Source organism: Neovison vison, chromosome 4 (genome assembly GCF_020171115.1).
Source record: "Neovison vison isolate M4711 chromosome 4, ASM_NN_V1, whole genome shotgun sequence".
In the NCBI taxonomy this organism is placed as follows: Eukaryota; Metazoa; Chordata; class Mammalia; order Carnivora; family Mustelidae; genus Neogale; species Neogale vison.
In genome coordinates this window covers 17,122,905-17,245,185 of record NC_058094.1, presented here as the reverse complement: position 1 = coordinate 17,245,185, position 122,281 = coordinate 17,122,905, and the positions used below count along the sequence as shown (strand labels likewise).

The 122,281-nt window shown below is 45.5% G+C and overlaps 2 protein-coding genes and 1 non-coding gene across 10 annotated transcripts in view; 2 read left to right on the top strand and 1 right to left on the bottom strand.

Annotated features, from left to right (window-relative positions):
* The first annotated feature begins 8,531 nt into the window (after positions 1-8,531).
* On the top strand, positions 8,532-78,840 carry TBC1D31 (TBC1 domain family member 31). 8 transcript variants are annotated; one of them, XM_044245011.1, is made up of 23 exons: positions 8,533-8,695; positions 12,359-12,505; positions 16,128-16,243; positions 20,266-20,444; positions 27,609-27,760; positions 31,498-31,657; positions 34,057-34,257; positions 40,273-40,449; positions 45,928-46,007; positions 46,085-46,231; positions 47,770-47,903; positions 53,884-54,017; positions 54,336-54,515; positions 56,375-56,607; positions 57,259-57,411; positions 58,539-58,674; positions 62,248-62,340; positions 67,597-67,737; positions 69,398-69,592; positions 71,150-71,288; positions 76,674-76,769; positions 77,925-77,985; positions 78,480-78,527. In XM_044245011.1, the coding sequence occupies exons 1-22, from the start codon at positions 8,619-8,621 to the stop codon at positions 77,939-77,941; spliced, it is 3,087 nt and encodes a 1,028-aa protein (XP_044100946.1). In that variant the 5' UTR covers positions 8,533-8,618; the 3' UTR covers positions 77,942-77,985; positions 78,480-78,527. The 8 variants fall into 8 exon arrangements, with proteins under 8 accessions (XP_044100944.1, XP_044100946.1, XP_044100943.1 ...); XM_044245009.1 differs by lacking the exon at positions 77,925-77,985 and having other exon boundaries at positions 8,532-8,695; positions 76,677-76,769; positions 78,480-78,840; XM_044245008.1 differs by lacking the exon at positions 77,925-77,985 and having other exon boundaries at positions 78,480-78,840.
* Positions 78,841-83,692: 4,852 nt separating this feature from the next.
* TRNAM-CAU lies at positions 83,693-83,765 on the bottom strand. Its single transcript has one exon. It is a non-coding gene; the product is annotated as a tRNA-Met (tRNA).
* Positions 83,766-105,037: 21,272 nt separating this feature from the next.
* The window catches only part of FAM83A (family with sequence similarity 83 member A), a 17,613-nt gene continuing 369 nt past the window's right edge, over positions 105,038-122,281 (top strand). The window contains exons 1-4 of the mRNA XM_044245006.1: positions 105,038-105,836; positions 113,915-114,082; positions 115,659-115,783; positions 121,984-122,281. The exon at positions 121,984-122,281 is cut by the window's right edge and continues 369 nt beyond it. Coding sequence (XP_044100941.1) covers positions 105,357-105,836; positions 113,915-114,082; positions 115,659-115,783; positions 121,984-122,281 — 1,071 coding nt within the window. The 5' untranslated portion in view covers positions 105,038-105,356. The remainder of the gene's footprint in view (positions 105,837-113,914; positions 114,083-115,658; positions 115,784-121,983) is intronic.

Below are 122,281 nucleotides of genomic sequence, written 5' to 3'. Positions count from 1 at the left end.
TGGAGAACAGGTCGGACTATGCAAAATTAAGACTCTGTGTTCACGGTACGCATGAGTTAGAGATTTTAGTTTTATGCAAAACTCAGATTATTCAGTCCCATGGGACATAGCCCCATCATTCTCTGACTCCAGATAGGTTAGGCCACTACAGGCAGAGCAACACCCTTTTAGTTCTAGGGGTGAAAGAGGCAATCCCATTGTGCATATCCTATCTTACCTTTCCCTTTCCTCGTGCAGGAAGTTGCTTGCAGTATTTTTCAAAGCCATCAATATAACGACAACAGAAGTACCTGGGTAAAAGGGAGAAGGGAGGGATGAGTAAGTGCAGAACAGAGGATTTTTAGGGCAATGAAAATACTCTGTATGATATTATAATGTCCACATCCATAGAATGTACAACACCAGGAGAGAAACATATACCCCAGGGGCTCTGGGAAATAATGATGTGTCCATGTAGGTTCATCAGCTGGAACAGAGGTGTCCCTCTCTGGTAGGGGCAGGAGATATACGGGAAAATCTGTTTACCTTTCTCTTAATGTCTCTGTGAACTTAAAACTGCTCTAAAAAAATTCTTTTAGAAAAATTACTTGGGGAGGCGTCTGGGTGGCTCAGTTGGTTAAGCATCTGCCTTTGGTTCTGGTCGTGATCCCAGGGTCCTGGGATCGAGCCCTGAGTGGGGCTCCCTGCTCAGCGGGGCATCTGCTTCTCCCCTTCCCTCTGCCCCTCTCCCCACCCCCAACCCCGCACATGCACGCTCTTTCTCTCTCTCTCTCTCAAATACATAAATAAAATCTTTAAATAATTACTTGGGAAAGATGGTTTTTACTGTTGAGTAAGGCCACATGAAAATCAGAAGAGACCGGAGAGCCTGGCCTGTTGGAGCAGATTTCTTGCGGGTCCCCCTCACTGGGCTGTCACACACGGCCCAGAGTGTGCACGGGAGGAAGAAGGCCACACTGTCCTCGAATCCTTTAATGCACAATAAACACTTTGTCCAGTTCGCCTACCCTCCCTCACACAATTCGAGGTATTTTACTCACAGTTTACTGGCATCCTGTCACATGTGATTGATAGCCTGTCCTCTGAGCCCGCAAATGTCATTAGGAGCCTGTGAATCAAGACTAGTTATTCAGCTCTGTGGGACGTACTCCCCACACTCTGACCCTGAGATCCTCTGCTCAGGGAGACCTTGGGGATAGGCTACCACCGGCAGAGCACAATGTAAAGGTTTAAGCTTCCAATGGAACCTTCCCATGCTGCGTTTGACTAGTGCCTATCCTACCGCACTTAGACATTAATGTCTCTGGCATAAAGTCTGCATATTATTTTATAAAACCCAACGGCCAACAATAGAGGGATGATAAAATTACGCCCCATCCATAAGAGGGGATAGGATGCGGTTGGGACTAGGAGGGTGGCTACCGGCTGTCTGTCTTAGTACAGTTGGGGACATGATCCGGGTCAAGAATTCCACACCCTCCTCCTCTCCCGCCCAGGTGAAATGGCTGTAAAGACTGGGAAGTTGCAGCCATGGCCCATTCTGCCATGGAATAGGGAGCTTAGCTCTCTGGTCTCCTCCTTCCTTCAGCCTGCCCGAGGCCTTTTAGAAACCGCAGTGGGAATGATCATTGCATATGGGGAGGGTCTTGTCACCTGTCAAAATCAACATCACATTTCCCCTGCCACTTTGATACTGTGCCATTCCAGCTGTGGTCGCCACATCCTTTTGATGACACAGGAAACACTGCCCTCGGTTGCTTTCATGTATGTTTTATGAGAACACCTAGACATGAATATTTATTTAAGTAACTTGGAGCATGTCTCTTTGATTTTCTTTTTCTCTTCCGAGTCGTGTGGAAAGGATGGGGGAGGGGCGCTGTGTCACAGTTCACCTGTAATGGCCCTTGCCTCATCCATCCCCTTCCCTACCACGCTGAACAGCTGAGTCATCTAGGAAATGGAAAACATGGCCTGGGTTTGCATCAGTTAGCAGCGTAACACCCATTTCTGTTTCACTGATGAAACACAACTCTTTCCTTTGCGATGTCAGCTTTCCTACAGGATACATCAGTGCGCCCTTGTCCTCGCCGCTCTTGACTGTTTGGATTCCTTTTATGGTGACTGTCTCAAGCGCAACAACAGCTCCCACCCTCCTCCTGCTTCAAGCCGAGTAATCTTTCTCCTGCGGTCAGAGGGATGTGTCCAGAAACCACAAGCTTCCCTAGAACCTTTTTTAGAATAAGATCCAAACTCCTTAGAATGGCAGTCTGGGTCTCTTATATTCTGACTTTGACATGTGTCTCACTCTTCACCATTCATCCACATAATAACAGTACTTGCTGTTGTTATTATTATTGAGGGTTTTCTAGGTGCTGAACACTTTACCTGCATAATATCTCCTTGTGTGTCCTGTGCTTTAATTACGCTAAGCATTTTTAGTTTCTAGAAGTGCCCCTGTCTTTCTGCAGATGCTGTTTCCCTCCCTAACGTCTCTGCCTCTAAACTCCTATTCATCTTTCCAGACTCAGCTCTTGTATCACCCTTTTAAAGCCTTCTCTGATTCTTTTTTCTTCCAATTACATCTATTTTAGAAATAGAAAGCAATGTTTTAGCTCAAATAACCAGAGTATAGGAAGGACAGGAGTCCAGGAAAGCTTCTGGGACATTTAGAGCAAGAGACATAAATGCTGCAGGAATAAAATGTTCTTTTACTCTCTCTCCTTTTTTTTTTCCTTTCTCCTCCCAAAGCTCCCAGTCTTTGCTACCAGAGGCTTGGGAGCACTCAGTCTCAACTTCAAAAATCTCAAAAGAGGGGCTTTTGGCTCAGGTCATGATCTCAGGGTCCTGGGATGGAGTCCCACATCAGACTCTGCTCTGCGCAGAGCCTGCTTCCCCCCCCCCCCCCCCCCGCCCCCTGCCTGCCTCTCTGCCTACTTGTGATCTCTCTGTGTGTGTCAAATAAATAAATAAAATCTTTTTTTAAGAAATCCCCCAAAATCTCTGATTGGCTCAGCCGAGTCAGACCCCGCCCCTGAGCCAATCATTTGACCAGTGAGATGTGGGCTAGAAGCATTTCCCAGAAGTGTGTCTAACAGTGCAGGGACGGGGAAGTGTTGAGGAGATAGGGGGCCAGGGTAGGGACAGGACAGTGCTAGACAGGCAAAATTATCCCTATCTACTGTCTAACCATACCCTCCCCCAGCCCCACTTGACTCAGTGCTTTTTTTTTTTTTTTAAGTGCTCTCAACATCTTTGTTTACCAACACTCCTTTTAATGTGCAAATAAACCCTTTTTCCAAGGAGATAAAACAGAATCTTGTTACAAAAGTTCCCAGAGATTTTTAACCCACGTTCACAATAAATTATTTTCTGGTCCAGGAAATAGGTCTTCTGGAAGAATTCAGAACCACACCAATCTGGTGCAGGAACAGCAAAGTGAGATAATGGAGCCAGAGAGGTCTACATTTGTTTTATTTTATTTTGTAGTGTTATTTATTTATTTAATTTTTAGTAATCTCTACACCCAGTCTGAGGCTAGAACTCCCAACCCTGAGATCAAGAATGACATTCTGTTCCGACTGAGCCAGCCAGGCGCCCCAACATTTGACTCTGGCCTCAATAGTTTCATGACCTTAGACAAGTAAACAAGGATGCCAACACTTGTTTCCTCATTTGTGAAATGGGGACAAAATTACTTTATTAAACAGGATGGTTTCCCTTATCTGCAATAACAGCAGGGGGATCCCGAATGCGTGAGCCATCAATGTTCATGGTTGAATGGCACAGAGTTTTGGTGGCTGCATTTTCAGAACAATACTGCAGCTCCTGGTAACTGACTCGGTAGGACTGCACTTCCTGGCCCCTTCTGTTTGGACGGAGCCATGGTTCTGGTGGTGAATTGGAAATAAAAGTTATAGTGCCGTTTCTGGGCTCTAGAGCGTTTAATTGCTGGTATGAGACCCTTTAGAACTCTGTTCCCCCTGGACAGCAACCCAAAACTTTTGAAATGTTGGCTACTCTGTCAACCCCATTTCCCTAGAGACCAATAGGAGCGACACATGCTGTTGAGTTGTTTTAAGCCACCGAGTTTTGGAGTTGTTAGTGATTATGGCAAAGCTTTGTCTAACTCAACTGAATGAGGGGAGAAAGGGTATTTGAAGAAATCTGCTAAAGGCTATTAATTGCTTTCTACTTGGTGCTCTTTGAGAGATTGCAGGAAATACTTGAATTGTATTTTCAGTTGTCTTTGGCTACCATACTGGTCTGATTGACTTGCTCTCTCCTTGACTGGCATAGGTTTGGGGGTGTTGGAGAACTGGGTGCCAGGGGATAGCCGCCCTTTACCTTCTAAATATCTTGGGATTTTTTTTTCCCCAAACAGAAAGGGTTTTCAGATGTTAAGCAATCCAAATGTCCACTAAATGCCCTCTAGCAAAGTTGGCAAAGTGGAAGTGCTTCTCTCTCCATTGCAAAAAAGAAGTCATTCTGCCTTGGTAAAAGTGGGATAAGCAAGAGGGCAAGGAGAAAAGACTTTGCAAAACAACTCCCTAAAATCCCTTGGATACACATAACATTCTATCCACTCTGAGGATGTATTTGAAATATATATAAAGAAGAAACCCGGAGGAAATCTTTGTGACCTTGGATTAGGTAAAGATTTCTTAGATATGACACCAAATACACAATTCACAAAAGAAAACACTGTTGGGTTGATCTGCATCAACATTAATAGATCTATTCATTGAAAGATATTGCTAAAGGAATGAAAAAACAAGACACAAAAGGGAAGAAAATATATGCAAAGTGCATATATGATTAAGGGCTTAGATCCAGAATATGTAAAGGGGGTATAGCTCAGGGGTAGAGCATTTGACTGCAGAATATGTAAAGAACTCTCAAAACTCAATAAGAAAAAAACAGCCCAATTAAATAGAGGATAAAATATTTGAACAGATACTTCCCCCAAGATACACACAGAAAACAAGCAATCACATGAAAAGATGCTGAACGTATCACTTGTCATTCAGGAAAGGGCGGTTAAAATCACTGTGGAGTACCACAACACTCCTAGTATGGCTGCAATCACACAGACTCATCATAGATAGGGAGTATCTGGAACTATCCTATACAGTTGGTGGGTTGCAAAATGATACAACTGCTCTGAAAACATCTGACACTTTCTTAAAAATTTAAGTCTCGGGGCGCCTGGGTGGCTCAGTGGGTTAAGCCGCTGCCTTCGGCTCGGGTCATGATCTCAGGGTCCTGGGATCGAGTCTCGCATCGGGCTCTCTGCTCAGCAGGGAGCCTGCTTCCTCCTCTCTCTCTCTCTGCCTGCCTCTCTGCCTACTTGTGATCTCTCTCTGTCAAATAAATAAATAAATAATCTAAAAAAAAAATTTGGGGCGCCTGGGTGGCTCAGTGGGTTAAGCCGCTGCCTTCGGCTCAGGTCATGATCTCAGGGTCCTGGGATCGAGTCCCGCATCGGGCTCTCTGCTCCGCAGGGAGCCTGCTTCCTCCTCTCTCTCTCTCTCTGCCTGCTTGTGATCTCTCTCTGTCAAATAAATAAAATAAAATCTTTAAAAAAAAAAATTTAAGTATCTACCTACCTTATAAGGCCTGGCTATTCCACTTCTAAGAATTTACCCAACAGAACTGAAAACATACGCAAAGACTTGTACTGGAATGGTCATAATATCTGTCTTTGTAATAGCCCCAAACTGGAAACAATCCAAATGTTCCTCAAAGGTGAATGGATACATTAATTGTGGTGTATCAATACCATGGAATACCACTCAACAATAAGAACAGGTAAACTGCTGGGGCACCTGCCTGGCTCAGTGGGTTAAGCCTCTGCTTTTGACTCAGCCTGCTTCCGCCCCCCCCCCACCGCCTCTCTGCCTACTTGTGATCTCTGTCAAATAAATAAATAATTTTTTCAAAGAACGTGTGAACTGTTGATATACCCAACAACATAGTTATTCTCAAAATAATTATGCTGAATGAAAGTAGCCAGGCCAAAAAAAAAAAAAAAAAGAGTACATAGTTTAGGACCTATTTATATAAATTTCTAGAAAATATTCACTATGAGACAGAAAGCTGATTAACGGTTGCCTGCAGGCAAGATGTAGTGGGGATAGAAAGAGATTGAATTGCAAACAGGCAGGAGGAAACTTTTAGGGGTGATGGATATGTTCATTATCTTGATTATGATGATAGCTTCGCAAGAGCATATTTATGTCAAGTCATTAAATTATACAATTTAAATACATGCCACTTATTGAATATCAATTACACCTCAGGGTGAAAAAATATATTTATAGGATTCATCAGTTATTGACTGAGTAATGATTCAGGAAAGAAATAGCAAATGGTCTACCAACTTGGGTTATAAACATTGGGAAATTATAATAAATAGAAGGCTGACAGCCTTTGGGGGCATGTCTCGTCATTCGCCAGCCTGACCTTCAGATATGGCCCAGATTCAATCCAAAGATAAGCGCAAAGTGGGCATCCAGAAGATCTGTAATATGGAAACCTCTTTAGCACATACCTGAAGTTGGACAGGATGGTCACATGGGCTGTGACAGCCGATACAAGCTGAACTTCAGTCTGGTTAAACCAAAGTAGTTAAGGAAATCATTCAGCACGTTTGTCTCTGCTACTGATAAAAATGTTGCTTGGTTACCTGCATGGGATAGAAATGTGAGAAATAACCTGTGTTTCAAGTTAAGTGTCCGTAAGCTTAATACCCTAAGTTTCCTGACGAAAAACACAAACATTCACGCGCACAGTTTATTATCATCTCAAATCATATAAATAAAAATGAGGAATATGATTGTCTTTCCTGCAATAGGTTATTAAAAGTTGTGTGGTCTCTCAGGCCACCCCTTGGTAACAATACAAAATATAAAATCTGCATTGGTCAATTTTTGTGAGAGTTTTACTTTTTGGCAGAGTTTGAGCTTTTTAAATATCATGGCCTTATAATTTTGTAAAAACTCATTTTTCTGTTGTAGAAAACACGGAGACCAAGAATGAAAATACTAAAAATCTAATCATGGCTCTCTTACTAACTCAGTTCCTTGTCTGCAAAACGGGGGTAGAAGAAGTACCTACCTGTAGTAGGTTGAACACTGGCCCCAAAAAATATATATCCACAACCTAATCCCCAGAACATGTGAATGCTGCCTTATTTAGAAAACAGTCTTGGGCACCTGGGTGGCTCAGTGGTTTAAAGCCTCTGCCTTCCGCTCAGGTCGTGATCCTGGGATCAAGCCCCACATCGGGCTCTCTGCTCAGTGGGGAGCCTGCTTCCCCCTCTCTCTCTGCCTGCCTCTCTACCTACTTGTGATCTCTGTCTGTCAAATAAATAAATAAAATCTTTAAAAGAAAAGAAAAGAAAAGAAAACAGTCTTTGCAGGTGTAATTAAGAACCTTGGAATGAAGAGATCATCTTGGATTACCTCAGTGGACCTTAAGTCCAAGGACAGGTGTTCTCATAAAAGAAAAGCAAGAGAGATTGGAAACAATGCAGAGATGGAGGCAGAGAGTGGAAGGCTGGAAGGGAATGATGTGGTCCCAAGTCAAGGAAGTCACCAGCTGGAAAAGGCAAGGAATGGAATCTTCCCTAGAGCCTCTGGAGGGAGCCGCTGGGCCAACACCTTGATTTCTGATTCTGGCCTCCAGAATATGAGAATAACTTTTTTTTTTTTTTAAACCAAGTTTGTGGTCATTCATTTCTGCAACCGCAAGAAACCAATGTACTGCCTCACAGAGCACAAAAAATGAGAATAACAGTACTACCAACATTGTAGGTTTGCTATAAGGATTAAATGGATTAATATTCGTAAAGCACTTAGAAGAACGCTTGATACCTGGCAGGCACGAGAGAAGGGTTAAGTGAATATTTACAAAAAGGAACTCTGATGTCAGCGCCACTGGTTGTTGATGACGTTGCTTTTCTGGTCCATGACCGGTGAACTAGACACCATGATACCGGCGCCTCTTGTTACATTACAACTGAAAAAGGAATTGCGACGGTGAAAAGGACAAGAATGGACTCTGTAGAGGTTCTTTTAAGCCCGAACGCTCCATAAAAAGGAACACTGCAATTCTCAACGCATTTACATCCTTCTCTATTAGTACGACCCCTTAATCCCTAAACGCAACGTAGAAAGGAACGCAGCGACCACAGGAGAAAACCACTTTTATTGGCCTGGGTGGGGAACCTAAAACCCAAGAGTGCAGAATTCGCAAGCGGATTGCCCACGACCCGTGCCACCTGTAGAGAACTACCAGTCCCAGAAGGCTTTGGGCCCCGGGCTTGGGGGCGGACCCCTAAAAGGGGCGGAGTCTAAGAGAGGGTCGTTGGCCGGTTCCATTGTCCAGGGTTGCAGGGGTTGCCTGGGCGGAGTTGGGAGGAAAACCACCTCCCTATTGGCTGTGAATAGAAAGGTCGGCGTCGCGAGGATTCCCGGACGCCGGGGCGGGAGCTCAAATCTCCCGGGTCGGGAGCTTAAATTTCCCGGGCGGGGAGCGCGGGGCCTGCTGGGAAGGCGCCCGGTCGGTTGCGCACCCGGCAGCGGTGGCGGCGGCGGCGGCCGCGGGTGGGCTTCGCCATGCAGAGCACAGACCTGGGCAACAAGGAGAGCGGCAAGCTATGGCACCGCAAGCCCTCCCCGGCCGCTCGCGACGGGTAAAGGCGGCGGGCTGCGGAGGGGCCTGGAGGCCGGCGAGGGGCGGCTCTGCGTGCTTGCAGAGGCGTTGGAGACGCTGTTGGGGAGGATCTCGGGGAGGACTGCAAGGGGCCGGGGGTGGGGGGAGATTCGGGCTCTGCCTCGGATCCCTGGGCGAGATCCCTGGCCCGGATGACCTCTTGAAAGGCAGGTAGCCTTAGTCCTGCCGTGCTCCGGACGCCGAGGTCGTCGGGGAACCCTTCCTGGTCATGGGGCGGGGGTCGGCGAGGTGCACGAGAGGATGGGTACCGGGGTTCTGCCTGCCTGAATGATCGGAGCAGCCCCGTAGCATTCCCGGCGCTCAGTAGATGCTCAGTAACTCTTTTTTACGATTGCACCTGGAAAAGAGCTCAGGAAGAACGATGCAGGGAAAGGGGAAAGGTGCACGTCGACCCCTTCCAAATGCGGCAACTTACCCTTCTTAAGTCATCGTTTATATTCAGACAAGCATACATCCATCAGCTGTTTGTTGAACATCTACTCTGTGCCAAGCTTCTAAGGTCTGGGGGACAGCAGTGGAACAAATCAAACTTCTGGCTTTGTCGAGTTGACACGTTAGCGTGTATGGCACGTGACCATGGGACTACATTGTACAGCGCAAGGTGGTTAGCGCTGCTGCTGCTGCTGATGGTGGTTTTTTTTTTTTTTAAGTAGACTTTTTCTTTTTTTTTTTTTTAAGAACAGTTTTAGGTTCACAGCCAAATTGATAGGGACAGATTTCCTATATACCCCTGCCCTCACATATGCTTAGCCTCCCCGTTATCAGTATTACCCATCACAGAGGTGTTTTAATTGCAGCTGATGAGTCTGCATTGGGACAGCATTATCACCCAAAGTTTACAGTCATGCTAGGGTCCACTTTGGGGTTGTATGTTCTATGGATTTGGGCAAATGTACAGTGACATGTATACAACACTGTACTATCATACAAAGTATTTTCACTGCCCTAGAAGTTCTCTGTGGTCTGTCTGTTTTTCCCTCCCTCCCCAGCCGCTCCTTTTCATTCTGGTCCCGGATAGCTGATCTGTTTGAGTCTTAGCCACTCAAGACCTTAACGGAAACCTTTGCCCCAAATGGTGCCATCTTGGTTCCAATTGCTGAACACAGATTGGTGCCATTGCTTTTAATTTCCAAAGATTTCGTGGCCTTTGGAGCATCACTTGAATTCATGTTTTTATTCCTGGTAATTTTTCTGTTGATCCTTTGGTAGCTTCTCAACAAATCAGCAGACTTCACGTGCCAACTTTCTTTGCTCGAACCACCATGTGGGACGTTGTACTAAGAGCGCCTTTGATTTCTGGTTGCTCTCAGGCCCCTAGCCATGCTGCTGTCCCATCAATTGTATCGAATAAAAATTTTTGGTTAGGGATTCTTCAGTAGGGATTTTCATTTCCAAACTTGAAGTTTATGTAAATACTACCCTAACTTCTGATGCTCTCTAAATGTTTTAAACGTTATTGCCAACCCACAGTAATTCTGTTTTTTGCTGTTATAAAATATCCAGATATACATGCAAGATCGAAGGAAGGAAAGAAGCAATTTTATGGAAATGTTATTTGCTTCCACTAAACCACAGCTTTCTTTTTGTTCATCAAAACCCATTGCTATGGTCTCCAGAGAGACAAGGGGCAGAGATTGAGTTGAAGTAAATGTCCAGTTACTAGTTCTGTGACCTTGGGCAAGTTAATCACCAAGACTGTTGGTGAAGATAATCGTTCCTACCAGACAGGGTCATCTTAGGGCATTTTAAAGACTTTAAAACAGTGTCTCATGCATCTTGGTGTTCGGTAAATATTTGATTTTTTAATTATGTTGAAGGCCTGAGAAACTGTCAGGCAACCTGTGAACAATTGAAAGGCAGTTCTGAAATAAATGCTGGTAAAGACAGTTCTAAAATAAATGTTGGTATGTGTGCGTTATGTGAAATCAGAGGGGTGGGATGTTGCTATTAATTGTGATTATTATCTAGATGGTAGAGTTATAATCAATTTCATTTATTAGTGTTTTTCTGTTCTTTCCTTATTTTGAACAATGATCATATAATTTTGTAACTCATACACATAGTAAATGTTATAGAAATAAAACCCGAGGGAAGAGTGGTTCACTCTGTCTCGTTTTAATTGCCTGGGAACATTGATATTATTACTCATTTCACTATATTTATTCTCACCTTCTCCCCTTTGGGGATGTCAGAGGAAAACCAGAGCTTGACAGTAGTTGAAGTAAAAACAGATTTTATTCCTCTGTTGCAATAGAGGAAAGGAGACTTCAGTATAGAACTGGGCTCAGCTCCGGCTACAGGCTGGGTGAGTGGGGATACTGCCAAGGAGCATGAGGAGAGGCAGTAGATGGAAAATCACTAAGAGGAAACATCTAGGTTAAGGGAGTTCTGGGTAAACCAGCCTAAAAGAGATTCTTGAAGAAAAATGACTGGATGTCAGCTGGGAGCTGGTGGAGAATGAGAAACTGATCAGTTACCAGGGATGATCAGGGGTTCTATTTAAACAGAATGAACAGGGTTTGTGCTAAAATTAGATTTTACAAGGAAGCCCACAGATGGAGAAGTGCCCCTGAGAAGGTTCAGGAGCCAAACTAAAGCTTTGCTCAAGCAATGAATCTTTGTCCAGGACTTGATAAACATGAAGTATTATAAGAATTTTGCTGTTTCACCCAGTGAAAAGCCTTATGTTTAAACTGAAGAAAATGTTTAATACATTTAATTCAATTTAGTACTTTTTAAATGAAAAATAATGAGGAAGATAAACATTTCTAAGATTTGAGTTCAGAAACTCACAAAAGTCAATTAACATAAAAATGTTCATGATTAGGAAACTATTGTAACAAAGAAGGGGATTATTCTGGTCTTTGTGACATGAATAGGCACACATAAACTATTTTAAGAAGTTATTCATTCTGTGCTCCAAGTTTTGTAACAGGTTTCTTTTCAACAGATACATCGTACCTGATCTTTAAAAAAAAAAAAAAAAAAGTACCTTTAGACCAATATAGCCAAAAATAAAACTCATGTACATTTAGTTCACTTTGGAACACTTTGTATTACAAAATTTCATTAAGGTATCTTAAAATGAAGATATTGAATTGAAATTTTTCTTACATGCCGTGGCTTGTGGTTGATATAAAACTACTTTTCACTTACTACATCATTGTTTTTAGCATGTGTTTGTTGCCTCATGTAGCGATTTGACTCCATCAAAAATACATTCTCTTATATCTTGTTATTGTCTATCACTTAATCACAGTTTACAAAGCTTTTCATATGTGTGCTTGTGTTTTTCAATATCTGTCTTCACCACGAAACTGAAAGCTCCCTGAGAAGAGGGCCTGTGTCCATCTGTTACTTTCAGGTCACAGCTTCTGTAGCGTCTGACGCATAGTGGGTTTTCAAGTATTTGATGAATCTGTATGCACAGTAGCCACTTGGATAATAACTTTCTCCATGGCTTCCAGAAATCACTAGGATGGCTTCGAGGAGAGTAGCAGGAGAGGGAAGAATGGGTAGGCAGGAAACTTCAAAATTAGTGAAATTACCATAAAAATTACCATATTTTTCGTGAGTAATGCTTGGCATAGAATTAAGTATGTTATTTGTTTGTTTCTGACAGGATTATCGTGAACATCATTCACAGCTCTTCTGACTACCTTCCCAAAGTCTTGCGATTTTTGAATGTGGCTTTTGACAGCTCAGGTGATTGCTTAATTGCTGGGGACCATCAAGGAAATATCTATGTTTTTGACTTGTATGGAAACAGGTGAGCAGACACCTTTGATCCAGATCACATTTAACAAGTCATTTGCTGCCAATTTTAGTACCTCCTATTAATTATTCATTCAGCAGGATTCATCAAGTTCTTACTATATTTCAGGTACCTTGTAAAACACTGTCATAAATGCTGACAGAAGAAAGTGGGAAAGCCTAGAATATATGCTTAGATTTTTTTTTTTTTTTTTTTTTTTTAGAGAGTTCAAGTTTCCAGTTTGCACAGTATCTCTAGTAGGCTTGTTATTTAAATTTAAAATTTTACTATTGCTCACTTAGCAACATCTGGTACTTTGTCGGGCCATTTAGAAAGAGCATAATTTCCTTTGTACATTATTGTTGCAGTTTATGCATCTGGCAGTTTTAAAGAATTGATCCGCACTCGTCTGCCTCCTCTTCCTTTGCTCAGCAGTTTGGTACAGAAGCAGTGTGATGGGATTGACGGAGGGAGTCATGCCTGCGTGGGGGGTGGGTGGGTGCGTGAGAGAACCAGGTCTGCCTGGCTAGAGTCAGAAGGCGTCTGTGTGGGGGATGGGGCAATCATGGGAAAGACCGGAGGCTTCGATCAAGTGAGTAAATATGTTGAGGATAATGGAGGCCAGGTATCTAACAACGGGAAAGGGGATTTGCTGATACAGAAAGGCAGAGAACAAGAACAAACCCGGGGGTACTGGATTGGAATGGGATATATCTGTGCGCACGGCCTGATTTGAATTTATTGACATAGAGGTAAATAGAAGCGTGTGAGTGAGTGAATGCAGTATAGGTACATGTGTTTCCTAGCTTTGTCCGTTTACAGGACCTGGGAACAACAATCCTCCAGTAGCAATGAATACATTCATTGCCTGGTTCTGTTCTAAATACCACGCTCTGCTAAAAGCAATCAGGGATCCTTGCAGAAACGGCCAGTTTCAGGATGGAGGCAGGTGAGCCTGGAACATTTTGTAGCCAGAAAGGAGGAATTCTTTTAAAAAAGAGTGTCCAAAGGACATTAAGGTCAGCGTTAAAGCTCTCCTTGCCATACTGGAGACAATTTGAGTATCAAAATAAATAATAGTAAGGGGTCATAACCCATTGAGTAAAATAGAAATCTAGAACTTCATTCGGTCATCGAACAACGGTTCAATGAGAAGGGATACTGGCACAGTCACAAAGCAGCTCCCCCCAAAATACTGATTAATTATAGAGGGGAAAAGATTAATTTTGCAGTGAAGAAGTCGAGCAAACACTACCTTATCAAATGATGACACGAATAGTGGGCCAGATCCAAATTCGTGTGCCGCCTGACAGCAGCAGAAAGAGCAGACTGTCCCTTCTGTGGTATTCTGGCCAGGGACAGGGCGCCTGGAATCATCAGACGGACAGAGCTAAATTAAGGGATTGTGTAACAAGATGGCTCGTCATCTTCCCAAGGGTCAAGGTCATGAACGTTGTAGAAAAACCAGAAGAACTATTCCAATCTGAGGAAGACCAGAGCCGTGACAAGTAAAGGCATGCATCTAGGCTGATCCCCGAAGGACATTCTTGGGGACCAGTGGCACAACTGAATGGGGTCTGAGGATTATGTGGTGGTAATAGATCAGTGGGATTTCCTGATTTGGATAGTTGTGTTGTAATTATATGGGAGAATTTTCTTGTTTGTGGGAATCCTGATCTCGCTAACTTATCCTCAAATAGTTCAGGGAAAGAAGGGGTCATATGTAATTAATTTCTCTGTGATTTATTAGATATGTTAATCATTGTTTCCAATCCTTACCAAAAAAATAACCGTCACAATTCTCCAACCCTTTATTCTTGCCTAACACACCCTGCCCGTTCTCAATCTGAATTTCATAGAACTGTTGCTTCTCTGTTCCCACTGCTAAAGAGAACAAAAATTGGTGTTGAGGGACTCCATTACTGAATAAGGGACGTCCGCATCAATGATGCTTCCTCTTCATTTGCTCATCAGTACTTACTACTTCTCCCACTCTCCTCCAGCTTCCTTGTCTTTGCCTGCTTCCTTGTCTCCTTGGGTACGACCCCACTCTTGCTCGACTCCCTGGCCTCCCAACCCATGAGAAAACAGACACTTTCCAGCTTCCCTTCCCCTTCCCAAGCGCAGCCTCAGATATTTGGCCATCCCTGTGGTCGGTTTATTCATAAAATAAGGGACCCTAATTTCTTCCCATACTAATCTCGATCGGTAGCTACCCCTGGGACGTGGCTCCACGAGTGTTCCTCCCTTATTTTGTCCACTGTCCCTTTTCTCTCTGTCTATGCATAATCACAGCCGAGCGGAGGAGTAAGTGTCAGAGCTGAGACTTGAAATCAAGCCCGTCTGATTCTAACGCCCACCATGCTGGGGTCCCTCAGAAATCTTACTTGCCTGATTCACTTGTCTCTCTTCAATTCTCATCTTACTAAATACTCATCTCTACTTCCTCCCTGGAATGTTTTTCCTTTGCTTCAAGGGTCAGCTCTTTCCTGAATTTTCTACTTCTCCGATCATTTCCCCGCCCCCCTCGTTTTGCTGACTCTTCTGCCAGTGCCTACCCCTTTATTCTGCTGCTCGGGCATCTGTCCTTGGCCTGCTCCCTTCCATGTCCTCATTCATAATCTCAGCAGCACCAAGCCTAAGGCTTCAGCTGCAGTGCAAAGACTGTTAACCCAAATCTACCTCTACTACGTACGGGATATCTTCTACGTTAAGCTGTCTGGTGCGGTAGCCACTAGCTGTGTCGAGCTCCGGAGCCCGTGAAAGCTGGCCAGTCCAAATTGAGATGTGCTGTTCGTGTAAAATACACACTGGGTTGGGAAGACTTAATATGAAAAAAAGAATGTAAAATATCTCATTTGTAATTTTTGATTGATTCAATGTGGAAATGATAATAAGTACATATTAAGTAAAATGTGCTATTAAGATTAATTTTACCTTTTTTCTTTTTACTTTTTCAAGGTGGCTCCTAGGAGGTTTTAAATCACACCTCTAGCCCGCACTCTGCACAATTTTTAAAGGCCTTGAACTCATGTATTTAAAACCAGACTGATTTCCTACCTCCCAGACTTGTCCCTCTTTTGCCCAATCTTGAAAACTTGATTTTTTTAGTAAATTAAACTCTAGCTGTGTGCCAAGTACTCTGCTAAGCACTTAGCATATGTTATTTCATTCAATCAGCATGTTAGTTCACTTGATCTCTTAATCATGACTCTTTTCTTACCTTCTTTTGCATGTGAGGAAATTCCAGATTCCTCCCTCTCTACCTCATTTCACTGTGTCTCCAGCCCTTCACTTGACTCCTTGTCCTGTTTGTCCTTTCCGCGTCAGCCCCGGAGCACTGGTTGACATGCTCCGTAGTGGCTTGCTTCATGATCTTTCTGTCCATTTGCCATTGCCAACAGAATCCCCTTCCCAGAAGCCCTGGCTGGTCGTAATTCTGCTAAGCTTAAAACCTGTAAGTAAATTCCAGATTCCTGTACGTGCTGGACAGCACTCTTGGTAATCCATTTTTGGCCTACCAACGTGAGGGTTCATTTTTCTGGGTTTCATTTTCTTCATCTCTAAGGACTCCTCCAACGTAAAATTGATGACTGCTGGAAGACTTTCTGATACTAATGCGGTAATCTCTTAATAGGTTTAATCTTGTTCAGCGAACGGCACAAGCTTGCACGGCTCTGGCCTTTAATCTCCGTAGGAAGTCTGAATTCCTTGTGGCATTAGCTGATTATTCTATTAAATGTTTCGACACAGGTAAGAAGTCCTCCTCTTTATCTTTTGAATAAGAGTCAAATTTAGGCGGAAGTACCGCGGGGAGTTTGCCAGTCTGTATGGTCTGCACTCGCTGCAGACATCAGCTGCAAGTTTGGGGGTCCCCGGACCATCCTCACATCACATGAGCTGTTTACAAACCCAGGGTTTCTCCAAATACCCTCAGGTTTGATAATTCACTGGAATGACTCCCAGAACTCAGGAAAGCACTCTGCTCGCGATAATAGTTTGAATGTGGCGGCTGGCTACAAATTAGAAGCAGCCAGAGGAAGGGCGCGTGGGGCACAACGTGGGTGGCTCCCAGAAGACAAGCTGCCCTTATCCTTCCCCTCCCAGCATCCGTGAGTAGCTGTCCATGCAGAGTACTGCCAAACCGAAAATTCACTCAAGCTCTGAGCTCTGCGGCTTTTTATGGAGGCTCCGTGACATGGGTACGGCTGATTGGATTACTGCCCCTTGGTCTGAACTCAAATTTCTAGCCTCCTCTGGAGGGTGGCAGATATCACGTGACCCCAAAGCCCAGGCTACCAGTCACTCCCATGGCTGGCCTTTCCCATGCGGCAGCCCCCACTTTGAGGTTCTCTCCGTAGATAAGCCAGCTGCTCTTGCCTGAGGGAACTGCCATGAGTAACAGGGACACCCCGTCACTGGGGGAATTTTGGGGGCTTAGAAATTGCCTCCCAGGAGCCTGGACAAAAGCCATATCTTTCTTTGAAGCCCCAGTTCCTTAGTCCTTTGGTACAAGAATAATAACCTTCTTAATATATCCTATGTATGATATATCACTTCTTCTAGTTCTAGAGAACTTAGAGTTCTGTAAAACAACCTCTTAAGAAAATAGATATCTCAAGTGTATTGTTTTTTCATGTGATTGAAGTGATTGATAGAATATGTAGAGATAATAATAACCAGGGCGCCTGGTGGCACAGTTGTTTAAGCGTTCGACTCTTGGTGTCAGCTCAGGTCATGATCTCAGGGTGCTCTCTCTCACTCTCTTTCTAACAAATAATTTTTTTTTTAAGATTTTTAAATTTATTTGATAGAGACAGAGCAAGAGAGGGAACACAAGCAGAGGGAGTGGGAGAGGGAGAAGCAGGCTCCCCATCGAGCAGGGAACCTGGTGCAGGGCTCAATCCCAGGACCCTGGGATCACGACCTGAGCCAAAGGCAGACGCCTAATGACTGAGCCACCCAGGCGCTTAAAGTTTTAAAAGCTTTAGAAAAAAGTTTTAAAAGTTTAAAAAAAAAACTTTAAAAGGAAAGATAATAACCAGAGTAATGCGGTCTAACACTTATATAGTGTTTACTCTCTGTCAGGTATACTGTTGTGTGACTTTATACATATTAATTTTAATTGTCATAAGACCCATGGACGGGGATAGTGTTATGTCCATTTTGCAGATGAGGAGACTGAGGCACAGAAGTAACTTGACCAAGGTCCTGCGGCATGTAAGCAGGGGAGCAGGATTCCTAAGCTGGAAGCCTAGCTCCGGGGGCCCTTCTCTTCATCGCTGTTCTGCTCTCACCGTGCGTGAAAGACCCATGCGTGGACCCATGCACTGGTCCATGTTTTTATGGTCGGGACCTATCTTTCCAGTCTGGTTTTTCTGCATATACCTTTTTTACATTCTTTTTTTTTTTTTAAGATTTTATTTATTTATTTACTTATTTATTTGAAAGAGAAAGTGCACGGGCACAGACCGGGAGGGGGTGGGACAGAAGGGGAGAGAGGGGATCTTAGGCAGACTCCCTGCTGAGCGGAGAGCCCAGGATGGGCGGCTCCATCTCACAACCCTGAGGTCAGGCCCTGACCCCAAACCAAGAGTTGGCGGCTTAACCAACGGAGCCACCCAGGCGCCCACCTCTTTCACATTCCTTTTTTTTTCCTTTTAAATATTTTATTTATTTATTTGAGAGAGAGAGAGACCGAGAGCGAGAGAGAGAGCATGAGAAGGGGGAGGGTCAGAGGGAGAAGCAGACGCCCTGCTGAGCAAGTAGCCTGATGCGGGGATCGATCCTGGGATTCCAGTATCATGACCTGAGCAGAAGGCAGCCGCTTAACCCACTGAGCACCTGAGGCGCCCCCTCTTTTACATTCTAACAAACACGTGACCATCCTTTCTAGATTCTTTGGTGGAATCATCTTCTTAACCTCGTTAAAAATCCGTGCAGCATTTTAAAATCAGCATGTAATATTCCGCTCTGTAGTTGTCGGCAGAACTGTAACGATTCAACCTGTTCTCTCTCAATGGACTTTAAACCGCCACCTCCAGTTTTTGGTTACAGAAGCTGCTGCCGCAGAAATTCTAAAACACTGAATGTTGATACTCATCTGTGATCGCTTCCCTCGGATTCTCTCTTTTCTGGTCCATCTTCTCGCCGTCTCTTCTGGGTGTTGAGTCCCTTCCCCCTCCAGCGAAGCCCCCTCCTTCTCCTGTTGTCTCCAACTCCATGAGTACCTCCCTCTTCACTGCTAACGCCCCTGGCTTCGGAGCCTCCAGCAGCAGATTCAGAGCTAGAATTCTTCCTCCCCGCACTCCCTGCTCCTCTGAGGTCCTTAGTAACCTCTGATTGTTGAAACCTTCTTTGTACTTGCCCTTCTGCCTCTCAGTAGCATTGAGCACTCTGCTTCAGGGCAGGGCCTCCGTTTCCTACCCTTCTCTCCACGTTCTCTTCTACTCTCCCGACTGCTTACTAGGCTCCCTCCTGGGTTATTTGAGTGGTCCCTAGACTTTGGGATTTTTCACCCAATTAAAAGGAAAAAGTAGAGGAACAACTCACACGGGTTGTCAATTTTTAATTTTGCTAAATGACATTGGAAAAAACAATAGAACTGCATTTCGTGAAATGAGATTTTTTTAAACATAAAGGAAGTTAGAAAGATATAATCCTCGATTAAAAGGTAGTACTTTCAACTTAAGCTTCATTTCATTATCCTTATTTTTCTCATTTCACTGAAAACCAATGAAAAATTGATCATTAACTAATGCCAGACTTTAGACTGGTGTTTGGAAACTCCTGCTCGCTTCTCTCTATTCCCTCTGTTTTCATTTTTGACCTACTTTGTATCTTAATGTTTCCCAGATTTACATCTTGCTTTCGGACTATTCTCCCCAGTTTCTTCTTTCTGGAGGAAAAACTTCCGATCATGAAAGTAAAACTTGCCTACCACAGCAAATTTGGAAACACAGGAAAATGAAAAGAGAACTTAAAAATCTCTTAAAATCACTTAAAATTCTATAACCTGAGCGGAAGGCAGAGGCTTAACCCACTGAGCCACCCAGGCGCCCCTCTCCTCTTTTATTTCAACACATATATTTGATCACAAAGCCCTTTGCATTTCTCCTTCATAGCTCTCAAATTTGTTCCTTTCTCCATTGTCACGTTTTTAGTTCTAGACCTCCCTTGTCTCCTTCCTGGATTATCACAGCAACAAAGATATCAGTTGTCTCAGCTCTGCCTCCTTTCCAGTATATCCACCACCTGTCCTCGAAGCGCTCGGTCTAAAATACACACCCGATGTGCTGCTCTTCTACACAAAACTACGCCTCCCAAGGGAAAGTCCAGACTCCATACTGTCCCACTGAAAGCTGTTCTTTTTTTTTTTTTTAATAAAGATTTTATTTATTTATTTGACAGAGAGAGATCACAAGTAGGCAGAGAGGCAGGCAGAGAGAGGAGGAAGCAGGCTCCCCGCCGAGCAGAGAGCCCGATGCGGGACTCGATCCCAGGACCCTGAGACCATGACCTGAGCGGAAGGCAGAGGCTTAACCCACTGAGCCACCCAGGCGCCCCTGAAAGCTATTCTTAAGCCCTTTCTCATTTGGCCTCGTCACCTCGCGAGTCGGTGACGGGCATGTTATGTGCTCCGTGGTGCGTTTACTCTACTGGCTTTTTCTTTAGTAGATGTGAGCGCAGGTGTCTCGTAAACACCAGCCATCCGCAAATCCGGGCTGGGACGAGCTACAGTGTTCTACCTGTGTAACTTCTACTTTCTGCCACAGTTAGCAAGGAGCTGGTTAGCTGGATGAGAGGACATGAGTCGTCCGTGTTCTCGATCTCCGTGCATGCCTCCGGGAGATACGCCATCACCACTTCTTCTGACACGGCCCAGCTGTGGGACTTGGATACCTTTCAGAGGAAAAGAAAGCTGAATATTCGACAGTCTGTGGGTATCCAAAAGGTCAGTGGAGGTGGGGTGCATCTTGGTCTTTTGTGCTTCTCGGACTAGTTTCTTGGTCAGTAAGATTTATAGGTGACATAAGAGTAATGAGTGATTCACTTTGTCACACATAGCTGTGTTCTCATAACGCATAACACGCAAAGCAGAGTGGCCCATCGGAATGAAGATGTTGCCTGTGGCTACAGTTTATAACTGACTGAGCTTTTTGTCTTAAAAAAATTTCAAACGTAGGGGCACCTGGGTTGCTCAGTAGGTTAAGCTTCTGCCTTTGGCTCATGGCATGATCTCAGGGTCCTGGGATCGAGCCCCGCATCAGGCTCTCTGCTCGGCGGGGAGCCTGCTTCCCTCTGTCTCTCTGCCTGCCTCTCTGCCTACTTGTGATCCTCTCTGTCAAAAAAAAATATTCAAACAGAGTAGATTTGTAAGAATTTCACAGTGAACCCATATATTCCGTTAGATTCTGCCATTAACATGTTCCTTTATTATCTTTTACTGTACTTGTGTCCCTAGACTGTATTCTGGATCTATCCATCTTTCTGTCCCTCCATTTATTCTTTTTTTTATTTTTAAGATTTTATTTATTTATATATATGTCAGAGAGAGTGAGCACAAGCAGGCAGAGTGGCAGGCAGAGGCAGAGAGAGAAGCAGGCTCCCTGCCGAGCAAGGAGCTGGATGTGGGACTTGAGCCTAGGACCCTGGGATCACAACCTGAGCCGAAGGCAGCAGCCCAACCAACTGAGCTACCCAGGCATCCCTTCTTTTTTCATTTTAAAGTGAATTGCAGACGTCAGTATACTTACCCAAAAATATTTCAGCCTGAATTTAATTGACTAAGTTTCAGTATTTGTTGATATGGAATTTATATATGATGAAATGCACAAATCTTGAGTATTCATTTGTTAAGTTTTGTCAAATACATACACTTTTGTAACCTGTGCAGACCTATTACTTTCATCATTCAAGAAAGTTCTCTATTATTCCTATCCAGGGAAGCACTATGCTGATGTCTTTCCACCGTAGATAAGTTTTGTCCTAAAATTTCAAACAAAGAGAACTAGTCAGAAATGGTAATTGTAAAGCTTTTCTCCTTCTGCATGATGGTTTTGAGATTCATGCATGGTGTTGGACTTACCCGTAGTTCATTCCTTTTTATTGTTGATCTCTATTCCTTTGTATGCATATATCAGTTTTTAAAAAAGTAACGACTTTTTTTGCCTTTAAGGCTTAATTTTGCTTTCTCCATTTGATTAGCCTAATATTGTTTTCAGGATCGTCTGAGTCTCCTGTGTAATTCATTCTGTTGCTTCTGGTTATATTGTCCATGCGGTATTGCTTTTAATTTCTTGGTCGTTAATGTGAACAGCTAACAGTGCATGTCAACCAGAAATGTATTTTGTAGTCTCCATGGAAATCTCAGAGTTCTTTAGATTGCCTTTAATAATTAAAAAGAGATAAAAGTTGTAGCCACCTTATTCTTTAGGGGTTTAGGCCAAATACCTTAGTAGGTCTTTTCTTCTTTAATTGCTTCAGCATTAAATTGAATTCTAAATTCAAAAGAAGAACACATTGGGAATTGAACCCACAATGGAAACAGAGTTATGAAACAGTGACACAAAAACCATCTGTTCTTTTTACCATGAAGTTAAAATGACTAGATGCTGGATCGTTGCCAATTCTAACCTTGCTTGGTCATTTAGACATCTTAGTTTAAAAGATGAGATTCCAAATGTTAGCAATATGAGAATAAAATAAAGAAAACATATGTAGAATATGCAGTATGCATATAGGTATATTGTTCTAGAATAATAGACCACCTTAGTCTGTACATTACCTGCAAACTTTTTCTCGAAGGACCCACTAATAAATATTCTTGGTTTTACAGACCAAGAGCAAAGTTGAGGATATTATGTATGTACTTATATAACCACCTACAATGAAATAATTTTAAAAATGTAAAAACCATTCTTAGCTTCTGGGCTATACAAGAGCTGAAGGGGCCAGACTGTTGCCACTCCTGGCTTATTCTGTTGAAAACAGAGTAATTTTAAACTAATCTTAAAGTAAAACATTATTCTTATCAAGTTTTTAAACTTTATTCTTATCAAGGTTTACTAAATCTTTGTTTTTATTCCAGTTTCCGATTCTATATTTTAAACAGGACTTTTGTGACTTTGTGTGTGTGTTTGTGTGTGTGAGAGAGAGAGAGAGAGAGATACAAGGTGACAAATGATGCTGTGCACAGTCTCCTTTTATCATGGCTCCTTTTAATCTAAAATAGTCTTCTACCGGGGCACCTGGGTGGCTCAGTTGGTTAAGCATCCGACTCCTGATTTTGGCTCAGGTCATGATCTCCAGGTGATGAGATCGAGCCCCGTGTTGGGCTCTACCCTCAGTGGGAAGTCTGCCTAAGATTCTCTTGTCTCCCTGTTCCTCTGCCTTCCCCACACGTGCCCCCCACTCAAATAAATCTTTAAAAGTAAAATAAAATAGCCTTTTACCATTTATCCCATGACATTTATTCATTTATTTATTTTGAGAGCAACCAAGCTAGTTGTCCTGGAAAATGCTCCAAATTCTGAATTAGTCTAACTATTCATCATTATGTCATTTAACTTATTCTTTCATTTGCATTTCTTGTCAGACAGAAGTTACGTCTAAAGTCTTGAGTAGATTCCTGTTCAGCATTTTCGACGAGCTATTTACCTTGTGTATAGGATGCAGATGGGAGCAGCAGGTACTGTAGGTTTGACTCCAGGACCGGATGTGATAGCTTATACAGAGCACTGAGCACCTAGTACCTAGTACCTAGTACCTAGCACCTAGCACCTAGCACCTAGCACCTAGCACCTGCTCTGGTATAGCAAATGCTTATAACCAAGTCAGCTGCAGCTGCTGCGGCTTTTGATGTTGTCTGTTGTTCTCATCTGTTATCTGGTTCTACTGCGGGATTATCTCAGTGCAGTTAGTTATCTTCAAAAAGCTGTAAGAAAACTGTTCTATCTCTTGTGAACTGCATGAAATAGATGAACAGTGTCTCATTAGCCATGCAGAAACCCGGAAGTTTTCAAGTAACTCACTTCGTGGCAAAATCCAATCTTGCCTGAACTCATCTGGCAGCAAAACCTGAACTGAACCGCCAGGAGGCTGAAATGTTCATATATTTGAGTAACGGAGAGTTGCTCTGGGTTCCCCAGGGGTTCTACATACTGTTCCAGAACATACCTCATATTACCTTTCTCAGATTGGGAATAATTCTGAATTCAGGAATACACATCTAACACCAAGGGTTTCAGAAAAATAACTTTGGACCTTTGATTTCAAAATGTTTTTCTTTTCTTTTTTAAAGATTTTTAAAATTTATTTTGGGGGGGGGGAGCGCGCACGCATGCGCCAGCAGGGGGAGGGGCAGAAGCAGAGGGAGAGAGAGATTTTCAGGAAGACTCTCCACTGAGCACAGAGCCCAGCGCGGGGCTCCCTCTACCATCTTGAGATCATGACCTGAGCCAAAATCAAGACTTGGATACTTCCTCGATGGAGCCACCCAGGCGCCCCTGATTTCAAAATGTTTTTAAAGAACCTATCACTTTAACATCATTCCAGTGGTTTTTGTCCCCTATTATGGGAATAATCAATACCAGTAACAATAGGTACCAGTTGTTGAGTTTTACTATATAACTAACAGTGTTTGGTTATTTTTAAACTTAAATAATCCTAAAAGTAGTTGCTATTCTCATTTTACAAATGGGGAATCTGCAGTTCAGAAGCATTAAGTAATGTGCCCAGTGTCGCAGAGCTCACCAAAGACGTGTGGTTTGAATCTAAGCCTTATTCCAGAGTCACTCTATTGTTCTGTACTGCCTCTCGGGTAAGCCGATTACACCTCTTCCTATTAATAAATTTTGATCATTTTGTTGATGTTGGAGGTAGAATATTTAAATTAAATATTTACTTTGGGATTTTTTTAATAAATCCTAAGGTTTCTGATTACTGTGGTTCAGTATGTATTGGAAAAGGTTGTGATGGATATGAGGAAATGTTTAACAAAGAACATGTTACTGAATTTAGTCTCTGTATACAGTGGGCGCTCACTAAATTTCCACTGAATTGTGTATTTGGTTTAGCTTGCTCTTTATTATTGTACTGAACTCTCAACTTTGGAAAGAGTTCACCTAATTCTCACAAGTGAGTTGGAAAGTGTAGGACTTTCATATTTTATGAGGAAAACCTTTTACCCAACCCTCCAAAAAGTGTATTTTGTTAGTGCTTTCCAAGTTTTTTCTAAGCTTTTTATGATTGTCAAGAGATAACACTATCTGAATAATGACATGATTCATTAGGAACAATTTTATAATCATTAAAATCTGGCAATTAAAATCACAAATCTAGTAATGAATAATCATGTAGGCAATAATCTATCACAGCTCTTCCCCTAAAATAGCAGTTGGTGTTCATTAATTTTTAAGCTTTGGCTTCTCCCAGTAGGAATAAACTTTATTACTTTTTTAGAAAAATATTGCTAATTGTAATAAAAATCTTAAGTCACTTTTTTTGATGTCGGCTTTCAAACAGCATTTCAGTGCAATAATTATAGATCACAATGTGTTTATTTCATATTCTTTCAATAAGGGCTGTCATAAATCTTCCTGAACCTGTTGGCAAACCATCTACCAGAGATAGTCTTTGACAAAGTGAGCCAAGGACAAAAGTGGGGGTTGAATCAGGCAAGGACAGCAGTCGAATTAGCGTTTTTTATTTTGTCTTATTAGCATTAACACTGAGTAGATTGTTTTAATTAACCGGTAAGTCCCATAGTGCATCATGTGTGTGTGTATGTATGGGTTGTGGGGTTTTTTTTTAGCACTATTATTTTAAGAGATACTGTTACATGCATATGAGAAAAATAGTTCATGATAAAACCTTCAACTGTCATTATAAAATTTGTAGGTTTCTTGGGGCACCTGATATATATAGTATCAGTTGGTGCTGTGTCAGGCCCGTGCTGGACGTGGAGCCTGCTGAAGATTTTCTGTCTCCCTCCCTCTGCCCCTCAGTCCACCTCTAAGGGGGGGGAAAAACCATTAAAAAAATTACGGGTTTTAATCCTCTGAAATTTTGATAGTAATATAGTAATAACATTAATTATTAGAATCATTTCTTAACTGCATATATATAATAGACTGGGTGACGACACAAATTAGATGCAAGGTTGCAGAAGTATTGCATTTAGGTGCCTTATGAATTCATCATGTTTGCGATGCTGGCGGAAGCCACGGGCGATTTGGTGTTGAGCCTGCTTTCCCCCAGACAGTCGTTTTGGGTCTGCTCCCTGTCATCACTATGATGACAGCCTCCAGACTAAATACTCAGGAGAAACTCCAGTGTTCGAAACGTTGCGCACCTCATTCCTGAAGAATGTAGCATTTCAGAGAAGGCGGGCCTCCTTCGGACACTAGGAAATGGTGAAGGTGGGCGACCAGTCAGGGGTCAGAATGCGAGGCTACAGATTGTTCAAGGTGTTCTGCCTCCGGGGTGAGTCCCTGTTCCACTCTAATACGAAACCAAGTCATATATTCTTAAAAGAATAATAAAGCTTATAAAGACAGACCAGCAGAAACAAGGACAAAATATATTCCAATATAAAGTATTATAATAAGCTATAATGCCAGTAAGAAGGCTATTCCAGCTGGGAGTCAAAAAATAAAGAGCTAGAGATGCAAGTAAGGATCGACCCCGTGAGATGTCCCAGGCTATGCGAGAAGACCATTTTGAGGTGATGGGCAGGAATATGTTCTTCGGGCATAGGTTTCTTCCATTTTCTTTCCTTCTTTTCTTTTCCCTCCCTCCCTTTGTATGCTTTACACAAATGACACACAAAATCGTATTAGAGGCCATCAACATTCTCATGAGAAATGATGAATTTTAACTAAAATTTTGTATCATCAAAAGGCAGCATGGGGCGCCTGGGTGGCTCAGCGGGTTAAGCCGCTGCCTTCAGCTCAGGTCATGAACTCAGAGTCCTGGGATCGAGTCCCGCATCCGGGCTCTCTGCTCGGCAGGGAGCCTGCTTCCTCCTCTCTCTCTGCCTGCTTGTGATCTCTCTCTATCAAATAAATAAATAAAATCTTAAAAAAAAAAAAGGCAGCATTATTCAGAGCGTATATAATAGAAACACAGAAATTAGAGTAAAATAAGTATTTCCAACTTTGCTACAAGCTTAGTCGTAATTGTCCATGAAATAAGTTGAGTCCCTTAACAAAACATCATGGTTTTGTTTTCAACTTTTTACTTTAAAAAAAAAAATTTTTTTTAAGATTTTATTTATTTATTTGACAGAGATCACAAGCAGGCAGAGAGAGTTGGGGAGGGAGGCTCCCCGCTGAGCGGAGAGCCCGATGCGATGCGATGCAGGGCTTGATCCCAGGACCCTGGGATCATGACCTGAGCCCAAGGCAGAGGCTTTAACCCACTGAGCCACCCAGGCGCCCCTCAACTTTTTACTTTTATAAATAATGCTCAGCAAACATTTGTATACATTTATCTCAAAGCACCTTGTTGATTTTTTCTTCCAAAGGATTAGCTCTTAGAAACACACTGATTGGTTCAGAAGAGATACGTATTTTCAAGGCTGTTGAGTGAGATAGGTCATGTGGTGTCTGTAATCAGTTTTTATTACCAGCATCCTGGTCGGACAGTGCCCGTTTCCTCTACTCTCAGCAGCATTTAATATGTAATCTTTATGAGTAGTTCCTATTTCTTGTCATGTTTATAGTAGTACGTAGTACATGAACAGAGTTCACATGTTACTGTATGTCTAGCTTGTTTATGTGTTTATGTTATTTTTAAAGTCAATTTGATACACATAGTGTTATTTTCACTTGAAACTTTTATAAGGGCAAATATTTTTAAATTGTTACTTTGTATTTTATGAACTGCCTAGTCAATTTAGTCCCCGATTTTTTTATTTAAAGCGTTTTACCTTTTCCTTTCAGTTTTATAATAGTATACGAGATTTCAGTGTTATCCTGTCCTATGTCATAAATGTATATTTTTTTGAGTTTAAGAAAAAGTAATTTTTCAAACTAAAGATCAACAACTTGTATAATTTTAAATGTAAAGAGAGCTGTGGGCTACATGAACAAGAACTGTTTTTCTTCCTCTTTAGGTATTCTTTTTGCCATTAAGTAATACCATCCTCAGCTGTTTTAAGGATAACTCCATCTTCGCCTGGGAATGTGATACTCTTTCTTGCAGATACCAGTTGCCAGCTCCACCTGAAAGCTCTAGTATATTATACAAAGTATTTGCCGTGACCAGGTAAGGTGCATTTCACTTTTTTGTTTAACTTTATTTTTTTTACGTAATCCCTCTACCCATCATGGGGTTCAAACTCATGACCCTGAGATCAAGAGTTGTACATCTCTCTGGACTGAGCCAGCCAGGTACCCTAGATGTAAATTTAAAAAAAAAAAATGTTATTTTATTTAAATTCAGTTGATTAACGTGTAGTGTATCACTAGTTTCAGAGAGAGCTCAGTGATTCATCAGTTGTGTATGACACCCTGTGCTCATTCTGTCCTGTGTCCTCCTTGATGCCTGTCACCCAGTTACCCCCTCCCTCCCCACCTCCCCTCCAGTAACCCTTACTTTGTTTCCTAGAGTTAAGAGTGTCTTACCGTTTGTATCCCTCTCTGATCCAAATGTACATTTTTAAAACACAGAATTTTTAAGAAATCTAGCTTCTAGGAAAATTTAACGAATTTTCATTCTGTTTTCATTATCTTATCATCATGTGAGAAAATATTCCTTCGAACTTATATACGTTCTGTAGAACTTTTTAACTTACTGTGGCAAATTTCAAATGTGCATAAAAATAGAAGAATACAGGAAACCCTAATTGTAGCATTCTCAGTAGCTGTAATAACTTATAGCCGTTTTTATTTTATCTATAACTCAACCTGTTACTACCTCCTACTGCCTACTGCATTAACTTAAAACAAAACCCAAGCAATATCATTTCATCCATAAATATTTCAGTGTGTATCTGTAAAGAAAGGGTCCTTTTTGGAACATAACCATAGTACTATTGTCACTTTTTTTCCCCAAGTTTTTATTTAAACTCCAGTTAGTTAGCCCATTTATCACACTTTTAAAAAATGAATAATTTCTTAATATTGTCATATAACAGTCTGTTCAAATCAGGAACCAAACAAGTTTCACATAGTGTCTTGGATGATATATCCCTTTTCTAAGGTTTTCCTTGCTATTTGCTTGTTAAGGAACTGGTCTTTTGTCCTATAGCACTCTCTATATTTTAGGTTTTGCTTTTTGTATCCCTGTGTTAGTGTTTAATATGATCCTGTCTTGTCTGTATTTCCGGTATACTGGTCACACCTATATTTCCTGTAAATTGGAGGCTTGGTCTGATTCAGGCTTGATTTGGGGTCAGGAAGACATGATAATGATAATGGTTTGCATACTTTCATCAGAAGAACACTTCTTTCGCGATGTTAGTGACTAGTGGCCATCGATGATCATGACCTAGAACCAGTATTGCCTTAAAGGTTAGCAAAATGGTGCCAGGCTAATTCTGCCATTCCTTCTTCGCTTATTTACCAGAAACCTTCTGTAGAGAGGAACTTCCTCTCGTCCACTCTTTGGTTATTTTATAGCTGCAAAGGAAAGTCAGGATAAATGCTTGCTTTCCCCGTCTTTAAAAGAAAAAAAAACAATTTTTTTTAAATTTTTAAATTTTTTATAAACATATATTTTTATCCCCAGGGCTACAGGTCTGTGACTCGCCAGGTTTACACACTTCACAGCACTCACCAAAGCACATACCCTCCCCAATTTTTTTTTTAGTGGAGCCCAGTATGGGGCTCAATCTCATGACCCTGAGATCAAGAGTCGGACTGACTTTGACTGTCTGATTTCTTTATGAAAAATAATAAATTGGTTTATTGGCATCTTTCAGAGGTGGCCAATGAGGGCTTTGTCTTTAATCTTTGTGAATGAATGGATTTAATCATAGTCAAAGTGATTTACTCTATTAACATTATTCTTAGTAATGCTCCCGTTCTCTTCCCTTTGACCACTGGAATTCTTTCAAGTTGGCTCTGAAAACCCTTTGATACAACCTCAGTTGTCTGTTTTGAAAGCTCTCATTCTTTCTCATCTGACGAGATGTGTTCCAGGCTTATCTTACACATTTTCTATCCCAAACCTGGAATCGGCCATTTTTCTAAAGCACCTGGATTTGTTTTAGTGGGTGATGATATTTCAAAACCCAACCTGGATGCTAGGGGTACTCCTTGTGTGACTGATCTGGTCACTGTCCTTGGCCTTTTCAGTGGAAAGAGCTAGAAAATACATGTTATTTCCTTATTTTCCTCTCCCCATCTTCGAAGTCATGAATAAATTCCATCAGTTCCACCAAGTGATATCTTGACTTGGTCTGACCTGTGCGTTGTCACAGCTATTACCCTCCTCCAACTACCCTGGCCTCTTTCAGACTCCTATAATAGTCGCCTTATTTGGTCTCCTTGTTTTAAATTTCTTTTCCCTTCCTTTTCTTTTCTTTTCTTTTTTTTTTTGTTTTGTTTATTTATTTATTTTGAGAGAGAGATAGAGCACAAGCGGGGAGGAAAGGGGGAACCAGGCTTCCTGCTGAGCAGGGAGCCCAATGCAGGGCTCTATCCCAGGACCCTGGGATCATGACCTCAGCCAAAGGCAGACGCTTAACTGACTGAGCCACCCAGATGCCCTGATAGAGTGGTCTTTTTTTTTTTTTTTTAAAGATTTTATTTATTTATTTGAGAGAGAGACAGTGAGAGAGCATGAGAGGCGAGACGGTCAGAGGGAGAAGCAGACTCCCCATGGAGCTGGGAGCCCGATGCGGGACTCGATCCCGGGACTCCAGGACCATGACCTGAGCCGAAGGCAGTTGCTCAATCAACTGAGCCACCCAGGTGCCCTAGAGTGGTCTTTTTTTAAGTCCTAAGTTGAATCATGTCACTTCCCTATTGAACTCCCTGAAAAGTCTTTACCTTATAGTCAGAATAAAATCCAAACTCCCCATAATATCCCTGAGGCCTCTGCCATCTGGCCTCGGTTTTCCTCGGTTTCCTCCTATTTTCTTTCCCTTTAACACGATTCTGGCCACGATTGAACGTGACTTCTCTGTCTTCCTTAGGTGGCTAACCTTATTCCTTTCTCAACAGCCACACATCGACCAGTCTGGAATACCGACCAGCATGGGATTCTTCCTCCAGATCATCCCGTAACTGGCTCACTCACATTTTTTAGGGAGTAGACCTTCCTCCTTTCCCAACCCTGTAACTCCCATCTCATTTTATAGTTCTTTATAGAACTTATCGTCAGCTGAGATCAAGTGCGTCTATTTGCTTCCTTCCCTTCCTCTAGACTGAAAATCCCACAAGAGCCGGGATCCCGCCTGCCTTGTTCCCATTGTGTCCCTGGTGCCTGACAACACCTGCCTTGCAGTAGAGGCTTTGCAAGTCCTTGATGAATAAATGAGCAGCAGCGTCGCGAGTTAGTGCAGCGTGTTATTTTTGTGCCTTGAAGAAGCAGCTTGGTTTGAGCAGGAAGAGAAAAAGTTGGGGCTTTTTGGGTTTTCATGTAGCAGTGCGGTACCAACTCAGTTTAGTCCTGTGTGAAGTAGAGGAAGTTGGGGAGTGGTAATGACTTCGGGATTTTGTTGTAAAAGATAAATGTTACTCAGAAATCCTCAGTGAAGTCATCAAACAAGCATTTGTTAAGCTGGTATCTTAGTACAATAGGTAAAAAATACACAGGCCGTAAACCTGAGCTTTCCTATATTGTAGCCACTGTTTGCATGGGACTGTTGAGTAAAAAATGAAATTAATTTATTTCCTCAGAAGCATTAGGCACATTTCAGGTTCTCAGTCACATGTGGCCATAGTGAGCACGTCGGGCAGCGCGGCGAGAGAACATTTGGATCCCGCTGGGTCATGTTGGACCTCGCTGCTGGCAACAGTCCACGTGGTCATACTTCCTCACCTTTTGTTCCACAGAGATGGTCGCATCCTGGCGGCCGGAGGGAAGTCAAATCACCTTCACTTGTGGTGCTTGGACGCTAAACAGCTGTTCAGAATTATTCAGATGCCGACTAAAGTCCGAGCCATCCGCCACCTCGAATTTCTCCCCGATAGTTTTGATGCTGGTTCTAATCAGGTTAGTAATATAAAGGTAGGACACTACACAATTTCTGAACTTTTTGCTCTTGTTCCGTGATTGTTATAAGGACTTGAAATTGCTAATATTATGTGGAGTCTAAAATTGAAAAAAATCTACAATATTAGCTTCTGTGTATTACTGACAATTTACCCTTTTTCTAAAATCAGTGTGCTCTAACTTTGTTTCAGGCTTTATGGTTTACAGGGTGCTTTAGCATGTTGTTTTTTATTTGCACCATTACGTGGACTGACATTAAAACTTAGAAACATGAAGTGATTTGTCAACATTCCTATTAATTGTAAGGATTAAAGGGGGGGAGTAGAATTAAAATTTTTCTTTTTGTTGTACTGTTTGATCTACCATAACTGTACCTCAGTTTTGTGAAACATGTTTTCTTTGAAACTTGCCTTAGTTTATAGAGTACCCCCACCACACACAACATTTTGTAAAAATTTTCTTTGCTTATGTATTTTATTTCATTTTATTCCTTTTTAAAAGTAGACTCCACACCCAACATGGGCTTAAACTCATGGCACTGAGACCAGAGTCACATTCTCTATGAACTGAATCAACCAGGCGCCCTCACACCATTTTTCTTTTTAATAGTTGAATAGTCAGACTTTAGCTTTCTTATCATAATTCGACTGTTTTGAGTCTTGTACTCTAACAAGTTATATATAACTCATGACCCTGACATCAGGAGTCGCGTGGTCTGCCAACTAAGCTGGCCAAGTACTCCTAACATAAGGTTTTTGGATAGGCAAGCATTCACAACATAAAAACATTAAAAAAATAAAATAAAATAAAAAGACAGTGAAAACATAAAAGATAAAATTATATATATATAAAAAACATTAAAAAATAAGACAATGATGTGAAATCTCTTATTCTTCTCTCCCTTTTGCCCAGTTACTCACTCTCCATAACCTCTGTTGTTCTAAGTCCAGTCTTTCTCCCACTTTTTTATGCAGCTTTGCGCCTTGCATTTCTTCACTTTTTTTTTTGCTTTTCTTCACTTAATTGACCTTGAAGATTGTTCTGTATCAGTACAGAATTTCTTTTTTTTTAACATCTCTATAGTATTTCATAGTTTTTTAACCAGTGTTTTATTAGTTCTTCCTGTTAGTTAGCCTGTTTTTAGTTCTTCTTTATTACAAATAATGGTGCACTGAGGGGTGTCCTGGTGGCTCAGTCAGTGAAGTGTTCTGCCTTGGGCTCAGATCATGATCTCAGGGTCCTGGGATCGAGCCCCAGATTGAGCCCTGCGTTGGGCTCCATACTCACCAAGGAGTCTGCCTCTGCCCCTCCCCATGCTGTCTTGTTCTCTTTCTCTCAAATAAATAAAATCTTAAAAAACAAACAAATAATGGTGCGCTGAATAACTTTTTACATGTACCATTTCACACACCCCATTTCACCCAGAACTGAAACAGTAGGGTCAAGGTGATGTGCGTCTGTCATTTTGAGGATCTTGCCAAATTGCCCTCTAGAAAGGTTGTATCAACTATGAATGGGGGGGTTTCTGCCAGCCTGACCCGACAGAAGAGATTGCCGCCTTCAGACTGCTTCCAGCCACTTCCAGACTGTCGCCTCTCAGGTAGCAGGTGACGTCAGCATCTCCGTGCAGCCCGTGGTGGGCGGAGAAGCCGGGCGTGGACAAGCCAGTAGAGGGCTCTACTGTGTATTGACTTAAACTTTTTTAGTACTTATTTTTAATTTTTCAAATTACGTGAGTTAAAACTAAGTTTTCCCCCCTTTAAAAACCAGTTTCCCGGTCCCCGTCCTTGCAGCCCACAGGCTTGCTTTCTCTATTCCCTGTTACACCTGCCAGAGTCAGGTTTCTGGCGACACAGCAGGACCCGTGCTCGTTCTGATCAAGCTGTGGGGCTGGTGAAGGAAAACCCTCCTCCCTCCTTGCCTCTGACAGCCAGAGCGGAGGTCAAAGTGAAGGACTGTCTAATCATCCGTATTCCTCTGAAGGGTCTGGTATGGATGCTTCCTGCCCCAGTCTCCTGGGATGGACACCTTGCTGCTTCTGGTCAGAGCCAGGCTTATCTGGACCTAAAAGGGGCAAATCTACATGAGCCTTAATTAGGAATTTTGAAATATGTAACAGCTCTTTACCAGTATAATCTCTGACTCTCCTCCCCTCAAAAAAAGAAAAAAACAAGCCCATATATAACTATATACACATATGTACATGTAAGTATGTGTAGTTTCATGTTAGGGAGTTGACTGCTTTTAATTGTATAATTGACATAAAACATTAGGTTCATAATGATTTGCTATTTGTACACATTGTATAATGATCACGTAGTAACTCTAGTTAACATCTGAGACCTTTGACTTTTTAAATGTGTTTTTGGAACTCATATATTGTTTCTCTTTACCCTTAGGTTCTTGGAGTGCTAAGTCAAGATGGTATAATGAGATTCATCAATACACAGACTTGTAAACTTCTCTTTGAAATTGGGAGTCTTGATGAAGGAATTAGTTCATCAGTAATTAGCCCACATGGACGGTACATTGCATCCATTATGGAAAACGGAAGTCTGAACATATACTCAGTTCAAGCTCTAACCCAGGAAATAAATAAGGTATGTGATCAAGTAAAGGACATCACAATTTTTTTTTTTAAGATTTAAATGCTGTATCATCAAAAATAAAATCTTGGTGTGCCTGGGTGGCTCAGTCGGTTAAGCGTCAGTCTTCGGCTCAGGTCACGATCCTGGGGTCCTGGGATAGAGCCCTGCATCGGGCTCCCTGCTCAGTGGGGAGCCTGCTTCTCCCTTGGTGCTTTCCCTTCCTTTCTTTCTCTCAGATAAATAAAATCTTAAAAACAAACAAATAAAATTTTTATGCCATGATTTTCTAAATTCCTTGGACCTTATCCATACATCTGGTGTTGGTTTTTTTTCCCCTCTTCCTCCCAAAGCCGCATGTCCCTTACAACCCCAAGATTAAGATTCACAGGCTCTACCTCCTGAGCCAGCCAGGCCCGTCCACACTTCGCTCAGCTCTGTGCTCCTTAACTTGCTGCCGTCTTCATAGGCATCTGTGTGGGCCCCCGTCCCGTTCAGCGTGCCTCTCATGATCTCCTTCCCAGAAGACATCTTCAATCCCGGTCTCTTCATTTCTGTCCCAGTCTTTCTTCCAATCTTACAGGCTAGAAATCTTGGCGCACGAGGACTGTTTCCTTATATCTTTAGATCTAGCCAATATTAAGTCGTAATTCTTAAATTTGAAATGATACCTATATAAATGCAGCCTGTTGTCCCTCTCCACGTTAACCATCCCTGTATTTATACTGACTAACAACTCTTGCGTTCACAGTAATTTAATCCAAAATACCAAAACTCGGAGCCCTTGGGGCCTGCCTCTGCCCATCAGTCCACATTTTATATAGCACGGCTCCAGAAGATTCTGTCGTCATCGTTTCTAAGCAGCTTCCTTCCTTTCACCTGATACTTGAAATCCACACTCGAAGGCCTGACAGAGTCTTCTCTAATCTTGCCTACTCTGCTGTCTAACTTACTTCCCCAGACTTGTAGTTTCCCTCATGTCCCCCCATAGAGTCCATTCTCATTTCTCCCTCTGCGGCAGTGGTCATTTCACCTCAAGTCTACTTCCCACTTCTCCTTTATGGTTATCTATAATCTCCCCAGCTTGTTGCCTAGTCTCATGGTCTGTGTGCAGCCTTGCGGGGTCCGGAGTCAGGAACTTTGCTGAGCACCTGGTCTGACCATTTCCTTATTTTTTTTTAAAGACTTTATTTATTTATTTGACAGAGAAGTAGGCAGGCGGCAGAGAGAGAGGAGGAAGCAGGCTCCCCGCTGAGCAGAGAGCCTGATGCGGGGCTCGATCCCTGGACCCTGAAATCATAAACTGAGCCGAAGGCAGAGGCTTTAACCCACTGAGCCACCCAGGCGCCCCGTGACCATTTCCTTTTATGGACGAAGAAGCTCGAGCCTCAGCCTCATCACACAGCTAGTCATCAGCTGGGCCCTGTGTTCGGTTCTTCAAATGACAGAGTCTTTTTGCTATGTGTGTGCTCCTTCTTATCCTCTTTATCTTTTTTTTGTTTTTTGTTTTTTTAATTAGACAAGTAATAATGTTGAGGCAGAAAAAAAATCAAAAAGATAACAGATAAGCAAAGAGATGAGAATCACTCAGTCCCTCCTTTCTCAGATGATTTTGGGGTGTATATTTTCCCAGGCTTTTTCCCTGTGTTTGTAAACATAGAGAGTCCATGCTCAATCTTTGTGGATTCTGTAACTGTGGATTCGCCTCCTGGTAAAAATGCACTTGTGACCCGGGGCAGTACTCAGCACACACTGACAGGCGTTCACACCAGCCGAGCCCCGGAGCCCGGAGGGGCTGAGCTCCTCTGCACCGGTCACGCCTGGCTGCGCTCGGCCTTCTTATTTCCGCTCTCATTCTGCAAATGAGTGTCCTTTCCCCGGTCTGTTTACTGTCACATTTTTCCCATGTCTGTGCTTTTTGTCTTTGCTTTTGCTCTTTAAATGCCCCCCCACCGCCCCCGCCCACATCACTGACACCTTAAGCGCAGGAAGGTTACAGTGCGGAAGCTCAGTCCGCGCACACTAATAGTGCTGTGGGCGTGAGTTTGGTGCTCACGAGTCAACCATGTGTGTGCAGCAACGGTCTTTGAACACAGACAGATGCTGGACAAAGTTCTATGTTGATCGGTAGACAGAAATGCTGTGATCTCTGTCTCCCAGGGCCGAGCGGTATTTCCCCCAGGAGCGGTGATTCAGTATCACGAACTCGGTACTTGCAGCTTCTTTACAGGACAGGACTGCGGTGAATACGGAGCATCTACAATGTGTGTGTGTGCGCATTGCCTACATTTTCTTTAACCATATGGAATCAGCCTCTACTGTTCGCGTAAACATTGACAATTATAATGACATATTGTTGGCTCTTAAGGAGGGTTTTCAGCTTAGCTGAATTTTGCAGGAGCTAGGTACAGGGTATTAATAGATGTGGGCAAAGAGACCTGGGAAAAACCAGAGAGTAGGTCAGTGACTTCCTCTCTGCTGTTTGTTAAGCAAATTAACATCATACTGACCAGAAAAGCTAGCATATAAGGGAAGTAGGATAATCCTTTTTTCTTTTCCTTTTTTTTTTTTCCAATTTATTTATTTTCAGAAAAACATTATTCTTTTTTTTTCACCACACCCAGTGCTCCATGCAAGCCATGCCCTCTATAACACCCAACACCTGGTACCCCAACCTCCCACCCCCCCGCCACTTCAAACCAAATAGCATGGAGGACAAGGGGCGTTAGAGAGGAGAAGGGAATTTGGGTAAATTGGAAGGGGAGGTGAACCATGAGAGACTATGGACTCTGAAAAACAATCTGAGGGGTTTCTTGTGCTTTTGTACACATTCCCAGCACCGTCAGTGTTTTTCTGACTTTTGCAGGCTTACAAGGAGGCTTGGTCTGTAGTTTCTACAAAACTGACCCATGTCCCATTCCTTCAAGGTCTGTTTTTTGGTAATTGGAGAATTACTGGTGTTGTGCTAATAATTAGCAAGCTAATTCCTACTTACGTATTGAAGTTTTAACACTACTAAGGTATGGCTATGCAGGTCATATCTTAGGCCCTAACTTTTGGGAGACTGTATTTCGTGGAAGCACGTGGAAGTCAAGAAAAAAAGATGTGGCACTAGAATAGAAAAGAAATTTTCTTTTTATTTAATTGGCAGAGAGAGAGAGCCCAAGTACGCAGAGGGAGAGGGAGAAGCAGGCTCTCCGCCAAGCAGGGCTCGATCCCAGGACTCCGGGATCATGATCTGAGCCGAAGGCAGATGCTCAACCAAGCGAGCCACGCAGACCCCCCTAGAATAAAAATTTTAGTAAAGATTTGGAGGAAAGGGTTGAGTTTAGAAGATAATTCAAGGATATTAAAAGTGGGCAATATTCAGAAGTCAGACCAGTTTTAATTGTATTTCATAGATGAAATTAAAGAATTGAAAAATTAATCATAGACTAGGTGGCAATCATACTTTTTTTTTTTTTTTGACCAGAGCTATTGTTTTATTTTCCATTATCCTTGAGTTGTTGTGTATTTTTTTTTGTTGTTGTTGATGTGACTAAAGGACAATATCTCTGAGAAAAACACTATTTAAAAAACCTTATTGAGGGGCATCTGAGTGGCTCAGTGGGTTAAGCCTCTAAGGTTAAACCTCTGCCTTCTGCTCAGGTCATTATCTCAGGGATCGAGCCCTGCATCAGGCTCCCTGTTCAATGGGGAGCCTGCTTCCTCCTCTCTCTCTGCCTGCCTCTCTGCCTACTTGTGATTCCTCTCTCTGTCAAATAAATAAATAAAACCTTGAAAAAAAAAATCCTTATAGAAACGGTTACAACTGTGGGCACTTGGTGGCTCAGTTGGTTAAGCATCTGTCTTTACCTCAGGTATCGTGATCCCGGGGTCCTGAGATTGAGTCCCACATCGGGCTCTCTGCTCGGCAGGGAGTCTGCTTCTCCCTCTCTGCCTTCTGCTCTGCCTACCTGTTCTAGCTCACATTGTCTCTCTCTGTCAAATAAATTTTAAAAAGAATAAAAAACAGTTACAACTTTAAATGCTTTTTATAGTAATTTCAAAGCAAAAATTTAGTATCTATGCCATGTATATTATCACATTACCTACTGTTTACATTTTACAGTGTTATCTATTCATCATGGCAATAAGGGAAGACTTTTTTTTTAAGATTTTATTTATCTGAGGGGCACCTGGGTGGCTCAGTGGGTTGAGCCTCTGCCTTCAGCTCAGGTCATGATCTCAGGGTCCTGGGATCGAACCCTGCATTGGGCTCTCTGCTCAGCAGGGAGCCTGCTTTCCCCCGCCTCTCTCTCTACCTGCCTCTCTGCCTACTTGTGATCTCTGTCAAATAAATAAATAAAATCTTTCAAAAAAAGATTTTATTTATTTGAGAGAAAGCACGAGAGAGCTAGTGAGCATGAGCGGCGGGGGGGGGGGCAGGCATTGCAGGGGGCAGAGGGAGAGGGAGACTCCCCACCGAGCATGGAACCTGACACAGAGCTCGATCCCAGGACCCTGAGATCATGACCTGAGCTGAAGTCAGCTGCGTAACCCGACTGAGCCACCCAGGCGCCCCAGGTTAGACATTTTTGGACTCAGACAGTAGGCTGCACGTTTCAAAAGCAGAAGTCCTAAACCCCTGAAGTTAACATGAGAAAAGTCTTTGAAACCTCAAAGTAGTCTTTTAGTCGTCTATGTTATAAAAAAGGGTCAAGATGTTTGCTTTGTTCTACTTTTTTCTTCTGGGAGTATGAGGGGAGGAGGTCAAAAAGTTTGGTATCCTTTTCAAAGAGCTTTCCCGAGGAGTGGTTATTCATTTTCATTAGACATTATCCTGGAAGATCACTGTCTGGCTTTCATGACAATGTGAATGCAAGGTACTGTGTCTAACGTGTGTTTTTTTGAAATCTAATGTGTCACTTGGACATACGGTATCTTCCCTGGGTTGTTCTTCTCTGTTTTCATATGAAAGGAATAGGCACTTTGGCTTCCAGAAAAATCTTTTAAAAATCACACATCCACCTTGTCTTTGATTTGGGTCTGGGCTAATTACTAAGAAAACTTCTAGAATAATGGCCTCAAACATTTAAATGGTCTGTGAAAGTCATTGTACTTTCATAATATTTAGAACTCAGGAAGCCTGGGTTACCTTATCTGCTCATTTCCTTTGAACACAGATCTTTTGGTTTCAAAGTGGTATTATTCATAGAGAAAATGTGCTAGTGAATCATTTTCCCTTAAGTAAATTGTTGGGGTTAATTTTCTTGTTATTTTCCCATAAAAATGAGAGGTGCTGTCCAAATTTCTCGTTAAGCTGTTGATGCCGTAGGGGACTAACAGCCTTCTCCGTGGAGTCAGGGACAGAGAGGCAGGCGTCCCACGCCTCTAGAGGAATGTCGTCTGACAACTCCCTCAAAGAAGTTCACTTGAGACCGAAGAATACTAGGACGCTTCTCTCCCCATTCTAGGAGGGCCCTATGTCCAACTGTGCCTTCTCTGCCGATTACTACAACTAACTTTATCATGCAAATGTAAAAAAAAAAAATGGATTAGGGGTGTTTGGGTGGCATCTGCCTTTGGCTCAGGTCGAGAAGGTCGTGAAACCCTGGGGTCCTGGGATCGAGTCTCACATCGGGCTCTCCGCTCACTGGGGAGTCTGCTTCTCCCTCTGCCTCTGCCTCCCTCCCGCCCTGCACACGCTCACTTGCTCTCTCTCATGCTTGCTCTCTCAAATAAAACATCTTTTAAAAAAATAGATTGATATACTATGATTTAAGGCCAGCTTTCAAGGGATAAATTTTGTGTTGCTGTTAATCATGTATCTTAATTGTGTTCATCAAAGGAATTTGGCAGAAATTTGTTTTGATTTAACAACAAGGGAACATTCTTGGATATTTTATGGACACTTTTTGCTTGAAGAATACTGATGCATGTTCAGGCACATGATGAAACTGGTCACAACAACTTCTGCAAATCCTGCATGGACAGGTCTGTTTTCCAAGGATAACCACTAGATTTTATTTTTTTTTTTCCCCTTTTTAGCCACCTCCTCCTTTAGTAAAAGTGATTGAAGATGTGCCCAAGCGTAAACTGAATTCCGGGGACCTTAAGATGAAAGTAACAACGGGAAGGGTCCAGCGGCCGGCAAAATCAAGGGAAAACAGAATGCAAACCAGAGTCCTGAAGCAAGACCTGGCTGGTAGTTTTGAAAATAAAGAGGTAAGAATATAGTATAATTACACTTATGTTTGTCATAGACTCTGCTGTGGACAAGATACCTTAGGCCATCATCACGTGTCCCTCTCTTAGAAGTTAAAGGAAAGATACGAAGAGAAGAAAGTTGTAACTGAAAGGACAACTTCTAAATTTCTAAGTTTTAAATGTATAGTTAGTACATGTTTATGGTTTTTAAAGAAGTCAGACAGTACAGAAGTGCCCTGGCCAGTACACTAGCCGCTAGCCTCGTGTGGCTAATGAGAACCTGAGATGTGCCGTGCAGGGGAAATGCTCATCTGATACTGAAAACTTCGTCGAAGCAGAGGAATATAAAATATCTTGGGGCGCCTGGCTAGTTCAGTCAGAAAAGCGTGCAACACTTGACCGTGGGGCCATGATTTCACGCTCCACCTTGGCTATAGAGATGACTCAAATAAGTAAATACATTTTTAAAAAAGGAATATGAAATATATCTTACTAGTAATCTTATGTTGATTATAGGTTGAAATGATAATATTTTGGTTACCTTGGGTTCAGTGAAACATTATGAAACTTAATTTTACCTGTTTCTTTTTTACTTTCTTAATGTAGTTCTAGAAAACTTAAAATTACATTCATGGCTGGCATTACCTGTTAGTGCTAGTATAGAAGGTTATGAAGGGAAAAATAAAAATACACCTTTCTCCCTCCTGTCCTGCCCGCTCTTCTCCACACGTCCCTGAGGTAACCACTGCTGGTCGTCGTTGCCTCCCTCAGAAGTCTTCCCTGCATGTGTAGACATACGCCCGTCGGCATGTCTTAACCTTCCTATTTCTTCTTTTTTACATGAATGGAACCCTACTATAGCACTGCTCTGTGACTTTGATCCCTTAGTGTGTTGACTGTCTGTTCACCTTTATGCCTGAGGTCCTACAGCATTTAAAAAATACTCGCGTTGTATCGCCCTTGTGGCTCTACCTTGGCCTTAATTTACTCTGCTTAGCTGGCATTTGGACGGTGTCGTGAGTCTCCTGTTAATACGGTCTGCGATGCGGTGCTTTGTCTTACACAGTGATCTTCAAACATTTGGACAAATGTGTCTGGAGAAGGAGAATTTTTAAGTCACCGTATGGACAAAAATTTTGATGGTAGAAGCCAAATGGTTCTGAGAAAGAATGTACCACTTTTCCTTTTTGCCTTAGGATGATCTGGTACCGTGTGTGTGTGTGTGTGTGTGTGTGTGAGAGAGAGAGAGAGAGAGAGAGATTTATTCAAGAAAAACTTAGAAACAACCAAAATGTCCAATGGCATGTAAATTATGATAGAGCTAGACACTAGAAGTCTAAGAATATGTAAGAGGAAAGGGAAATAATTACAGCATGTTAAATATAAAAAGCAAGTTACAAGAACTATATACTTGGATATCAGTTTGATTTAAAAAGAACAGGAGTACCTGTGTATTATTTTCGAAGAAAAACCAAGATGCTAATAGAATTACCTTTAAGGGAAGGGCTTTCAGTCAGTTTTATTTTCTTCTTTCATATATATATATTTTATTTTCCTAATTTTCTGCAAAAAGCATATTTCATTTTGGAGTTAAAAGTAAATATAAATATCAGTAAAGGAGTTGCTAACAGGGACGCCTGGGTGGCTCAGTTGGTTGGACGACTGCCTTCGGCTCAGGTCATGATCCTAGAGTCCCGGGATCGAGTCCCGCATCAGGCTCCCAGCTCCATTGGGAGTCTGCTTCGCTCTCTGACCTTCTCCTCGCTCATGCTCTCTCTCACTGTCTCTCTCTCTCAAATAAATAAATAAAATCTTTAAAAAAAAAAAAAAAAAAAAGAAGAAGTTGCTAACATTTTCAAGGACTTTTAAAACTTGTTATTGACATTAAATCAGTCACACACAGAAAAGTACACCTAAACATACAGCTCAGTGAATTTTTACAGAGTGGACACACCTGTGTGATTGGCACCAGGCCAGAAATTGGCCATTACCAGCACCCCAGAAGGGCCTCTCCTGGTCCCTTCCAGACCCTTTCCCCCTCCCCACCAAGGATGACTACTCTCCTGACTTATAATACATACCTTAGTTCTGCCTTTTTTTGTCCTTATATAATATAATTGGATCATTCAGTTTGTACTCTTTTGCAGGTGGCTTCTTTCTTGCAACATTATGTTTGATTTATGTTTGAGAAATCCATGTAGTTGTAAATCATTCACTCGTAGCTGTATAAAACTCCATCATGTGAATAAACCAGATGTTATCCATTTTGCAGTCAGTAGGCATCTGGGTGGTTTTCTTTTTTTTTTCTGCTGTTAGAAGTAGAGCTGCTGTGCATTGTGGCTTCTCTGTTGGTGAACATAGGACACGTTTATGCTGAATATAAACCTAGGAATGGAATTACCGGCTTGCTGGCAATGCTTCTGTTCTGCTGTAGTAAGCTGTCAGTTTCCCCAAGAAGGTGATCGAAACAATTTATATTCCCACCAAGAGGTATTAGAGAGCTCTAGTTGCTCCAAATTCTCACCAACACTTAACGTTTGTCACATTAATTTTAATGACCTCTTTTTCCCTCGGAGCATTGTAAAACTGTGAAACCCACCTAAAAAGAAAGAGAAAAAAGTGTTATCTACCAGGGAAATTGATTAGAAACCCAGGGGCCAGAGTTTTCAGTGGAGGCTGGTTATGTAGGCATCCTCTGTTCAGTACATTGCAAAATCCCAGATTCTACAAGGAAAACAGGTGTTCAGCCTAAATCACAGTGTACGAACAATTTCCACACAGTGAGCCACTCTTAGGAGTTCTGCGGATAGTGGGAACTTTCCCAAAACCCAGGTTTCTAGACCGCAGACAACCTTGCAAGTATGCCTTTCTAAGGCATAGCATTCTCACACCTGCCATGTTAACACTTTTCTGGACATACCTGTATCCACATTAAGAAACAGAGTATTACCAGAAGCCTTGTATCTCCTGTGCTTATCCCTAGCCACATTTCTTTCCCTATCCCATAGATGTAACTATCGTCCTCATGTTTGTGTAAATTATGTCCTCAATTTTCTTTATAGTTTTATTCCCTCTGTAATCCTAAACTAAATATTGGTTAGCTTTTTAAAAAATTCAATCTAATTAATATATAGTATATTATTAGTTTCAGGGATAGAATTTAGTGTTTCATCAGCTGCATATAACATCCAGTGCTCTTTATAACAGAAGCCCTCCTTAATGCCCATCACCCAGTTACCCCATCCCCCTACCAAGCTCCCCTCCAAAAATATTGGTTACTTTTAGAAAGCTAAGTAGCAGGCACAAATCTTGCTGTGTAAAGATGGGACAGTATTGTTCCTGTTCATTGAATGTTCTAATGAGAAAGTAAGCTGAATGATAGCTCTGGGACATGGTCTGACCTTAACTTTGCTGAGAATTTACAGGAGCCTTTTCCGGGAAAACTGGGGGATGATCACAGTTGACTTCTGGGAAATAAAAGAGGCACCACCGTCAAGGTAGCCAGCGTTGCTCTTGAATGAGTCAAATTTGGAGATTCTACAGAAATGGGTCAGGGAGCGGGCTGTTCCCACGCCGTCCACGGCCAGCTGTGAGGAGGAGGTCTAAGTGGAATCCTTGTACAGGCTGAACTGCGTCTCTTCCCCTAATCTTGGCATCGGGAAGTGGAAGGGGAAGTAGAACTCTATCCTTACCTGGTCAAGATAAGAACAGATAAAACTCAAGCCAGACTCACCTGGGTGTTTTATCTCCATTTACAAAGCGGGTCGGGTGGCAGTAGGTGTCTTGCTGATGACAAGATTGAATGTGTCTCTTTCCTTGATTCTATTGCTCGAGCCTGGCCTTCCGGCTCTGGCACAAGGCTCTCAAGTGGGAATCTTCCTTCACCATCATCTTGATTGTCCCTTCGCTCCCTCTTACATTGGATTGCCTTTTTTTTTTTTTTAAATGGTAAAAAGGGCATTGCACTAAGTCAGAAAAATCTGGCTTTGAGTCCTAGCCAAGACATACTGAGTAGGTTGGTGTCACTGAGCTCTGATCCACCCATTTTCTCGAAATAAAAACAACATCCCTTCTGTTTCATTGAGTGGTTAGCATCAGATGAGGTCATCTCCAAAATAGGCTTTATCGTCCCCAACTCTTTAAAGTGATTTTTCCGGGACGCCTGGGTGGCTCAGTTGGTTGGACGACTGCCTTCGGCTCAGGGCGTGATCCTGGAGTCCCGGGATCGAGTCCCACATCGGGCTCCCAGCTCCATGGGGAGTCTGCTTCGCTCTCTGACCTTCTCCTCGCTCATGCTCTCTCTCACTGTCTCTCTCTCAAATAAATAAATAAAATCTTTTAAAAAAAAATTTTTAAAGTGATTTTTCCATTAAAATTGGAATTGACTTGGGGCACCTGGGTGGGTCACTTGGTTCAGCAACTGCCTTCCACACAGGTCATGATCCCAGGGTCCCGGGATCGAGCCCCACATTGGGCTACTTGCTCAGTGGGGAGCCTGCCCCCCTCCTCCCTCTACCTGCTACTCTGCCTACTTGTGATCTCTCTCTGTCAAATAAATAAAATTTTAAAAATAAATAAATGAAATTTTAAAAAGATTGGAATTGACTTAAAACTGACTTAGAAGTAAGAAGGGGGGAAAAAGTGAAAGGGTAGGGAGAGAGAGAAGGAAGAAAGTACTGGGGTGTATTGCCCTTGCTGTAGGGGTTAGCAGCTGACAGCCCGTCGGCCACATCTGGCTTCTCGGGAAATGTTTACATTTTAAACATCTACATAATATCCCTGATTTTGCCTCTTGGCCCACAAAGCCTAAAACATTCACTCTCTGATGCTTTACAGGAAAAGTCAGTCAAATGCAGATCTACAGTAATGTGTCATGAACTTTATCTGCTATGTATATGCACACGGGAGAGAGAGAGAGAGAGAGAATAGAGAGTCCCATAATTAAAAATATTTTTAAAAGATTTTATTTTATTTGACAGAGATCATAAGCAGGCAGAGAAGCAGGCAGAGAGAGTGGGGGAGGTAGGCTCCCCACTGAGCAGAGAGCCCGATGCGGGGCTCGATCCCAGGATCCTGGGATCGTGACCTAAGCCGAAGGCAGAGGCTTTAACCCACTGAGCCACCCAGGCGTCCCTAAAAATATTTTTTTAACTATGTGTTGTGTTATAAAGTTGGAAAGCCAACAAGGTGCTGGGTGGCTCAGTTAGTTGAGCATCTGACTCTTTGTTTCAGCTCAGTTCATGATCTCAGGGTCGTGAGATCGAGCCCAGTGTCAGGCTCTGTGCTTGGCATGGCGTCTCCTTGAGATTGTTTTCCCCTCTGTCTCTGTTCCTCCCCATGCTTGCTCTCTCGCTCTCTCTCTCAAATAAATAAATAATGAATAAAATCTTTAAATAAATAAATAAATAAGGAAAACTGGAAAGCCACTGTGGGCTAGATTTCACCTTTTCACTTTTGCAATTACATCACTTACTTTTTTTTTTTTTTTTTTTAAAGAATGAGTTGTCAGATGGATTAAACAAAAAGCGTTTACAGATCTTATTAAAAGGCTATGGTGAATATCCCATGAAATACAGGTACCATTTACTTTCTTTCATGTTAAATCAGTGTTCTCCCCAGATTGTTCTTGGTTAAAATGATGTTTTTATTTCAGAATGTTCATTTGGCGTTCTCTGCTCCAGCTGCCTGAAAACCACACTGCGTTCAGCAGCCTGGAAGACAAGGGCGTGCATGTGGCGTTTCTCAACCTTCACAAGAAGTACCCCATCAGAAGCAGGAAACTGCTCAGAGTGTTACAGAGGTGTGTTCGGGATAGTGCAGCAACGTGTGTACCTTCCTCTAGATGTTTATTAGTTATAAATGGGCAGAGAGTCATTTTATAGCAGAGAAACTCGGCCAGTGCCGCCAAATTTGAAATCCCCAGTAATGATGTACATCAGTATGTTGCACAGCACTTCCCTGGTGTTCTTGCCAGAAATTTAGAACCTCCCTCTAAATCGTGAGAAAACATTGAGGGACAGTCTATAAAATAACTGTGTAGCATTCCTCAAAAATACCAGTGTCAGAAAGATTGGGAGCTTCCACACGGGAAGAACCTATGGGGACATAGCAAAGAAATGCAGTGTGGCACCCTAGGTTGGCAGAACGAAAAAATAACACCTAACAAAATGGGAAAAATGATAAAATCTGAATACAGTCTGATACAATTACTAGCACAGAACCAGTTAATTTCTTAGTGTTGATAACTGTACTGTATTTATGCAAGATGTTAACATTAGAGTAATTCGACTGATGGGTATACAGGAACTCTCTACTGATTTTGCAACTTTTTGTATACCTAAAACTCTCTCAAAACAAAAGGTTTAAAAAAAGCAAACCTTGAAAGTATCAGAAGTAAATATAGAATTATAGCCCTAGAGTAAGGCAGGTCTTTTTAAGCTTGACATATCTAGAAGAGATTGCTATGAACGCAAATCTCTACATGTAAGAACATTCCCCAAAGATATATGTAAAACTGAGAAAGTATATACAAAAAGTAGGACAAATAAAAGACTGGTTTCTATATGAACTATTCATGTAAATGTGGAAAGGGCCAACCAATAAAAAATGGAAAAGGATTGAACGTGTAGTTCATAGTTGGGGATATGGTTCTTAAGCATGAAAAGATGCTGTACTTCCCTTATAATAAATGCCAATTAAAATTACAGTGAAAAAATATGTATATAGATATATACATACACATTTAAAACCACATTGAAATGCCATTTCTCACGTAGACCAAAGATTTAAAAAGAAGGGTAATAAAGCACATTGGCCAGAGTGAGAGAATGGGCATCCCTTTACTCTGCTACTGAGAATGTGAATAGACACTTTTTTTGCAGAGAGTAATTTGGCACTGACTATTGAAATTAATGCATATGTTTTTTGACTTAGCAATTTCACGTCTAGGAATTTACCCAAATCTATATTCCTGCATGAAAAATGATGTAAATAAAACATTAAGCATGACATTATTTATAAAGGGTTAGAAACTACTTAAATGCCCATTAAGGCCAAGTTAAAGAAATTAAGGTGTCTCTGTACAAAACTGTCTTGCGTATCAGAGCTCTGCATCTACAAGGTGCAACACAAGTTTATACCCACCTTTGTGATTTTTTAAAAAAGGATCTATACTTTTAACAGTGGTTCTGGAGAAGTAAGCTAGATAACAAAGGTAGGAGGGAGAATTTTCATCAAATATACCTTCTGTAGCAAGTTTCTTATCAGTTGAATGTATTGTTTAGTCAAACTTTCATAATAAACTATCCTCTGGTCTTTATTTCCTTACCTGATTCACAGAACCCTATCTGCATTAGCTCACTGGTCTGCCATCTTCAGCGACACGCCGTATCTTCCACTCTTGGCATTTCCCTTTGTAAAATTATTCCAGAACAACCAGCTCATTTGTTTTGAAGTTGTTGCTACTCTCATAAGTAAGTAAATAAGTACTACATAATGAAACCAAGAGTGGATTTCCTGTATCATTTTCTTTTTTTTTTTTTTTAAGATTTTATTTATTTACTTGACAGAGAGAGAGATCACAAGTAGATGGAGAGGCAGGCAGAGAGAGAGAGAGAGGGAGGCAGGCTCCCTGCCAAGCAGAGAGCCCGATGCAGGACTCGATCCCAGGACCCTGAGATCATGACCTGAGCCGAAGGCAGCGGCTTAACCCACTGAGCCACCCAGGCGCCCCCTGTATCATTTTCTGATGTCTTTGCAGCTTTGCAACATTTAACAGTTCTGGTGTTAAATAATTTTTCAGCAGGAAATGGACAGTTCAGACATTTATACATAAACCTTTTCATTTACAAGAAAATTTGGATAGTTGCATTTTAGAAGATACTGTTACAGCTTAGATTTTGTTAGTAGGAAGGAAGCAGGGGCACCTGAGTGGCTCAGTCGGTTTCGAGTCTCGCTCAGATCATGATCTCAAGGTCCTGGGATCCTGCCTTGGTCCGGCTCCCATCTCCATTTGTGCGTGCACACATGCTCTTTCTCGCAAATAAATAAAATCTTTAGGGGGAAAAAAAAGTAAGGAAGCAGATGCTTCTTTACTTACTGAAAATCAGTTTATTATTAATAGGAAATCAGTTTATTATTAATAGGATTGTAGTAATAAGTACAGCAGGATTTAGCACACGGTGCCTGTTACAGCGGGTGCTAACTGCCGTCCTCATTCTCAGCAGCCAGAGCGAACATTTCTTGAGAACTTTCTGTGTACGGGTACCATTCTCCATGTTTGCCTTTATTAATTTATCTAAATCTTAACAGTCCTATGAGGTAGGCATTGTTATTTCGTTTTTTATAACTGAGGAAACTGAGACACACAGAGCTTAAAGTTCCCAAGGGTAGGTTGGCAGAACAAGGAGTTGAAGCCAGACAGACTCCAGCGGGTGCTCCAAACTGTCGTGTTTACTGCTTGCCATCTGCCCTGAAAAGTGAGTCCTTTTTTCATATTGGTATCATCGGGCCAGTTAAACAGTCAATAAACTGAATCCAGTTATAGATTTATTTAACAAAAATAACCAATTTTATATGTCTTTTAAATTGCTTTAAAAGGTTTTCTTGTACAAAGGAGATAAGCACTTAACTGTAATTACAGTAAAATTTTGAGAAGTAGAAATAAAAAGATTCAAGCATACATACTGTGAATACTATATTTCTCCCTTTTTTTGGTTTATTTAATTGCATTGCATTTGCTTTAATAAATTTTTACTGGTTGGAGAAAATATAGGAGAACATACAAAAGAAAAGAAAATTCACCCATGTTCCTCCTCCTCATTGATAATCTTTGAGAATGTATTGATGAATTTCTTATAAAAGCATTTCCCCAAATCATTAAATATTCTTGAAAAACACAATTTATTCCCCACGTAATATAATATTTCATCATTTAGGTGTATCATCATTTAGTCCCCTAACTGCTAGACCATTAGTTTTTTAAATAATTTTTCTGTACTTTTTAAGCAGTTTTTAAATTTTTGTGATTATACTACTTTTACTTAATATGTTAGATACATTTCTCCTTTTATAAACTTTATAAATATCTTATTGACTGTAATCTTTTCCCCCCTCATGAATCTAATATTCTATAATGTAGAGGTCCTAGTTTAATTGGTTGTTGGACATTTAGGTTATTTCTAACTTTTACCTAAAGAAACAGTGTTATAACTGTCTTCACATACAAATATGTATAATATTGTCTCTTGGTCAGTTCTTAGAATTGGTATTATTAGGTCATAAAATATAAATATTCTAATTGATTCCTTAAAAAGGTTTTCTGAGTTTACTCTGGCAACAACACTTGGAGTTTTAAAAGGAAAAGAAGCAACTCAACAACAAAAGGACAAATAATCTCATTTTTATATGGGCAAAGGCTTTGATTAAACTTTTCTCCATAGACGATACACAAATGGCTAATGGTATATGAAAAGATGCTCTGGATCATTAGTCATTAGGGAAAAGCAAATCAAAACCACACTGAGGTACCGCTTTATACCTTCTGGGATGGTTGTAATTTAAAAACAGGGAAAAAAACAAGTATTGATAAGAATATGGAAAAAATCTAACCTTCATGTATTGCTGGAAACGTAAAATGGTGGTCACTGTGGAAAATTGGCAATTTCTCACAAAGTTAAACATAAAATTACCATATAATCCAGCAGTTGCATTCTTAGGGATATACCGGAAAGAACTGCAAACAGAGACTCAAACAGATACTTGTATGTGAATGTCAGTGGTGGCGTGATCCCCAACAGCCAGAAGGGGGAAACAGCCCAAGTATCACTGCTGTTAACAGATGAATGGATAAACTGTGTATATGGTGTGTATAGTATACAATGGAACATTCAAATGTATAAGGGAACGGACCCTGAAATCTAGGCGCAAAAGAACAAATTTATGTGAAATACCTCAAATAGGCAAATTTACGGACACAGAAAATAGAGTAGAGGTTACCAGGGCTTAGAGGAGGTAGGAATGGGATGTTAGTACTAAATGGGTACAGGGTTTCTGTTTGGGAAAAGATTTTGCACAAAGTGATGGTTGCACAACGTTGTGCATTCAGTTACGGCACTGATTTGCAGCTCAAAAATGGTTAAAATGGCAAATGATGTCTTTTTTTTTTTTTTTCCAATTTATTTATTTTCAGAAAAACAGTATTCATTATTTTTTCACCACACCCAGTGCTCCATGCAAGCTGTGCCCTCTATAATACCCACCACCTGGTACCCCAACCTCCCACCCCCCCACCACTTCAAACCCCTCAGATTGTTTTTCAGAGTCCATAGTCTCTCATGGTTCATCTCCCCTTCCAATTTACCCCAAAGAACATACCCTCCCCAATGTCCATAACCCTACCCCCCTTCTCCCAACCCCCCTCCCCCCAGCAACCCACAGTTTGTTTCGTGAGATTAAGAGTCACTTATGGTTTGTCTCCCTCCCTATCCCATCTTGTTTCATGGATTCTTCTCCTACCCACTTAAGCCCCCATGTTGCATCACCACTCCCTCATATCAGGGAGATCATATGATATTTGTCTTTCTCCGCTTGACTTATTTCGCTAAGCATGATACGCTCTAGTTCCATCCATGTTGTCGCAAATGGCAAGATTTCGTTTCTTTTGATGGCTGCATAGTATTCCATTGTGTATATAGACCACATCTTCTTGATCCATTCATCTGTTGATGGACATCTAGGTTCTTTCCATAGTTTGGCTATTGTGGACATTGCTGCTATAAACATTCGGGTGCACGTGCCCCTTTGGATCACTACGTTTGTATCTTTAGGGTAAATTCCCAGTAGTGCAATTGCTGGGTCATAGGGCAGTTCTATTTTCAACATTTTGAGGAACCTCCATGCTGTTTTCCAGAGGGGTTGCACCAGCTTGCATTCCCACCAACAGTGTAGGAGGGTTGCCCTTTCTCCGCATCCTCGCCAGCATCTGTCATTTCCTGACTTGTTGATTTTAGCCATTCTGACTGGTGTGAGGTGATATCTCATTGTGGTTTTGATTTGTATTTCCCTGATGCCGAGTGATATGGAGCACTTTTTCATGTGTCTGTTGGCCATCTGGATGTCTTCTTTGCAGAAACGTCTGTTCATGTCCTCTGCCCATTTCTTGATTGGATTATTTGTTCTTTGGGTGTTGAGTTTGTTAAGTTCTTTATAGATTAAAATGGCAAATGATGTCTTACCACAAGAAAAGCTGTTCATAACTTAGGTAAGTGTGCAAAACTATATTTTATTTCCAGTAAAATCTTGTTATATCGCTGGCATATGGTTCTGTGCCAAGGAATTGATTTTCTCTTCTAGGCCCGATTTAAATCTAGGAGATCCGTCAGGGCCCGCGTGAGTAGCTGGGAATTTTCATCGAGGGTCTCAAACCGGTTTTATTCAAGGAGCACTTACTGAGCTCCGACTGAATGTTAGCACTGCTCACAGTAAACCACTGTCCAGCTTTTTAGGTTCACGGTCTAGTTGGGACCTGGGAGAAAGTCTGAAGGAATATAGTCCGTTTGATGTATAATTTGGAATATGTTTATAAAAGTCATCTTGAAGCGCTCTTTACAGTCTCTTGTATGACCAAGAGGGGGTTCTTCCGGTTAAATCAAGGAACCCCCCCCCCGCCCCGGTTACTTGTCTTTATCCTGTTCTCCTTCCGTCCTGTGGGTCTTCTACGCACTCTCCTGCGGTGACACCACGCAGAAGAGAAGAGAAGGCAAATGCTTACGTATAAAGCGGGGTTTCCCTCATGCCTAATTGAGAACAGTGTTCTCTTAATGAAGATCAGTTGTAAAAATCTGGGCTTCGTGTGTGTGTGTGTGTGTGTGTGTGTGTGTGTGTGTGTGGTGTTTTAAAATTCCTAGGGCTAGCAGTATCTGAGACACAGTAGACCCATAGCACGTGTTGCTGAACTGGATTTTTCTTTTAAAGTTAAGAGCAGCAGTTAAAGAAGCTGAAATAATTTCTTTTAAAGCTTAGTTTTTGTAAGAGTTTACTTATGCCTTAATTATTAACTCACATTTACTTACTAATAAAGAATTGACTTCTAGAACTTGTAGGCCCTTTAATAACCAGATGTAATCCAAGATTCTGCCAATATAAGTCTTCTTTTGCTAATATGAGAAAGGAGATCATATTATCAAAGGACAGAACCATAATTCAATGTTTAGAATAAAAATCCGGGGGCGCCTGGGTGGCTCAGTGGGTTAAAGCCTCTGCCTTCGGCTCAGGTCATGATCTCAGGGTTCTGGGATCAAGCCCTGCATCAGACTCTCTGCTCTTCAGGGAGCCTGCTTCCTCCTCTCTCTCTGCCTGCCTCTCTGCCTACTTGTGATCTCTGTCTGTCAAATAAAATCTTTTAAAAAAACAAAATAAAAATCCAAATTGAATTATTACGGACGGCTATGGTGATTAGACACAGTTCATTGAATGAAACTAACTGATCTCACCAGGGTTTTTGAGGAATGTTTTGGGGTTGGTAGTGGTTACTCAGTGAGTTAATGTGAGCTTTAGAAACATCATGAGCAGAAAGGATTCCGCTTTCCACTAACTGACTTGCAGAGAATCCCTCAGTCACTGGTTGGGTTTTCAAAGTTAGGTTTACTGAATAAGTTGTTCATCGATGGCTTAGATTTAAAACCAATTCTGATGGTTACTTGTTATGGCCGTAGAGCAGTCACTCTTGTCCTAGTAATACGAACGTGTTTATTCTAACATTTAATGGATGGGGAATATGAGACATGCCTGTTTGTTTTTATATGTTTGTGTTGATGTGTAAGATATAATTTTGGGGGTGTCTGGGTAGCTCAGTCGGTTAAGCATCCCACTCTTGGTTTCAGCCCAGGTCATGATCTCAGGGTCATGATATAGAGCCCTACGTCAGGCTCCACATTGGGCATGGAGTCTGCTTAAGATTCTCTCTCTCCCTCTCCCAACCCCCGCACCCCTTTCTGTCTCAAAAAAAAAGTAATTTTGAACATTTCTTGTAAACTTTTCTAGTTTTGATTAGGTATGGATTTGAGTAGATTTCAGGAGGTTGTCACTTAACATTCATCACAATTAATGAAGACTTAAGAAGGAACTTTTTGTAGGAGGGTCATTTTGTTAACCAGGAGAAGAAGGAAGCAGAGTGCCTTGTGGGGAAGATCAGGAAAACTCTGGAAAGTTCTGTTTGTTTTAATGGACACTCTCATTGATTGCGCTCAGTTGAAGAAATTGCCCAACTCTGTAAGCCTGAAATATGACATTAATGGGATGGAAGTTTAAAATCAAAAGTTCTAGAACCTAAAGAGTTGTTATGTTTTCTTTATTAATGGACATATTGAGGATCTAGAGTGGATATATGTAAAAACTGCCGAGTCCTTTGATAATAGAGACGGTAAAGATAAATTTCCATTTTTTTCTTCATAGTCAATTGGTGCCAACACTGGTTTGAATATTTCCCGAATCCTCCCATCAATATTCTCAGTATGATAGAGAATGTTCTGGCATTCCACGACAGAGAACTGCTGCAGCACTACATAGCTCATGACATAACTTCCCAGGTAAAAAGTATGTGGTTTTTAGGATAACGTGACTTATTTTCGAAACTAACATTGGCTCAGGTATAAATAAGACCCATTTTCTTGAAAGAGTATAATAAAAGAACATACTACCTGTTGTATTTTTAATAGCATTCCATTTTCTTCTTCATTAAACTGCTTTCCCAAAAGTCTATAAAGAAGCATCCATATTAAGGTAGTTCTTTTCATAATCGTTTTGAATATAATGATTTTAACAGCTACATCAAATGTAAGAGAGTATTAGCAAGGACTCATGACTTTTCCATAGAAAACTAATAAGTTTTTCCTTATTTATTTTAGCTGTATGCATGGCCTCTTCTTGAAACCATCTTTTCAGAAGTACTAACCAGAGAAGAGTGGCTAAAATTGTTTGATAATGTCTTTTCCAACCATCCTTCGTTCCTCCTGATGACTGTCGTGGCCTACAACATATGTTCTAGAGCGCCTTTGCTCAACTGCAGTCTTAAAGATGATTTTGAGGTAAATATCCTTGTTCTTAAGTAGCAGGTCTCGAGTTTTCATTTATTTCCACTGAAGAATCAGTGCATTAATTGAGTACCTGTTGCATGCCCGGTACTGGTGCCAGGTGGGAGAAACGCCGTGGAGAGCAAGATGTACCACATGCCCCCTCTGACCTCATCGGTCAGTAACCCAGCGGGCCATCCCACACACCATTTGTCTTAAAAATTGTAGCTTCAGGAGAGAAACGCGGTAATACTGGAGTTCAGTGCTTGTTGCCTGTTTTAGGCTGTTTACCTGCTGAGTCATCGTTAATTCTGCGCGTGGTTTTTATCAGTGACCCATCCAGTCTGTGACAGTCTGGCTGCCTGTTACCCACAAGAAATGGTTACTCTGAGAATTCTGAGATGTGGCAGGAAGGTTACTGGAAAGGAAGCGCTAAAGGAGGTTTTTGAAAGGACAGGGTCAGTTGGTTAAGTGTCTGACTCAGTTGGTTTATAAAGGTCAGGATCTCAGGGTCCTGGGATAGAGCCCCACTCAAGTCGGGCTCTGCACTCAGTTGGGGGGGGTCCTGCTTGTCACTCGCCGCTCACCCAGCTCGCGCATGTTCCATCCCTGTCTCTCAAATAAATAAATACAGTCTTCCAAAAAAAAAAAAAAGAAGAAGAGATGTTCTTTTCATGGATCGTATGAATTGGGTTTGTTACTTCTTTTGTGGTTCCTGTCAAACTTTGTTTTTTTTTCCCAAGGTTTTTAGTTTTTCCTTTTTTGCAAACTTTTTTTAAAGGTTCTTAGTTTTTGGTTTTTTTTTTTTTAAGATTTTTTAAATTTTTTTGAGAGAGATTGAGAGATCACAAGTAGGCAGAGAGAAAGACAGAGAGAGAGGAGAAAGCAGGGTCCCTGCTGAGCAGAGAGCCTGATGCGGGACTCGATCCCAGGACCCTGAGATCATGACCTGAGCCGAAGGCAGAGGCTTAACCCACTGAGCCACCCAAGTGCTTCTAGTTCTTCTTTTTTTTAAAAGATTTATTGTTTGAGGGGGGGGGTGGGGAGGGGCAGAGAGAGAGGGACAGAAGGAATCTCAAGCAGACTCCTCACTGAGCATGGAGCACATCGAGGGGCTCAGTCTCACCACCCCGAGATCATGACCTGAGCCAAAATCAAGAGTCGGAGACTTAGACTGAGCCACCCAGGCGCCCCTTTCAAACTTCATTTATCCTTAATATTCTCAAGATGCTCACCCATATATATTTTAGAATTTGGACCTTCCAGCAGAACAAGGTGATGTGGAAACATTTCAGATATTTTTAACGAATCAAGCTAATTTATTTTCAAATTTATTTATTTGGGATTTTGCAAGGAAAAAATCTGAGCAGAAGAGTGTGCTCCGGGGTGCCTGTGTGGCTCAGTGGGTTAAAGCCCCTGCCTTCAGCTCGGTTCATGATCCCAGGGTCCTGGGATCGAGCCCCACATCAGGCTTCTGCTCGGCGGGGAGCCTGCTTCCCCCTCTCCCTGCCTGCCTCTCTGCCTACTTGTGATCTCTGTCTGTCAAATAAATGGATAAAATCCTAAAAAAAAAGAGTGTGCTCCATTGTTGGTTGCAGTGTTCTTCTGATACAAAGGAGGCCTTTGGTTTGAGTTAAAGTTTAAAAAGTATTATTTCAGAAGTTTGGTTTTGAAATTCTTTAGACTTTGAAAACATGAAATTGTCTCTTCATCTTAAAACTTGGCTTAAGAAAAACTCCAGTGCATTTGCCAAGAAACAAGAGAGAGAAAGAAAGACAAGATTAATTCACACTTTTTAAGCTACCTTGTTTTAATTCTACCTTGTAATTGCTTTGTTAGCTAACTCACAATTTGAACACAGCGTTTTCTTACAGTATTTTTTTCATCATCGGAATAACCTGGATATAAGTGTTGTCATTAGAGAAGTCTACCGTCTCATGGATACCACGCCTACTGAGATTCATCCCAACAGCATGCTTCACGTCTTTGCAGCATTGACGAAAGGGCAGTATCCAGTTTTTAACCAATATCCCAAGTTTATCGTGGACTATCAGACACAGGAGCGAGAAAGAATACGGAACGATGAGTTGGACTACCTGAGGGAGAGGTAATCATGGATAGTTGCTCTGTGTGTGCTAGGAGCAAAATCTGCTAGAAATCTAGACAGGGGGTGCCTGCGTGGCTCAGTGGGTTAAAGCCTCTGCCTTCGGCTCGGGTCATGATCCCAGGGTCATGGGATCGAGCCCCGCATCTGGCTCTCTGCTCCACGGAGAGCCTGCTTCCTCCTCTCTCTCTCTCTCTCTCTCTCTCTCTCTCTGCCTACCTCTCTGCCTACTTATGCTCTTTGTCACATAAATAAATAAAATCTTAAAAAAAGAAAAATACAGACAGAATTTTTTTATGAAAAGCACACGTAAATTACTAACTATTTGTGTAAAATCAGAGTTTGAAGGCTGGGAATATCTTTAAGGATGTGTAATTCCTGCTTGTAGAAGTAAAACAATGACATTAATCAGGTGTACATTTTGTGTTTTGGTTGTTCTTGGACTTAAATTACTCACTTTCTTTCCTTTGCTTGAATTTCTTTCCTTTGCACCTTTTGGGACTTATATAGGACATCCTTTTCAGTGCTTTCTACAACTTTTATGAGATGAATATGAAAGTGAAAGGCAAATAGCAACTTACCTGTTCATAATCACGTACGCATCCTGGGGCCTTGTCTGTGTCCGGATATAATAGTCAGTTTTCCCTACTGCAGGCAGATGGTTGAAGATATGCAAGCTGAGGTAGACCAGCAGAGAGTTGAAGACGAAGCTTGGTACCAAAAACAAGAACTGCTTCGTAAAGCCGAAGAAACGAGGAGAGAACTGCTCTTACAGGAGGAGGAGAAGATGATGCAGCAAAGACAGAGGTGTGTGCGATCACTTTGAGAAAATCTGCACATGTGCGTTAGTTGAATAATTTTTACCTTTTTTCTTTTCTATACACATAGCATCACCCAGCTGTGGCATTTCCATTAAACAAAAATTTAACCTAGTAAAAAATCTGCATCTACCACACTTCAAAGAATTGGCTTATGGTGCAAGGTAATTCTGAAACTATGCTGAATATACCTTTGCACTGATTATTTGGAAGTAAGACAAGTCTCATGTACCTTGGAGGACGTTATTGGAAACATTATTTTACAGTAGGCAGAAATGCTTTGTAATGCAGTGCTGGATAAATCCCCTTTAGGGGAGCAGAATTTTTAGAATTGTGTTGTAAACTTACCTGTATAACTTGAAAATTGAAATATAAAATGACTATCTCGTTTTGGATTTCATAATTTGGAGGACAGTATTTGGTGCTTTTGTTAATAAGCAATTATTATTGCAATTAAAGCAATAAAATATGTTAATATAGCAAAATATAGCAAAAATATAGCAAAATATTTAAATTAACTAAGATTATGGGATGAGCATAGAGACGAAGCCTACTTGTCGGGAAGCTCACTTCTGTGAATGTTTACTGAGTTTTACTCTTGGTTGGGATTTTATGAAACTGATTTCTGTTGCGGGTAAAACACAAGTACTGAACGGAGCATTAATTAGCCTTGTTTTTTTTTTTGTTTTTTTTTTCCAATTTATTTATTTTCAGAAAAACAGTATTCATTATTTTTTCACCACACCCAGTGCTCCATGCAAGCTGTGCCCTCTATAATACCCACCACCTGGTACCCCAACCTCCCACCCCTAATTAGCCTTGTACTAAATAAAGATACAGGGTATTGATTGTACTGAGATGATCTGAGTAGACCTGTTAGAACTTTTAAATACGAAAAGAAGAGCCAGTTGGTGTGGACCCTTGTCCTTTCCATGAGGGCAGCCATGGGTACCTTCGCCCTGCGTGTGTGATGCCACCGCCTCACCGGGGGGGTTCAGGGAGGTGCGCCCCCGTCAGTGGTAGGTCCTTCACTGTTGTGAAACGTGCGACTTCTCCACTTACATCTCTATGGGGCAATGTGTCTATGTGTTCCTCTTGATGTATTTTGTATTTTAGACTTGCTTCTGTGAAAAGAGAGCTGAAGGTCAAGGAAATGCACTTACAGGATGCTACAAGAAGGCGCTTTCTCAAGATGCAGCAAGATCAGCGGGAAATGGAGCTAAGACGACTGGATGACGAAATCGAGAGAAAGGTTTACAATCCGTGTCGTGTCTTACTCCTCACCCAGGGCCTCCATTCGCTCCATTTACTCTCCTGCCTTCCACGTCAGGGTCCTCGCTGGAATTCGCAGGGAACACCAACTCGCCTCAGCCTTTCCTCTTCCCTTTCGAATTTCACAGATAGCTAACCATTTTAGAAATGCCAAGAAAATGAGTCCGTTTGACCGGTGTCCTTGGTGACTATTTCTCTAAAAATAGAAGTATGAGTGAACCATTAACTGTGAAGTAGGGGAAATGCTCTTTTCCTATAAAAATTTGCACCTGGCCAGTATCAGAAAATTTCCATTATAAAATACATGGAGTCAAAAATGGACCTTCCCTACTCTTCTCTCATTTCATCCCCAAAATAAACTGAAAAAAATGATGATAACTTTTTTTCTTTTTACGGCTGCATAGTATTCCATCATCTAACTGTGTTATGGTTTATTTAGTGACTCTTTGCTGTTGGACATCAAGGTTGTCGGCAGTATTTTGCTATATGAGACGGTGCCAGGTTATACAGTGTGAGCGCAGATCTTTGAGGACCTGCACATGTCATTTTGTTGAGTACACTCCAAGATCTGCCAAATTGTTCTCCAGAAGTGAACCCACCAAAGTCATTATTTTAAGTGTATATAGAAGGTTGCTTATACCCTAGTCAGTTCGGGAGTACATCAGTCTTAATATTTGCCAGTCTCATAGGTGGAAGTTGTATATTTTAATTTGTCTTTTTTTTTCTTGCTGGTGAGGTTAAGTATCTCTCCGGTTACTTACCTTCCATTTGTACAAGGACTGTAAATTGTATATCCATATCATTTGTCAGTTTTCTGTCACTTTTTTTCTTACCAACTTACGTGGGCTGTTTGTGCCATTTGGGGCAGCAATATCCAGTGGAAATGTGATGTGAGCCATGTAGGCAATTTTGTTTTCTCACAGCCATGTGTTAAAAATAAGGATACTAATTTTAATAGCATTTTGTTTAACTCAATGTGTTTCCCAATTTTTTAAATATGTAATTAGTATAAAGACAACATAAGTGAGATGTTTTACGCTTTGCTTATACTAAATCTTGGAACTCTAGTGGTCAGTTTATACTTACAGTACACCTCAACTTTTACTCATCACTTTTTTTTACGGTTTATTTATTTTATAGAGAGTCAGTGGAGGTAGGGGCAGAGGGAGAGAATCACAAGCAGAACCCCTGCTGAGCTCAGAGTCCCACACGGGGCTCAGTCCCATGACCCTTGAGATCATGACCTGAGCCAAAAATCACGAGTCAGCCACCTAACCAACTGAGCCACCCAGAGTCCCCTGGTTTTGACTCTTTAAATGGTTGAAAGAACTCCAACAATAATAATTTCATGGCATGAATATTACGTGACATTTTTAAAAACATGAAATTCATATTTCAGTATCCATAAATACAGCTTTATTGGAACGGTCACACCCGTTTGTTGATTAACAGAGTCATTTGCCAACTGATTTTTTATTCAGTGTTAAATTCCCGTGTATGTCTTATCTCCTCCTTAGCGCTGTCTGCTCCTAAGCCAGCAGCCCCCTGAACGACAGCTTCATCATCTCACTGCTGGGCCTTGTTCCCACTATTAATCTACCTTTTCTGCATTCTCTGCTGTATTCTCAGATGTGTATCATCTCAAATAGACTTGGAGAATCGTATCTTTCTTTCTGAATCCCTGCCTCACTCCATCTTAACAGCATATTTATTAGAATTGCATGGAATTTATAGACTAATTTAGGGAGTTTTAAACCTAGTTTTGGTAAAACACTGAGTATTTTTTCAGTCTTTGAAAGTATTTTGAATTCATCTTATTAGAAATCTGCCATCTCCGCTACAGCACGAGATAATACTTTTTGTCTTGTTTAAAGCCGGTCAATTTTAAACCGGCTTTTGAAAGCTGTGATTCCTTTTCACAATCTCACTGAGTAAATGAGGCTGATAATTCATTATTCTAGAAAAGCATATGTTCTTCTCCCAGAGTAAGAACTCTGACCTCTTGATTCCGAACTCTTTGAGATAGAAGCATTTTTTTTTTTTTTTTTTTTGGTCAAAGAATCCTGTAAAGTCCTTTCAGTTTGCGTGACCTGGCCTCTGCTTACCCTTCCAGCCTCCCGTCCTTCATCTCCTTATTCTGATAGTCAGCTCTGACCTGCTCCACTGCCAGAGCTTTTCTCCTCACAGCGCAGACACCAGCAGGAAGGCTGACACGCACGAGTCCGTGCACGTCCATTAGCGGTCAGCGGAGCTGAGCTGGGTTTGCCCTAGCACTAAGCTGTGTGCGTGTCTAAAAATCCATAAGCAGAAGAGCTTCTCTCATTGAAAGTCCCGAACAGCATGATGAACGGTGCCAAACCTCTCCTCTGCCCACTGGCATTTTTACTACCCTCGTTTCGTGGACTCGAGCATCCTCACTTGGAGCTGGCTGCTCTCCCAGTAACTTCCTTACGTTGTACTGGTTGCCAGTCAGTGGTTTCTTTACTTCTCAGATGTTTGTCCTTCTTGTGCATCCCACTGTATTTTCATCTTTACTCTTTGTTTCTCCAGAGATAGGTATTCAATCCTGTGATCTTTGATCTTTACAATGTCTGATACATAATGGATGCAAATAGTGTGCAGTTGTTATATGTGTGCAGAATAAATGAATGGGGTAAGATGGGGTTATAGTTTGTTTTGTTCTGTTCCTGAAACACGCGTCACTCCTACAAAATGGGGACTCTAGGCAGCCAAGTATTTAAGACCACTCCTAGGATTCTCTGTCTACTTAAAGAGGGCCTTAGTCAAACCATCTAGTGTAGAAGAGTGAGAAGCTTCCATGTAATCAAAATTTGGAGAGTGGTGAACTTTAAATTAGCTGAGTCCAAGCAGAGCACCTTGAACTTGGAGTTACTAGTTGCCAAACTGAATTTACTGAAGTATAGTCATTTAGGGGTGTCTGGGTGACTCGATTGACTGGGCGACATATTCTTGATTTCGGCTGAGTCATGATCTCGGGATCCTGAGATCGAGCCCCATGTCAGGCTCTGTGCTCAGTGGGGAATCTGCTTGAGATTCTCTCTCTCCCTCTGCCCTTCCCCCTCGCTCGCTCGCTTGCTCTCCCTCTAAGAAAATAAATAAATCTTTAAAAAGAATTTTCTTTAAGTAGAGTCATTTAATCAAAAGAACATTAAATAATATCATATTTAATAAGATTAAACATTCTATATTTTTAACCACCACAAATTTAAATTGCTCAAGTTTTTCTAACTCATAATATTGGCTGATACAGTGTGGTGAGAACTGCCATCTGTTCTCGCAGCCTGGGTAGATGAGCGTATGGTAATTGTACTTTCCTTTTTAGAAAATTAAGCTTTAACTTTAACTCGGTCTTTATTCCCAGATTCTACAGTGAATGTTAATATGCCATCAATTACTCTGGTATCAAAAACCCAATACTTTTTATTTTAAATACTCCGAGTGTGTTGTTTAGATTACAAGATTACTAAATCTGCTGAAGAGATATTATCTTGTATATTGTTTCTGGTGTTCACACTTTGTTGTTTGACCGTAGGTACACATGAGAGATCAAGAAATTGCTACTACAGCGAAAGACCTGGAAATGAGGCATCTGGAACTCGAATCACAAAAAAGACTTTATGAAAAGGTATAAATCACCTGTTTGCCCCATGAGATAAGCAGGGCTTATACAAACTCTTTTTAGATTGTATTTATTCTGACTTAATGTTCATCTCTTTTGGCTTTTGTGGGGCTTTTTGAAAGATTTTATTTATTTGACAGAGAGAGAGATCGCAAGTAGGCAGAGAAGCAGGCAGAGAAAGAGAGGGAGCAGATTCCCTGCTGAGCAGAGAGCCCGATGCAGGGCTCGATCCCAGGACCGAAGCTTAACCCGCTGAGCCACCCTGGCTCCCCTGGGTTTTTTTTTTTTTTTTTTAAGCAGAATATAGCGTCATCCAGGATTGTAAGGTAGCCAAAATGTCTGAACGTACAGTTTGTTGTAATTCTTTAACTCATGTTTCTCTTAGCGACTTAGTCTAGTGTCTGAGGTACCAGATGTAAGCCCCAGATTTTGCTTCATGATTTTCTACCAAGTTACTAAGTTTTCCTGTATCCGTGTGATAGTGAGTACAAAATTAGCCCAGTACTTGATAAGGATCTTTGTAAGTAAGGTAAATCAGATAAGAGCTGTAAAGGACTTTAAATTTGAATCTGCTGGAAATAGATTATCAAGGACCTACTTAGAATATATAATTTAGCTTCCACGATGCTGGAAAAAGGAATTTTGTTAATATAAATATTTATTATTTGGAAAAAGCATTTTGTTCTTCATTCATTTAACATTGAAACCATAAGTTTTCACTTCCTTCAGCCCTCTTTTAAAGTGAGACTTCGAAATTAGTGATAACTGCAAATATGTAACAGGTAACATATGATTGTTACTTACATTAAAAAAGATTTGAAACCTATGGCATCCATTCATACCTGTAACACTTTTTAAGTTCCATACTGAACTACTTCTAGAACTGAGCCAGCACTTTACACCACAGCTCAGTCTCCTGTGATTTTGAATTAGATTCAATTCATTTGGACCAAACCTAAGATTACTTTTTACTGTCTTTTCTTTGGTGGAGGTAGGTGGTAGCACCAATGGGGCATGGTGTCAGAATCAACAGAAAATTTGCAAGAAAAATACTAAGAATTTTCAAATAGGTTTCTCTCAGATTCTCAGGTATTAGCATGTTGGTAAATTGGCATTAACCTTCTCTGTCTCTGTATGTACCTGGACACATGTAGATACATTTTTTTTTTCTGAACTTTTTAAGAGAAAGTTGCAAACCTAATGCCCCTTTCCCCCTAAATGCTTCAGCATATATTTCCTAAAACCAAGGAATCCTAATCACGTGACCACAGAACAATGATCAAAATCATGAAATGAGCACATTATTGTTATCCGATGTATAAGCCTTATTCAGATGTTATCAGTTGTGGTAAAACTGTCCTTTAGAGCAAAAGAAAATCTCAGATAATCTGTTTTCTCAGTTGTCATGTCTCTTTAGTCTCCTTTATGTCGGCACCACTCCTGAGTCTGTCTTTGTATTTTATAACATTGATATTTTTGAAGAATCCGGCCAGGTATTTTGTAGTGTTCCTCAGTTAGCTTTTGTCTGTTGTTTCCTCACGGTGAGATTCAGCTTATGTGCTTTGGGCAGGAATGCCCCAGAAGCAATGCCGAGTTTCTTTCTGTGGATCGTTATCATTTTTGCCCTCTTCTGAGGAAAGTTTTTTTTTTTTTTTTTTTTTCATATTTTATTTATTTATTTATTTATTTATTTGACAGACAGAGATCACAAGTAGGCAGAGAGGCAGGCAGAGAGAAAGAGAAGGAAGCAGGCTCCCTGCTGAGCAAAGAGCCCGATGCGGGGCTCGATCCCTGGACCCTGGGATCATGACCTGAGCTGAAGGCAGAGGCTTTAACCCACTGAGCCACTCAGGCGCCCCTGAGGAAAGTATTTATTAAGCAAACTAATAGGTTAGAGAAGACCAAGCCTGCTTAACAAAACTAACTTACAAAATCCTGAACATTATCAGGTCCATTAGATTCAGATGTGCAACTCCTGCCTTTTCCATCAGTTTTAGTGATTAATACTTTATCTGCCAGACTTAGCTCTTAACATCAGTTTGATTAACTGCATTTGTTTGTAAACAAATTATATCCCAGAAAACAGACAATATTGTGGTGACCTCTATTGGAAATATATACCCAATATTCCATATATATCTAATTTGAATAAAATTTTTTTAACAAAAGAATAAAATGAAGCACGAACAAATAAGCACATACTGACCGCTGACCCAGATTCCATCCCCTTCGTCTCCTGGAACCTTGGTTCCTCAAGTTCAGTTTTGGCCTCTGTCTCCATCTCTCTTTCAGGCACATGTACCTTCTCCTTGGCCTAGGACCATCCTTGCCAAGACTGTGATGATTAAATGAGTTAATGTCTGTATGTCAGTGACAGGAGGCCCCAAGACTTCCCTCTGGTTCAGTGATTTGCTAGAAGGACTCACAGAACTCAAGAAAAGCTGTTATACTCATGGTTATGGTTTATTACATCAAAGGGATACAGTGTAAACTCAGGGAAGGTAGGGGGCGCCCGGCTGGCTCAGTCAGTGGAGCCTGTGATTCTTGATCTTGGGGTCATGAGTTTGAGCCCCGTGAAGGGTGTAGAGATTACTTAAACAGCAACAACAGAACGCCTCGGCAAAGGTAAAAGGCACATAGTGCAGAACCCAGGAGAGACCAGCACGAGCTTCCCCTTGTCCTCTCCCAGTGGAGTCAGACGGTGCCTGATTTTGCCAGGAGAGATGCCCAACAGCGCACGGAGAGTTTTGCCAACAGGCAGGCTCACTCGAGTCTCAGCATCCAGAGTTTTATCAGGCATCAGTCCCGCAGGCATGAAGGATGCACAGTAGTTACTTGCACTGAGAGGTCAGGCTGATACGGTACGTCCTGCGGCTCCTACCAGAAGTCACGTGATTAGCACGAACTACCTGGCAGAGCCCAAGGGCCCAGGCCTACTCATCAGGCAGGGGAGTCAAGGGCTAATCTTTTCGTTGGAATGTGCACCTCTTTATGGAGTAGCTAAAATTCTATATTCTGCTTTTCCTTTTTACCTAAATCCTTTTTGCAAATGACTACATATCTTGGTAGTTGTCATTCGTAATAGATATTGACGAACCGTAACTTATTTAAATGTTTTTTTCTATTGTTGGATGTTTACGTGGTTTACAGTTTGTGGCTATAAGCTTCTTCATACATATATCTTCTCTGCATATAATTGGAAAACATTTTTATTTTTTATTATGAAGGTAATTACGTTACCAGTAGATAATGAGAAAGGTGGAAATAAATCCCTAAATTGAGAAGTAACTACTGATATCATTAATAAGGATAAGTGAGATTATTTAGTACACACAATTGATTTTTTGCTTTTTTAACTTAAATTTTCATGAATACTGTTTGCTCTCCTTCTCTTCAACCACGGTACACATTAGTGCTCCCATCCCCAGTCCCCTGACCCTGGCAACCACTTATATACTGTCTTGATGGATTTGCCTATTCTGACATTTCGTTTAAATGAAATCATACAGTGTATAGTCTTTTGTGCCTGGCGTCTTTCACATGGCATTGTGTGTTCAGGGTTTATCCCTGTAACGGGATGAGCGAGTACTTCCTTCCTTTTTGTAGCTGAATAATATTCCATTGTAAGGATAAGACCACATTTTGTTTATCCAAATATCAATTGGTAGATATTTGGGGTGTTTCCACCTTTCGGCTCTGATGAGTTGTCCTGCTGGGAACATTCATGTACAACTTTTTGTTTGAACATATATTTTCAGTTTTCTTAGATTTGTACCTAGGAGCGTAGAGTTCTAATTTCTCCACATCCTTGTGAACAATCATTATAATCTGTCCTTTTGATTATCGCCGTTACAACTGAGCGTGAAGTGGTATCTTGTGGTTTTGATTTGCTTTTTTTCTTTTTTTTTTTTTGATTTGATTTGCTTTTTTTCTAATGATTAATGGTGCTAGTCCACCTGGTGATGCTTTCCTATGTTTATTGGCCATTCTTGTATCTTCTTTGGAGAACATGTGGTTAATGTCTACTCAGAGTATGTAGAACCATACTTTTGGTTTTTAATATCTTGTGTAATTTTTTTGTTGAAAATGGGATATTTAAAAAAAAAAAGAAAGAAAGAAAACGGGATATTTAAATAGTGAAGTGTGGCAGTTCTGAAAATCAGATTCTCCCCCTTCCTCAGGGTTTTCTTGTCTCTTTACTTAGTGGCTTGTCTGAATTAATTCTGTAAAGATTAATTTATGGAACTAAAAGTCATAACCAGACAGAGATTTCCATACTTGCCTTGAACCAGTAAGCTTCTAGTCTTGGCCAGTGGGCTCTGTGTGCATTACGTTGGGGCGTGGCATCAGCACTTAGCTCCGTAGTTTACAGCTCTGTCTTAGGCTTTGCCTCCTGACCATGCAGTACCTCAGTTCACCAGACTGGACAGCTCAGGACCTTTCTCGGATCTCAGCATTAATTGATTTTTTTCCTTCAGTGATCACAGTTCCTAGCCCTTGCTAAATGCACAGCCTTACACATGGACATAGACTTTTAGGGTTCCAGGAATCTATCAGAGCTTTTCAAAGTCCCCTGCAGACATCTAATTCTCCAACTTTTCCTATAAAGCCTTTTGATTAACTTGTGGTTTGCACTGTGGTCCCCTACCTCAGGCAGCCAAGACACTCAGCAGTTTGCTCTGATGTTTTTCAGCAAATGCCCCCAGGGGAAAAGGCTGTTCAGAGGAGCGAGTTGTGAGGATAAATAAAGACAACCTTGGGAATGGGTTCTTCCAGAACCACCACATAGGTCAAATGGTGACAATCATCTGGAAATGGGAGTTTTCTACTTTTCTAACTCCATTTTTCCCCCTCCCATTGGCTGTCAGGCTACTGGTTTTCAAGCCTAATGAAGAGTTTAGGGGTGGGGTGAAACTCAGGATAGTGTTAGTTAAAAATGTCCTAAGAGTTACTCTTCTTACCAAGATTCAGCCATTTTTATGAGTAAATGCTCCCCAAATTGCTACAAGCCTTTAGTGAATTTCCAGAGTTCTGAAAAAGTTGGTCATTCCATGTTCTCAATACTTTTTTGGATGAGAATTTTCAGGGGTCCTTTCTTGTGTTTTCAGTGACGTCACTGCTGTTTACTTTTTACTTTGAAATTCAGATAACAGCTTTTTATTTGTGTGCTGGTATTCTAGGGGGAAAAAAGTGCCATTTTGTGTTCTAGCATTATTATATAGATTTGTGATTTTTTTTTAACAATTGATTTTTTTTTAACAGAATCTAACTAGAAATCAGGAAGCTGTTGCAAAAGAAATGAGAGAAGATGCAGATGCCTTTAGACGAAAAGTGGATCTTGAAGAACACATGTTTCATAAACTGATAGAAACAGATCAAACTCAAAACCAAAAAACTCAGAAGGTAAAAATATGGGAAATTTAGTATATATAGAGAGGGGGACATTTCCATCTGTCATCCTGTTATGAAGCATTTCATCTCCCCTGCCCCTCTGCTTCTGTCATCCTTTTCAAAGAAGAAATTCAAGATTAAACTTAAAACCTGCATTAATTGATTTCTTTGCTTCAGTGATCACAGTTCCTAGAATCTCACATTAGTTTTAGACGTTACTCACACCACATGTGTCTTTTATACTCTCTGAGAATTTAAAGACTTAGGAGAAAATACAAAGGAAATGGTAACTTTAGAGGTACTGACCTACTATGTTATGTCTCAGAAATTGTCCCTGAGCAGATTAGTTGCAAAACATCAGGTCTTCGCTGGGTATATAAACCAGCATTTCCAAAGTATATTCTGTAGAATATTAATAACTATTACTCAGCAAAATGGGGAGTGGCAAGTAAGTGTTGGAAGTGCTATTTAAAGTTAGGTTTTTTCCCTGCCACATTTGAGGATATGGTACATTGTGACCCTTTAAGAAAATTTCCCAAACTTCCTTTCTAGAGTATCTGCAGAGCTCCCTTTCAGAAACGCTGGCTTAAGTGAATTGAAACAGAATGTGGGAACTTCAGGAAAGAACTTGCTCTGTTACCCAGTTAGCAAAATGCTAAATGGGTCTGCGGCTAGGCCTGGCCCTGGTCCAAAAGCCAGGAATAGTGTAAGATCTCCCTCCCTTCTGTTCAACCACAGTCCCTTAGGGGTTCCCCCCAGAATAGCTCACCATTTATTTTTCCTTGAAGGCTTTTGTCCAGTCTGTAAGAATGAGCTCTTCTGACTCCTTTTCAAAAGGTTGAAAGAGGGAGATTGTTTAATCTCACTCATTGCTTAGCCTCGAAATTCTCAACCTTGACTATGTATGCCTTAGAACCACCTTTGTGAAAGTTCCAGTATCCTTGGGGCGCCTGGGTGGCTCAGTGGGTTAAGCGTCCGCCTTGCACATAGACTTTTAGGGTTCCAGGAATCTATCAGAGCTTTTCAAAGTCCCCTGCAGACATCTAATTCTCCAACTTTTCCTATAAAGCCTTTTGATTAACTTGTGGTTTGCACTGTGGTTACGAGGTTACCATTCCAGGGTTCTGGGATCGAGCCCCACATCGGGCTCCCTGCTCAGGGGGGAGTTTCTCCCTCTGCCTACTTCTCCCCCTGCTTGTTCTCCCTCTCTCTGTGTCAAATAAATAAATCTTCAAAAAAAAAAAAAGTTCCAATATCCTGCCACCCCAGGGATTGATATATTCATTTGTGTTGGGTCCTGGACACCACAGTTTGTTTTAAACACTGTGAGGTGATTCTAATGTGCAACCAAGGTTACAAACAGCTACCCTAGGGGTGCTTGGGTGGCTCAGTCAGTTAAAGGTCGACTCTTGGTTTCAGCTCAGGTCCCGATCTCTGGGTCATGAGATCAAGCCCTGGCCCAGGCTCCGTACCGAGTCTGCTTAAGATTCTCTCTCCCTCTGCCCCACCTGCTGCGACCTCTTGCTTTCTCTCTCTCTCTCCAACAAATAAATAAATCTTAAAGAAAAACAAAAAACAAAAAACCACCCTAGACACGTGGATGCATTGAACAGATATACTGTATTTTCTATATAGTCTGACCTTGTTTTTGAAATTTGCAAATATTTCTTAGTTAATTGAAGAAAATTTGGCAGAAGCTGAACAAGCGTGTCTGAATGCCGACTGGCGAATTGAGGCTCTACGTAAACAAAGATGTGACGATCTGCAGCGCCAGGAGTGTTACCGCGAAGTGGCCAGACTCCTTCGGGAAAACAGAAGGACCGAAACAGAAGTAGTGGACGCGATGATGGGGGAGGAAGCTAGAAAGGTAAGAATCGTGTCACACATTTTTCTGTTACTCCTCATTTAAATTTTGAAAGTTTAGGGGCCCCTGGGTACTCAGTGGGTTAAGCCTCTGCCTTCGGCTCAGGTCATGATCCCAGGGTCCTGGGATCGAGTCCCGCGTCGGGCTCTCTGCTCAGCAGGGAGCCTGCTTCCTCCTCTCTCTCTGCCTGCCTCTCTGCCTACTTGTGATCTCTCTCCGTCAAATAAATAAATAAAATCTTAAAAAAAAAATTTTTTTTTGAAAGTTTACATAATCAAATGACAAAAATTAGAATTCTTTTCCTAAAGAAGAATTAAAGGATTTGAGGAGCCAACTAAGAGTTTATGTCCCGTCACACAGATGTCCCCTCCGGTTGATCCCATGAGCGTCTCTGGTGCCCACACGCTGCAGATCTTGTCACGGACATGCAGACTTCCCTGAGGACACAGAAGAACTAGGGAGAGATCAGGAACCAGAGAACTGGGCCTAGTTCCTTCCTTTCACGCTGCTCTGTCGTGATGTCTCTTCCAAAAGCTTTTTATAATGTATTTCCTTCAGGTCACTCTTCTATTCATTTCCATGCTACCCCAGCTGAAGGACACGTTGCCCTGTCTGATCACACTTTGAGTCAAGGACAGGGAGCAGTGGGGGCAATGTCCGCTGAGGCTCCCCAGGAAAGTCATGGTGGAGGCCCACATCTTCAAGGATTCCTGACATTGGCCCCCAACTGTGCCATGTCAGGTGTTGCTGGACGAGGGGTGAAATGGTGTATTTGCAAGTGGGCTCAGAATCACTGTGAGGGCTTTTCCTGGTATACAGAGGTGCTTCTTTGTATCTGCTGTCATGGGTTTTAAGGCTTGACTACTGTGTGGCCTTGAAATCACTCAGACTCTCTCTCCTCCTCAGTAACAGGAAAGGACTGGATTTCTGTGGTCCTTCCTGGCCCTAACGATTCTTTAAGTTTTGTTATTTCATGCGTTAGCATTTTTATAACATAAAAATTACGTGTGTGTTTGGATGCAAGAGTTGTAGCATAGAACACTGACGAACTTCAGGAGTTGTAGGATATCTTAACTGCATTATTTTTGTTACCCTTGGACTAATTTCAAGATAATCACTTTCTCACTTTAGGAAAAAGAAAGTCGGGGTTCATAGAAATTCCTTGATGTCCCCGTAGTCAGCATGTGTACTGGAGCTGGGCAGATTTTATTAAGGGATAGATTCAAATTAAATAAGACAGTTGTCATGTATTTTAAAAACGAGCTTAATCCCACAAGATCTGACATGTATTCAAAGGACTTGTTATTTCAAAGACAGTGGGCTCCTGTCTGTGTGCCATGTGGTCCGCTGACGTCCTCGTGGGTGGCACATGAGAAGTGCCTCCACCCTCGAGGTTCAAGGCAGGCACTCAGATTACCCTAAAACCAAACAGATCCTACGAGCCATGGGAATCCCAAAGGAAGTGGGGTAGAGAAGACAGATGGGGCTTATTCCACTGTCAGAACCGCCATGACCCCAACTTTTAGGTGATTTTTCTTTTCTTTCGTTTATTATATTTAGTGGGAGGAAGCTAAAGAAAAAGACTTCCATTTGAAATCAGAAAAGAAAGCTTCGGCTCTCGCAGATGCATCCAGAAAGTGCTTTCTACAGAAAGAGACAAACGATGCTTTAGAACATGCCGGCCATGTGCACAGGAAAGGTGAGTGTCCGTGATGAGTGCCTTTCTCTTCGCGCTGTCACAGACCTGTCACTCAGTGTGCTCTGCTGTGACAAGTAAGTCCCCAAGGTGTACGTCATTCACGTCAATGCTCAGCTAAAAGGTGACAACTAGTCGCCCTTTCGTTGGTTGCTGGGACTTGTTTTTTGTTTGTTTGTTTGTATGTTTGTTTTAAAAAACTCCGATCAAGAAAACTCTCACCCACGCTGTGTAGTTCTGTTTTATTCCCTGGTTGCATGGTCCTGGTTAACCTCCTTAATCTGTGAGAAGATGATTTGCTCCCAAAGTGCTTCTAGTTTCTTTTGGTAAAAATGTATGCTTCGCTAACAGCTGGTCCTCAAAGCAACAGCATAGCAGAGTAGCGCAAGCAGAGGCGCTGTAACCATCAGGTTTTGGTGCCGGACTTGCAGTGGCATCAGCTGTGAAAACCTAAATTACTTAGAATTCTTTAATCAAATGCAGTTACAATGAATTTTTATTTTACTACATTTTGCATCATTCCAGTCTTTTTTTTTTTTTTTTTTTACTGTATATGGATTAACCTTTTTTTAGTAACAGTCTTACTGGTAAATAATTCACATGCCATACGATGTTATGGTATTAAGTTGCCATATGTAAAAATACATATATATTCACGGAGTTGTGCAACCATCACTGTGATCAATTCTAGAACAGTTTTAGTGCCCAGAAGGAACCCTCTATGCATTTGCGGTCATCCCCCCATTTCCCCTCCCCCCTCTCCCAGCCCCTGGCCACCTCGGATCAACGTCCTGTCACTATAGATTTGAATGTTCAGGAAACGTCGTATAAATGGAATCACATCCTCTGGTCTTTTGTGTCTGACTTCTTTCACGTGGCGCGACGTTCTGAGGCTCGTCCGCGCATCAGCGTGTCACCCATCTGATGGCCAGTGGTCCACTGCAGACACCTTCCACTCTGAAATTTATCCATTTGTCGTCAGCTGATGAGCGCTGAGGCTGTGTCCACTTCTGGGCGTCTGTGAATAATGTCGCTGTGTGCCTGGCTTCTGTAATTCACACATTCGAAAAGTAGAAATGTAGGTTAGACGCGTTGGCATTGAATTATGCGTACTTCTGAAACTCGTCATTAGCTCTCGGGCTCTAGATTCGGGGCCCGCGGACCACCCCCGGGGAAGGAGGGAGGGGAGGGTCACTCTGCACAAAGCAGATATTTCCCAGTGGCTCACAAGAGGCAGTAAGCAGGGGAGCTGCTGCCTGCCGGGGACCCTCTCACACTCCCCCCTCCTCTAGACAGAAACGATGCTTGAGGCTATTAGAGAAGCTGTGGCTTTAGAAAAAGGAAAAAGGAGGAAACTGCAGCAGAATTTCCCCTTCTGTCTTCAGTCATCTTCCCGCTGGGTCTTCCCACCGTGCTGCCTGTTTTTATAACTTTCCTAAATTTCACCAATGAGAGATGATTTGGCTAATAATCATCCATTTTTCAAAAGGCAAACGGCGACGGATTTGTCACTTTCTTAATCAGGGTGTATAAGTGAAATCAGTCATTTGCTCTTAACACTGGGAGATAATCAGCTGTAATTAGGAAAACGGCATTTAGATTTTTTTTTTAAGATTTTATTTATTTATTTGACAGAGAAAGATCACAAATAGGCAGAGAGGCAGGCAGAGAGAGAGAGAGAGGAGGAAGCAGGCTCCCTGCTGAGCAGAGAGCCCGATGCGGGACTCGATCCCAGGACCCCGAGATCGTGACCCGAGCCGAAGGCAGCAGCTTAACCCACTGAGCCACCCAGGCGCCCATGGCATTTAGATTTTTGATTAGAGGCGCTCGCCATTTGTTTGTGCCTCGGGGCCTAGAATGGAGGCACCAGGAAGTAGGAAACCGGTAAGAATCTGCCAAGGGCAGGTCATTTATTTAAAATTTTTTAAATGTCAGGGGGGCACCTGGGTGGCTCAGTCGGTTAAGTGTCTGACTGTCGATTTCGGCCCAGGTGGTGATCTTGGGGTGCTGGGATCCAGCCCCGCAGTGGGCTCTGTGCTCAGAGGGGAGTCTGCCTGAGATTCTCCATCTCCCTCTGCCCTCCCCACACTCATGCTGTCCCCCAAATAAATCTTTTTAAAAAATAAATAAAAATTTTGCTTAGTGTCAAATTTTTATTACCAGTGAGGAAGAAATTCTTACTATTTTCTAGAAAACAGGATCTTCTGGACAGTGTGAATGGCCCTTGCTACCTCTAAAATCCATCTTCCCTAAACTTAAATTGTAGCTGAAAAGCCATGTCCTATAAAATGATATTAGCGCAGTTTTCAATGGGCGAAGGATTTGAATATACCATTCTCCAGCGAAGGTACAAATGGCCACAGTACACACACGAAAAGACGCTTAACCTCATCAGTCACTAGAGCCATACAAACCAAAATCACATGAGGAAAAAAAAATGTAAAAATACAAAAACAGAATGAGGTACTAGCATGACTGTAATCCAACACAGCGAGTGTTGACGAGGGTCCTAGAGAAAAGGGGATGGTGCTGCAGGTTGTGCGAAGTGGCAGCCACTTTGGGAAATAGTCCGGTAGGTTCTCAGAAGGTCAAACACGAAGTGGTCATGTGACCCGGCAGTTGCGTACCTGGGAGATGGGAAACACGTCCATACAAAAACCCGTTCAGGAAAGTCGCAGCGTTGCTACCATAATAGCCGGGAAGTGTAAATAGCCTGGAGAGCCATCAGGCAAGGAATGGATCCACACAGATCCACATGGTGAAAACTTAGTTGGCAATAAGAAGGAACTAATACTTATTTATGCTAGAAATTGGAGGAACTTTGAAATCTCTGTACTAAGTCAAAGGAGCTAGACATCAAAGGACACATATCCTGTGATTTATTCGTATGGAATGTGTAGAACAGGCAAATCCGTAGACACAAAAAGTAGGTTAGCAGTCTCACAGGGTTGGGAGGGTGACTACTGATGGGGAGCTTGGGGTGACGGAAATGTTCTAGAGTTAGTGGTGATGGCCATGCAACTCTGAACTCAGAACATGGAACCGTACACTTTCAGGAGTGAATTTTATGGCATGTGGGTTCTATCTCAGTGAAACTGTTACTTTAAAAGAAGACATGAGTACATGGCTGTTACCAGGTGGGGACCAGGTTTCTAATTACTGGGTCTTAAAAAAAAAAAAAAAAAAAAAGGACAGGCCTGGAGCATCGGGGAGCACACTTCAGAGGGAGGATTTCACGGTGTGGTGTGGGATCCCAGACTAGGTGGCAGGAGCTCTGAGTCCTAGTCCCAGCCTATGGTAAATGAACACAGGCGTTTAAGTAAAGTTGGCCAGAGTCATGGATTTATTCAGAAGTGGTGACTGGTCTTCAGTTTCCTCATTTGTAAAATGACAACATTATAGACCAGGTAGTCTTTAATTTTGTTCCAGTGCACCATTCTCTAGCCATTGATGGTTTGTGGGCCTCTCTGAGACTCTTCCCAGAAATAAGCACATGCACATGCACATAGACACACAGAATTTTCCTTTATGATTCTTGTGGGTTCCCCAACCACAGCCTCCATGAACCCTGCTCATATAGGACAGAACTTGCTAGATGTAATTAATCAATGAGAGAAAGTTGCCTGCCGTGGGGATTGTTAGACCAGCTGGAGAGAGCTCATGTACAGGATACTTAGAGTTGTCACTGGAGAAGACAGAGGATAGGGACCTTCAGTGCCAGGCTCAGGAAGTGGGCCACGTCCTGTCTGCCACGCTGGCTACCCAGCAGAATGACCTGGAAACTCTACTGTCCGGCTCACCTCCTGGGTAAAGAACTCGGTGCCTGGGGTTAGAACGGAAGAATTTTAGTTTGTACCTTTTTAAAATTGTACTCTTAATACAAATTCAGCAAATAAATACTGATTTAAACTAATAAGAATCACCTTTGGGGCTTTAAAATACATTACATTAATAAGAATAAGTTGCAGTACAATAAGTACAGGAAAAAACTTCGAATTTTTGCTTTATTCTTAATGTGTTCAAATGTGTTACTATTAGCATTTATTATTTTTTTGTAAATTGCACAATTTTTTAAAAAACCCTTTTAAGGACCTCACCAACAGTGATTACATTGGCAGATCTAGGATAGGAACTAGGAAGCTGGATTTTTGTTTTAAAATTTTTCTGCTCGGCCAGTACTTGAAACACAGCTGTTGGCAGAGGGAACCATTCCGTGCTAGAACAGAAGTGATGTTCACACCATGGTCCTTCCGGAAGAGGAAGTAAGCAGCCAGGGGCAGGATGGCTTTTGGGGGACAGATGATAGACAAGGGACAGTGAGATCGCAAATGTGGAACCAGTATCAGATCAGCTGTGTGTGTAGTGAATGCCGGTTATCCAGCTTCTGCCGGAATGTTCCGGGCTGGCGAGCTCCCTACCTGATTCCATTTCTGCCAGTATTTTATTTACAAGCTCTGTCTCGTAACATAAAATTGAATATGCCCTTTTTTTTTTTTTTTTTTAACTCCCTCATTAGAAACAGTTCTTTGGGGCAAACGCAGATTACATGTACTATCTCTGCCACAGGACAGCCCTTCAGATGTTTGACGATGACTCTCACGTCCCATTTCCTCACACCCGTTCAAATTAGTCATTTGGTAATCAGCCCCAAACAGTCTTAATGACTCATTGAGCTAAAACTGTGAGTTAAAACCATTAGCTGCAGCCCTTGAGACCAGGGAAAAGGCATCTTAATGAGTCAGTGTAACTCAGTCTGGGCCTGTCTCCTGGAGGCTCGGACCCTGTGATGGGAGTAGAAAGGGACCGTCGGGACTCTAGCTGGGCTGAAAAACAGAAAAAAGGCCCTGAGTGTCTTCGTTGAAAAGCCATAGGAGTTGGGGGAACGGTGAAAACATAGCCAAGGGGCCAATAAAACTTCTGAGATGAGAGTGATCAAGGAACAGGGGGAGGCACCCTGCTCCGCTCGCTGTTCTGGAAGTTTGCAGGGGCAGCCTGCCTCTCGCTGGTTCTCCCGCGCTCTCTGTGGGCGCCATGAGGCCCCGCCCGGTGGTAGCTGCCAGGGGTGGTCCTCGGGGAGTTCTCAGAATCTTGTCCAAGAAACATTTGGGATCTCTATCCTAACATCTCTGTTTTTGAGTGGTTGGTTTGTTTGTTTGTTTGTTTGTTGGCTCTTTGTTTTAGCTAAAGGTGTTTTTAAAATATGTCACCGAAACTTCAGCTCATAACTGCCCTTGCCCTGCCCTTAGAATGGGGACAGTGTTCTTCCCAGAATAGAAGTTGGGGAGTTTTCATCCTTGGCAGGTGTCATTTCCTGGGGACCATTTAGGATTCAGAACTGCTCTCGGCTCACTCCCAAAACTCTTCTGTATCTCCTCCCTGTTGTAACAGCAGCGTCCAGGGACCAAAACGGACAGGTCGCCTCCAGCTGTCTGCCTCGAACGTCACAGCTAAATGACATTTTGGAAATGGATTCTTCGACATGCAGTGAGTTGATAAGCAAGCACTGTTTCTTCTCTCACTTACAATTTCACCTTCATTTAAGCAAGACCGTGGCTTGAATCGTGTTTGCGCCATTCTGATGCCATTTCCCCAGGGCGTGGGGATAATGGAAATCCTGAAATGGAGACAGCAGGATTCTCAGCTCTTCCAGCTGGGGAAAAAAAAAAAACTGGATCAGACCGAAACCAAGTAGAGAAAATTTGCCAGATGGACGGCACTGATGCGAGTTCCTTTCTCTAATACTAGTTGTAGGTGCCTACACAAGTCTGGCACTAGCTAAAGTAATGATATTCACAACTAGGTTTTATACCCTCGTGGAAAGAAAATCTGAGCATTAGTTTTCAAAGCTATTGTGTATTTAATTTTCTGAATGTTCTTCTGGACTGGGCTCTTTCCAGGAGCCACTGAAGACAGGGGTTTGCTGGGGGTGGGGGGCACTGTGATGGATGTCTGGGGGCCACTCCCCGGGGACCCGCCCAAGACATACAGCTTCATGCTGACTGGCCAACATCTGCTTCCCTGCAAGTTTTTATTTGCAAGGGACCAGGTGGAAACCTGATACAGAAATACAGTCACAGCTTTAGCCCATAAAGGAGCTGACGGTTTTCCCAATAAAGTATTTGATTTCTTTTTAAAATGGGGGAGGGAACAAGGAACATTTTCAACAAAACTATCATATAGAAGAAACAGAATTTAACGAGATCTTTTGAGTTCCTTTAGAAGAACAGAGTCTTACACAGTGTCCTCTGAAGACAGGCTTTATAAGAAATATATCTAGTAACAAGTCGTGAGATTGCAGTGTTGTAAGTTTTTGCTGACTCATGCTCTATAAGCATCTATAGATTCTGTGTCAGGATAGGAATTAAACCAAAAGTCATGCATAAGTTGAATGAAAGTACACGGGACCTTTCAGCTGTTCTTTATTCTGACATGTCAGAACTTAAATTTTTAGTTAGATAATTCTAAATTAGAAAATCAAGTCAAGACATTTGGTAAGCTTAGGTATTTAGCAGCAAAACAAAACACAAAAGTGGGATTCCTGTGGAGGAAAATACAGTTTTCAGAAATTGGAGCTGTTTGAATATGTAACTAAGTTTGAAAGAATTGTATTTTTTTAAGGTCCTTTTTTTTTTTTTTCAGATTCCAGTGTTTACTAGCCCCTCAAACTCAGTATGAAATGGCTGTTGCACTTGGACACATTGTAATATTTTAATTGGACTCTCCCTCTGTTGGCCACTATGAAACCATTTGATTTATTTATTTTTATTTAGTCATTGGGAAAGTAGTCTTGGTATACTTTTCTAAATATTAATTTTGGCAACTTGGGAGTGCTTTTTCTATCTTTAAGTATTCTAGTGAGGGAACTGAATGTTGCAAAGAACTCTCTCATCCTCTCTTGGACAAGATTTATTCCTGATTCAAACACTTATCTATATCCCCCCAATTTATAAACAAGTGCTACATAACCAAAAACAAGTAAGTTCTCTGATAGCCTTCATTCAATTTTACCAGTAAGTATTTGGCTTTGTAACTGGAACAATGTAGGAAACAAGATGTTAGGCTTTTTCGTTCAAGATGTTTTGACTTTTCAAATATTCATTTCATTATTGGGTTTTGGCAACGTATTTACCTTCAAAATAAATGCTGTATCTAACATCGGAAAATTAAACTATTAATTTTACTCTTTTTTTGAAGTTTCTTTAAATCAAAGAAGAATGCAGTGGGACACCACGGAGCGGGATCTTATGGAGAGAGTAAGAACTCTTCGCCAGAGACTCACCGCCCAGGCCCGCAACAGATGTCAGACACCTCACGTTTTGGCCACGTAGAGGGCTTGAGAGAGTCAGAGAGATACCTATTTTGCAATCAGTGACACTGATTTTTAGGTTATTTATTTTATATCCCTACAGAGGGCAACTTTTTGTATAGGAAGAAAATGTGTGTATAAAAATTATGTGTACTATTTCATTCTGATGCTTTTGGCTTGTAAATGGCTTCTTGTACTTTTCATAATAAAAGGCTTTAAGCTCTTAGGGGCGCCTGGGTGGCTCAGTTGGTTAAGCGTCTACCTCAGCTCAGGTTGTGATCCTGGAGTCCTGGGATCGAGTCCCTTATAGGGGCTCCCCGCTAAGTGGGGACTCTGCTTCTCCCTCTGACTGTCCCCCTTCTCATACTCTCTCTCTCTCTCAAATAAATAAATAAAATCTTTAAGAAAAATTTGTTTGAAGCTATTAAAGCTTGTTAGACTCTTTCAGTTTGCAAGGACCCGCATAAACCTCTGACTTGAGTTGACAAGGGTTTATTTTAAAGGTAAATGGAGGGGCACCTGGGTGGCTCAGTGGGATAAGCCTCTGCCTTCGGCTCGGGTCATGATCCCAGGGTGCTGGGATTGAGCCCTGCATCAGGCTCTCTGCTCAGCAGGGAGCCTGCTTCCTCCTCTCTCTGCCTGTCTCTCTGCCTACTTGCGATCTCTGTCTGTCAAATAAATAAAAATCTTAAAAAAATACAAAGAAAAAAGAAAAAAAGGTAAATGGAGAAACAAAGACAGGAAATCATCTCAACAACTGTGCAACCAAAAGTGAGAGAAGTCAGCAGGACATGTAGAGCCCCACTGTGTGTCTGGAGCCCCCTGTCCCACAGCAGCCGGGTCTCCTCTTCTCCAGTGAGCCCCCCTGCTCAGAACATTGCCGTCTCTGTCTCTGCTTCCCCACACAGCCCCGGCTCCACAGCAGGGCTACTCACAACTTCATCATCTTGGATAATTATTTCCAGAACCTTCCTTGATCCCATTTCAAAAAGGAGAGTAGAAATAACTCAGGGACCTGATGTGGGGATTAAATTAAAATGTAAAATTCTACTACTGTACTTGACGTAGAGCATGCAGTAATATATAGAAGTAATTCTTGTGTCTGCGGTCATAAAGCATAAACTCTTTTTTAAAAACATAATCCTAGAGTAAACCAAATACTCGCAGTAAGCAAAATGCTCTCTTGTCCAGCAGGCAAAGTGCTAATGCAAGGCGTTGGTTGCCCAAGAGCACTTTGCTCAGCCTACTTTCCTGTTCATTTTCAGGCTGCTGTGAACAGGCCTTCATGGGCCACGCTGGTGCGTGTTTGGCAACAGCAAGTCACAGGATGTAAGATGTACAGGGTAGAATGGAAAGCGGGGTGAACTCGAAATTGGTGAACTCAAAATTGCTTGCTCACCTGAAAGGATTGGAATTCTAAAATATCCTGATCCTGCCAGCCAGAATCAGCTACATCAAGTCAGATTTTCACCTCTATCACAGGTCCCCTTTTTACCAGGATGCACACCTACTCAGCCTGGTTTTGCAAATACACACACCTCTTTCATGGTGTTGCAGTATTTTTTTTTAAGATTTTTTATTTATTTATTTGACAGAGAGAGATCACAAGTAAGCAGACAGGCAGGCAGAGAGAGAGGAGGAAGCAGGCTCCCTGCTGATCTGAGAGCCCGATGCAGGGCTCGATCCCAGGCCCCTGAGATGGTGACCTGAGCCGAAGGCAGAGGCTTTAACCTACCGACCCACCCAGGTGCCCCGCAGTATTTCATTTTTTAAGAGTTTACATTTGGGGCACCTGGGTGGCTCAGTGGGTTAAAGCCTCTGCCTTCCGCTCAGGTCACTATCTCAGGGTCCTGGGATCGAGCCCTGCATTGGGCTCTCAGCTCAGCAGGGAGCCTGTTTCCCAGCCTCCACCCCACCCCACCCCCACCCCCCGCCTGCCTCTCTGCCTACTCATGATCTCTGTCAAATAAATCAATAAAATCTTTTAAAAAAATAAATAAGTTTCCATTTACCCAGGGACAGTTACACATACTCTCAACCAGGTGAAGCTCTTCCTATGAATTCCTTCAGCCCTCTCTGACTCTAGTTCTCCCAGGAACAATCTTGATCACGTCACTGCCGTCGCAGATTTCAGACATTGGGCATTTTCAGATGCTGTCACACGTAATACCTGAACTACATTTCTGATGCTGTCTGCTTCTTGACTATCTTCAACTTAACCCCAATGTCTTTATAATCTAAATTCTCTGGGACTTGAAGAAAGCTTGAGCTTAGCTAAAATTTCTTCCCACTCCAGATATCTTCTTGAAGTTTCTCTCAAGTACTCCCTTGAGCTTGTTAAAGCAGAGCGGTTCCTAAAGGCCTTTTCATATTTATTACATCCATAAGGTTTCTCTCTGGTATGAAGTGATCCATGTTGGATAAATTTGGGGCTTCAGCTGGATTCTCCACATTGGCTACACTACAGAGTTTCTGTCCAGTATGAATTCAGTGGTGTTGAATAAATGATTAACTTGGTTTAAGGCCTTTTCAGATTTATTACATTCATATGGTTTTTCTCCAGTATGAATTCTCTGATTTTGAGGAAGAGTGGAGCATTTTGCCAAAGGCCTTTCCACAGTGATTCCGTATTGACCAGTTCGGCAACAGTGGTGACAACAAGCGCCACCAATGGCTTCATTTGCCAGTAGGGGTGCACTCGGCAGAGCTGCTGGGGTTCAGGTCTAGACCCAGCCAGGAGACAAACCACAGGGCAGTTTGAACAGGAAAAGCTTCAGGTACTAGGTGAGTTACTAAACAGTGATAGGAGAGAACAAGAGTGTTCTACAGGGTGCCTGGGACGGAAGGAGAGGAAAGGATAGACTGGGAAAGGAGGCCCCTCCCTCCGCAAGGCTCTGGTTTAGCCCTGGTAGGAGAAGTTCTATGGATTGCCAAGGCCAGAGTTAGTCAGTCCGTGTCTGGGGCACAGACAATCCAAGGCTGCGGGGTGGGAGGGCATGGGGAGGCAGCGCAGCCTGCAGCCGGCCCCTGAGTGTGGTCAGGGTGGCTCTGCATTGTCCCGGTCACAGGGCCATGGGAAACCACCCTGCGGGCCCCATGGGGGCAAAACAAGGCTGGAAGGCAGGTGCCCAGAGTGGGTGGGGTGTTGCCGCTGGCATCTGACCTGGAACGTTCCCTGTGATGGGAGGATTGTGACAACGCGGCCATCGGCAGAGGCCGTGAAGTCACTACGAGCCTGTGCACTCTGGGCACACAGCCGGGGCAGTAGCACTGGCTGTCCCCACACACTCCCGCTGACCACAGGGAAGCAGGAGCCAGAGGAGCAAAACAGCTCTTTGGGAAGAAGAGAAGGGCCATTCCTTCCTCCTGGCCGTCCTCCGGCGCCCCCTACTGCCACTTTGGCATCCTGCGCCCTGAAGAAGGGCTCCAGGAGCCCCGTGGGTCACCACTGCTCTCAGTTTACCCTGCTGACACAGAAATGTGGACGCAGTGTGGGTGTCTTTATAATCGCGTTCAGACGCCAAAGGCTGCCTGGCATGATGTAGATGAAGGTATCCAGACGCCTAGGAGGGTAGGAACGCAGGCGTGGGTGGATCACGTAGGAACTTGTCGCTCACGGGCTCTGGAAGATGCTCCCCTCCAGAAGGACCGAGTGCAGAAAGGATCTGCCAACTTGAAAAGCTCGGTGGTGGTTCTGTGGGTGAGACAGTGCCAGCGATCTGCTACCAAGGACAAACCATTCGGATTCGTGGGCAGAGGAGAAGCAGTAGTAGTGGGGGCCCGGGGGCTGTTGGTCATGGATTATGTGGTCCCTAAGAACGAAGCAGTTGGCCTCTCCTAAAATGTGGCTCGATGCGGGTAACAGGAAAGCGTCCCGATCTGGGGGCTGAAAATCTGCCTTGAGTCACCGCAGGGGAGAGCCATGCCTGTCGCCCTTTCCAGACCTAAACTTATTTCCAGATCCAAAGCCTCTTGACCCAAGGCAAGGCCAGGTCCCCCTGCTCCCCCACACCCCCGCCCCAGGAAGGATCCTGCAACAGCGAGTGCCACGTATTATGCTATAAGTAACCCCCAAGTCTTCCCTAAGGACCTGTTGCCGTTCACCTGAGGGACTGGACCCAGCCCTTCCAGGGGCTCCGAGACACTGGCTCCAAATTGACACTAACTGCCGTGTCCCCCGAAGTCAGGGCTATCGGCGGCAGGTGGTGGGTTTGGGGCGGAGCTGGAGTCACAGCGGAGGCAGGGCCGTGAAGCCGGCTGTGGTTGGTTTCCGAGTACCCGAACCATCACCGGGCCCAGCCTGGCTGGCAGACGGCAGGGTCTCCGCGCTGGCACCACGACGCGTTGAGTAGGGGGCCGTATGGCAGAAAGAGGGCCGGGACAGCGTCCGGAAGGTGCTCCCTGTCAGGTCAGTGGAAGTACTCTCCACCCGTCGGGGACCTGCGGAGATCCGGGCCGCATCAGACGGCTGCAGGGTGAAGGCGGTCACAGCCAGCGCATCGCCGTCGGTTTGCCGCGCAGGAACCGTCGGGGACCACCGCGGTGGCCGGTGCACCTGCTTTGGCCGCAGTGGCAGCAGGGCCCCTGGTCCCGCCCCGCCGGCGGCCGTCGGCCCCCCTGCTCGGAGCGCTCCCGACCCCCCTCCCCTGCCCCCTCGGGTCCCGCCGCCTCCCAGCGCCGCAGGCCCACGCTGCCCGGTGCTGCTTGCTCAGTGCGCTCTGCCGCCTGGCCGCGCGCGACGGCCCGGTCTCCGGGGCCAGGGCGGAGCGACCCGGGAGGGCGGGGTGGCAGGGGTACTGCGCCCTGGGGAAGCTGCGGTTCTTTGTCAGCGGCTTACGGGGTCGCGGCCTGTGTGCCGCGTGTGTCCCCCTGTCGTCGCGCCTTGGCCTTCCTTCCAGTCCTCAGTCCCGGGCCCGGAACACAGAAGGGAGACTTGACAGCGTGCGAGGACCGGTTTTTCCAGCAGGCGAGGCGAGCGCGGCGTCGCCCCGGAGACCCCTTTGCGGAAAAGCGCGGACTCCGGGGTCTCTCTGTGCACCCGCGGGCAAATAAAATCCGTCGTTCTGGCTGGAGTGGAGACGTAGAGCCAACAAAAGTATTGTGCCCCGTGTGAGGATCGAACTCACGACCTTCAGATTATGAGACTGACGCGCTACCTACTGCGCTAACGAGGCACCTACTCCCAGCTCTCCGCCGGAGGATAATGAAGCTAGTGCTGGGGCCCGGTGCGCATGCTCAGACGAGAAACTGCGGCTTCATTTCTGTCTGCTCTGAGTTCCCGGACGCGAGCGCCAATGCGAGCGCAGATCACCTCCCGCCGACTCTCGAGTCTTCCTCGGCTTGCCAGATTATCAGTCAGCAAATACTGGGGTTTGCTTGACCCCTCTGGGCTGAGGAGAGAGGACACGGAGAATTGGGATTCTTCCTGCTTCTGTACTGTCTTATTTTTTAAATAGCGCGTCAAAGCGTTTGCGTACTCGGGATCTCGAGAAACACTCACTGGCACCGGCTGTATTCCCGGCCCTGTGCTGGGTGTTCGCGGGGGCATCCCCAGCCCCCAAGGGTTGGAGCGGAGGCGCAGGTGCATAATGATTTGAAAACACACATTTAAAAAAAAGAGAGAGAGAGAGAGAGAAAAGAAAAAGAACGAAAGGAAGAGAAAAGAAAGGAAGGAAGAAAGAAAGAAAGAAAAACACACACATCCAGGCAAGCACACACGCCCGCCTTTCTGGCCCCACCGCCGACCCCGGATCCAGCCGGGGCCCCGACCCTCCCGGCCCCCCGGGTTTGCCCGCGGCCCCGAGCTTGCAGGCCGAGGCCACTCCGAAGCGAGAGCAGCTCGGGAAACAGCCTCAGCACCTTGGAAGCCCTCCCCCCAATCCTTCCCCCAACGCCCAGTCCTTTACATCAGCTCATTTACTACCTTCCTTGTTAAGGGAAACTATGTCACTACCATGCATGGAAAATGGTAGTGGGTGGGTTGGTTTGTTTTCAACACAGGTTAAAATAAACACATTACTATTAAACTAGAAAACACTTTCCCACGTACCATCTAAAATCAGTCACATCACGGCTCACTTAACATCTGTGTTATTTCTCTGGATGTCAATTTTACCTTCAAAAACGTAAATTAAGAGTGAACTCCAGCCAGCGACAGGCTTGCAGAAGGGCTTTGGGGGAGTGTCCCGACGGTTGCCAAGCTTTTGAGAAGCCAGCAGTTTGCTGGCCCGCGGGCCTCGAGGACAGCGAGCCCTGAGATGTTCAGGTTGATCCAGGCGCGGGGCACACTGACGCGCACTGCACAAGTCTTTCAACGTTTTCTATTTTCCTGAAATTTGTCTTTATAAAAGGTTGCGGGAGGAGTCGTTTAAATCACCCAGAACTGGGGAGCCACGGTGGGATGTGGAAGGGAACGAATGGCCATGAGTGTAAGGAGGTGGGAAAATGCCATTATCATCCCCAGAGCGGGCACCAGAACTCCTGGGAGTTGGGGGGGAGAAAGTCAGAGGTGGGGTGGGTGAAAGATCTCTATATTGGAGAAAGACCCGTGCAGTGGGAGGTCAGCGCGACCCACAGGGGGAAAGACAGGGCGAGCTCCTGGGCAGGGGAGGCTGGGGTGGTGGGACGGGGGAGGGGGCGGGGGACGACTCCTAAGGGCACCTTCAAGTCTCCTTAGGAGGAGTCGCGGGGTGGAACAGACGGTTCTGGAGGAGTTTCCCCCACCCTCACCCTCCCCAGTGGAAGCCCCACGATCACGCAGTCCTCCCACCCACGGTCCCGGGGAGGCGGGGGTGGGGGGATACCTCACTGGGGCTATGCTCCAGGTGCGGTCACCGGGGCCCCAGGACAGCCCGCGGGTGCAGGATGGCGAAGAATGGGGCAGAGGGGACAGAGAGGGAAACCCCCAACACACACACAACTCATAGGAACCTTTATGGGGTCCCTATCGACTACAGTTACAAATGACTCTCTCCTGGGTCCCCGCAGGCCAACGGACAAACTCTCGCCCCTCCAGGGTTACGCCCTCAAGTCATGTTAGAACTGCAAAAATCTTGGAAAGCTCCCAAGTCCATGAACAGGGAAGTGGCCAGAGGAATGAGGGTCCCTCCAGAATGAAAACAAGAACAGGGTAGACTCCATGCCTGATATGAAACGACTGAAGAAAGCAAGGGCAGAACCGGGTGTGGGGTGCGCTGCCATTACTGTATGAAGGGGGGCAAGAGTGTTCATAGTTGCTAGAGTTTGCACGTTAAATCTCTGAAAGGACACACAGACAACCAAAATCAATGATTAATACGTGCTGGGGGAGGTGGAAACTGCATGGTTGAAGGCAAGGATGGGATGAAGACTTTCAAAAAAGTGAACTATTATGTTAGCAGTTTTAGATTTACAGAGAAATCGTAGATAGTAGAATTCCCATAAAGACCACCCCCAGTTTCCCCTGTTACTAACACCCGGCATTAGTGGGGTATGTTGGCTACAATTAATGAACCAGTGCTGATATAGTATTGCCTGGAGTCCCTCCTGATTCAGATGTCCCTAATTTTCCCCAAAGGTCCTTTTTCTGTTCCAAGATCCCTTGCAGAATCCCACGTTTATAATGGGATCCTCCCGTGCCTCCTCCTTAGGCTGCTTCTGGCTGGGTTAGTTTCTCAGACTTGCCTTGTTTTCGATGACCTTGACAGCTTGGAGGAGGACGGTCAGATATTTTATAGACTGACCCTCAGTTTGGGGATTTGTCGGATGTTCTTCCGGGATGAAGACTTTTCACAGTATACCTTTGAGTAGTTGAAAATAAGATATTTGAACAATGGTCATCTATTCTGTATTTAAAATTTTGAATCAATTAACCGAAAAGACCCAAAACTGCAGGAACAAGGGAAGGGGGAGAAGGAAGGAAGCAGAGGGGAGGGAACGGGGAGAAGAAGGAACCAGAGGAAAGGACGGCGGAGGAGAGTGAGGAGGGGAGGGTGAAGATAAAGGAGAGGGAGAAGGAAAGGTGAAGAGAAGGGGAAGGAGGGAGAAGCGAGGGCGAGGGGCAGCCCTGCGCGGGGCTCCCGCGCGTTTCTACCCGGACGGCCGCCAGGGGGCGCTTGGCCCAGCGGTCCCCGCCCTCACCCGGGCTAGTGGGATCGTCCTGACGCTGGAAGGCGGGCGGGTCCGTTTGGCTCTAGAGTTTCCCTGGGCCCGCAGCCCGGGAACAAGGGCAGGGGGAAGGGGAGCGGACGCGGGGAGGGCGGGGCGCGGCCGTTTGGTGAGGCTCGGGACACCGCGCCACGACCGCACGCTGGGCCCCCACCCGGGGGACCGCATCATCGGCATCCAAACCTACTTATGGGAGCGGAGCACAGGGGCGACGGTCGGGGGTCGGAGGGAGGAGCGGGCCCAGGTTCCACTAAATAAAATATCTTCATGTTTTAAACACGTGTGTCACAAGTTTTCAAAGACGATTCTGAGCGAGTCCGAGCTGGGAGGCCCAACCTGCTTCCTCCCTGCCTCCATGAGGCCCAGGGCCAGCAGAACCCGGGCGGGTGCCGAACCCCCGCCCCCACCCCCCTTGGATGCCGCACAGGGAACCCTTGACTGCCTGTGTCCGGACTGCGTCTGGAGTAAGGGGTGGTCAGTGTCACCTGCCCACCAGGGTCGCAGACGCAGTGATGATGGCCAAGGACCCACAGGGCCTCAAGTGGTGCCCGCGGAGGGGATCCCCAGACAAGCCCTTTGGACCGGCCGTTCTCCAGGTGGGTCCTGCCTTTTCCACCCCCAAGCACCTTGTCAGGGGCAGGGATCTCTTCCTTGCCTTTCTTCAGCCAGCTAAACCGTCACCCCTGTAAGGGCGGATTTAGCCAGAGCAGCTCCATCAGTCAAACAGTGATTTTGTTGTTTATGCAGGAAAACTTAAACTGACCCTGCTCCCCCCCACCCAAGGAACTTAAAAACAAGTCTGGGAAACCAGTCCCAGGTAACAAAGCCCAAATACAAGGGTGGGTCAGGCCAGGTGGAGGTATCCAATCCGTGGGGGGGGGGGGAGGCATACTGTCTCCCTAACTACCGAGGAGTATGGGCCCTGCCCTTTGGGGGCCCTTTTGGGCACCAAGTCTGAACAAGGTGATAGGCTCGTTCAAATATCTACTATAGGGTAAACTGTAATTCAATTGGTCACTTATGTGTGACCTAGCATAACTCTGCAGCTTTCTCTGTGTGTTACAATCTCATTGGCCACCTGTGCATGGCCAGGCCCAACCACATGGCCTTTGCCCTTAAAAGCTAGTCTGTAAGGCAGGGAGAGGTCGCCTCTTTGCAAGAGACAGCCCCAGCGGCTAGGTTTGATTCTTGATTCTTGGCGCGAAATAAAGCTTTGCTTGACCTTCGCTTTGTATCTATCTTGCTCCTTTGGTTATGGACCCAACAACCCCCTCTGCAAGAATCGGATCCCCATTTCCTTCCTCATCCGCTTCCTTCCCCTCTACGCCCCCCTTGGGTGGATAGTGGGTGCTGTACACTTCCTCTGCGGCCTGCCGCTCACTTACTCCTGGAGCAACCAGGAGGACTCGGTACCGCCCTGTCCTTCACTTACAGGTGGGCAAACTCAAACTGAGGGCGAGGAGGGGACCTGCTCAAGTTGGAACCGCTGGTTGCAGGAGAGGCAGGACCCCACGCGAGTGAAACAACGCTGGCCTCTCTCCAGCCTCCCCTCACCCCAGCAACAACCAGCCAACATGTTTCTCACGTGCACCCCCTAAAATAATTCTGAAACATCTACGCACGTCCTTGAATAACGTTGATTCCTAAACTTTCTCATTTTAAGTTCAGTTACAAAAGATGCAATTTCCAGGAAATGCAGATTTTCTAAAAATAAAACTATGATTTTTTAAACATGTGTCCGATGAAATAAAAGCATCCTATGGATTCCATACAAACCACTATCTATTTTTTTTAAGATTTTTTAAAAACTTATTTGGGAAAGACCGTGTTGGGGGGCAGGGAACAGGGAGAAGGGTACAAGCAGACTTTGCTGAGCTTAGAACCCCAGGAGGTTCTCGATCCCAAGGCCCCGAGATCATGAGTCAGATGCTCATTCCAATAAACCACTCAATCCTACCCCCACCCCCCCCAAAACCCATCATCTATTTTAAATACGTCTGAACAAGCTCCCTTTTAATGCTTGGTAAGTTAACATTTATTTCCCCTTCTGAACTCCTATTTCCATTCTACTGCCTCCTTGGCAGAGTTTTGTCCTTGTAGAATACATGTTCCATGTTTGAATGATTATTGATCACCCTAACATGACTCTCAGCGACAAAAACATGTACATAAATGGGAATCTTCTAGTTTCCCATGAACATAAGGCTCTAAGGGGCAAACTTTCCTTCTAAATTGGCATGTTGTTATTTTTATTAGTACTCAATGAATCAAAACTTATAAATATATAGCTGTGAAGCCTAATTTTTAATTTTTTATAAACATATAATGTATGTGAAGACTAATTTTTAATTAAAAAATATAAAATTTTATCCAAAACAAATATCCAAGACATGGATGCAATGTTCTTTTTTTTTTTTTTTTTTTTCTTCAGAGAGAGTGGACATCCACGTTCAGGGGAGGGGCAGAGGGAGAAATAAATTTATTCATTCATTTATTTATTTATTTAAAATTTTGAGAGAAAGCTGGAGCAAGCACAAGTGGGGGGAGGGGCAGAGGGAGAAGCAGACTCAAGGCTGAGAAGAGAGCCCATAGGGACTCAATCCCAAAACCATGGGATCATGATCTCAGCCAAAGGCGGACGCTTAACCAACTGAGCCCCACAGGCGCCCCGGATGCAATGTTCTAATCCTATATTGTTCATATAGAGTATAGGATTATTACTTTTTGCTAGAATAAGATAGGGTTCAACATTAGTTTTATTCCTATTTTTCATATTTACAGACATGAAAGTTGAGAAACTGTTCACATAAAGAAGAAAAAAGGGCAGAGATAGTTTTGGTTCAGCACCAGAACTCAATTCCTTCAGCACGTTTCAAGTTCTAGCCTAAAATCACTTTAAAATTAATTTTCATCCATCTAGCAGTGTTTTTAATTAGAAGCCCCAATAATTAGTCATTAGAATCTTCCGCTTTCTCAGCTTCTAAGTGATGTTGAATGGAACATTCCCATTGCTGGTGGTTCTAGAGGTTTCCATACCCGCCTAGTAGTAGGATCCTAAAAGTGGAGGAAGAAGAGATGGGAAAGGGCAGATGGGGAAGGAATAGTGGCCTGCCCCTCTTCCAGCTGGTCAGCTTTAGGACCTCTTCACATGCCCCTGGAGGTACTGACAGGTGGTAGAGGCTGTCGTAATCCCATTTCACAGGATGGAACACTTGCGTGCTTAAGTGTGTTGCGAATTACTGCTCTCCCACAGCCTGGTTGGACCCAGGCAGGGTGGCCACCCAGGGAAGCAGACAGACGATCCAGACCCAGGGCAGTGAGAGCAGGTCCCAGGAGATGGCTCTGGAGCCGGAGATTAAGGAGCCAACAGAGACAAGTTCTCCAGGAACAGCCAGGACTTGGATCTGGTTAACAGCCAAGGACAAAGAGAGAAACCAAGAGTCACTCCAAATCAGGATGAATAATGTCCAGAAACATTCTGGTGCCACCACCAGGCAGGAAAACAAGAAAGAGGGGCCTATTTAGGGGGAACCCAATACATGCTGATTTTGCATCCTTTGTATTATGGAAATAATACGTGCTCAGTATAGAAAACATATGCACATACATACCCTCTCCGTCAAAAACTCCCAGACTCGCGCTGCTTTCACAAATCATTTAACACCCAATGGCTTAAACAAATATGTATTTTTATTTATTTCTTAATTTTTTAAGATTTTATTTATTTATTCACAGAGAGAGAGAGAGAGATCACAAGTAGGCAGAGAGGCAGGCAGAGAGAGGGGAAGGGAAGCAGGCTCCCTGCAGAGCAGAGAGCCCGATGTGGGGCTCGATCTCAGAACCCTGGGATCATGGCCTGAGCCAAAGGCAGAGGCCTTAACCCACTGAGCCACCCAGGCGCCCCCAAGTATGTATTTATCATGTTTAAAATATAATTGTACTGAAATGCCATTCACACATGATACCAATTCATGACCCAGTGTGTTAAATCCAATGGTTTTGCTCTTTTAAATTATTTTTTAAATTGTGGTGACAGATACTACACAAAATACACCATATCAACCATTCACAGTATGTAATTCAGGGGCACTAGGTTACTTTACAATGTCAGGCAATCATCTTAACTATCAGTTTCCAGAACCTTTGCTTCACACCAAGCAGAAACTGTACCCATTAAGCAATAGCTCCTTATCCCCTTCCCCCTCCCCGTAGCCTCTAATCTACAATCTATGGATTTGCCTATTCCAGACGTTCACATACATGGAATTGTACATTTGTCCCTTTGGGTCTGGCTCACGGTGCTCAGCAGAATGTTTTCAAGGTAAGCATGTATTTTTCTTGCTCGTGGGTGTGTGGGCTGCTAGCTCCAGGCTGAGGTTGAATTCACCTCTGCTCATGGTTGTCTCCACGTTCTCCTGGGACCAGCCATTTCTGGCCTATATTCTTCTCACTGAGGGTCATGGCAGCCCGGGAGGTGAAGCTATGCTAAACAAGCACATTTAAAGCCTCTGCTCTGGGTACATCCATCAAAATTCCACTGGGCCAACCAAGGCCCCTGGCCAAGTTCAATGTCCATGGGGTAGGGAAAGAGACTTGGCCCGCAGTGGGAGAGTTCAAAGCCAGGGCAAGGGACGGCGTGAGGCGGGGAGGGCAGTGATCCAGTCTGCAAACAAGTAAAGAAAATCCCCCTCGTCCTACTCTGGGGCCCAATCTGTTCCCTCTCCGGAGGGCGACCACCCATATCAGTGTCCTATTGTCCTATGACTAAGAGCAAGCCTGGAACTATTTTTCCTGCCAACACAGATAGATCTTCCTGTTCTTTGTAACCATAGCGGAGTGTCCCTGAGAAGGGGAGATCAGGCTGGACACACGCAAGGGGGAGACCATGTGAGGGCACAGGGAGAAGATGGCCATCGACAAGCCAGGGAGAGAGGCCTCCGAGAAACGCCCTGCCCACACCTTGGCCTCAGACTTCCGGCCTCCAGAACGTGACAGACGCAGTGTCTGTTGTCCCAGCCACCCCATCTGTGGTATTTTGTGGCGGCAGCCCCAGCTGCTCTAGTCTTCTGATTGTGGAACATCTCATCCTCGCCCGTCAGTAACAACTGCTGCAGTGAACATTCTCGTGCGTGTGTTTGACAGGCGACGTCTGAGGAGCTTGTGGACAGCCACTTCGTTCCGTCCTGGGTTCTGGTGGATTTGCTGTGTCTCTCCCAAGGGAGCACATCTAGAATTTTCCGGAATTTTCCATTTACCTGAGGGTGAAGCCCAGAAGCTCCAGGATCAGTCTGCACCAGGGCGCTCCCAGCTGTGAGGAGCTGGGGCTTCTCTTCTCACGCTGACCTCTCCCTGCACTTCCATGCCACCCACGGGCCGCTGACTCCATCTGTTTGGCAGGGTCACAAGCACATGGTGAGCCGCCTCTGACCTGACCACAGCCCACAGCCCGCAGCCCGCAGCCCGCAGCCTCTCTTTCCTCAGACAGCTCTCCTGTCACTGCTCCGGCCAGAGGGAGCTCAGGGTGAGCGGCTTCCAGGGCCTATGCTCACTGTGAGTCTCATCTCCTTTCCAGCTCTCTCTGCTTTGAAAATAAAATAAAATAGGGGTGGCTCAGTCGTTAAGCGACTATTTTCCGCTCAGGTCATGATCCAGGGTCCTGGGATCGAATTCCCGCATCAGGCTCCCCGCTCAGTGGGAAGCCTGCTTCTCCCTCTCCCACTCCCCCTGCTTGTGTGCCCTCTCACTATGTCTCTCTCTGTCAAATAAATAAATAAAAATCTTTTTAAAAATAAAATTAAATTAAAAATTTCATCTATGTGTATATGTATACATATATATATAGCGCCATGTAGAAGGCTGAGTGAGAGGAAAGGCTATCAGGGAAGGAAGGACGCTGGGGAGAAGGCCGCCATTTCTGGTAAGTTCGCCTGTGGCACTCTGGAGAAGCAGCAGGCCTGGCTCCTTCCCAGCCAAAACTCAGTAGCTGGCTGCAGGCCCTCGTGTCTCATTTCATTATTCTACTGTGACAAGCCAGGAGCGAGGGCACAGCCAGCTGGGCAGCTGGAGGGGAGGCTGAAAGAGGCCAGAATGTGGGGCTGGAGGAGGGTTTTCCTCAGACTTTACCCTGTGGAAGTCCTCCTGTGCCCCCAGAGGCCTGAGCTTTGGAGTTCCTCTGTCCCCTCCCCTCACCACCCTCCACACAACCTCTATGGGACCTGCGAGCCCATTCCCTCCCCCACTCCAGCTGGTTCCTACCCGTCCTGCTGGTGGCCACCTGCACTTGGCTGTGACCTGAGAGAGGCCTCCTGAGCCCTGGGCTAGGTCAGGCCTCTCTGATCTGCCTTCTCTTGGCTCCCTTGACCTTAATGCTCATCTTAATTTGACGTCGTGATTTCTCCTTTGCTGTCTTTCCGGTGGACTGTCAGCACCTTTGTGACAGGGTCTGCCGTAGGCCAAGCAGAGCGCGGGGTGGGTCCTCCAGGGTTTGCTGAGGGGGGGACGCGTCTCACATCCTACAGTAATTACTTGTCTTTCCTGGATCATTTCTACAACCCCAACTTTTAGTCTCATGAGAGACCTGTTTATTAGTTCCAAATGGGGGCAGGATCAGATTTAATAACCAAGTGGCCTTTCCGTGGCCTGGCCAGGAGTGGACTCCAAGATCCACTGGCCGCTCCTCACATACGAGGTGAGGCGGGTGGCGAGGTCCCCTAGCCGGAGGACAGGAAAGGGTGACAGCACTCACTTCTCAGGGCCCTCCTGTTCCACCCGCCCCCGCCCTCTGTGAGACAGGTGGGAAAGGGTGTGGTCCCAGCAGCCATGGGGCTCCCAGCAGGTGGGTCACACCTAGATCAGGACAGTGGTTTTGCCTACAGATCCAACAGACACAATGGCAGGGACAGGGGTCCCAGGGTGCTTCCTGGCACCCCAACTGGTGTTAAAACACAGAGGCATGAGACCCCCTTGGTCACAGGGCTAATGGGCGTCACGGTTCCTACCTGCAGTGGCCAGGCATCCAGGCAGGACCTGGGCTCCTTACATACTAATGTTTTCAAATCGTATCACTAAAATCTACTCCTGCACCTGGATTTCAAACATAGCTTTTGAGCCTGAAATTGCACAACTACCTTGGTGTGTCATCTGGCTCCTAATTTAAGGCTTAGAGGCTCCAACTACTTTAGGTGACAGTCTGATAGCCAAAGGGAGAAAGTCTGATTACAAAGCAGACTTGGAGGTCCAGGCTTCTTCTGCTCTTCATACAGACAGAAGGACACGGTAGGGTGCCTGGGTGGTTCAGTGGGTTAAAGCCTCTGCCTTCGGCTCAGGTCATGATCTTGGGGTCCTGGAATCAAGTCCTGCATCGGGCTCTTGGCTCAGTGGGGAGCCTGCTTCCCTCTCTCTCTCTCTCTGCCTGTCTCTCTGCCTACTTGTGATCTCTGTCTGTCAAATAAATAAAATATTTTTTTAAAAAAAGAAAAAAAACATGGTAGACACGTGGTCAGTGTTTGAGGAATCAATGATCTACCTCTGAGTCTGTGGTTCCTTCTATTCAGAGAAACGGTCCCCCCTTAGCACACAGACATGCACATGCTCATCACAGAGCAGGTCTTTGCTTCATTGAAGGGAAGCAGGGAACTGGCCGTGGTGAGCTCATTCATCTGTACAACCTTAAGTCACAAGAGGCAGGGCTGGGAGGGCAGGGAATGGTTCAAGCCGGAATCTTCTAGAACACTGCTTTTCTCCGTGAAAGAGGCAGCAAGTGTTGGCAGGGAGGGCACACATGCAGGAAGAATACCCCCGACTTGAGCCGCAGCAGTGGCTGGTGTTAGTTCGTTCACTCTGCGGCAAGCTAAGGGCTGCTGGAAAGGACCAAATATTTCACTCGGCAAATACTTACCAACGGCTGGTAAGAGGCCCTGGGACCAAAGTGGTCCATGAGCTTCCTCCCTCATTAAACGGTATGAAGTAGGGGCTCCTGGGCGGCTCAGTCGATTAAGCATCCAGCTCTTGATTTCAGCTCAGGATCATGATCTCAGAGCCTGGAACTAAGCCGGCATCCTGCTCCGGGTCCTCGGGCTCCACGTTCAGCGGGGAGTCTGCTGGTCCCTCCTCTGCTCCTCCCCCGCCAAATGAATCAACAAATACATAAAATCTAAAAAAAAAGAAAAAAAGAAAAAAAAAAGACAGAGAGAGAGAAAAAGAGAGAACTATTAAGTAGGAAAACGAATACGCAAATAAGGCAATTGCATTTTCCCGTGAGGGCTGTGAGGAGTGTGGGACAGAAGCTGAGGCCCCGGCAGGGAGGTCTTCGTTGCAGACAGCAGGACCCCCTCCAGCTGGCCGAGCAGAAGGGGATTTGTTGCAGAGGATCAGTTCATGGGCGAGTTTCCAGGAGGGCTAGAGAACCATGCTCGGATGCCAGAGAGGTGAGGACAAGCCCAGGATGAGGCCCTGCCCCACCAGGGATGGTTCCAATGGGAACCCTGCTTCCACTGCTCTCCACGCCGGACACCTGGAACCTCACTCCTTCGTGCTGTGCCGCAGGGTGCGGGCAGGGGGTGGTGGCACGCTCTAGAGGGAAGTTGCTCTGGGTCCCGAGAGATGCCATCAACACTGTTGCCCCAACGCACAACAAATGTCAAAAATTATGATTCCACAGGTGTGGCTGTGGAAGATAGGGTGTAGGTCTGTTTTCTTATTTTTTTCATTTTAATGCATTTTATTTATTTTCGCTTATCTGTGTTTTCACAAATGTTTAAAAGGAACATGTAATATTCACGAAACAAAAGGCAGAGCCAATGGAATTATTTTCCAAAGCAAAGAGACAGGGTGGGGTCCTGCAGAGGAAGAGTTTCCCTGTGGGGCTTGGAGGGAGGGTCCCTCTGACGACGCACACCTGCCTGATGGCACCTTGGGCAGGTTCTGACCACTTGCTGACCTGTACCAGGAGCTCTGTGAAATTCCTGAGAATCATTTCTAAGTTGTTGCGAAGCTGCTGGGTTGACCTATTTACACATTCCTTCCTTTAACAGCCGATAGCTTCAACCTTCCTACCCCAGCCACTCCCCACTGTGTGTGGTGGGGGTCGTGGAGGGGGAAGCCTCAGTGCTCTGGCCCCATCCTGCCCCGACACGGGGGTGGAGGGAGCTTATTCCAGCGCAGCGGGTTTCTCTGAAAACCGACTAGAATTTCCTCAGCACCCGTGGGTGCCCTGGCCAGGCCAGGAGCTGTGCTGTAATGTAAGAACAGAAGCTGTGTTCTGCATTCTAGAAAAAGGAACAATGCTGGCAGAGAGACAAAGCTTGAGTGAATTACCTAAGGAACAACACCCTAAACAATGTCATGAGCTTGACATTGTTTAAGCTCATGGGATGAATTTTTTTTAATATTATAAAAGTATTTTAATTTTTTAAATTAAAAATTTTTAACTTTTTAAAATTAAAATTTTAAAAATTTTTAATTTTTAATATTATAAAAGTATTTTAATTTTAGGAGCACCTGGGTGGCTCAGTGGATTAAAGCCCCTGCCTTCGGCTCAGGTCATGATCCCAAGGTCCAGAGATGGAGCCCACCCCGCATTGGGTTCTCTGCACAGCAGGAAGCCTGCTTCCCCCTCTCTTCCTCTGTGGGCCTCTCTGCCTACTTGTGATCTCTGTCTGTCAAATAAATAATTAAAATCTTAAAAAAGTAAATAAATAAAAATATTTTAATTTGTTATCACAAATGACAAGCACAGGAAAGAACTCCTTTCCTGTGGTTGGTCACAGAGGCCCGGGACTCACAAGGGCCCTTTATGCTCCGTTGAAGGCTCTGCTTTCACCATCTTAAAATTCGAAATGATTTTGATCATTGAACTTGGGGTTTGTAAGTGAGGTCCAATGGTAGTGTGAGCACATGAGACGCAGGCACGGAGCCCGTCTGCAGCTCCCAGGTGACCTTCCAGCACAGAGATTCACAGTGTCCGTGACCTCAGAGCTCCGGTGGGTCCATGGTGTGTGGGGAGTCGGTGACACTCCCCACAAAGACGAGGTCAGTCCCTGACCTCTGGGACCCAGGGTGGGTGAGGGCAGACCCGAGAGGCCACACTTTCTGTTGGAACCGGAATTTGCTTTGAATGCAGGAAAGGGCAACTGTGTTCTAAGAAACAACCAAGGAATTCTACCAGTGCTCACTGAAGGGGAAAGAGAGAAGATACTTCCTTTGTCACCGGTGAGCCAGAGGTAGAGAGTGTTGGTAGAACACGTATGTAGTAAAAAGTGAAATAAAAACAGGTGAGCTCGTTTTGTGCAGCGTTTCTACTTTCTGGGGAAAACAAAGTACATACGCACGTACGAACGAAATAGGAATTGTGTAATTTCAGTGATCCTACAGACAGGTTCAATGAGCTCCCATTTGCATTTGAAATAGCATTGCACAATATAAAGATGAATGGTAAGATTCATGCTAATAATTTTGAATTTTAATGTTTCTTTATTCAAAACATGGAATAGCAAGTGGGGAAAAAAAAAAAAAACCAACTAGCATGGGAACCTGAGAGAAAGACTACAGTAGGAAGGAAAAAGCTTTCTATTTTAATGCCATTAATGGCATTTTTTTCCTTTTGTTTTGATCATGGGGCCGGTGTTTTCATTTTGCATGGGGCCCTGAAAATTTTCCTGCCGGACCTGCTGTCCACAGCAATGGGCATCACTGTTTTTTGCCATCTATGCCCTAGCAAAGATGCGAAGCTCCTGGACATCTCATGCGTTGCTGGTGGATGAAAAATGGTACAGGATTTTGGGAGACAGTTGGCAGTTTCTTATGAAGTTATCAACACACTTGCCTTAAGACCCAGCAGACGGCCCCCCTAGGAATTTATTCAAGTGAAGTGAAAACTTGTGTTTGTACAAAAGCTTGTATGTGAATATTTATAGTGGCTTTGTTCATAAACACGCAAACCTGGAAACAACACTGTGTCCTTCAACTGGGAAACAGATAAACTGATACATTTGTGTTATTATAAGACACTACTCAGCCATGAAAAGTAGCTAACCACTGACACACATCACAATATGGATCAATCCCAAGTGCATTCTGCTAAGCAAAAGGAAGCCAGACTCAAAAGGTTCACGTTGTAGGATTCCATTTATAGAACATTCTGGAATAGGTGACACTTTCAGGAGAGATCATGCATTCATGGTTGCCAGGCGATGGGAGTGGGGAGCAGGGGAGTGTAGGGGATAAAAATGTTCTAGATCTTAGCTGTGGTGTGGTTACATGACTGTCTGCATTTCTCCAAACTCAGAGAGCTGAACTCTAACAAGGGTAAATGTTACTCACCTAGTTCTACCTTAACTTGAAAAAAGCATCTGCAAATTAACTAGCCCCAAACAGGGAGTTCCCACAGTTTTTAGGCACATTTATGGTTTTTTTAGGCACACCAGAAATCCTGAGCTGGGAACTTGAAAGGAGGAAGCTGGAGAAGGCCGAGGGACGATGCAGCTGAGGGGCCCTGGGAGGGAAACTGGGGTTTTGCTGGGTGCCCAGGATGGAATCGCTGAGCGCAGCCCGGGAGAGGCTGCTCCGGTGAAAAGCAACTGTAGAAGGCCCTCTGGGTGGGCTTTAGCATGCCGGCTGGACATCCTGTCCCATTTTCGCTCCCACCCCTGCCCCCGCCCGCCAACAGAAGGAGCAGCTGCCTCAGTGCCTCGCCTGCCTTGGCTGAGCTGATTACATGCAGAATGGATTGATTGGTGTTGACAGGGAGCTATTTACCCGTCTAATTAATTATGCCAACTAATTTCAACTTAATTGCACTTCTTGGGTCACTGGGTAATGAGACTCTACAGTTCTCATGCTGCTGCAGGCCCGGATGGAGAGGTGGTAGGGAGAGGTGGCAGCTGCTCCCTAAGGTCAAACAGGCACCCTGTTCCTCCAGGCTCCTGGACCCCAAGGCCAGGCTCTCAGTCCCCGGCTGCTCCACAGGCAAGCTTGGGAATCCTATTCGGGAACATTCTGTGTGAGCGGGCCTCTGCCCCAGGAGCATATCGCCATCCATTCACCCAACATACATTTATTAAATGCCTACTGTGTGCCAGCTCCAAGTGGCATAGACACTGAGGGTGTCAAGAAGCTAAGTCAGGGCTTGCTCGTTCCCCGTGTCCCCGGCCCTGAATTGCTCACAGCCAGAAAGAGGAGAATCTCGCCTAAACCGGCAATTACGGAATCCGGCTGTGGAAGGAGCAAGGGCTTCGCAGACAAACCCCACCCAGGCTCTGCTGTTGGGCCATGCAGGAATTTACTACACCTGTGAAGGGACTCTCCACATCCCGGTCCTCATCCCCAACTCCCCCTGCTTGTCTCCAGAATGCTTCATAGTCTGGATGTGTCTGATTGTTTCCTCCTTACAGGATCACCTAAAAAAACTTTTTTTTTTTTTTAAAGAATAGGATGCTTTCATTTTTATGAATTATATTTTTTAAGATTTTATTTTTATTTCTTTGACAGCAAGAGAGGGGACCACAAGCAGGGGGAGAGGGACAAGCAGGCTTCCAGCTAGGCTAAGCAGGAAGCCCTGTGCGGGGCTCCATCCCAGGACCCTGGGGTCATGACCTGAGCCGAATGCAGATGCTTAATGACTGAGCCACTCAGATGCCCCCTAAAAAAACCTTTTTTTAAAAACCAGTCAAAATTCAGGTTACGGGGACGCCTGGGTGGCTCAGTTGGTTGGACGACTGCCTTCGGCTCAGGGCGTGATCCTGGAGTCCCGGGATCGAGTCCCACATCAGGCTCCCAGCTCCATGGGGAGTCTGCTTCGCTCTCTGACCTTCTCCTCGCTCATGCTCTCTCTCACTGTCTCTCTCTCTCAAATAAATAAATAAAATCTTTAAAAAAAAAAAATTCAGGTTAGGCATCTTTGGCAAGAATATCATGGAAGCGATGCTGGCTGTTCTCACTGTGTCCCTTCAGGTGGCTCAAGGTTTTGATTTGTGCCATCACTAATGAACGTCCCTTGACCCCTTGATTCGGGTGGTGGCTGATGGCACCCCTGTTCCAAAGTTTCTTATTCCCTCTTTGTAATTACAAAGTATTTTATAGACAATTTATTTGACACTGTTTCAATACCTGTTCTTCCTCGAATTTTCAGTATCTATATTTTTGTCAGTATAGACTCAGGGTTTCCTATTTTATTTTGGGTATTATAATCCTTTTTTTTTTTTTAACCATTATTCTGGTTCTCCAGTTGTGCATGTTTTCCAGTGGGAGCTGGCTTCTGTGTCTTTTTGACACATCTGTGTTATCTTTTCGGCACTTTCTGTCACGAGATGTCTCAGGATCATTTTTGTGTTTTCCCTGCCCCAGACATGAAGGCAGCCATTTCTCCAAGAGCCCTGGGCCTCTGTGTAGACTTCATTATAGGAGTGTCGCTGTCAGTGGGCAAACCAGGGACCCAAGGAATACTCGCATATATTTATATGTTCTGTATACATTTTATATCATTCATTTTCTATGAGTATACATGTATCATTTATATATTATATATTAGAGTCCATATAACTTAAACACCTCTAAATTATCAGTATTTGAAACTGTGAGTTCAAACCACCATCTCCAGTTTATATACAACCTTCAAGATTTCTTTCTGGTCTCCCCGTTTTCTGTATTTTAACTCCCTGTTCTAATGGCTAGAGACTTGGTTTCCATCATCCTTAAAATATTTCTTTCTTTTTTTCCTTTTTTTAAAAAAAAGATTTTATTTATTGGACACAGAGAGAGAGCAAAAGATCACAAGTAAGCAGAGCAGCAGGCAGGGAGGGGGGAGTAGGCTCCCTGCTGAGCAAAGAGCCCCACACCGGGGCTCGATCCCAGGACCCTGAGATCATGACCCGAGATGAAGGCAGAGGCTTAACTCACGGAGCCACCCAGGCGCCCCAAAATATTTATTTCTTCGATCACTGTCCCTATACATAACCATTCTAGTATTTCCCTGGCGACCTCTTCCGGCTCAGGTGCTGACACCCCATTCCAGGCTACCCCCTCCCCATGTGGACCCTCCTTGCTCTGCACTTCCTCACGCAGCTCGGCTTTGACACCTGCTCCAGGCCACCATGCCCTCCTCATCACCGTCACCCTCCTGGCTCTAGCCCACCCAAGTGGCTTTAGGACTAAACTGTTCAGGCAAGGGGCTGCCTGCGTGGCTCAGTAGCTTAAGCATTCAACTCTTGATTGTTGGCTCAGATCATGATCTCATCAGGGTCATGGGTTCGAGCCCCATGTCAGGCGCCACACTTAGCATGGAGTTTGCTTAAGATTCTTTCTCTCCCTCTGCCCCTCCCCCTGCTCTCTGTCTCTTTCAGATAAATAAATAAATCTTTAATTAGTAAATAAATAAGCTGTTCATCGAGAAACAGGGTGGAGGAGAAGGGAGAGGGAAACATGGACATTTTTGAGTGACATGAGAAACAGACTTCTGAGTAATGTTATGTTCCTAAAGAAGGCAAAAAAGAAAATTGCATGTAGAGTACTATATCAGCTATGTAAAAAGCTCAGAAAAAAATATTGGAGCTGTGTCAGGCTGTAAAGGGGAGCAAAAATGGAACAAGTTTTGAGCACCTATGACACAGGGCTTCCCCGTTAAATCTCATGCACTCTGAGGTTCACCCCATGAGGGAGGCAGAAGTTTCTAGTGGCTACTGGGTGGGACCCTTGGACCAGACCACCCACGTGTAGCTCCTGGCTCGGCCACTTCCCAGCCAGGTGACCTCAGGCAAGTTAGTTCAGTAACCTCTGAGCTTCGGGTTCCCTTACCCATGAAACAGGAATGGTAAGAGCACCTACCCTTGGGGTTGCTGTGAGGACTTAGTGAGTTCAAACACGTGAAGCACTTAGAATGGTGCACGGGACATGTTCGCGGAATGTGAGCTGTTAGTATATGGACAGAACAGAGAAGTTCAGTGAAGACATCGAGTTACCTACCCAAGGTCACAGAGTGTCACTGGAACCCAGTTGTGCCTGTTCCGGAGGCATGATGCTTTCTCCCTTGCAGTGCAAACATGAGGTGCACGTCCAGTACAAGACTGACTGAGGCCAGTTCTGTGAGCACCTGGTGGGTTCAGAGGAGGAAGGAAGTCAGCAGCTTGGGAATTAGCAGAGAAGAATCCAGAAAGATCCCAGGCGCTGAGAAAGCTTGGACCAAGTTGTGATGGTGGAGGCAAGGACTTCCAGCAGAGGGGACACACTGAACACGGGCGGGACGCTGGACCTCCCCCACGGCGAGGGTCTGTCATCCCCGCCGAGGTGTCCAGGCGGTACCTGCCCAGGCTCTCGCACTATCGACATTTGGGGCCAGTTATCTCTTTGTCGTGGAGGCCATCCAGTACATTGTAGGATGCAGCACGATCCCTGGCTTACATACCCCTGTTGCCAGCAGCCTCACCCCCATAGCTGTGACAGCCAAAAATGCCTGACATTGCCAGAAGCCCCCTGGGTGAAGAACCCAAACTGCCAAGCCCCACCACCCTTCATTTCATTCGTTGGCTAATATTCTTCCTCTCCTTGTGGGTGTCATCAGTTGCCGGGGAGACGACGCTTCAGGAAGAAGGCAGGAAGGAGGTAAGTCCTCTGCAACCCACAATGCCTGCAACTCAGGGGTCTTTGGTAAGGATTTCTCATCATATGAAGTGTGGCTCAACAGCTGGCCAGACTTCCCAGTCCAGGTGCACAATCCCAGGCAGGAGAACGGTGATGGTCCACAGGGGCGGGGCTGTGAGGGAGAGGAGGGAAGGACAACCCCGATGACCTGCACAGATGACCAGATGCGTGATGTCCCCTCTCTGTGCTTCTGTTCTCTCATCAGCAAATGGAGTGCTTGTGGTACATCCAAGATTCCTCCAGGGGAGGGCTTCTCTCTCAGCCCCATAAAGGGCAGGGAGGGTTGGTTCCCAGTTCCTGGGGAAAGAGTTCTGGGATCCACTAGTCATGTCTGCCAGGATCACAGGGATGGTTCCCAGTTCCTGGGGAAAGAGTTCTATGATCCACTAGTCATGTCTGCCAGGGACACAGAAATAAGGGAATAAGGTGTGCCAACGTACATAGACTGTATCTCTGTCTATTCTGAAGGGTTTAAGTAGAATCTCTGGGTCTTGTGAGGGCATGGAGATAAGGAAGGCCGAAACAGGATCTTCTTCCAGCAGCTCTACAGGTGAAAGCTCCATTTAGATTTTTTTTTTTTTCCTGCGATTAGAACTACTCTGCAAGTGCACAGGTAAAAATAGTCCCCACAGGCATGGGAGACCGGCCACCATTTCAGGGGTCCCTCAATCATTTATTCATCAGACAGAGAGAATTGGGCCTGGGTGAGAGGACAACCCCATCCCACCCACCCTCTTTCTTCCATTTTCCCCTGCATACATTCTGGAACTGGTAAGAGGATGTGGATTATTCTAAGGGTAGAAGGAGAAAGTGGAGGAGAAGGGAAAGGGTGAAATTTGGCAGAAAACACATGGGCTTTGGGGTGACAGTGCCCAGGCTATGCCACTCAACAGCTGTGTGATCTTGGACAAGTTAGTCAACCTCTCTGAGCCTTGGTTTCCTCATCTGTGAAATGAGGCCCACTAATCAGTGTCTCCCTCAGCACAGATGGCCAGCCTGCAGAGAGCACTCAAGCATAGCCAAGTGTAGGAGAGGTCAGGCGAGCCTGTCGACACGGGTCTCAAGCACACAACGTCTCCAACGCAAACCTTGGAAACAGTACTTAACAAGGCAGGCCATGGAGAGCCCCGGTCAGATTTCCAGCCAGGGTGTGACCCAGAACAAACCCCAGGCATCATTACTCCCCTCCGCAGGTTGGTTTCATCAGACTGGGCACTGGAGAGAGATAACACAGAACGGGAGAAGGGACTGAGGAGGGCCAGAGAGGAGGGAGGCTCAGAGGAGAAAGTGGGGAAGAGGTTAAGCCTATCTGCATCAGCGAGAGTTGGCGGAAGGGACAGGTGCACGGGCGTGGAGCCAGCGAGCACTGGGCAGAGAGTTTGTGAGCCTGTCATCGGGAGGGATCCAGGGATTAGATAACATCTGATGAAGGGAGGGTCGCTGAGGGTGTGAACTGGATTTCTTCAATGACCTTCAAAAGAAGAGAAGAACGCTCTTTTTCTCTTCTTTGGACTGTCCCTTTCCAAATATTGCCTCCTACTGGACCGAGCTACTTGGACCACTGCTTAAAAAGATGCCGACAGCCATTTTCTTCCAAAGAATAGATGAGCCCCAGACAGACTTCTGGCTCCTCCTCTATGCCAGCCGTGCCAGGACCCCATAGTCCCGGTGTTCTGGCAGAGTTCTCTGAGCAGACATTCCCGGGGCCCTACTTCCATCCCCTTAGCCCTCCCCTCTCTCCGGTGAGTCTCTGGCTGTGCCCCTGAGAGCCGGACCACATGCTTCCTCTGGCTTCAGGGTCGTGCCTGGTGAGCACAGGGCAGGCCCCCTCCTGAGGGTCGGTGTGGGCCCAGGAGCAGCCCTCTGCCGATGACAGATGGAGACTGGCAGATAAATTCTCACCCTTTGGGTCACAAAATTCTAAGAGGTACTCTATACTGTCTCCCAGGGGGCCCTGCGGGAATGACCCCACATGGTCCCTCGTTGTTCATAAATCTCAGATGTGCACCACCGTGGCCTGCTCGTAATCATGCCCCCGGGGGCTCCCCATCCGTCCTGTCTCACTCCTCCCTTCCCCATTGGCCCTTCTTGGAATCACCTTCCAGCAAGTTACTTATTATACTCAAATCCTGTCTCAGTCTGTTTCTTGCTGAACCCAAAGAGAGACATGGCATTCCGCCGACATGGACGTGACCATGACCTGACCTGGAAAGAAATGTGCCTTCGCCCTTAGTGTTCCTATACTTCAAACACACCTGCTGTCACCTGCCGCCTCTAGCTGGGAGACAACGGGTCCCAATGCCCCGGTGCCCAGACACCGTGACAGGGTCCTCTCCAGGCCGTACTCCAAGCAGGTCATGCAGTCCCCAGACCAGAGCTTCTCTGGCAAACACAGTAGGGGAGAGAGAGAGCAGAGCAAAGCTTTTTCGGAGGACCGGAAGCTGGGACCTCATTGTCACTGGAAGAAGGGAGTGTGCCTGGTGGACAGCTCTGCCTGGCCTGCGTTCAACTTCCCTCCCCATGCTGGTGCAGTCTCAGGGAAACCTCTGTCCCCCGCAGGGGAGTTCTTGTCTCCAACCAATGGCGTTGGAACAGAAGCACAGGAGGGGCGGAGGCCCGAGGGTGCTGGGAGAGCCTCCCCGCTCCGACGGCAGGCCGGGGCTCTGGGGAGTTGTGCAATGAGTGCAGAGGACGGCTCCCAGGGCTGAGTGTGCCCGGGCGTGACAGAGCCGGCCCTCGGCCCGCGGGCAGGGCGGTGGTGCTGAGATAAGCCAGGGCCTGGCCGTGAGGATGAGCCTGATCCCGGGAAGTGTTGCTCGCCCTGCGGTAAATCACTTCCTCCAGCGGGCGTGACAGGCGGCAGGTGGATGCCGGGTGCTTCCCAGGAGCACTAAGGGCTCTTCTCCGCCGCGGCATGGCCCGCTTGCCCTGATATCAGGAGGAGCTCAAGCCACAGCCTCCTGTCCACCACGACCGGGGTACGGGGCAACATGAGCTGGTCGAGGCATGTGGGCAAGATCCGGAAACGCCTGGAAGAGGTCAAGAGCCAGTGGGTCCGGCCGACCAGGGCCGATTTCAGCGACAATGAGAGTGCCCGGCTGGCCACAGACGCCCTCTTGGATGGGGGGCCCGAGGCCTACTGGCAGGCACTCGGCCAGGAAGGTGAGGTCGACTTCTTGTCCTCGGTGGAGGCCCAGTACATCCAGGCCCAGGCCAAGGAGCCCTCTTGTGCCCCGGAGCCCCCAGGAGGGACAGAGGCCAGCCCCCGGGGACTGGACTCCTGCTCCCTGCCGTCAGGAACCTATTTCCCCGTGGCCTCCGAGGGCAGCGAGCCGACACTGTTGCACACCTGGGCCTCAGCCCAGAAGCCCTACCTGAAGGAAAAGTCCAGCGCCACCGTGTACTTCCAGGCGGACAAGCACAACAACATCAGAGACCTCATTCGCCGCTGCATCACCCGGACCAGCCAGGTATGGGGGGCGGGGGCCTGTGTCTCCTTGGCCTTGGGGTAGGGGGAGGAAGGGTGCTGGTGAAGGGGGGGGGTCCTGCCCAAGGCATTGGAGTTCAGAAGACGGGGGCTGAGGAAGGGGTCATGGATGTTATTGTCTGTCTTCCCTGATTACTGACTTTCTGATCCCACCTGTCATGGTCTGGGGCTAGGCCACCACCACCCCTCACTGGAACTCCTGCCATCGCTTCCTGCCTGCCCCTCCTCTTCCATCGTCCAGTCTCCGTGTGGCTGGAGAGCTCTTCTTCTATACTTCAAGTCTAAGTGGGTCCCTTCTCTGCTTAGAGCCCTCCATGGCTCCTAGTGGCCCACAGTGGGAAGAGCAAACTCCTTATGGCTCACAACCTCTCCATCTCCTCTCTCGGCTCCAGCCGCTCCGTCCCTAGGGACCTGCAGACTCTCCAGCCCTCCTTGCCCAGTCTTCAGAGGTTTGCATGTGCCATTCCCTCTGCCTGGGACCCCTTCACCTTCCCTGCTTTCCACCTGACGAAGGCCTACTCCTTCCACAGGACGCAGCACCCAAGTCCCTTTCTTGTCCACCGCTCCCCACCCATCCCAGCTAGGGCCAGGCCCCTCACCTCTGTGCTTCCAAATGAAGGGGCCACCACTGAGACACACGCTTTCAGACTCAGGTTATACCTGTCTGTCCACAAATGACCCAGCAGCCCCTCAATCCAGCTGGTGGTCAGACAGAAGACAGACTAGGCACAGAGAAGGTTTCTCCCCAGAATATTTACATTTTAATACTTGACTTTAGAAGAAGAAAATGGGGCCACCTGGGTGGCTCAGTGGGTTAAGGGTCAGCCTTCGGATCAGGTCATGATCCCAGGGTCCTGGGGTTGAGCCCCAGGTGGGGTTCCTTGCTCGGCAGGGAGACTGCTTCTCCCTTTCCCGCTGCTATTCCACACTGTTCATGCAGGCTCTCTCTCAAATGAATAAAATCTTTAAAAAAAAAAAAAAAAAAAGGAAGAAGAAAGAAGAAATCTATTTCATGACCAGAGCTTGGCCGGTAGAATTTCAGGCACGGTGACGGACATTTGGCCATCAGTTCTCCCGCTGCCCCGGATCGGATGGGATCGGTGGCTTCTTGCTGCAGCTGGGGAAGGGCTCCCCCAGCCGCACGAATGACGAGTCCGAACGGGGCGTTGGCCGCCCCCTCCTCCCTCCTGAGGCTGCAGAGGGACAAGAGTAGACTCAGCAAAGGACCAGCTGGTATTTAAGCTCATTTTCTTTTTCTTTCTTTTTTTTTTTTTTAAAGATTTTCACATATTTATTTGACAGACAGAGATCACAAGACAGAGAGGCAGGCAGAGAGAGGAAGGGAAGCAAGCTTCCTGATGTGGGGCTCGATCCCAGAACCCTGGGATCATGACCTGAGCCAAAGGCAGAGGCCTTAACCCACTGAGCCACCCAGGTGCCCCTTAAGCTCATTTTCTGCTAGGCTCCCAGTCCTGCCCCTGAAAGCTGAAGGCTCCAGGAAAAGCCTGGCTTTGGGTGGCGGGGCTGTGTGTGGAAGAGGGGGAAGGAGTGCAGTTCTGGAAAGTTAGTTAAGGTGACAATGGGTGGAGCGCTGGCTTTTCAGGTCTCAGGGATTTCATGTTTCCGTGACGGGTCCCGAATCGGGCTCTGAGCCTGCTTCACCTTCTCTCTCTGCCTACTTGTGATCCGGAGTAGGGCTGGCTCTGGTCTGTCTGAGGGAAGGTCAGTGCCCACCCGACCAGTGGTGTCGGGGAAGTTCTCAACCACAGCTGCAGTTCTGGGGGTGAGTGAGGCTCCCTGGAAGGAAGCCAGTCAGGGGGTGTCCCCACCCCCGACCCTGCCACTGAGTCCTTCCCCTATCCGCTCTTCCCCACCCAGCTGAGGCTTCTGTCTCTCTGTGGGTCCAAGCCCCGCCCTCCCAGCCTCTATCCTTTGTTTCACTGGTACAGCACGTTCTGAATTTAAGATGATACTTCAAGGGGCACCTGGGTGGCTCAGTGGTTAAACCCTCTGCCTTCGGCTCAGGTAATGATCTCAGGGTCCTGGATCAAGTCCCAAATCCGGCTCCGAGCCTGCTTCACCTTCTCTCTCTGCCTACTTGTGATCCTTGTCCGTCAAATAAATAAATAAAATCTTAAAAAAAAAAAGATTACACTTCAAAACCTGAGGATTTCACCTAAAAGTAAGCATTTCCAGTTCCTCTCAGCAGGTGGGAAGAGCTGGCTCTGCTGTCGCTGAGTGGCGACCCACCAAGACCCCCTTTTTGGTGGGTAAGTCCCCTTTGCCACAGTCCCCACCACGCCCTCTTGTCCCAGGCCCTGATGCCAGGGAGATGGGAACCTGGTCACAGGCTGTCCTGTCCACTCAGAACTGGAGAGTCGATCGGTTTGCATGTTCCCCCTATGGCTTCGGCCTCCAGAGAGGAAAACACACAGAGCCAGCCCAAGCTCAGTGGTTTTTAGACCAGTTTCCACTTCTAAACTAGCAGGAATTCCTTTCCCTCCATGCTCGCATTCCTTTATGCCACAAAACCCAATTCATAGCCAGGCCCTGCACCCAGGGTGGTGGAACAGATCCAGAGGCTGACCTCCCTCCGGAGAGCTCCCTGCCTCTGCCTGCCCCAGTAGGGAAGGAGAAGACAACAGAGACTGGGAGGCAGCCCTGGGTGTGAGCAAGCCTCTGTGCCTGGGAGGGGAGGACAGGGTGACTAAGGCAGGCTTCCTGGAAGAGGGGGCCTCCGAGCTGAGTCTCACAGGCTGAGTAAGAGGTGGTCAGACAGAGAGTAAGGGAAAGGGATTCCAGGCAAAGGTCAGGAGGTGTCAGAGGAATGAGTGGGACATACAGGCATGGAAATGACCGGCATGAAACAAGAAGGTCTTGCTCACAGCTGCCTAGAAGCAGGGGGCAGAGCAGGCCATGCGGGACCACACAGGAAGCACGGGGGGTGGGGGGGGGGGAATGCAGGCGCACAGGCCCCCATTGTTCTTGTTCAGGCAAGGGAGGGCAGGCAGAGCGAGCAGCTTAGGAGTGGCTGGTTGGAATCATGTCAGCAGGCTCTGGGCTCATGGTCTGGGACATGGCCCTGGGGTCATCTAGGGCAGGGGGACCGTTGGCTTGGTGTGCGTCTCGTGCTTCTAGCAAGGTGTCAGCTGGCCTTGGATGGCAGACATCCTAAAAGATGGAAACAGCACGATGAATGCATCCTCTGAGTGTGGCCAGGATCCCTGAGGGTTCCCAGATGGGTTCAGCGAGCCTGGGAGGTCATGCCCTCTCTAACCGGTCCTCTGTGAGAGGCCGGCCGGCCTTCCCACGCCACCACCCACGCAGCCCAGCGCAGCGGATCGCTGCAGAAGCAGATCCCAGAAGCCAGCTGGCTCTGGCAGGCCAGATAGCGGGGAGATTTGCAAAACCATAAAAGGCTGCTCCTGCTGACTCCACAGTGCTGGTGCCATTGCTGTTGTTTGGGGGAAAACAAAGGAGCCTCAGCACAGACAAGAGAAAGAATCAAGAAGAGAAGTAGAGGCAGAGAGTGGGGGATGGGGTGAGATCGTCCCCAACAGGCTGGGCTTCAGTAGGACCCAAACCCCCTCTCCCCTCCTCCACCCTGCTATTCCCAAAGCAGCAGGGTTTCCAGCCCCGGGGAGCTCACATCTGTCCGACTGGGGGTGAGGGACTCTCAGCCAGGATTTGAGGTCCCCACAGGATGACCCTTGCTTCTGGGGATTGCCCCAGGGGACCAGCATCTCCCCTAGCAGGGCTCCTGGGTCTCTGTGCTGCTCAAATTGCCAAGCCTGCCTGCCAGGCTGGGCTTCCTTCTTTAGCAAGGGGTGGCGGAATTACCTCCTTCTTCCCGGCCAACCCTACCCCAACGCGCTGGTCCAGCGGACGGGCCTACTTTAGTTCTTTTTTATGCCGCTAGAGGTGTCACACTACTTTTAATCCTCTTCTACAACCTGGACTAAAACATGTTTGCATGGTGTTATTCTAACATGATTCATACTTGCTCACAAGGCCCATACAAATCATAGTCAAATGAGAATAAAAACCTTTACTTTTTGCACCTGGATTCATTTATATTATCTGGGCTCAGGGTTAGATGCAGCTTGAATGATAGCTAATGCTCTATTTTTGAACAGTGTTTTGTTGTTTTTAAATATTTTTTATTTATTTATTTGATAGAGAGAGAGAGATCACAAGGAGGCAGAGAGGCAGGCAGAAAGAGAGGGGGAAGCAGGCGCCCCGCTGAGCAGAAAGCTCGATGCAATGCGGGGCTTGATGCCAGGACCCTGAGATCATGACATGAGCCGAAGGCAGAGGCTTTAACCCACTGAGCCACCCAGGCGCCCTGAGCAGTGTTTTATCGGTAAAGAAACTGAACCCCAGAGAGGGTAAATGGGTTGTCCGAAGGCACTCAGTTCATTTCCAGTAGCATGGGGTCTGGAGCCACAGCTCCCTAACACCCCGGGAGAGCACTGTCGTCTGGACAGTGTGTGACCCCTCCGTCTCAGTGTTCCAGAGCTGCTGAGACAAGTTACCAGCCTGCTGGTGGTTTAAAACAAGAGATATTTATTCTCTCCTTGCTCTGAAAGGCAGACCTAACATGGAGATGTCAGCTGGGCCCTCCTTGCTCTGAAGTCTCCCGGGGAGGGTCCTGTCTTCTGCTCCCAGCATCTGGTGGCTGCGGGCATTCCTTGGCTTGTGGCCACCTCACTCTGACTTCATATGCCCCCCCCACAACCCCTCCTCCCTGTGTCTCCTCAGAGTGTCTTTTACAAGGACACTTGCCATTGGATTTAGGGCCCACTGGATAATCCAGGATGGTCTCATTTTGAGAGTGTCTCTCTCTCTCTCTTTCTCTCTTTTTTATTTTATTGATTCTATTGACAGAGAGTGCGCACAAGAAGGGGGAGAGGCAGAGGGAGAAGGAAAAACAGACTCCTCACTGACCAGGGAGCCCTAGGTGGGGCTCGATCCCGGGGCAACAGATACTTAACCATTTGAGCCACCCAGGTGCCCCTCATCTTGAAAGTCTTAACTGCACCTGCAGAGACTTTTTCCAAGGGAGATCACGTCCACAGATTTTGGTGGTCATTCATTCCATGACACCCTGTAAGGGACTGAAGAGATTATGGGTCTTTTTTTTTTTTTTAATTTTTTTTTTTTTAAGATTTTATTCATTTATTTGACAGACAAAGATCACAAGTAGGCAGAGAGGCAGGCAGAGAGAGAGAGAGAGGAGGAAACAGGCTCCCCACCAAGCAGGGAGCCCGATGCGGGACTCGATCCCAGGACCCCGAGATCATGACCTGAGCTGAAGGCAGCGGCTTAACCCACTGAGCCACCCAGGCGCCCCGAGATTATGGGTCTTGAGTCAATCCGTTGGGAGCCAATAGGAGGCCAACAGGATAAACCTAGACATCATGAGCCTGTTTTTCCAAGCATCTCTCCAATCACGATGTGGGGTTATTGGTAAACATGGCCACTTCTCTGTTCAGTCTGTCACCAGCCCTGTCTCTGGGAACCAAGGACTTACTGGAACACAACCAGGAAGGATTTACTGACCTCCTGGGGAGAGAGAAGCATCCTTCTCACCTATACCGCCCTCAAGGAGGAACCACTTCTCTTCCAGCAGCGAGGGCCTAGGTTGCTGCTGGCACTGTAAGTTTAAGTGTGTAGAGACAATCGTGTGCTAACAGGGCCATGGTTCTAAAGGAGCATGGCCTCCCTATTAGAACATCTTTTCTGCCTTCCTACCCCTGTCCAGACAGTCACATCATCTGGGCAGGAAGTCAGCTCCATGTGGGAACCAGACACTCCTTTGTCGGTTTCCATGACCCTCTTCTCGTCCTGGCTACTTCCCAGGTGTTGATGGTCGATATATCTATATATCTGTATAACATATATATCTCTATAGAATACATATATCTCTCCATATATAATACATACACACACACACACACAGCAATTATTATAAAAATGGTGGAACGTTATTACAGGTAATGTTGAAAACTGCCATAGTACCCACTCCAATCCTGTCCACCAGTTTGGGCCTTGTGCTTGCTTATGTGTCTACACACCGCTTTCCCTCACTCGCAGTCATACTGGACAGACTATCATCTTGTGCTCTGTTATCCTTTTTCACTGAATTCATTCATTGCTAATATACCTGTGTTGAGCCTGGATCATACAACAGTTTTGCTTCAACATTCCACCGTGTCTCACAGTTTCCATGTGACCGTTATAATTATCATTGCTAATGGCTGCCATATCCACTTGTCAATATGCTGTGATTTGGGTATTAGGACAGACTTTTGATTGGGTGGCACTGGTCTAATTCTGCTCTAGTCCCACGGTGTGGGGGTCCCCCACCACCGAGCAATTCTCGGACAGCTGGTTGTCCCAACCCATGCCAGTCCGGAGCTCAGACTGGAGACTCCAACGACCCCCTTCTTGCGTTTGGTCAGTCTGCTACAGTGGTTCATGACACTTTCTAGATTACCAGTTTATTACAAGGGGTAGAACTCAGGCACAGCCAGATGGAAGAGATTCACACAGTGAGTTATGGGGAAGGGCATGGAACTTCCATGCCTTCTCTGACCACTCTGCTCTCCCCAAATCACCAACCCAGAAGCTCTCTGAACCCGTCGTCTTGGGTTTTTAGGCGGGCATCGTTACACAGGCACGACTGATTACATCACTGGCATTTGCAGTGCATTCAACCTCCAGCCCCCCTAGTCTTTCCTTGGAGTAAGGAGGTGGGAAGGACGGAAAATTCCAACCCTCTAATCACTTAGTAGGTTCCCCTGGCAACCAGCCCCCGCTGGACAGTCACCTCATTAACATAACAAAGGACCTTCCTCCGGTCCCTCTCATCACTTAGGAAATTCCAAAGGCTTTAGAGCTTGGTGCAGAAACAGGGACAAAGATCAAACACCTGTTTCTTTTTATAAATCAGAATATGGTGGAAAACAACCCCAAACACAAGAAGAGCATGCATTGACATCTACAGTGGGAAAGTCGAGGGTAGGACTGGCTTCAAAACATGAGTGAAACCAGATATTCGAACGAACGACGCTCGAGTGAGGCTGGCCATGTGCTTGGTGCTGGGGCAGCGGCCACGTGGCGGCAAGACGGCTGCTGGCAGCCGTAGCTCACACTCCACTCCCGGAGCGACCCTGGCAGCAGGAACCCCTCCTTTCCCGGAGTCCCCGCTCGAGCCCGGGCCCGCTGTCAGTAGAGTAACTTAGGTCCTGTGAGCGGCCCTGGGCCAATCTCTGGGGCCAGCAGGGGATGCCGTGCTCTCATTGGTCTGACCTTGGTGATGTGCCCGCCTCACGCCCAATCGGGCGCCTGGCAGTGGCCCCGCCCAAACACGTTGCTTGTGCAGCAGAGGTGACTGCTTGCTGCCAGTTGGGGTGCTGCTGGCAGGCAGAGGTTTGGGTCCTTGGAGGCGGGGCTGCACACGTCCCCCCTCCGTTGTCGGATTTCCGGGGCTCTCTCCTCCCCATGGTTCTGTTAGGCTACAGGAGGACTCCGTTGTCCATCCGGCTGGGGCAGCTCTGCCTTGGGTAGTCTCTCTCTAGGGTCTCCCCAGGGATTTTGCTCGAGGCAGTATGCTGTGGCTTAACAACACTGGAAAACCAGTGGCCATGGAGTGCCTTCGAGCGCCACGTGGCTGAGCAGCCGGGACTTGACATCCAGGCCTCAACTCCGAACCTGCCAGACCACGTCCGTCCCCTTGCCCTTCTCCTCCCCTCCTTGTGCCTTTGCGTCTCTGCCTTTGCCTCCTTCCTCCCGAGCATGCTGCACTCCGGCCGTGAGCCCCGAGGCCAGGGGGCCTGTGGTTGGGTTGGACAGATGGAGTCAGCGCCGAGGGCTCCGCTCCAGCTCTTTTCCCTGCAGTGCTGCCCTGGCGGAGCCCCCCACCTCGTGCTGTCTCCTCCAAAGGAGCAGCAAGCGCAGCTGCTGTCTTCGGCCCACCGGGACCTAGGAATCTCGGCGGAAACCAGTTAGCTCCCGACCCCTGACTCTTTTTGTTTCCACCCCTCTGCCCTGGCCCAGGTCCTGGCCATCCTGATGGATGTGTTCACGGATGTGGAGATCTTCTGTGACATTCTAGAGGCGGCCAACAAGCGTGGGGTGTTCGTCTGTGTGCTCCTGGACCAGGGAGGGGTGACGCTCTTCCAAGAGATGTGTGACAAAGTCCAGATCTCTGACAGCCACCTCAAGGTAGGGCCCCCGGCGAGCTTCCAGAAGGTATTTTGTATTAGGATGGGATAGCTTAGGCTGTGCTTACCCCCCACCAGCCCCATCTCAATGGCTCAGCGTAATAAAGGTTTATTTCTTGATCAAAGGCCCGCGTAGGACAGACAGCCCTCCCTCCCCCTATAGCTACACCATAAGGAAAATGTGGCCTCCAAGATGGCAGGGGCAGGGAGCCAGAGAGCAGGGGGAGGCCGCGGGACCAGACCCCGAAGAGATTGCCATCACCCCTGCCTGCCGCTCTTTGGCCTCACGAAGGTCCACGGGGGCTGGGAACGGAAAGGGGCCCATGGGTGTCTCGTGAACCGCAGTCGGTGCCGCATGTGCCTTGATCTCTCGGCTGAAGAAGCCCCGTGGCCGCGCTTCCCAGGCCCCGGGCAGCATCGGCGCGGAGGACTTCACAGCCCCGACAGGGAGCTGAGCCTCTTGGACTGAACCCAACTCCCCACCCACTTCCCCCTTCTGGCAAGGAGAAAAGAAACCCAGAGATGGGTTTTTGTCGTGTCAGATTTAGGGCAGCTGACTCGAGGCCCAGCGTAGGACCGCCCGGTGCTTACCAGGACGCGGGTGGGTGGGTGCCTTGGTGACTGGCTCAGGCTCAGCCTCATCAGCCCCGGGAGACCCCACCATCCTCCCTTTCTCCCGCCCTTGCCCTCCTCACTGCCTGGGAGGAAGCCAAGTTCAGGCGCCTCCCCGAGCCGCAGGCCTCCGGGCCTGTTTGACCAGGATCGCACCTCCTCAACAGGAGGCCATCGGCACAGGCCTTGCCGCCATGGCGCGCTCCAGCCACGCCTGCCTCTGCCCACCAAGGGACGGCGGCGTGTGGCCCTCCTCTCAGCGTGTCACAGAGCTTATGGAGAGGCTGGAAGCACTGGGCATCCCCTTCCCAGAGCCTGCCCAGAGACCAGGGACATTCACGGGATCACAGCAGGATCCCACCTGTCTCAGAGCCTGAGACATCCCCAAGCTTGACCCGCCGTTTCATTTTTCCAGCATCACAAGGGTTCTGGCTGAGGCCTGGGGCAGCAGGTGTTCCTGGGGCGGGGGAAGGGACAAATGGGGCCATGATTTGGGCTGTGGACACAGCTTTCCTTAGGAGAATCAAGGGCCCACTGAGGTCTCCACAAAGGTACCCCCTCTGACTGCACTTCCCTCTGACCAGCTTGGGGTCAGGGACTCATGTCACTAAAGCCACTAACAAGGCAAGGCTGGGCTTGCCAGGCCTCTGTGGTCCCTGGGAGCCTAGACGGAGGGCTCCTTGGCAATAGGCCCTCCTCTTTCTTCGGTTTGCCACTTTGTTTAAATTCTACCATCTCCCTTTTCCTCCCTCCCTCCACCCCCCCCGTGACTCAGATAATGTCAGGACAATGAAAAGAATTTAGAAAATTCAGCCAAGAGAAAAATAAAAATAGCCAATGAGCCTATGAATTAGGGATTATCCCTGCCTGTGTCTTGCTGCACGTCCTTCCAGATGTTTTCCTAGGCAAACCTGTATCTATATACACGGAAATAGTGGGTGACACCCCGACTCCCCTTCCAACAGAACATCTCCATCCGGAGTGTGGAAGGAGAGGTGTACTGTGCCAAATCAGGCCGGAAGTTCGCCGGCCAAATCCAGGAGAAGTTCATCATCTCGGACTGGAGATACGTCCTGTCGGGGTCGTACAGGTGAGCACTGGGCTTCCCCTGCCGAAGGCTTCGAGGAGGCCAAGGCTGAGCCTGGCGCAGAGCAGCCCCAACTGCTCCCGCACTTATCCTGCCCGGCGGCTCCCAGGGTGCTGCTCAGGCCAAGCTGGGACTTCATCACATGCATGAGGCCGGAGGCAGGACCAGCCTGGGCAGAAGGCGGACATCTGGACCCTTCATGGCAGGTGGGGGGGAGTGGGAGGGGGACTTCGGGGTAGAGAGGCACTTTCCCGTTTCCCTGTAGATTTCAATAGGACACGGAATCTTCTTCTTCCCTCCTCAGCTGTCTCAGGCGTGCTGGTAAAGCTGTGCAGTTCGTTTTGGGCTGTGTGTGTATGTGTGCCTGTGTCCTGTTTTATTTTCAGAAGTGTGTCCAAACTCTTTAGGACCTAAGGCTGGTGCTAGGGACTGGCCGTGGCGGCAGTCTCAACTAGAAGTCAGACAGCAGAGGTTCAATTCCCAGCTCTGTAGCTTCCTGGCTGGGTGACCTTAGGCAGGTCACTGCACCTCTCTGTTCCTTCCTTCATTCAACATTCTGTAGAGACCTACTGGGTACATACCAAGCATGCTTCAAGGCTGGGGTGCCCCTCTGGAGCTCCCATTCAAACTAAGGAGATAAACAATAGCCAGTTGTGACCCGCTTGGTCGGTAGAGCACGTGACTCTTGATCTTGGGGTTGTGAGTTCAAGCCTCCTGTTGGGTGTAGAGATTGCTTTAGGAAAAAAAAAAATAATAATAAGAAGAAGCAGTACAGAGAAGAGAGAGAGAGAGCGCTGGGGGAGGGGGAAGCGAGCCCGGGAAGGGGTGGCCGAGCTGGGTAAAGCCCCCCTTGGCTCCCCGCTGGCTCTCTCTCCACCTTTCCCTGCACCGCCATTTGCCTGGCTGTGCAGTGGCCTGTGCGGAGCTGAGTGAGGTGCCGTCCGGCTGCAGGGGGAGAAGGCGAGTTCGTAACTCCTCTGTCAGGAGGGCCTCTGAGACGGGCAGCCCTGAGGGGACACCTCTGGCATCCAGGGGTCACTGAGTCTCCCATGTATTTCCACCCACAGCTTCTCTCCTTGTTTGGCTTCACTGGGCACCTGTGCCAAAGGGTGCCCACGGGCTTCCGATCCTTGGGCCCGGCACCCAGCGTGCACTTACTCTGTAAGAGGCTGCGGTGGGGCTGAGCGTCTCCCCCCAAGTGGCCAGAGCCACCTTCTCGGCTTTGGTTCTTTCCTTGGAGAGTGACAAAGGCCTCTGGGCATCAAGCCATGAGGCTCTGGGTGGGGGCTCAGCCTCAAACCACACATCAGGACTTTGAGGCCTCTGACCTTGACCTCTGACCTTAACTAAGCTGCCACTAGACTTCGCTCACCACCACGATGGGAAGGGTCAGATCTCTGTCGGGGCCGCTGCCCCAGATCCAAGGCCCAAGCCTGGAGCCAGGGGCCCACCATAGATGAGGAATTCTCTCTCATTCTTTCTTCGGTTTTTACTGGGAAATTCACATAATCTTAAATGTGTAATTCAGTGACATTTAGTACATTCCCTTGTGGGCAACCATGATCACTGTCTAGTTCCAAAATATTTTTCTGGGTAAAGCTCTTTCATGGGTAAAGAGCTACAGAGCGGGGCGCCTGGGTGGCTCAGTGGGTTAAGCCGCTGCCTTCGGCTCAGGTCATGATCTCAGGGTCCTGGGATCGAGTCCCGCATCGGGCTCTCTGCTCAGCAGGGAGCCTGCTTCCCTTCTCTCTCTGCCTGCCTCTCTGTCTACTTGTGATCTTTCTCTCTGTCAAATAAATAAATAAAATCTTAAAAAAAAAAAAAGAAAGAAAGAAAGAAAGAAAGAAAGAGCTACAGAGCGGCGTGGTGTGTACTCTGAGATCGGCATGAGCTAAGAAGGTGCCCCGGCATCACCCGAGCTCCCACGTCTGCTGGCAGGTCCAGGACATTGGTGCCTTTGGGGTTGGGCCTTGGAGAGCACAGCATGAGAACCTAAGTGGCCCTGATTCCAGGCCTGCCCTGACCCACACTTCTACCTCTGAGCTTTCTCTACCAGGAAGGGAAAGATTTTTAAACAGAAACCAAAGCAAATTACTTGCATCCTTAAAATCCTTCCAGGTTTGTCACTGCGACTAGGGGGGAAACAAAATTCATGCTTACCATGGCCTCTGTCTGAACTGGATTTTCCTTTGTCTCCACTGTGCTGTAGGCGCACTGTGTTCCTCCAGTCTTTCATGCTTTTTCAGGCCTCAGGGCCTTTGCACTTGCTGTGTATTCCCTCTTTTGGAGAGCTCATTCTTGCTATCTTAATCCGCTAACTCCTTACCTTATAGTTTCCAGATCATCTCCTAGGGAGCCTCTCTGTGGATTTGTTCAGCCAAGATTGTAAACATGGTGTCAGAACTGGATTGGGTCTGTTTTCTTCTCTGTTGTGTTCCTGGCATGAAGTACAGTTCATCCAGTGCCTGAATATTTTATATGACCATAATATTTGCTGAATGAATGAATGAACAAATTAATAAAAGTCCATGTAAGGTCCTGGCCATCCAGTGTAGCTCGGGGAACAAAGCATTTCAAACCCTGTGCCTCATTACACATTAGCAGGACATGAAATCAATTTGGTGGATGATGCCTGGAATTTTTTTTTTGGGGGGGGGTAACGAAATAAGATAGAATAAATATACTGAGGGCACACTGAGGTAAGGAATGTTCTGGAAACTGTTGTGTGGTGATGTTTGTGTTTGTACATATGAGTAGGTGATGATGTAAAATGTATTTCTCCAAGATTAGCCACTGTAAGTCTGAAGAAGGACAGGCAGGGAGGACTGGCTCCGCCAGAGCTCAGGTTGTTGTGGAGCTGGAGTAATCCTGACAAGGTGGTGTTGGAGGAGGGGCAGACAGACTGACAGATGGAACTGAGCAGAAAACCCAGATGTCTCTGGGGCGTGTTAGAGTGGTGGGGAAAGGGGGAACTGGAAAAAAAAAATTCCCCACACAGAAAATTTGATTCCACTTCACACATACACCAAAAAAAATAAAATAAAATAAAAATAAATAAATAAATAAAAGAAAAAGAAAAGAAAGAAAAAGAAAAAATTTAAAAAGCCACCTTCCAATAGATTACAAGGCCTGAAATGTTAAAAACAAACTTTAAAACTCTTAGTAGAAAAGAATAGATGAATATCTTTTAGACCTTAGGATAAGGACACTCCTCTTTTTTTTTTTTTTTTTAAGATTTTATTTATTTGAGTGAGAGGGCACAAGTGGGTGAGGGGCAGTGGGAGAAGCAGGCCCCCCGCTGAGCAAGGAGCCCGATGCAGGACTCGATCTCAGGACGCTGAGATCATGACCTGAGCTGAAGGCAGTTGCTTCACCGACTGAGCCACCCAAGTGCCCCCACACGCCCCTCTCTTGTGTTAAACAGAACACAAAAAAGCCTTGACTATAACGGATTGCTAAATCCGACGATATTACGATGAAGAACTTTGGTTCTTGAAAGAACCGTGAGAGAAAGTGAAAGTCGGGTTACAGAGTGGGAGCAGGTTTTCATGATGCCCTGGCAAGGTCAGTGTCCAGGACCGCAGAGAACTCCCGTGAATCATAAGAGAAAGAAGCATGAGGCAGGCGGGAGGCGGGAGCAGGCATCTCAGCCGGGAGCCAACACGCGGGAAGACACGAAGAGGGCTTCTGCACCATCCGTGACCAGAAGAATACAAAGGAAGGCTAGAATGAGTTGCCATTTTATACCTTTTCGAGTTGCAAAAAAAACAATACTGACAATACCAAATGCTGGATGTACACGATCTTTTTACGTTGCTGGTGGGATTGCAAGTGGATAAAATGACTTTCTAAAAAAGAGTTTGGAATTTCCCGCTAAAGCTCTATTCACCTGGTCTATAATCCAGCAATTCCCCTCCTAGAGGTACTTCTAAGAGACTGAGTCCACGGGACAGTCAATGACATGAGTAAGGACGCTCCTTACAGCACTGGTCGCAACGGAAATACTGTGGAAGCAACACGAATGCTTGTCTGTGGGAGACGGGAGGAGGAAATCACGATCTAGCCACCCGTGAAATATTATACAGCAGGAAAAATTGAATGACGTACAGCAACCAGAGACAACTTGGGTAAATCTTAGTAATATAATATTAAGTGGGGAAAAAAAACCCCAAAATATTACATACATGTTAAAAACAACTGAAATATTTTCTTTCCAGAATACACAAAACTTTTTTTTTTTACAGTTTTTTGTTTTTTGTTTATTTTGTTTCTTTGTCAGAGAGAGAGAGAAATCGCAAGCTGGGGGAGTGGCAGGCAGAGAGAGAAGCAGGGTCCCGGCTGCACAAGGAGCCCAATGTGGGGCTCGATCCACGACCCTGGGATCATGACCTGAGCCGAAGGCAGCCGCCCAACCAGCTGAACCACCCAGGCGCCCCCCCCATTTTTTTTTTTTTTTTTTTTTTGAACAGAGAGAGGAAAGTATGGGGACATGGAATACAGGATTCAGGGTGATGATTCACTCTTTTGTGGGGGGCGGACCTGGAAAATACTTGGCTGGGAGAGACCGTATGGCTAGATGGTAACTTTTTATTTTAGGTGGTAAATTTGTTGGTACTTAATACATTATTTAAAATAACTAATAAATAGCTACACAAATTAAAACAGGCCAGGAATAGACCAGTTATGAGGGCGGTCCTTGAGCCAAAGATTGTGACAAAGTCAGTTCCAGGTACGAAGGACCAAACAGCCATAGAAAGGACGTGTATTTCCTACCACGGGTGGTGATGAAGTGTCGTAGCTCCGGCATGGAATGACGGCCACACAGGGTATGGAGGAGAAGCCCAGCATGGTGCACGGTTGTGCAGGGGTCTACAGGAACACCAAGGGACTTGAGGGGGGCCCTGTGGAGGTGTAGGGCACAGGGGGCGTGGGAGCCGGAAAAGTTGCCAGGGCACCCTTGCACCTGTTTTGTTGCACAAAGCACGCAGTTGCTTGGCCTAATCTAGTCTGATTCCAAACAACACAAGGCCACTGACGTCTTAGTGTAGCCAGGAGTCCCCCGCTGTCCCCGTGTCTGCCGCCTTCCCTGTGCCCTTCCTGGCCCGCACCACGCATCAGCTGCTCACCTCTCTGGGGTGTGTGGGTGGCCCCAGGATGGGGGTGAGGCGTAAACAAAGCCTCATTGTTCTTCCCAGGATTGGCCCCATCTTGCGTGGGCCCCGCCCCACCTCTCAGAGCAGGGACTCCTCCGGCTGGGCTGGTGGATGGGGTGCGGGTGGGGGCTGAGACCGTTGGTTGGGGGCCATTCCTATCCCCCCACTTCCGAGTGACCGTGTCTCCCTCTGACCATCCAGCCATGGTTGCTCTCCAGGACTAGATGCCATTTTTAGCCTCTGTGCTCTCACCAGGCCTTTTCAAGGGTTTTGGGTGGGGAGTGGGGGTGTGTGGGGGGATGTTCATGAGGAGATTTGTCCATCAGAGAGAAAAAGGAATTTGGTTAAATCAAGGAATCATAAGAAGTAATCCATAATGCCTTTGGCATTTTGTTTTCATTTAAAACCAGTAAATGGAGGGAGGGCCGAGGCCTCTGCCCATGTCCCTCGGTGTCCGGGCCAAGAGCACGCGGGCTGTGTCATTCCCACGCCCGCGTGCCCGCCTTCTGTTCCCTCTTCCGAGCCCACTCCCACGGAGGAGCGGCCCGTGTTTCGCAGCTGCCTTGCCCAGACCCCTCTTTGGTTAGAAGGAGCAGGGGTTCCCACATTTCACAGGGGGCTTCAGCAGCTAGGGGACTCGTGAGCACAGAGCGGGGGACACTGGGACTCAGCTCTCACTTAGCCCTTTTGGGCTTCAGCGGGAGAGCCAGGATCTGAGCACCAGGAGGGAACCCTGAGGCCAGAGATCCAGTCTGGTGCCTTGATTGTTCCCCTGCAAACATTTGCTGATTTCTGCACCGTGGGTCTTGCCATCCGTGAATCCGTGAAGCGGGTACCAAGGTCATCCTGCAGGGGCTGTGCGGGATGAAATGAGCAGGCCAGAGGCGGGAGAGCTAATGTTAAGTCCTTCCCCCCAGCCAGGCGCGAGCCCACTTCCCCCAGAGGAGCCTGCGGGGGGGGGGGGGGGGCGGCGGCAGAGGGTGGGGGGCGGGGGGGAGGGGACTCTCGAGGCCTCCCCGACCCACCCTTCACTCTCCTCCTCCCCCGCAGCTTCACCTGGCTCTGCGGACACGTCCACCGGAACATCCTCTCCAAGTTTACGGGCCCGGCGGTGGAGCTGTTCGACGAGGAGTTTCGCCACCTCTATGCCTCCTCCAAGCCTGTGATGGGCCCAAAGTCTCCCAGGCTGGTGGCACCCCTGCAGCCCCGAGCAGGCCGCAGCCCCCCGCCCGGCCGCCTCAGTGGCAGTAGCCGCTCTGCCAGCGACCACACGTCCTCCAACCCCTTCAGCAGCCCCTCGACGGGCAGCAACCCCCAGAACCAGAGTCTGTCGGCGTCCTCGGGGCCC

What these genes read in the sequence shown, in the direction of transcription:
- TBC1D31 (XM_044245008.1), top strand. Translation starts at nt 8,619, where the DNA reads ATGCAGAGCACAGACCTGGGCAACAAGGAGAGCGGCAAGCTATGGCAC. An exon ending in CTCATGACATAACTTCCCAG is followed by an intron (nt 54,018 to 54,335) that starts GTAAAAAGTATG and finishes TATTTATTTTAG; the next exon opens with CTGTATGCATGGCCTCTTCT. An exon ending in TTGGACTACCTGAGGGAGAG is followed by an intron (nt 56,608 to 57,258) that starts GTAATCATGGAT and finishes TCCCTACTGCAG; the next exon opens with GCAGATGGTTGAAGATATGC.